Below are 144,179 nucleotides of genomic sequence, written 5' to 3' on the forward strand. Positions count from 1 at the left end.
TACAATTTTGATAACTATCGCCAAATTGCCCACCAAAGGGCAAACACCTATTCGTGTTTCCGCTGGCAAACATTTGAGAGTATCTGTTTCCTAGACCCTGACCAACAGAGCACATTATCAAGCTTTTTGAACTTTGTCAGCCTTACAGGGGAAAAGTGGTATCTCATACTTTTAATTTAGATTCTTCTCACTGAGCGATTTAAAATGTCAACTTTATCATAGACTAAATTTATCTATTTGACTCCTTTCTGGGCTTTCTAGTTTATTCCATTGGTCTCTCTTGTCTCTTCATACACTATAGTGTTTTCATCACAGTACCTTTACACTATGTTTTACTCGATAGTAGGTCTAATTACCCTTATTACTCTTCTTTCCCCTAAGAAATTTCCTTGATATTCTTGTTTATTTTTCCAATATAAATTTGAGAAATAGTTTGTCTTCAAATAAAATCCTGCTGCATTTTTATTGAGATTGCATCATATCAATAGATTACTTAGGCATACCACTACTCACTTGTTATTTAAGGCTTACCATTTCTTGCCCATATCTTTTGAATAATGTCTTCCTTGTGCTTATAACACTGTCTTAAATAAAATGTTTTCTTATTCATTCTTCACAGCATCTTTGGAAACAGGCAGGGAAGATAGGAGATACGGGATTAGTCCCAGATTATATTTGATAGATCTTAACCCAGTTTTATATCTACTATTTGATAATGCCTCACCAGTAAGTAGATTTTAAGAAAATTCAAAAACAAAACAAACTTTTCCACCCACAACTAAATTTTCCTATTGCAAAAAGCGAGCAATATGGAAGCACAATTCTGCAGTGTATTTTTTGTGCAGTGATCTGTGGCCAAGCAGTGTGGAATGCATTCCAATCATGGAGTAACAATCTCAAGAGAATTTTGAAACCAGAGTTGGCTTGAATGCTGTACAATGACACCCAGGATCTTGGCTTACTTCCCAGATTTTCCCTTTTTGGTTTTCTAGCAAGTTTGGTCATGCCTGGGAATTTGCTGAATATGGTACTTGGATCAGTGACTTCTTGAATGTTACGTTGGGATCAATGGCATTTGTCTGCCCAAGGGGTTTTGGACTATAATTTTTAGATAAACCGCTGTTGTAAATAAGTTCTCAGGAAGCCCTGGCACAAGGGTGCAGACAGGAAGGGCAGTTTGTGAATTGTTAATGGAAGGCAAAGATCTTGTGAGAGAATGTTCTACTGTGAATAGTATTGAGTTGCATACCTGGGCACACTGGTGTTCCAGCTGAAAGATCGTCAAGTTTTTAAATAAATATCTAATGTATTTAAAAGCTATCTTTGATGCCACCCTTGACACTCACTAAAGGTCAGCCAAGACTTGATAAACAGTTGCTAATCTGCAGTAACCTGGGCACTGCCTATCATCACCCTAGTTCAATTAACATGGAGAGAGCTGAGAAAGCACCTACATTAGTTACTGAATTACTTAGGACACAAATATGTGTCGACATATATCTGAGTATATTTTTGGATTACATTTCCAAAACAAGTACTGTTTGCATCATTTATTTTTAGTCAACACTTTTCTCCTCAATGTCGTGTAATTAAGACCTTAGGTAAAATATTTAAAAAATGTACAGCAGTGTGACACACATACTCAGGTAACATCTGAGGCTTTTTGCCACCGCATAAATGAGAACTTTCTTTAGCTCGTCCCTCTGCAACAAAAAGACTACTGTGTTCTAAACTAGAATGTTATGCAAGAATCTGAATAGCGTACAGTTTACTGAATGCTCAGCCTGTTTAGTGACATACCAAAAAAGTAGGACAAAGGCTAAAGGCAAAAATGTGGGGCAAGTTTTAAGCAGTGAAGTTAAAGGCATATGGATGTTGAAATGTTCAATTATCAAGGCAGAGACCAGGTTGTAAAATCTAGCTAATAAAAGTATAAAGATGAGCAGTGAATGGGATAGTTGTTTGATTCAATGATCTCACTTGTTTGTTGAGCATTAAGAGTGTTGCCAAAATTCTGAAATTAGACCTCTCTGAACAGAGAATGGTGATGATGAGATGGTGTTTTATATCACTTGCCTTTTATTCCCACTATCACGGCAACTCCTTAGATTATACATATAAACCATTTATACATGAGAAATTAACGAAAGGTGAGGCAAAATGGGGAGCAAAAAGTAAAGTGTTACAGTAAATTAGGTAAAGGGTGTATAAAGTTAGGACAGCATTTTCAAGTCTAAGAAAATGACATAAACACAAATTTCATGATTCTCCTAAACACAAATTTCATGATTCTCCTCATATTAATAGAATTTGTGTCAAACAAGTCATATGAGAGTCTGACGAACCTCTTAGAGAAATGTAAAACGTGATTTAAACTAAAGAGGGGACTTCCCTGGCAGTCCAGAGGTTAAGACTCTGTGCTTCTAATGCAGGGGACGCAGGTTGGATCCCTGGTCGGGGAACAGAGATCCCACATGCTGCGTGGCGTGGCCAAAAAAGAAAAAAAAAAAAAAACAACAACAAAAAACTAAAGGGAATTCTAGTTCCTTTTGATGACAATTTTTCATTTAAGATTTATGGACTCCTTAGGGATCTCTATATAGCTCAGAACCTGAGTGCCTTTATATATATATATATATATATATATATATATATATATATATATATATATATATATATATATATATATATATATATGTCATTGTAGAGAACTGTCTGAAAGATTTCAGAGTCTGAATTCTGCAATAGACTTCACACCATTAAAAATGTGGTTCCAGGATGATTATGACAGATTACAATACAGGATATTTTTCAGCCTTTCAAAACCTAGGGAATGCGAGTTAACCATTCCCAGGATTGTTTTATTCCTGGGTGATAATATTTAGGTGCTGTATGAACTTAAAGGAGTACAGGTAAGATTATACTCATTGGGCAACTCACTTGTCAAGACATCGGCCATTTCTGCTCCTAGCCCTGAAGGGGGCAAAGCAGGATGTGATCACCTTGGTTTATTCCTCTCATGAAATATGCTCATTTCTATCCTGCTTGCAAGCACTGTGGTTATTTTTACCAGCATCTGAGACCACAAGCAGGGGAGTAAGCTAGAATTTTGACTGAGTTACAATTCTCAGGCTTTTACCTACAGATAGTGAGGTAGAGTCTGGTCCTGAGGCCCATCTGGACTGTCTTCCCATGCATTGCACTGGGAGAGGCAACACAGTACAGGCTTGAGCATCATACACCGCAGCTCCATCTTCTTGTAGCTCTGTGACCAGGGTCTGGTTACCTCAATCTTTCTATGTCTTGGTTTCCTTGTTGAAAAATAAGGCCTGACAACCGTGTTTACCTCAGGAGGGCACTGTAAACATTAAACGAAGGAATTCACCTAAAGCATCTAGAACAGTGCCAGGTAGAGAGCAAACAGGTAAATGTTAATAATTTTAACAAAAGCCACATGATTGAGGGTTTAATAAATTTGGCAAGCTAGTAAGCTCTCCCCCTCCTCCGATGCATATAGACATATCCTTAAATCTTCTTACAGTTGAGAGAGGGAAAAATGAGCAGGGAATCCTTGAGACAGGGGATGTCAGCAAATGTTTACAACCATAGATCTAGTTGAGAAAAATTCCCAGGCTTCAATGTGTCAAACTGGAGTGTTCTCCAACTTGGGGTTACTATGAGGAGCCAGTCAGACAGCCCCAAATAAGATGCCCCAGTTGTTCCCACTTGCTAGGTCACTTTCCACTGTCACCGCCTGCGGGAGCAGTCCTTCCCCTCTGCCGTGCTGCGGTATCCTTTCCCCGCACAGGTCCTCTTTAGTACAGCACGTGATCAGTCAACCATCAGAGGCAAAAGTTTTGTGTAAGTACTGACACAAAACTTTGTACATTTATGTACAGGTACAAACTGGTGGTCCTCACCCTCCACAAAAGTTGTGGTCCCAAAGTTGACAGCTATTCATATGAAACCTGGAAAACATTCCCTTCTTCATAAACAAAACACAACAGAACATTATAAAGTATCTCACAGAAGCAAATTAATTGACCAACTACCATTTCCCATGAACTCCCTCTTCTCCTCCTTTGCTTGTTTTCCCTTCCTTTATGTTTCAGTTGCAGAGAGGGTAAATCATAAATTACTGTCTGGTATAGAGAGAAAATAGTCTGCAGCTGGAAGGAATTGGGAAAGCACTGAGAATTTTCCTTTCCTAATCATGAATGCAGTGATTACTGACTTCAAAATAAGTAAAAGCTCCATAAATGGGAAATAAGCAGAACACATTCTAGGGTGAGGGGACAGCAAGCGCAAAGGCAGAGAGATGTGAACATGCACTGCTACGTTTTGGGAACAGCATATGGCAAGAAGGAAATTCTACTTGGTCACCGTAGGAAACACCACTGAGTTACTATGGGGCACAAGTTGGGGAGTAATTATGAATGCCTAATTAGGCATTTTTGTTCTGCACAGGTAAATACAACAGTATTTTAAATAGTACACCCAAGGTCTATTTTCAAGTTCACCCTGGCATATAATACTTCCTACTTCTTTTCTGCCACATCCTAGGAGCTATTAATTTTGCTTTCTTTGGTTGTGGAAAAAGCAAGATCCCTTCTGCCTGAGCCTCTTGGTTCCATGTAGGGTTTGCCTATTCTCAAGGCTTCTCCCAATTCAGCAATTCCCATGAATTTCGGTGATGTAATTTTCATGGTTATGCCTAGCACTTACACAGTACCACTCTAGATATAATTCAATAAATTTGAGCCCCTACGATGTAGTGACCTACGGAGAGTCCGATGATGCTCCCTACCTTTAAAGAGCCTGTCAGTAAGTGAAAAAGCGACAGGTAATCAAACCCCAAATCAAGGCAAAATGAAACCAGTGCAACACACACATTGTTAATGGGGGGTGCTAAGGACTGAATATGTCCCCCCTAAAGTCATATGTTGAGACCTAGTCCCCAGTGTGATAGTGTTTAGAGGTGGGGCCTTTGGGAGGTGATTAGGTCATGAGGGTAGAGCCCTCGTGAATGGGATCAGTGTTCTTATAAAGAGGTTGCAGTGGAAGATGAAGTCAATGAGGAAGTGGTCTCTCACCGGACACTGAATCTGCCATTGCCATGAATCTTGGACTTCCCAGTCTCCAGAGCTGAGAGAAATGTTTGCTGTTTGTAAGCCATGCAGTTGATGGTATTTTTGCTACAGCAGCCCAAATGGACTCTGATGAGAGCTCACAAGCTGTTATTAATTTCAACCAGAGGATTGAGGAAAAGTCTTCAAAAGACACTGTCCTTAAACACAGACTTTCCATTAGGGATGTGGAGGTTATTTTTGGTCAAATGATTATTAACTTGAATTCTTCTGGACCCAAGGGACAGAAACCCATCTCAAAATAACTTAAGCAAATAACAGGAGAGTGGAATTGGGAACGCTAGGGGTGGCATTTGCTTCAGTTCTCCAGGAACTCTTGGCCCTGCTCACGTGTGTGTGCTCCCTTCTCTCCCATAGCAGAGGGACATAACCCATGTTGCAGGAGGGAGGGGTGGAGTTTGACTACAGGTGGCTGCATGCTACCATGTGCCACCAGACTGCACTGAATAGCCACAGAAGGCTACCTGTACACACGGGCCAGCAACTCAGTCCTACGGAAGGCCTCTTCTTGGTCTAGTTTGGGGCATGTGCCCATCTCTGGGATAATCACTGTGGCTTATGAGATGGGAAATATGGTCTGATCTGAGACATGTACCCATCACCTGGCCACGGTACAGACAGTGCTTTGATCAAGCTGTTTTAATAATAGGGACGCATGCGAAACAAAATAATTTTAACCAAGGGTGGGAAAGGTTGCAAGAAGGCTTTTATGGGATTAGCAACTTAGAACCACACAGAGTGGGCAGGGCAAGGGCAGTACTTCATAAGGAGATGGGAGGAGAGGACCCTAAAGGAGGAGAAACAGGATGTTGGGTAGACAAAAACAACAGGTAACCACTACAATAACTAAAATGCATGCATTCTTAGGCGAATGGTGTGCAGCCTGTGACAGAAATGCTGCTGAAGAAGAGAACTCAGGCAGGAGATGCAGGTTGGGCTAGGGTGTAGGGCCTCCAATGATAAATGGAACCATCCAAGGGCTTCAGTTCAAGAAATGTTGTGATCAGACCCATGCCACCCTATCACCCCCCCTTCTCTGAAAACGAAATGTCTAAGCTGTCAGACTATCATGACCAGGTATCAAGTTTCTTTCCTTCCCCATGTTTGCCTTTTCTTTCTCCAGTTCATACACTGTCCCGTCTCAATTCTATATGTAGTCCCTACATCCTGGCCATTTATTTCCCAATCTAAAGTCAATACCACTTGAGGGAATTGCTTTTGTCTAGCACTGAAATTCCTGGATTCTTACAAACCCTACTTTTCAGTCAGTCTGGCACCAACCAAAGGGTGAGGCAAATGGGAAGTTAAGTGGAACTGTCGTAGTGATTGGTCCCAATCTGTATGGGTTCTTGGACTTAATTTTCTATCAGTTATCACACATTCAGATTAGCCTGAAAGCCTGAGGACTATGGTCATCTTCTGACCCATTCACAATTGAGAAGCTGTGAATGGGTTTTATTCTACGGGATCAGAATGTGCCAACCTTTTCCTCTCACGTTTGAGGGAGCCAGTGTGCCACAGTGGCCGCCGACCCTCCTAGTAGGAGGTAGTGTGGTGGCCACTGCTCGTGAAGAGGTAGATTTTAATATTGTCACTCTTCATGAACTTTTTGGGTTATCTAATCAAATATTAGGAGGGCTATGTTCCCAAGAATGCTTAGAACAGCCTACAGTCTTTGAGGTTGTTTACTACAGGGCACAAGTACTCGCACTTGGTGAATGAGATAATGAATGGATCATTCAGCCAGAGAAACAGTGTAATCCAGGAGAGAACTACATTTCTCTCTCACTTCCTTGAAATTATTAAAGGTGCATGCACTAGTTCCAAATGAGAAAAATCAAAATTGGACAATTCTAAAATGAAAGTTATATATTTTTTGCCCTCTGATCACTACACAGATCAAACGGGAATAATGCTTCAGTAAAACTGAACATTCTGAGAAAACTAACCTGCTTTGCTAACTGAAAATGAGAGGCAACAAAGGAAAGGAAAGGAAAAAGGCCACCTTCTGTGAACTGTTACTGCAGTCACTGACAGCACTTAGGGAGGGTAAACGCAAGAAGAGGTCATAGAAGCTGAAAGAAAGGCAACAACATAAGGGTCGCAAGAGAGTCATAGTGTTAGCTGCCTCTGAGAATTGTACCTAAGAGCAAAAAACAAAAACCTTCCCAGGATCTTACTGGCGGAGTTTGGATTTATTATGACAGCCTTAGACCCACAAGATGGTTGTACTTTTCCATCACAAAGCTCATGGGGAATCAAATATTTTCAGAGATCAGGCGGAGATGGTAGTGAGTGTGGGTGTCGTCAAGGGAAGGTATGCAGGAGCTCATAGATATTCGATGTCTTCCAGGAGAAAGTACTAAAGGTCAAGTATTAACATACTTGTTTTTCATCTTACTCTCCAACAGAGGACCAGATGTAACCTCCCTAAAGAATAGCTTCCCAACACAGCCTGGCAACTGTACAGTGGGAAGGAAGCAAGATGCACTCTGTGACACATAAATGAAAAACCAGAAGGTAACAGACAATACTAAGTGCACTCCCACCCCTATTCAAACACAAAGGCCGAGGAAAAGTTCATGCTAACTACCTGCCAAGAGACTATTTTTGGGGAAAACACGCACACACACCAGAAACTCGTCTCATATTCTCCACACAGTACTTGAATTTTAAAATTTCTATTAGTTAACCTATGTTGGAACAGTTTTAGAAGGGCTCTACTTGTCATGAATTGATAAAAGGTCAACATATAAACAGTATAGAAAGGAAACAAAAGGAATATTAAACATTATTTAACACTGTGCAACTTGTTTCCCTACCAAGTCTGTATTTGTCACTAGAATGGAAAACTAATACAATGTATCCTGGGCATTTTGGCTTTTTCTTATTTAATTTTTTCATTCTTTTGCTTATTATTATTTTCTTTGATTGTGCCACCCAGCCCTCGGCAGTGAAAGCACGGAGTCCTAACCACTGGACTGCCAGGAAATTTCCTCTTTTGCTTTTCTTTTTTTTTGGGTATTTTGAATCTAAGACACGAAAGGAAGTCTATCCAGACCCGGTAGGGCACTCTTTCAGGAGAGCCTGGGAACAAAGGAGACCAACTGGGGAACTCAAGCCTAGAGCCATTCGTTGAGAGCTCACAGCTAGAGGGCTGGGGGAGGGGATGGGGAAGACACACACACACACACACACACACACACACACACACACGCCCCCCTCCCGCCCCACCCCGAGGTAGTTTCTGCCATTTAGGAGCTCGCTATGTATTATGGGAAGGAAACAGGCACCGTGGTGTAAGACAAAGCTGGGAATCAGGGGACTAGGTTCTAATTCTGACTCTGTCATTGGCTGGCCATGTGACCTTATAGGGTGGGAGTGGTCACTTGTCAAACAAAACGATACATCTCTGTAAAATACAGGAATTAAATGTGATGGCATTTCTCTAAGTATATTCATATAAATAAAGTTATGGTTAAATAAGTTTGGAAAAACTCCCCCTCCTCCATCCCACAGCACCAGATAGATTCACACTGCATTTAATGCATCAGAGGCTCCTGAAAGTCCTGCTGTAAAGGAATCTTCTAAATTTGGCATTTCCCAAACTTATTTTCTGAACCGACATCTATTAAAGTCCGCAGAACATGCTTTGGAAATGAGGATATCTACAGCCCTTCCAGCTTCAGAATTCTGTGGTCAACGACATCTTTCCTTAGAGACACCATCAAATTCCCTCCTCTACTGCTGAGTATTTAGTCTCTCAATGTCTTTGGGCTGAACCTAACATGCCACCCCTCACTTCACTTTTCATGACCTTTATGCTATTTAAATGCTCACATGAAACTAAAACAGGGTTGGACTAGATGACCTCTAAAATCTGAACCAACCCTGAAATTTTAGGATCCTTTGAATCATTGCAAACATCCAATGAAGACTAAAATAGGATGCATATGGCCCAGGCTGTTATCATGCCAGCAGTAACGTTTACTAAATGAGACCTTTGAGATGAAATTTTATATCCTGCCATTCTGTACACTGCTCCAAGCTCAATACTGCACATACTTCCTTGGCAACTTTCTTTCCCTCTGACTACTGCAAAAGGAGACAGCGTGGTCTGCAGGCTTCCTAGACCCATCCTAGAAGTAACAGAGTTCAGAGTTCAGTTGGGGTGCTTCCTGCCAAATCTGCTGTAGATACAGCAAAAGTTTTTCTATGTAGGTAAGTTATTATAAAATGTCAGGAAACTATATGCATTGTCCATACCTAACCTAAAAGGATTTAATGCATGTGTTTCAAATTCAGCCAGAGGACCATCTGACTCCTGGCAGGGGCTTGAGGTGCAGGGATGACAGCAGAATCTGGGTAAGAGACACTTGAAAGTAACCACAGAAGTTAACCTACCCAACACTCAAGACTGTCAGGTCAAATTCTAGTTCTTTCTCCAGTCAATGACTGCTACGTCCTCTTTTTAGCTCTGCCTTGACTCTTCTTTAATATCGCGTATCTTTTTTAGCCCCATTTCCACGCTAACAAAAGATTATTCAAACAATTGTTAAGACATAACACTCAAATTAGTTTTCTCAATTGTCCAAATGCCTTACTCATTACAGCTGAGAAGACAGAAGTATTAACTAACCTAATCAGAAAGCAATTCAGTTTTTTTCCCTCTACTGTAGGCCTTACAGTGAACTTTCTAGGCTTGGTCCGATTCCACCTTAAGGGGCTCAAGTGTCATCACTGGAAGGAGTTGTGGAATTGGCCGTGACACTCCACTGATGGTTTCCTTTCCTCTGTTTACCCTTTGGGGGAAGGATATGACCCGAATGCTTCAGCCCCCAACGAGGAAACAACAGAGAGAAAATGAGAATGAGATGAGGGCTTCTACAGAATGTTCAATGTGAGAACTTCCAAAGGCTGACAGATGCTATTTAATAGAAGTCAAACATAAGATTCCCAAGGCTTGCTATGAGAAACTGAGTACATTTTGTAATATGTTCTAATATACTGTAACACTGGATTATAACACAAGCATAATTACTGTTGAAAATAAAGTTATGAACTAACAAAACATTCTCCTTATTCTAAGTTTAAATAATTCTTGGGGACCTAACTGGATTAAAATTGTTTGAACAATCTGACCAGTGCTCAGAAGAATCATCATAGCAGGTACACAAAATAGAGAATAAAATTTTAATGGTATCAAAAATTTAGTACTTGCTGGAATAAAGTTGCAAAATATTACTCAGTAACTGACTTAGCTTCTAAATCAAGCTAGAATTACACATACTCTGTATATTACTTGAGTACATACAAGTACATTCCATGATAACATGCAGAGACATGGAAACAAGAAGAGTACTGTGAAATCAAAATCGCCATCTCTATTGATGAAATAATGAATTGAAAACAAAACCCCTATCCAATAATCCAGAATATCTCATTTTGAAAAGGGGGTTTTGAATGTTGCTGTTTTCAAGAACTCAAATAACTTCCATGTGGTTAAATAGCATTTTTTTCCTCAATATGAAAAAAGGGAAGCAGATATATTCCTATAGCTATGGGAATATACTTTTCTTTTTACTCTATATCAAATGAAAAGGTTTGCTAGGTTTTCACTCTTCTCAGGTAAAAGGGGCTCTTCACATTCTAATGGTTAAGAATGAATCCCTTGGGACTTCCCTGGTGGTCCAGTGGTTGAGACTCCACGCTTCCAATGCAGGATGTCCAGGTCCAATCCCTGGTCGGGGAACTAAGATCCCACATACCGCAACTAAGTCTGCAACTAGAGAAGCTGCAAGCCGCACGAAGACCCAGAGCAGGCAAGAAAAAAAAAAAAGAGAGAATGAATCCCTTCAAGCTCTTAGGCATTTGAGTGTCATACCACCCAAATGCTCACATACCTTTAATGATAAAGTCATATGGGATATGAGTTTAATTCTCCTGAGAACTAAATAGACCTACGAAATAAACAGGGTATGAGAATGACCTGAGTTCACAGGAATCTCTAAATTCGAAAGACATTGCTTCAGCTTTGCTAAGATTGCATCAAAAGCCTTTTATAGCAAGAGTTTCTTAGTGAGTCACGTATTTGGGCATGGAGCCTTGGGATCTTTTTAAGCACTAAAAAGAAGTGCTTTATGTTGTGCAAATTCAATGAAAGGCCAACAAAACAGATAGAGGACTGACAGTGCTGAGTAAAACCTACAAGTAATCCAAAGATTCTATCACCTTAAAAAGAAAGGAGAAGGTGAGATGTACGACCGACCAACTTTGCTCCCAGTTTGACGATTCCTGGGGAGCTAAGATAAGCAAAGACAGCACCTTAAGTGGAACCCAGCGGAAGCCTCTCAGAAGCATGGGTTGGTTGTGGCAGAGATGGCTACTGATCCCCTCTAAGTAACTCCTCCTTTGAGTGTGAGAACCCAAGAATGTATATGACGAGTAGGGTAAAGTACTGGCTTCACAGTCATTTCTCCAAATTATGAATTGCAACTTCTGTTATTATTACTGTTTGCAAAACAAGAGGTCACATGTGAATTATCAGTCAATGAACAGCACATAAAAGAATATGGTCTGTCTTCAGTCTGAGCTCTGATTTGCTCTGTAATCTAATTCAAGGCACTTTAAATGTTTTGGTGCCTTAGTGTACTAACATGTAACATGAGAATAACACTCATTTACTTACCTCAAGAAGCTACTACATAGATTATTAAATCGCAAAGCACTTTGAGCTCCTCAGATGAAAAGCACTGTGGAAAAAATTACAGCTGAGGAAACTCTTTCAACGCCTCAGAATCCTGAACCATTGTGTCTATGTCTCAATTATGATTCCTTAAACACTTTAAAAATAAAATTTGTTAGTGGCACTCCATCCCCTTTTTATATGTTAATTGTTTGGCACACAGATGCTTATATACTTAAAATTTAGTTGTCATACTCCCTACTCCAAAGAAGTTTACTAATTTTCCAGTAAAGTTTATTAAATGTACCCATTATGGAGTATTCCATGTCAAGTTTAGAAAACTTTAGCTTTCTCTGAGGTACATGTGACATAATAAAAAGTTCATTTTTTTTCAAAATAATTGAACTAGTGTTATTCGTGTAAAACTACAACTTTTTAATGAAAACAATGCTGGAAGTATGCCACAGTGTCTATATATTCATCTGAAGAGTACAAAGATGGAGTTCTGAGAAAAAAGGGCCTTAATGCTATAGAAAATAAATGTGGTTCTTAAATTGTTCAAAGGAAACATTTAAAAAAATGTAATGTTTCATACATTGACATAAAACAATTAGTCAGAGGTAATAAACTATAAATACAATAGTTCAAATGTTGTCTCTATTTTAGCATTAGTTTTTCTAAAGTTAAATTCAAAACATTTAAAATCTGTTACTCATGTTTCAAAGAAATTGTGGAAATGGAAGTTTTCATGGAGATCGAAAACAATGATACCACCTTGTGATCTTTACGTAGAATACCCTGGACCTTGATCATTTTAGATTTATAACATATTTTGGTTAATACATTAGATTCAACCCATTAATATGCCTTTATATTTGGGAGAAATTAGATTGTGATCTATAACCTTGCAGTCCACCCAAGTCCTCCTTACTTCCAGGTCTTGCTTGATTCTCTGCAGGGGGTTCTGTCAGACTCATACTTAAAATGATGAAAACTATAAATAACTTCTTTCGGACTGGACATTTGTTTTGTTTTTTAAAGTAAAATAAAGTGCTTCTAAATTCAATTATTTCTTACCCTAAACAAAAGTGAAACATACTTAAACCTGAAACTTCCACATGTTGACACATATATTTTAACAGAAAAGAATCAGTTTTGGGCCATTAATGTCCTTCAACAGTTCAGACTGGATCAAAGTTGGGTTTTGCACTATTATCGTGCTCATGTTTGTACATGAAGGTTAAAAGAAAGAGGGCAACATCCAAGGACGACCAATAGGCAGTATGCGATGTGACAGCTGACCAATAGCGGCTCTCCACAAGGCCTTCTCTGAGTTCAAAATCAATTCTGTGATCCAATTCCACTAAAAAGAAAAGAAGTCAAACAAATGAATAAGTATTACAAGATTGGTTCTATATAGACTTATTAGAGTTGAGAATAAAAATTTACCAAATAGAAGTGACTCTCCTAATTATTATTACTATTTAAAAAAAAAGTGACTTTCCACTCTAATCTTACAGGAAAAAACACTCAAGAGCCTCAGCAGCTCAGGATTCTATTTGGTGAACCTTTTCCTTTGTATGCTCAGGTCAATATGGAATAATAAAGCAAGAAAACAAAAATCTCGCTTGGTATCACATAGTATATTTGCAATAAAGAAACTGGGCTCAAATCCTGGCTTTCCTATTTAATCTTTGCGCCTAATCTGTAAAATAAGGCAAGCAGCCTTCTTGCAGAATGATGGGCCAGGCTTACACGTAACAATGCCTGCAGGAGTGCAACAGGGCACTCAAAGGCTCCTTCACTGGGGAGGCCCTTTACATCAACTGGCTCAGGGAGATGTGTTGGAAGATAACATCTATTACAGTCCTACGACCTTTTTCTCTCCACTTGGCTGAATTCCTCAAAGGCAGCCACGACACACCCTAGTCTCTATCCTGTCAGCAGGGCCTAACATGCACCTGGGACATACACGCTCATTAAATGTTTGTTCAATAAAAGAATCCACTAGGTGGCCAGGAAAGTTAAACTGGGAGGAACAATGGTAATCCTTGAGAGGAAGGATTTCATTTTATAACAGTGTTGTCTTCAAACAATTCAGTGAATTCACTCAAGTCTTTTCTAAACACACAGAAAGTCCCTGCAATACGTGTTAGAGAAAAACCACCTTACCAAATCAAAGCTCTAAGATTGCGATCGGTTCATCTAACAAATCCTTAGAGATAAAACACTTAGAAAACGATAATTTGATCTTCAGGAACTCCTTTAAAACTGTCAATGAGCCATATTTTGAAGGGTCTGTCTTAAAAATAAAAAGCACCGAAATCACTACTATTCAGACACTCAAAGTCTGCTCTTTGTTCAGAGTACCAGCAGATGTGAAAAGTAAAAACTGGCAAAAACTAAGGAGGTGGGAGAAAAAGTTGGGTTTTGCTTTACCCTGGAAATTTGGTAATTGCATATAGGAAATCACATCATTTTAGAGAATGATTTCACATAAATGTTTAGCTAATGCTTATTTTAAACAGGTATTTTGTGACAATACCATTTGGTGATTTAAAAATGCATTTACAGTTGTTATTTTTCTATTCAATTGTGCTTTTCTGACAAAGAATGTCAGAAAATATCTGTACATTTTTAGATAAGGTTTACACTTAAACAGCATAAATACCCAGTTGGTTATAAAACCCCATGAAATATATCAGCATAGGCTTTTTGCAAAGTTTTTTTAAAAACAAAATACAGAGTATTTTTCTCATTTAAATTATGATAAGCTAATCCATAATAAGAAATAGTTGAAATCCACATGTGGAACTGTGGGATAGTAATGTCTTAATTTTTTATCTTTTGTATTCCATGGGACATTTGTGTTAAATTGGTAGGTACATTCTGGCACAACAGACAGGAAGATGAAAAGAGGAAATGAATTCTCAAGCACGATGAAGAGGAGTCAAGGTGAAGTTAGTTATAAAGAAAAAAAAGGGGGAAATAAGAGGAAAAACAGAAGAGATGGGAAACATACACAGTAAAATTGGTGAAGCCCACACCAAGTTATTTCTAAGAAATCACTTTTAAATGCCACTGTAGAATGTCTTCCTAGTCCAAGTCTTAGGTTGAACTGTTGTATTAAAGTCAAAGAAAGGGAGATTTTCAACTAGTGTTATTTGGCTCCACTTTGATTTTATGTCCCTGAAATTTATTCTTAATATGCTATTACTGTGCAACACTGCCTTTCATATACTATAAACTCAAATGATAAATTTATTGTTCCATTATATTATATGCCCTTGTACTTCTCATCACCCAGAGGATCTTCAATAAGTGTCACTAACTAGATTGCCCCTCCCTATCCCTTTCTATTTATCTGTAGGCTGTCCCCATCAAAATGGGAATTAGGTAGCCAGCTTGTACCTGATGAACCTATTTTAGTCTCTCATCTTCCTTAAAAGGTTTACCCCAGGCAGTCTGGCTGCCATTGCAGCTGAGCTCACATTTGTGTTGGTTTTGCAGGTGGATGGATGGATGTAAGAGGGCCTATGTCTCGTCTTCCCCCTTTCTGTAGATCACAGAATTCCCAAGGGGGTGGGGTTACTACATGGCAGCACTATTCCATCAATACATGTGCTATGAGATGTGCTCTTGACCAAAGCTGGCCCAAATCTACATGGAGTTGCCTTGGACCCACTTTCTCATTGTTACCATATCAAGAAGGGGTGGCACCATACAGGTTAGTAGTTTTTTCTGCGTTTCTCTCACTGAGTTAGGTCAAAAAGAAAGGAGAACATAAAATCATCACTTTGTCCTTCTTTCTCTCTCTTGAGTGCCTAAGTGCTAAAATTCCTCTATCTCCAAAAAAAAAAAAAAAAAAAAGAATGAGATTCCTGAACAATTGAAGAAAGGTAAAAATGAAAAAAAGGTTGTTGGCTTTTAACAATCATCAACGATTTGCACTGTGCTTTCAGCAGAGAATTCTTTGGTGCACAGGGCCTGTCAACATGGATATGGTGTTGAAAAGTAAAATATATGAATAGAAAGTCACCATCTTAGTATTATAATGTGTACTAACTAGACAGGTTTCTTCTATTTAATGGGAGTGTCTTAACTTCCCTGGAGAGAAATTTTCAAAAACTTAATGAATCTTAAAAGTTATCTTATTTGTAAATAACAATTATGGTCATAATTGCATGATTTTTTGCTTCAGGTCGATACCAAGAAAACCACTTAAAGTACTAGGTAAAGGAAACTGGGTTTCCAAATGACTGGTGAAAGATTCATTTGCAATAAGAAAGATTGTGCTCAGGGTTCTTGTTGATAAATTATGTCTTCTTATTTTTGTGCTGCCTCAGAGCGACTATATATTTCATGTGGTTAGGTGTTTGACATCCAAGGAATATTTACATTTTGTGACTTATCATAGCTTCAAATATATTTAAGAATATTCTCTAACCATCCTTTATTTGAAAAAAATAACAAAAACTCCATAATGAATTTTATAATCAGCTGTCATTTCTAACCCCCAAATTTCCCAACACTAATATACCCTGAAAGACATTCATATACCTAACATTTGACAACAGATGGGCTATTTGGGTAAATACAGGCTCATGGGTTGAATATAAAGAAACTCCTGGAGATGCCCAGATTTACTGGATCCTCTACCATCTGGTTGGAGAAATGTTCCTGATCGTATTCAGAACTACTCCCTTCCACTCATCCTTGGTTCTCCTCAAAACTAACTTCTGGTTCTCTACATACCCTGTGCTTCCCACCTCTGTGTTTCTGCTTATGCTGTTTATTCTCTCTGCACTGTCTCTTTATCTCTGCTTGTCCAAATCCTACTTCCACAAAGCTTTTTTTGATTTCTCCAGGTTAAATCATTTTCTCATTCCTTAGACCTGACAGAGGCCTTTACCTGTTTCTCTGTTATGTGGCTCATCACATTCTATCATATATTATAATTATTTCTGTAGTTATCTACCTTCCCTACGAGAATATATGCCCTCTAAAAAATACTTAACTTCCACACCAGCATTTAAAATCTTTATGGGCAGCACTGAAATCTGTTTCATCTTGGTATCTTTTCTAGTGACTACCTACTTGGTTCATGGTAAAATTGTTGAATGAATAAAAACAGGAAAAGAGAAAATAGAAGCTATATACATAATACCATCTGAATCAGATCAGTGTGGTGCAATTATGATTAGTGGTCTAATTGCTTGGGTAGCTGGGATGGTTTTAAGGTAGTGAATAAAAAGAACTACTTGAATGTAGGACAAATGTATGAGTGGATTAATTTTCCTTTCTCCAACTAAATATGCAAAAAGCACACATCAATTATTTCTCTATGGAAGTGACTATTACATGAACAGGGACCAGAGAGAGCACTTATATAAGATCATTTCTTGAGGGGATTTCACTGAGTTAGATCAACACAAACTGCTGTTATAGAGCCAAAAACCCAAATCAGCTTGTTATGCTGAAATACTGTTTTGGAATCTATATCAAGTAAGATTTTTTTTTTTTTGAAAAAAGAAAAAATGCATGAAAATTAGCAATTATAAATACAGAAATTATAAAATTAGATATGGTTAAAAAATCCAAGGAAACATCTGTAACTTATTTTTTTGTTAAAGGTAAAATTCGATATTTAAAAAAAGGAAAGAGAAAGGAGCTACAAAAAAAGGAATGAGAAGTTAATGACGAAAATAATTTTAAACTGCTAAGATTAACCTTTACTGATACATTTTGAATCTGCTGAAAATTAAGAGACTGAAAATATCTCTTGCAGCCAATAATAATAATTTTTTCAAAGCAAACCTACACCTCTAAAGAACATTAAATATTTGTGTTGAAATCAGTATCAGTTATGGCATACCAACAGCCCTAGGGGAAGTGTTACTAATATCTGAAATAATTAGAAATGATTAAATCCTTTATACTATGAAATCCTTTTAAGTATATTACATGAAAAGAATACTGAACCTCTCTGAAGGCTGTAGGGCAACAGAGGAGAAAGAGAATGGCCTAATGCTTTTCTCCCCTCTCTAAAAGGTTCCTTCTTTGTAGAAGCATATAGGAGTATCATATATTTTAGCACATTAAGTGTCTAATCAATACTCGGAGGTTTCTGGACCACTATATTTAAGATTAGAAAATACAGGAAGAGAATACATATAAAATAGTCTATTAATGGTAACATTCAAGCTGATCTCATAGAACTGATCCAATTTTTCAATGAGCAGGAGAAATCTAAGTAGATCATTTTCATAGTGCTCTGAATGCTATTCCTGACATATACCATACCGAGGGTATTATCTTTATTCTGCATTACATTTTCCGGAAAAAGAAGTTGTGGGAGATTAAAGAACGATTCTTGAAGTCTGAAATCTGTGAAAAAAAAACACAAGATGCTGTAAAGTGTTGGCTGATGGTTACAAATGGCCTTCAGTGATGCAGTGGCCAAAAGTTAGAACAATACTCCCAAATAAGCTGATTAAACCTAGGATACATAAAGAAGTACACACTTTGGTTTTTGTGAAGAGCTCTTTCATGGAAAATGTAAGAACAATTAACTCTGAAATATAATGTCATAATCTGTTAACGCCCAAATATCTCCCAAATGTATAGTTCATTTAAGTTCTAACCTAGAGGCAAAACAATGCTGAAAGAAACAGATTCTTTTCATAATATGTTACAAACACAGGGGAGTACAAGAAATGAAACAGTAAAACCACTGGAAATAAGCCTATACTTTCCAAAAGAAACGAAGAGTAGCTATATAAGATGCTTCAAATTGATGTCAATAAGATGGTTTCAATTGACAACACTAAATCTTCAAAGAGAGAAACCCTGATGGATCATGAATTCACAGTCTGTGTCCATCTTACCCTCAAAGAGCAAGAGAATCAAAGTCGGTAGCTTCAGAATGAAGGTTATCGAGAAGAACTGAGGCAATCGAATGTGAGCAGAAAGGAAGGAAGGAAGGAAGCCAGAATCACCTAATCACAGTGACCAAATTCCAGAAAGAAGATTTAAGGAAGAAAGGTTTTATGATTTGCAACATATAGCCAAAATAGCAATTATGACTTAAGAAATTTGTCTAAATCAGGATTACATAGAAGAGTGTACTACTGAAGCAAGTCCAAGAATTAGTAAGGTGAATCTTGGGGATTTGATTTAAAAGGCATAATTCTCCCATAGTAGTGGTCCGATTTTAAAAGTTGGACTTTTAAAATCTGTATCTAAAGATGAATACATGTAACTAAGAAATCATGATTAGCTCACAGTTAGCTGAGTCTATAGTTGGCAAGTAATTTACCATTAGGACCAACAAAGAATTTATATGCAAGAATGACAGAAAACATATTTTGTTAAGATATTAAAATATAATAATGTGATACAGCTAAGTATCTCTACTCACTTGTACTGGAAGAATAGGTTTCTTCTTTATTATCACTTTGAAATTTCTACGTTAAATAGTAGAAAAACTAAAAGATAGGTTTCTTCTCTCAGACCCTATAGACTTCTCTCTGTATGTCTTCATTACCCCGTCTCTTGGGCTCAAAATACCCTGCTCTCCTTGTTCCCTCATTCACCCTAATGTTTACTAGCATCACTGCTGTGCATTAACATTACAAGGAATTGTGGCTTTTTACCTGCCATTTTACAAAATTCTTTGAAGTTATTTTTCCTCAGAAGTTTAGTTTTCTTTTGACATCTGCATGTTATAATAGAATTTTGTATTTTCACAATCTCATTTCTGAGAGTAAGCAGAAGTGAGAGTTTAAGTCAGCAATAGTATAGGAACTCTTATAAGAAAACTATGAATTTTGTACAAATATCAAAATCTGAAATGAATTTTCTAGGCAGTGTTCAAAAGGCTTGCAATTATAAAATTTTTAGTACTCAGAGTCTGACATAGATAGGATTAAGTTAAAAAAAATGGAATTGGCCCAAATAGGAATGTCCAACTCAGAAATGGCTAGGGTAATTCATCACAGAGTGGAGGTGACTGTGGAGAAAGATCCAGCCCCTAGGACTGTTGCACGGCAATGAATGCTGGTTGTTTTAAAATTCAGAGTAGCAGACACAGTAAGAAAACAAGGCTCTAAATATCTGAAATGAAATGTTTAAAGATTTTTAGAGGAAGAAAATAAAATTTTCTTGCTATAGTTACAGAAAGGAAGTAGCTAGTTTCAGAGTCAACATTTCCTCGTGTAAGTCAATGGAAAACTAGGACTTGACTTATTATCTTATTTTACTGGACATTTAAAAATAAGGCTCAAGTTTACATCCTTGGAAGTAAATATATACTAAGTGTATTAGTGTTTCACAACTATTCAAGAGTTTAGACCTTATAAATCCACTGGAAAAATTAAATAAAGCTCCATTCTAATATAAGTCCAGTATAATTATCCTTTCATTCACTCATTTCTTGAGTATCTATTTTACACAAGGTAGCTGGGATAGGATTGGAAGCGATACAGTGGATCCAATACAATTAAAGCTCTGAAGGTTTTATAATTCGGTTGGATGAAGGGAACTGAGGGATTAGCACCAGGATGGCTTTGGCATAGCAGTTTTAAAAAGTATCAAGAGTAAATACAGCATAGGTTTGAAGCAATTACATGAATTTTTAAGGCTGAGAAGACCATATTTTAAAAAAAAACAAAACACTTTATAAAAATCAGGAAGTGCTTACCACAAAGAGATTTGTTTTATGCTTGATGTGTAACACCTCTGTGCCACAAGGCCCTGATTATTAATGCTCTTTACTTAATTCACCAACGCAGAGAGTAAAACTGCATTTACCTAGGGATTATTCCTAAAAATGTAAGTAGAAGAAAAAGCATTGTTTCTTAAAAGCTAAGGCAGGCTTTAGATTAACAGTTGACTGCTAGTGTTAATATCTTAACCCTTTGTGCTCAGCACGTTTTAAAAAGGCACAGTATAAACTTGGAAAGAACAGTATGAACTAACATGCAGAGTCAAGAAAGCCAGAACTGCTATGTGCAAGGGTCTGCGTTGCCACAGTGGACGTGGGAGGTGAGGCAACCGGCTTCTTCTCGTCTTCCACAGAGTCCCTTGATGCCTCAGATGGCTGTGATGCAGATGAACGTCCGAACCTTGAGAACAACATTCCTCCAAGTCCCTTTCCAATGCTCGCAGCCCCTACATTTCACAAAACAGGGCAGTCATTCTGCTGAATTACACCACACACCAGGCTAAAGAGCACCACCCATATTTACAGCCACTTGGCAGAGGGACTAAGCCCTAGTCATGTTTTTCCAGGGTGGGAACATATGAAAATTACAATTTATATTGTAGGTTTCTAAATAAAAATGGTGTTGAATAGAATCAGAGTTGTACAAACTCCAGGAATATAGCTTACAAAGGAATAAAGATTCTATTTTATTTGTGATCATTGTTTTTTAAAGTATCTCTTAAGATTAAAAATGTTAATAGAAGAACCATGCCATTCACATGGGCATATATTCACTATTGATATTCTTACTCCTGAGGTTAAGTGGATATGTTATAAAAAGCTATGAATAAACAATCTTTATGATGAAGTCAAATATCAATGAGTCCAGCAGATAAAGCCTTTTTATAGTGCCATCTTGTGGCATTTTATACTAAGGCAACTTGTAACCAAAAGCAATGGACAAACTAAAGTGGCACAGAATTGAGCTCTGGTGCTACACCATTGTGGCTGGTACTGGAGATCATTCAAAGAGAAATTAAATACCCTTGTTGCCCTCAGGAAGGACACATATTTTGAGAGACTTTTAGGACATGGATCAGAGAACTGGTCGGCAGGGGCACCCTTAGTACTCAAGCACTCCCTCATTTCATGGATGAGGAAGCAGAGCATTAAAAACTATGTGACTTCCCAAGATCTCACAGTAAGTGATGGGGCCAAGGTTAAAATGAGAGACTTGATTCCCCGATCTTCTTTTGTGCATCCAGCTATCTCATATTCTTTAACTACAGGATCTGATCTAATTAAGAGAACTTTAGTGCTTTTGCACTCAAATATGAACAGTGAGAAGGTGGTTAGCTCTAAACATGAGGATTAACTGTTGGATGTTTTGTAATACATAGAGTATTTCCAAGTACTTAAAATTTCATGTCTATATAAAAGTGCTTAAATTCATTGATAAGGAATACTGAAAAGAAATTACCTAATATGCTTGCTTTGCCTATATTTGTTATAGATTCCCCATAGTGTCGGCGGGACAAGACTGGTGAAGTCACAGGGCTTGGTATTGTTGAAATGCCTTCACTGTCTGAAATTGAGGTAGGTTCTTTTGCTGGGTGAAGAAAGCTTGGCTTCATATACTCATAAGGTAGAGGATTGGAAGTATTATACCAGTGGATCTGGACAGGTGAAATGTTGCTGTAGTGTTTCAGTATTAACGGTTCTAATCTATAAGCCTTGATTTAAAAAAAAAATTCAAAGAAACAAAACATTAAGGTACAATGCTTGGATTTTAGTAAACTGTTCATTCTTATTTTATTGCATGCTCAGTAGACCTCAGCAAATGTTTAAAAACCTGATATTCTTAACATGTGTTCTTATTTCTTCACTGTTAACAATATGTAGTTTGTCCAATTATAGATCCTTGATGAGACTATAAAAAACAATTAGTCTAGGCTAATAGTGCCCATTAATTAGTTTTTCAGAGAAATATTCATTTTTATTATGTTCTGATATCATCTAGCAATTAGATTTATATTAGTCTCACAAACAAAACTGAAGCAGTAAACAGTAACCTGGAACAGAGCAAATAAGGTCAATTTTTAATATCTAAGCTCTCAGTAAACCCTACTTTCAAGTAGATTAATATAGTAACAAACACTACATGATGGTATAAGACCATTTGTCTAATGTGAAGTAGGGATGATATAGCAGAAAAGGCAATGGACTTGGCATCAGAATTCCCTGAGTTCATATTCTGGCCTCTGTCACTTATTAACTATATGACACTCACCAAGTCACAAGGTCTCAGAGCCTCAGTTTCCTGAGCTATAGAAAGGAGATAACACTTCCTACTACCTCACAAGGATGTTGGGAAGAATAGGTAACTTTGGAAAAACTGCCTAGCACAATTCTCACATAAGCTATTTAAAAAAAAATTTCACAGAAGAACTATAAAACGAGTAATAAAAATAATTCGTAATAATGAGTTTGGAACCCTCCTTTATAATACAGCTGACCCTTGAACAACACAGGTTTGAATTGCGTGGGCCCACTTATTCGTGGATTATTTCCCCCCATAATTACATGTTACAGCACTACATGATCTGCAGTTGGTTCAATCTGTGGATGCGGAACCGTGGATACAGAGGGCTTCCTGTAAAATTACACCCCAATTCTTGACTGAGCACAGGGGTTACCCCAACCCCTGAGTTGTTCAAGGGCCAATTGAATAACAAAATTTAAGACTGTACAAAGTATAGGGTATATACTGAAAGTTTAGAGTTCACCTATGATCTCAAGTTCACTTTCAAGTTATAGGAGAGTGAGTTAAATGAATGCATATTAACAAAATACTCAAGGTCTAACTGGGTGCTTTGCACACGTTTTACTTAATCCTAACAACCCTATGAGGTAAAATATTATCATCTGCATCATATAGATAAGAAATAGTCTCAGAAGTGAGTTGGCCAAGATCGTGCAGTCAGTATTTGAATCTAATACTAGATTCCATTTCAGTGAAATTTCTTAAATATAACCGTTTTGATTCTTTAACATATGAGAAATTTTCTAAAATTCTGATGTTTAGTCATTGTTATATTTATTTGGTACTAGCTGAAGATCTTTTAAAAGACTTTATAGAATTATATAAAGCTATTTTTCAGAGAATAAATGCTATTTAAAATAGTTTGTCTTAAATCTAGTTATATCTAGCCTTGTCCCCAAGAGGATTTAAGGAAGAATTTTTCTCATCCAAAAATCTTACTTGGCGTTAAATTGTTTATCTGGATGCAGACAGATCCTAGGAGTATTTACATTAAAAAATTTATTTACAGTACAAACATAACAGAGAATGTAAAAATCCAAAATGTCATAATTCCACCAAGCTAAAATAAATTCTTCCACTTTTCTACGTTTAATACATAATATTTAAATATTTTCATTTCTAAGAGTATCTACCAATCACATTTCAATGTTGCAGCATACTTTAGAGAAAAAAGTATTTAAAGTGGGATTTTTAAAATTTATGGTTGCTACGTTATTGGTATTACAACTGGTTAAGGTTTGAAAGTCCAGATGACTCCTGTCTTTTGGATTAATTGTCTAAAGATAATATTTTTACATTATGCTTTCATCCTACAAATATAACATAAACAGAACATCTTTAAGGTATTTTATTTCCTGATCCCTAAACTAATCAGAGAACAAATATTTTAAAAATATGAACTCATGCAAATGTAATAGATAAAGGCATATCTTGGAGATACCGCAGGTTTGGTTCCAGCTCACTGCAATAAAGTAAATCACACAAATTTTTTAGTTTCCCAGTGCATATGAAAGTTAGGTTTACACTATACTTAAGTCTACCTGTTAAATGTGCCGCAGCATTATGTCTAAAATAACAACATACATACCTTAATTAAAAACTAATGCTGTTGGAAAAATGGCACCAATAGACTTACTCAATGCAGGGTAGCCACAAACCTTGTTTGTAAAAAAACGCAGTATCTGCGAGAGATGTCTGTAAATGAAAGCTTTCTCATAAATTCAGCAGTACCTTGTAAGATTTCTTACAGAGTCTCTTAGGAAAAATTTAATATTGAGAGATAAATGTCCATATTTGCAACTTACCACTGGATCTGTTGGATGAAAAATGTTTAGTAATCGGTTACAAATCTCTCTGGGCAAAATATGGTCTTGACTTCCAGTGTTTCCTGGGCGGATGCCACGCAATGCCAAAAAAACTGCCAGCGGGGATCCCATACAGAAGAAATTTTCAACCTACAATGATAAAGTCATCCTAAATTTTAAAAGTGGTGAAGTGTTTTTCAAAGAATTTGGGCACAACATAATATATGGTAAAATACAAATAATAAATTTGTCTCCAAATATATATCTTTTTAAATGAGCTTTGTCTAGATGGTATCTGCATTACTTATTAACTATATAACAACCATTAATTATTCTAAACAGTCTATCCAGGAGCAACTTCATTATCTTTAAATCTAACAGAAAATTAAGAATGAGAGTAAGGAGAAGGAAGATTTATTAAGCTACTATTTTGTGTAAAGTAATAGTATATTAGGTATTCTAAAACATATAAAGACCAATAAGGCAGAGCTTCTGCACTCAGAGTTTACAATCCTGCGGGGAGGCAGAATAAAATAGTGCATAATAGAGGGAAAGCGTGCTACAGGAGAGTAGACAAAGGAATAATCAATCCCAACTTTGAGGGCTTTACAAAAGAGGAAGCATTTGCACTGGCCATAAAAGATGAAAAGGATTTCCGAAGTTGGGGTTGGGATATACTGGGGCTGGAAGGATATTCCATATTGATAGAACCACATGAACTAAAGCAGAGGGAGGAAAGAAACTGGCTTAATTTAGAGAATAAAAATAACCTGATATGGTTGAAAATTGAGTGTGGGGAAAATGTAACTTGGAATGAGAATGTACAGAACCTTGACTGTTTGACCAGAAGAGTTGGGCTTAATTTATTTTACAGGTAGTGAAAGAGAATAGGATTTGACCCATGTTTTAGGAGGTTAGTAAATCTGGTAGTAGCTTGTGAATGAACTGGAAAATTAAGAGGCTAGTGACTTGGAGACAAGTTAGAAAACTATTGAAAGAGTTTAGGCAAAAGATAATCTGCACCCAGGAGGACAAGCTGTTCCATTCAGAAATGGAAATTTGAGAGATTAGGATGGAATCAACATGAATGAATGGAGATGGGGATAAGGAAGGAGCCAGAGGCAATTCACAAGATTTGGGTCTGGCTGACTGGGAAGATATTAATTAATCCATTAATTGTTAACAGGATACTCTAAGTAAATCATGTTTTTGTTCATAATTAGTTTGAGGTATCTGTAACATACCTAACAGGTATTGAATTGAGAATTTAAGACAAGAAATATAGAATTGGATATGCCAACTTTTCTTTCTTTGTTTATGATTGGTTTGCAGTTTGGTGGACAAACACACAAAGGAATTATTCTCTATCAGATAAAAGTAACGATTGCTTTAGGGTTATCTATATCCATCAAATAATTTTAAAGGTGAAGAAGAGCTTTAGACATTTAGTCTAACTGCCTCATCTAGGGATGAATAAACAGATGAATTCAGAGATGTTAACTGATTTTGACTTGGCTACTGTTACATAACTAGTTAGTGGCAAAGCCTCATGATCACAACCAAAGCTTCCCACTCTCTAGACCAATGTTTGTTGACATTTTTTTCCTCTTTTGAAAGTTCAATGGTAATGTGTGACAAATCTAACACTTTTATTTATGGAAGTAAATCCATCTGCCAGTTAACAGGCATAGAAAGACCTCTGTTTCTTTTAGAACTCTGGAGTACTAAATATTAATTTGCTAATTCATCATATATTCCTTTTTAAATTTCAGATTTCTATATTTTTTCTCTATAAGTAATTAAATAATTAAAAATTCATATTATTAGACTACATGACTATGTATTAGAAGGATACACAATTATAGGGCATAAATTCTGGTTATGTGATAACTGAATTTTGAGATAATAATATACTTAGTGGATCGTACTCAACTCTCTAGTACAAAACCCAGGACATGAAATAGAAGAGTTTACTTTTACTATCAGATCAATTCTACATATTTAACATTGATTATATATAATAATGGTGGTAGAGATGGAACTCAAATTCCAGGTGGGGGGTGACTCCAAAGACCATGCTCTTATGGCTTTTATTTTATTTTTATTATTATTTTTTAACATCTTTATTGGAGTATAATTGCTTTACAATGGTGTGTTAGTTTCTGTTTTATAACAAAGTGAATCAGCTATACATATACATATATCCCCGTATCTCTTCCCTCTTGCGTCTCCCTCCCACCCTTATGGCTTTTAAATGTATCTTATAACTTTACCATATGGCTTTTAAATGTATAAGTTAAAAAAAAAAACCTTTATAAGTCATAGAGATAGATTCAATAAGAATTTTTGCATCATTCCATCACTTAACCTGTATGTTAAGTTTCCATGATAAAAGATATCAAGAAGAAACAATATAGTACACTAGACACGGGCATATATTCAACTGGAAATGAGTATTAGGAAACTTACATCATGTTCCATTTAACATTGCAAACAAATTGTTATTCAGGTATAGGCTGTGTCTTCTCCAATGGTCAGGTCAATGTCAATGTCTCTCTGCAACTTTTTATTCTTCTAAACCATTGCTTTCGACAGCTCTATTCCGATGCTCAAAAACCCTGAAAAGCTTTCCACCGCCCCTATCAAACATAAGGTCCCTTTTTCTAGCTCTTCCTGCTTTCCTACACCCTCCATGCCCTTTATCCTGTATATTTTAGCCAAACTGGCTTGCTCTCCTTGCTCCAAACTAACTGCGTGCACCTCATCTTGTGCTTTTATCATACACTTCTTATTGATTGAAATGTCAGCTTTCCATCCCTGGAATCATCACTGATATAATTCCAGTTATTTTTCTTACCACATACCACTAGCTGGTCACAAAGATTTGTTAAATTCTAAATATTAGATATTTACCAGATCTGTCTCTGTTTTTCTTTTCTCACTATTTAAGATTATTTGGTGTTTCTTGGACGTACTATGAAGGTATATCCCTCCATGCCTTTGTTTATGCTGTTTCTTTCAAGAACACAGCAGCATTTCTCCTTTCTTCTACTTGGCAATATCCAATTTACTGAGATTAAGTACAAATGTCATTCATTTGTAAACATTTACAGGCAAAATTAAAACTCCTTCTCATGCATACATCATTCTTTATACTGCTAATAGACCCAGTAACACTGTGTTACATATTTTGAGGGCTAGGAAACCATCTTGTCCATTCTTAGTGGAACCCAGAAACCAGCAGTGTCCAACACACCACAAGTGTTAAAAAAAAAAAATTCATTTGAAAGAATAATTAGGATTTCATTTGAACCCTAACATCATGCTTCAAATGATGTTTGAAAAAAAACTGAGATCAACAATGAAAATATCACCTGTCTTTCCTTACCTTAAATTTTAAGGCAGGTGTTTGTATCATAGATGATGCCTTCAATCCGTGTAGCCGTTCTTCTATGTCTCTCAGCCTAGAAAGAAGTATGAGATTATGTACACATTCATATTTATAATTTCATAAGTATTAGATGTTTACCAGTTCACTAAGCATAAAGAAGAAAATAATGACCCATCATCCAATCCCTCAAATTAAACCTTATTGACAGAATTTAATAAATGTACGTGCTGTAGTACAGAAAGTCTAAAAGTTTATGAAAGGACTTCCCTGGCAGTCCCAGTGGTTAAGACTCCACGCTGCCAATGCAAGGGGCGCAGGTTTGATCTCTGGTTGGGAAATTAAGATCCCATAAGCCGCACGGTGCGGCCAAAAAAAAAAAGGCTAAAACAAAAAGTTTATGAAATAATTAGTAAAAGTACCCCTATTCTTCCAATACATGCTGTTAATAGCTTTTTGGGGGAAACCTTTAGTAAAATGTGAGGCACATACAAGCATATATACACCTTTAAAAAAAAACACAGCATATGTTCATACCACATACACTATTCTATATCTTTCCTTTTTCTACAGTTAATAATGAATCTTAGCAATCTTTTCACTCGTCCCCTGACCTACTTCAGTCTTTATAACACCTGTGTAATTGTCCATCATACAGACAAACCACAGTTTAAACTTCCTCTGCTGGTGAACATTTGGGTTATATCAACTTTTTCCTATTACAACGTTCTCTATCTAAGTCTGTTAAATTTTTTTTTTTTACAAATTTTTTTTTACTGGATTTTGTGTCTAAAATATAGCTCTGAGGCTTGCCAACATGACATTTTCTTTCAAAACTATCAATTATTTCTGACACTAAAAACTTTATGTATTTTTCCTATGGTACTTAATAAAATTCTAAATGAAATCCTTAGACAAATTCTATAAGACAAAAATAAATTCAACGTTTCCTGAGTAAGAATTTAAGTCAGCTAAATTGGTTGTTTTTATATAATGCTAACTATCAAAATGAGTGACTTTTCACTGTTCTATTAGAATCAATCAGATGATCATTAAGAGAACAAACGACAGAGCATGTAACTAGAGATGAAGATAGGAATGTAGCAAAGAATTAAAAGATAGTATCAGGAAGGCTGCAAATGATTAGATAATTATAAAATCTGTCAAAAATATATTTGTCAACAAAAAAAGGGCTTTAAAATTATTTTCAGAATAATAAGAAACGTAAAGGCCCATCTCTAAGATTAGTAAAACTACGAAAGATTACAAGCTAGTAAACATTTTCAGTAAGGATTCTACAAAGTGACTCAGCTTGGAATAAGTTTTAGATTTCACTCCTAACAAACTGTGAAGAAAAGACAGAAGGAAAAAGAGGAAGATGGAAGAATAATTTATTTTATGCTATAGGAAAACACCTAATTAGTATGAAAATTAAGTCTCTAGCTTGATTAGGCATGTTATTCAATAATCTTTGTACCCGAAACAATGTATTTTTTTCTTTATTATGAAAATCTTAAGCTTTCACCTAAGAAGTCCAGTGATTCCATGAAGACATTTTAAATTCTTTCAAGAGATTAGGGTATTTTACCGTTGTTTAGTTATATAGAGCTCATCAAGAAGATGACGTTCTTCATAGCTCATCCATTGTTCATCAGGCAACTCTTCTTCCTTCTGCAGCAACTGTTCATAGAGTCGAACTGGATTCCAGCCAGTCATTATGTCATAAGTGATTACACATCCCAAGGAATGTGACACTATTGAGACTTTACCCCCTTTTTCTTCAAAGTCTGGATTCCGAGAACAGAAAAGGGAATATAATCGATTCAGCTCTTGCTGAAGGCCTTTAACTAGCTGTTTGAAATAAGAAAACATCAAATTAGAGTAATCACTGACTACTATAAACTTTATTTCTAAACTCAAATACATTAAGGAAGAAAAAAACACATTACTGGCCAAATATATCTAGGTTATTAAAATTAACTCAGAACCCTACAGGAAATGAAGTAAAGGTATATGTAATATTATAATCCATATCAACACTAAAGAATAAAGGCAGATGTTACCCACACAGATCCTTTCATAGTCCTTAAACCAATTATTTAAGCCAGCAGTTCCAGAGATTTAAAAAAAAGTTCCATGCAGATTCTAGTAGATTTCCAGAGTCCTGGATATTTCTTCTTCGTTGCAACGGACTCATATGCAATTCTAAAGTCTTGTACCTTGTAGTTTTTAAGCCACAGTAAGTTTTAGGGAAAGAATATCTGAGTTTATGGTAACAGGGTGACTAACATATTGTATATGCAACATATATATACTATTACTTTATGCATTCTTTTAAAGATATTTTTTTGATGTAGACCATTTTTAAAGTCTTTATTGAATTTGTTACAATATTGCTTTTTTTTTTTTTTAATGTTTTGGTTTTCTGGCCATGAGGCATGTGGGATCTTAGCTCCCCGACCAGGGATGGAAACCGCACCCCACGCATTGGAAGGCGAAGTCTTAACCACTGCACTGCCAGGAAGTCCCACTTTATGCATTTAGATAAGAGTAATGTAATGAAAGTCCATTGTGTGACAAAGGAAAAAGCTTATGTTGATCTACTTGATATTCCAAAATTCCCAGTAAGTTGGTAATATAGATAAGAGCAAAAAGTTGTTTTTAAAAAGCAGGACTTTTTTTTCTTTATAACTTTATTTATTTATTTAATTTTTGGGGCTATGTTGGGTCTTTGTTTCTGTGCGAGGGCTTTCTCTAGTTGCGGCAAGCGGGGGCCGCTCTTCATCGCGGTGCGCGGGCCTCTCACTATCGTGGCCTCTCTTGTTGCGGAGCACAGGCTCCAGACGCGCAGGCTCAGTAGCCGTGGCTCACGGGCCCAGCTGCTCCACGGCACGTGGGATCCTCCCAGACCAGGGCTCGAACCCGTGTCCCCTGCATTAGCAGGTAGACTCTCAACCACTGCGCCACCAGGGAAGCCCAGCAGGACTTTTTTAAGGTTTAGAGGTTAATAATGTGGGGAGTACCATAGCCATTTTTCTTTGTAAAACTGCTTTCTTGAAATTTAGCTTTAACAAATATTACTGACATATTCTATGAAGTGAGAAGAACAAGGTTCTTTTGTTACTCAAATTCATTCATACGGGGGCCCTGACCTGATTTTTAAGGCAGTCCTCTCCTCCTCCTATCATTGCTTACTACTATTTAGTTATAAAATTCCTGCCTGATATTAAATTTCGCACTTCAGTCCTTCTTAATATGTCAGCTGTTATTCAGACAAACAAACATTAATTATATACTGCTTCCATTTTCAATCTTTAGGTTTCACTGAACAATCTTTAGCAGATACAAACTGGAAATTATTTGAGCATTCATGCTTGGCTGGGTTAGCAGTGACGTGAATGAAGGTGCAATGTTCTTTCTGATTGCTGACATCACAGAGCTCTACACTGCAATACTGAGGTCTGGTTAAAGCTATTGAAACCATGTATTGGGTCTGGAGGGCTTGTTAAATACAGATTGCTGGGCTCCATCCCAGAGTTTCAGACTCAGCAGTTCTGGGGACCACACTAGTGGCAAATGCATATAAAAATCTCCCAAGACATGGGTTGTAGGTAATTCTAGTCAACAGAATTTAAGAAATAGGCAGCGTGATGTCAAATTACATGCTCTTTTCAAAGGGAGCTATAATGTAATGCTTTGGACTTGGCTTTGATAAGAATATGAACCAACCCTTAAAATTTTGTTATTTTCCTAATTTATAATCTACATGAAGGGAGGTGTAGAATAAACTAATGTTTCAATAAAATAAATTCCTTTAAAAGCAATATTTGTTAACAGTTTTAACTTTTGAAGGCCTTGATTTTAAGACTCCTACCATGTAAGTACAGAAACACTAGATCCCTTTGTGACCAACTATATTCATTTGGGATATCTGAACCGAGAATAATGATATACCCTGTGATCTGAATTTTATTAATTCTACAATATTACCTAATCAGTTCAGCTAACCTCTTACACACGCAGGCATTGGATGGCTCTTCAAAAGTTTAAAAGTTTCTAATTCTCATAACCACTGCCCCCAAATTAAAATTTATGAAGTCAACCGAAGAGGAAAAAAACCCAGCAGCTTCAAGAGAGAATCCAAACACCCAAAATAGGGCTGAAGAATATAATTAGTCATTTGTCCTTCTCCCTGTTACAGGAAATTTTAATGAGAAAAAGTAATTTAGAGAGTTTTAGTCATATACATCAATTAAACAATTTTCAAATAACAATGGCAAGATAGGGCCATGACAATTCTCTTTATAGTTCTTCATTTTTAAAAGCCATTGAAAAGAGAGTTCAGATGTACAAAAGATATACAGTTCTCTCTGGATTTTTCATGTTACTTTATTTAGGGTTGAAGAAAGAGCCAAAGGCTCTCTGATGATGTCTTGATAGACTGGAGTTAGTTTCTTTTTTAAAAACTGGTCCTCAGAAAGTATGACCTGAGAAGTACTGATCGATACACAAAACTTTTTCCCTAAAAAGCACAGCTTTTTAGTGCACAATCACTAATTAGGGTCCTCCCATGTGCATCTCAGAAACTTGAGTGAAAAGGGGCCTCAGAGATGATCTAACTTAAACTGCTATGAAGATAAAAGTCCCTTCAGTAACACCCCTCTTAAGGGATAAGGAGCTCAGCATCTACCCCAGTGAGTATCTTCATCCAGAAGTGGTCACTTCTATTTAAAAAAAATTTTCCCCCCAGTTTTACTGAGATATAATTGAGATAGACTGTTTAAGTTTAAAGTGTACAATGTAATGATGTGATATAGGTATATATTGTGAAATGACTATCACAGTAAGTTTAGTTAAAATCCATCACCTTATATTATTTACAAATTTTTTCATTGTAACACTTCTGTATTTTTAAGGCAGTTTTGCTTATTACACAGTTCTTCATTAATAACCAAACATGTCCCTTTCCGTATTTTCAATTCACGGATCCTTATTTTACTTTCTAGAATTAACAGAGTAAGTCTATTCCTTTTTTTTTAAATTGTAGCCCTTGAAATATATAAAGACAGATATATACTTAATTACAACTTGAAAATCTAAGCACAAGGAATTTATATATCATAATATCTTTGATCCTCATGACAATCTTTATCAACTAGGTATTTTATGTCCATTATATAAGTGAGGAAGCTGAGAAAGTGAGAAATTTGATCTAAGCTAGTTAAGTGGCAGGTTTTGAATCTGCATCTGTTTGACTCCAAAGGCTGAGAGGAAGAGAAAAAAGGCTCTTATTTATGCCTATCAAATAAACCTAACAAGGTTAATTCACCAGGCATGACAATCCTACAGAACCCCTGCTGGCTGTTACTTATCACTACTTCCCTTAGGAAACATATATTGTTGAAAAATAATTTAGTCTAAATATTGCCTAACACCAACCTTGTGTTAAACGGACTTTGATTCGCAGAATCAGCTTTCCTTTTTAAAGAATAAGAACAATTTTTGCCCACTTCTCACTAAGTTTTTCTTTTATTTTCTTTTGTTCTTCACAATGCTTTAAGCAATGTTTCCCAAACTTCCCTGATGGTATCACCTGGGAAACTGTTAAAAACACAAATTCACAGGTTCTATCTCAGACCCACTGAATCAGGATCTCCAGAGGAGGGACCTGGGAAAGTATTTTTTAGTTTCTTTTTCTTAACTTTTTATTTGGGAGTAATTTCAAATTTATAAAATGTTGCAAAATAAAAATAGTACAAAGATCCTCACATAGGCTTTATCCAAAATTCACCTAATGTTAGCATTTCCTCCTATTTGCCTTATCATTTGTTCTGTTTCTACAGCACACACACAACTTTTTTGTGAACCATTTAAGGATATATTACATATGTCATGGTCCTTTATCCCCAAATACTCCAGTGTATATTTCCTAAGACTAGGAATATTCTCTTCCACAATCATAGTGCTGTTATCAACTTCATAATTCACTTTGATATATTTCATCTAATCTAGTCTACCATTCACATTTTAATTTTGTCAGTTGATCTAATATTATCCTTTGTAGCATTTCCCCCAATCCAGTACAGGATACAGTCTAGGATGAGATATTATAATTAGCTATCACGTCTCTTTAATCTTCTCTATCTGGAACATTTTCCACAGCCATTCTTTCTCTTTTATTATGCCAACATTTTAAAAGAATACAGTCTCATTCCTACTTTTTTATTACAACTTCCTCATTTTATGTTTGTCTGATGTTTCCTCATAATTGGAATACTGCATAAATAATGCTGTGTCCTTCTCTGGGTGTCCCTCAGGAACACCCCATAAAGTTGTTGCTTGATTTCTCCACTGTATACCTTTATTTTTTAAACTAAAAGCAGTCTGAGAGGATACACTTTAAGACCATGCAAGTATTCTGTTCCTCATCAAAAAATCTGCCCTCATTTTAGCATCCACTGATGATTCTTGCCCAGTCCTCTCCCCTACCTGATCCTACCATGATGGCTGCAAAATGAGACTTTCCAACTCCAGCATTCCTTCCACATTTATTAGTAGGCCCTTGGCATCCTACTGAAGCAAAGGACCTCCCTTCTTCCCAATTTGTTTATCTATTTATCATTGATAAGGACTTACAAATTTTTCAGTGATTTAGAATTCTTTAGTACATTATCCTTATTATAATACAAAAGTACTATTAATAATTCCTTACAATAAGTAATCATTACTTAATTATTTGGTCAGTGGGATATGCTTCTTTAATTTGACTATTATGTCCTTGTATCTTGCTCCATCATTCTTTTGAGCATTTTTCTACCTTTCGTCAAAACAAATTCTTCCAGCTTTGACTTGGACCTATCCTGCCCCAGCCCTGGAATCAGCCATTTTTCCAAGGAACTCTACTTTTTCTTAGTGGAGAATAACAATACTAGAGGCAAAGATCTGGGTGCTAGGTATACTCGTTGGATTGGGGTCTCTGCTTCTTGGTCCTTTCAGCGGACAGAGGTAGGAAATATATGCATATATATACTTCTATGCTTAAACATATATGCTTAAATATATAGATGTTATCTACATACACTGGCTTATTTTCAAAATCATAAATTCACATTAATACCCTCAATTCCAATGTCCCCCATGGGTTTTTTTTTTTTTTTGCCTGCATTTTTAATGAGCACCACAAGCGATTGTTCTAATTAGGGATGTTTGGGATACACTGCTGAAGATTGCTGGTGAATCTCAGACACAAGTTCTCAGTGCTTTTCCATGAAATTCAACTGGATCAAAAAACCAACTAATTTAAAACACTGGGTGTTCTCCTTCCATTTCATTTATCTTAACGATCAGTTCCTTTTTCCTACTGAATATGTTTTATTCAATTCCATTCTGAGGAAGATTATCTTTGACTATAAGAGCAAAATAAAAAGTGATCACTTTCTCAGTCATCATTCACCAACGGCCAGAGGTTTGAGTCTGGAACTTTTCTCTTTTCAGTTTTTCTGGATATTAACGCCAACTTAAAGTTTTTAAAAAACACTTATTACTTTTGGGGGACATGACTCAGCACATTTTAGCCTTGAAGACTCAGGATACCGTTTTAGGAGTACTACCAACCACGTGTGCGTGCGTGTGTGTGTGTGTGTACGTGTGTATAGTAATATGCTCTCAGCCCTTGTCTTTCCTTTTTTTCCCCCCCTCACTGGTTTACTTGCAATACTATATAGTTCAGTGTTCTAACCTTTAGGGCATATCTAACGATGCCCATTGTACACTATAAAGGACTATGAACTAATAAAGTGTTCTACTTCACCGACTAGGCCTTCCTTTTTGGTTAGAATTAAGCTCAGAATAGCAGTTCTCCTTGTAGCTTCTTTTACTGTTTGTTCTCAATCAGATCAAGGCAGATCTTGCCCAATACTGGTATATGGCAATGAGGGGATATAGAAAGAGGAATGAAGAAAAATCCTAAGGGGATGGTAGTTGGAAGAGAAGGAATTTTCTGTGGCAACTAACCAAACATATTTCTGTCGATATGTAAAAGATATCCTGGATTAAGTTAGGGAATGACTCTGAATGAACAAAATCAGCAACGGATTGGCTTGGAGTAGCACAGAGCAGCAGAGCTGCTCTACTGGTAATTACTCCTTGTACTAGTTTCTTTACCCTTCAAATGAAGATACTAATCATATCTACTTCATAGGGTAAGGATTAAACAAGTTAATACATGTTAGGTAATTAACGCGGTTATTCCCATGAAACAAAATTCTTTTTCTCTTACCAATAAAGTGACAAATTGCATTGGTAGAGATTCCCTCATCCCTCTGAATAAACTATCTCCCTTCACCTACCCTTCCGATCTGCCCCCCTTTAGGGTTATCTTTGTGATGCATGAGCAAAATTACCATTTGAGAACTACACAAATCCACTATAGAAATGACACAATAAAAGCAAGTCTTTTATATACAAAAACACTTGAAGGACATTTCTAAGTGTTTAAAATTCTTTTGTGGGACTTCCTTGGTGGTCCAGTGGTCAAGAATCTGCCTTCCAATGCAGGGGACATGGGTTGGATCCCTGGTCGGGGCAACTAAGCCTGCATGCTCTAGAGCCTGCATGCCACAACTAGAGAGCCCGCACGCCACAACGAAGAGCCCGTGTGACACAATGAAAGATCCTGCATACCACAACTAGGACCTGACGCAGCCAAATAAATAATTTTTAAAAAGCTCTTTTGTGAGGATAATACTCATAGATATTACTAATCAGACTTATGAAAACTTATTTTTCAAAGAGCTATTTTCTAACCAACCTCTCACTTCCAAGGTTATCCATTTTATTAAGCATCCCAATGTGCAGTTTAAGACTGCAAATGCACTATGAAATACAGGCTATTTATAGATTAATGGATTCCTATAATTTCTCACTTGCTTGTAAAAAAAGAACATAAAATGTTAAAATTCAGGACACATGTTACCACTGAAAAAAATACCCAATAGCAATAAGATAATCATGATACTTACTTCATCTCTATAAAGTGGGCTAGTATAATACATTATGTCCATTGCACTGCTATTTAACATATCCCTTAAACCTCGCACTTTGTCTGGAGTAATGGAATCAACAGTGTCTACGAGGTAAAAAAAAAATTAAACTTAAGAGAAGATTCATTTTAGGGAAAGAATAAACTGTGAAAAAAGTTACATTCCTTGAAATAACTGCTTTAAATTAACATTTATATATTCAAGACTAGCTTTGAATCTAATGAACCTTACCTTCTTGAAATTTTACTGTTTGTAAATTTAAAAATAATGATGGAGGGTATTTACCTACCACAAACATCACTGCGCTCATTAGTGCTGAAAGGTTAAAAAACATTTCCTCTAAATCAGGAATAAGCTAAGGATATCTACTCTTTTTTTATAATTAAAAAAATTTTTATTGAGGTTCAGTTGATATACAATATTATATAAGTTCCAGGTGTACAAACAGTAATTCACAATTTTTAAAGGTTATATTCCATTTACAGTTATTATAAAATATTGGCTATAGTCCTAGTGTTGAACAATATATCCTTGTAGCTTATTTATTTTATACGTAGTAGTTTGTACTTCTCAATCCCCCCCTTCCCCTATCTTCTCCTCCCACCCCCGCTAACCACTAGTTTGTTCTCTGTGAGTCTGTTTCTTTTCTGTTATATTCACTAGTTTGCTTTGTTTTTTAGATTCCACATATAAGTGATATCATACAGTATTTGTCTTTGTATGACTTATTTCACTTAGCATAATACCCTCCAAGTCCATCCATGTCATTACAAATGGCAAAATTTCATTCTTTTTCTTATGGCTGAGTAGTATTCCATTGTGTATGTATATATACATGACATCTTCTTTATCCATTCATCTGTTGATGGGCACTTAGGTTACTTCCACACCTTCACTATTAAAAATACATAATGCTGCTATCAACATTGGCGTGCATGTAACTTTTCGAATTAGTGTTTTCGTTTTTTTCGGATATATACTCAGGAGTGGAATTGCTGGGTCATATGGTAGCTCTATTTTTAGTTTTTTGAGGAACCTCTGTACTGTTTTCTACAGTGGCTGCACCAATTTACATTCCCACCATCAGTGTATGAAGGTTCTCTTTTCTCCACATCTTCTCCAACATTTGTTATTTGTGTCCTTTTTGATGCTAGCCATTCTGACAGGTGCGAGGTAATAGCTCACTGTGGTTTTAATTTGCATTTCTCTAGTGATTAATAATGTTGAGCATCTTATTTGCCTGTTGGCCATTTGTGCATCTTCTTTGGAAAAATGTCTATTCAGGTCTTCTGCCCATTTTAATTGGGTTGTTTATTTTTCTTGATGTCGAGCTATATGAGCTATTGGATATTAACCCCTTATTGGTCATATCATTTGCAAATATTTTCTCCCATTCCACAGGCTGTCTTTTCATTTTGCTGACGGTTTCCTTTGTTGTGCAAAAGCTTTTAAGTTTACTCAGGTCCTATGTGTTTATTTTTGCTTTTATTTACTTTGCTTTAGGAGTCAGATCCAAAAAGATATTGCTATGATTTATGTCAAAGAGTGTTCCACCTATGTTTTCTTCTAGTTTTGTGGTTTTACATTTAGGTCTTTAATCCATTTTGAGTTTATTTTTGTATATGGTGTTAGAGAATATTCTAATTTCGTTCTTTTACATGTAACTCTCCGGTTTTCCTGGCACCACTCATTGAAGAGACTGTCTTTTCCCCATTGTATATTCTTGCCTCCTTTGTTGTAGATTAATTGACCATAGTGCAAGGGTTTATTTCTGTTCCATTGATCTATGTGTTGGTTTTTGGGCCAGTACCCTACTGTTTTGATGACTGTAGCTTCGTAGTATAGTCTGAAGTCAAGGAGTGTGATTCCTCTAGCTCTGTTCTTCTTTCTCAAGATTGTTTTGGCTATTCAGGGTCTTCTGTGTTCCCATACACATTTTAAAATTATTTGTTCTAGTTCTGTGAAAAATGCCCTTGGTATTTTGATAGGGATTGCACCGAATCTGTAGATTGCCTTGGGTAGTATGGTCATTTTAACAATATTAATTCTTCCAATCCATGAACATAGTATATCTTTACATCTGTTGGTGTCATCTTCAATTTCTTTCATTGGTGTCTTATAGTTTTCTGAGAACAGGTCTTTTACCTCCTTAGGTAGGTTTATTCCTAGGTATTTTACTCTTTTTGATGTAATGGTAAATGGGATTGTTTCCTTAATTTCTCTTTTTTGACAGTTTGTTGTTAGTGTATAGAAGTACAACAGATTTCTGAATATTATTTTGTACCTTGCAACTTTACTGAATTCATTGATGAGCTCTAGCAGTTTTATGGTGGTGTCCTTAGGATTGTCTAGGTATAGTATCACAACATCTGCAAACAGTGACAGTTTTACTTCTTCCTTTCCAATGTGGATTCCTTTTATTTCTCTTTCTTATCTGATTGCTGTGGCTAGGACTTCCAATACTCTGCTGAATAAAAGTGGTGAAAGTGAGCATTCTTGTCTTGTTCCTGATCTTAGAGGAAATGCTTTAAGTTTTTCACCACTGAGCACGATGTTAGCTGTGGGCTTGTCATATATGGCTATATATGTTGAGGTATGTTCCCTCTATGCCTATTTCCTGGTGAGTTTTTATCATAGGATGTTTACTATTTTAACAAATGTTCTACTTAAAGTCCTAGCCAGTGCAATACGATAAGAAAAAGAAATAATATTTTTAAGAAACGGAAAAGATCTGTTTTCATTTGCAGGTCATGTGATTGTCTACACAGAATATACAAAAGAATCTACAGAAAAATTAATAGAATTGACTCTCAGTTTTAATGCATGTATAGTTTTGCATAACTACCACCATAATCAGGGCACAAAACTGTTCCATCACCCTAAAAAACCTCCCACATGCTGCCCTTTATAACTCAACTCCCCACCTCCAAACCCCGGCAGCCACTGATCTGTTCTCTATCCCTATAGTTTTGTCTTTTGCAGTACGTCATATAAATGGAAGCATAAATTATATAACCTTTGGGTTTCACTTCTGTGATGTTGTGATATAAGAAATACATATTTCGTCTTTGTCCCCGGTTCTGACACAGGGTTCCAAAAACCTTTTAAGTTCCTGAGTGATAGGGTGAAAGGAATGTCTTTTATAATTCATAATGAGCCTCTGCCAATCATAACTGAGTATATGCTAATGAGCTGACTCTTAGAGAATGGGGGCTGGTTGCCAGAGGAACCAATTTTGAACTTTCTGTCCCATTCCCCAACCTCTGGGAAGGGGAGAGGGGCTGGAGGTTAAGTTCAATTGCCAATAGCCAATGATTTAATCAATTATGCCTACATGATGGAACCTCCATAAACACCCTAAACAACAGGGTTTGAAGAGCTTCTAGGTTGTTGAACAAATGGAAGTACTAGAAGCATTGTGCACTTGAAGGGGACATGAAATCTCGGCACCCCTTCCCCATACATTGCCCTATGTAGCTCTTCATCTGGTTGTTCATCTGTATCCTCTGTAATAGTCTTTAAATGAATAAATCTAATTTAAACCAGTAAATGTAAGTACAGTTGATCCTTGAACATGGGTTTGAATTCTGTGGATCCTCTTATATGCAGATTTTTTTCAATAAATACATACTACAGTACTAGGCCATCTGTGGTTGGCTGCATCTGCAGATGGGGAACTGTGAATACAGGGTTGGACTATAAGTTTATACTTGGATTTTTGACTGGGGGTGAGGGGGATGTCAGTGCCCCTAATGTCCACATTGTTCAAAGGTCAACTGTAAATGTTTCCCTGAATTTTGTGAGTTGTTCTAGTAAATTACTGAAGCTCAGGAGGGGATCGTGGGACCCCGTACACCCCCCAATTTATAGTCAGTCACAACTACAGGGGACAATCTGGAATTTGTGATTGGCATCTGAAGTGGGCAGAAGTCTTGTGAGACTGAGACCTTAATCTGTCTATACCATCTCTGAGCAGTTAGTGTCAGAAATGAATTAAATTGTAGGACACCCCACTGATGTCCACCAAGAACTAAAGAATTGGCTGGTGTGGGAAAATCCCCAACATATTTGGTGTCAGAAGTGTTGAGAAGAGAGAGAAACAGTGGTGTTCTTCCTTTAGCTTCTCTCACTCAGCATAATGCCTTCAAGATTCCATTGCGGTAGTTTAAACCTAACAGAAAATTACAGACGTAGGGGTTTTATTAAATGTTAATTCATCCATGTTATCTATTGATACATTCCTGAGCAGCCTAAAATATTTATCTGGATGAATGGAAAAAGCTCAAAAGATGTTACTACACCAGAACTTTACATATGAGCTGTTGCTGCTGAGAAGTCTTCTTTGGTCACAATCTTTTTTTTTGTTGTTGTTAAACGCATTACAACTTTGATGTCACTTTGGTTTATAAGCTATAACTGACATTCCTAACTGACTATGAGGCAGAATCACAGACTAGGAAGAAACTTTGGAAATCATCCAGGGAGGCAGTTCAGATGAACAAGGGCTCTGGTATTGTGCAGACCTAGATTTTTGCCTGCCATTCTTCATTAAATTCACATTTTACTGAGTTTCAGTTTCCCTATTTGTAAAAGAGAAAACAAAAGTAGGTATTTCATAGATTTGTGAGAAAATTAAATGAGATACTCCAAGTAAAATGAACCACAGAGTGCCAGGCACATAGTAAAAGCTCAACAAACAGCAGCTGCTACAATGTCCAGTACAACTCTCTCACCTTTCAGATTATATAAATAATCAACCTAAACATTCTATTTTAATGGTCTTAATATTCAAAGGACAAAACTTTGTGTAAAGAAAGATGCATATATTATATAATTTCTCTATGTTAGATTATAATTCACCAGCCCAAGGAATGCAGGAACAACAATAAAACAAAAGGCCTGAGATTTTTGTCTTCCAAATATAAGGGAAGAAAATTATTAGGAAGAAAATGTAAGCTTATATAAAACTGTGGACAACAAATATTTTAAAAGCATTGACAAGTCACTTCTCTGTCAAAAACTTTAGAAAACATTTTGTTCCCTTCACTTGTCCCTCTCCTTTCCCCCATCCACAGAGGGCATGCATGAAAACTGTGTTATCTGTGAAATCTATATGGTGGTCCAAAATGACATAAGTTGATGTAATTATTTTTTTTTAAATCAATGGATTTTATTTTCTTAAATAATCTAGAACAAAGAGTGAGTATAACTCAAGACAAATAAATTAAAGACACTTCATTCCCAATGAGCAACACTTTGTTGCCACTGACTAAATCATTTAATTTTTAAACAAAATGTACCTCCATCCAGAGTAAGTTTTGACCGCCACTCAACAGGCAGAAATTCAACATGTGTTGCATGGTTGGAAAAATGCCTTTCTTCTATTTTTCTTGCAGCCTCTCTCATCCTAAAAAAACCAAACCAAAACAAAACTTTATCAGAGTAACTTCCCATATGTATTTACATGGTATAAAATGTCTTTAATCATAACACTTTCACTTGCTTATAACTTTGTCCAATTATGTTTCAATTACTGCTACACTGTGCAACAGTTTGTAATACTAGGACACCTTCATTTCAAAACTACTTTCCTAAATTTGCCATCTACGATTTCAAATATTACAAGCTTCGATATTATATTCTAAATAATCATATGTATACATCTTTAGAAGAGAGAATAGTATAATAAAATACCCCAGCTCCAAATATTAGCACATCGTGACCTGTCATTTCATCTATTCCTCCACTTGCTCTCCCCACAATATAGATTTTTAAATTTTATTTTGAAAATTAAGGTACAGCAAAATTGACTTTTTTCCTTTTTAGTGTCAACTGTATAGATTCGTGGTTAGCACCACTACAATCAAGATACAGAATAGTTCTATTATCAAAAAAAACTCCCTCATGCTATCCCTTTATGTTAGCACTCTTCCCCCATAATATTTAAAGCAAATCCCAGATATCACAACAGTGCATCTATAAATAGTTCAGTATATATTTCTAAAATGTAAGGAAAACATAACCTATTCAGAACTATTATCATACCAATCTTTCATTTCAACAATTATGTTTAGTGGTCCCACTTTCCCAGTTAGACTATAAATATTATTTTATAATAACATAAAAAATATTTTTTTATACTTTTGAATTGAGCTCCGAATACAGCCTATGCATTGCAATTGGAAGATATGTTTCTCAAGTGTCTTTTAATCTATAGATTGCTCTTTCTCTTCTTTGGCTTTGTAATTCTGTTTATGTTCTGTAGAGTTTCTGAGAGTCTGATTTTTAATGACTGCATCCCCAAGTGTTATTTAACATGTTCATTGCTCCCTATTTGGTAGTGAGATATAGGGGCCTGATAAGGTTCAAGTTCTATTGTTTTGGCAAGACTACTACTCCATAGGTATATATACCTGGTTTTCTCTCTTTTTGGTGATACTAGCAGTTGTTACGATCATTGCTTATATCCGTTAATTTACTATGATTGCAAAAAAGTGTTTTTAAAATCCCATCACTCCTTATACTTCTGGAAAGAGAAATTTCCTCACATCAAGTATTGGCTGCCTTGTGATACAATCAAATAGTTTCTGTGTGAACTGAGAAAAGGCAGGCTATATGGTTAATTCTTCTCTTTTATTAACAATTAAATACTGAGTTGCTAGAGGTTTTATATTTTTTGACATCATTCATTACTAACTCATAGATTTAAACATATTTGAAGTATTCCAACCCACTGTAGTTATTATCCTTACGGATGCTCAAATTGTTTCCTTTTTTGGTCAGTGAGTCTCTTCAAGTTGACTTGTGTCTTTTTTGACACGACCTCACTAGTTTGTTTTTTTTTTTTTCAGCAATTCAGTGGCTTTTAGTATATCACTGAGTTGTACAACCATCACCATTATCTAAGTTCAGAACACTTTCATCACTCCCAGAAGAAACACCATACCCAGAGTAGTCACTTCTGATAATTCCTACCTCCAGGCCCTGGCACCATAAATCTACTTTGTCTCTATGAATTTGCCTATACTGGATTTTTTCAGATAAATGGAACTATAATACATGGCCTTTTGGTGTCTGGCTTCTTTCACTTAGCACAATGTTTCAAGGTTTGTCCATGTTGTATCATGAGTCACTACCTTCTTTGCTTTTTATGGTTGAATAATATTCTACTGTATGAATACACCGTTTCTTCTTATCCATTCACCAGCTGATGGACATTTAGACTGTTTCCTTTTTTTTTTGGCTATTATAAATAATGCTGCTATAAATATTAACAAGTTTTTGCATAGATGTATGTTTTCAATTCTCTTGGGTATATAACTAGAAGTGGAATTGTTGGCTCATATGCTAACTTCACATTTAACTTTTCTGACGAAGTGCCAAACTGTTTTCCAAAGCAGCTATGCTATTTTACAATCCCATCAGCAACATATGAGGGTCCTAATTTTTCCACATCCTTGATAATACTTGTTATTTCCCATCTTTTTGATGAGTCATCCTAGTCAGCATGAAGTGGTGTATGTCTCTGTGGTTTTGAATTGCATTTCCTTAATGACTAATAATACTGAGCATCTTTTTATGTGCTTATGGGCCATCTGTATATTTTATTTGGACAATTGTTTATTCAAATCCTTCACTCATTTAAAACATTGGGTTATTTATTATTGAATTTGTAGGTGTTCTTTATATATGCTAGATGCTAGACCCATATCAGATATACGATTTACAAATGTTTTCTACCATTTTGTGGGTTGTCTTTACTTACTTGATAGTGTTCTTTGAAGAACTAAAGTTTTAAATTTTGACAAAGCCCAATTTATCTTTTTTTTTTCCTTAGTGGCTTTTACTTTTAGTGTTATATATCAGAAACCATTGCCTAACCCAAGGCAATGGTTGTAAATCACAAAGATTTACTCCTATATTTTCTAAGAGTTTTATAGTATTAGCTTTTATATTTAGGTCTTTGATTCACTCTGAATTAATTTTTCTGTGTGGTGTAAGGTAGGGGTTTAACTTCATTCTTTTGCATGGGGATATCCTGGTGTCCTAGCACCATTTGTTAAAAGGCTATTCTTTCCTGATTGCGTTATTTTGGCACTCGTGTTGAAAATCAACTGAACTCTCAATTCTATTCCATTGATCTAGGTCTATCTACATGCCAGCCAGTACCACAATGTCTTGATTAGTATAGCTTTGTAGCAAATTATGAAATTGGGAAGGGTAAGTCCTTCATCTTTATTCTTTTTCAAGACTGTTTTGGCTATTCTGGGTCCCCTGCATTTACATGTGAATTTTAGGATCAGCCTGTCAATTTCTGCAAAAATGATAGGTGAAATTTTAATAGGGATTGTGGTGAAACTTGTAGATCCATTTAGGAAGTAGTGGCATCTTAACAACATTAAATCTTCTAATCCTCAAATGTGGGTTGTCTTTTCCATTTATTTAAGTCTTCTTTAATTTCTTTCAATGGTGTATTATAGTTTTCAGTGTACAAATCTTACACTTCTTTTGTTAAACTTATTCCTAAGTATTTTATTCTTTTTGATGCTATAGTAAGTGGAAATGCTTTAACTTAGTTTTCATTGCTAGTGTAGAAATACAATTGATTTTTTTTTTTTTTAATTTTTTGGCCACACTGCACAGCTTGTGGGAACTTTTTTTTTTTTTAATTTTATTTATTTTTGGCTGCATTGGGTCTTTGTTGCTGTACATGGGCTTTCTCTAGTTGCAGCAAGCGGGGGCTACTCTTCATTGTGGTGCATGGGCTTCTCATTGCGGTGGCTTCTCTTGTTGCGGAGCACAGGCTCTAGGTGCACAGGCTTCAGTAGTTGTGGTTCATGGGTTCTAGAGCACAGGCTCAGTAGTTGTGGCACAAGGGCTTAGTTCCTCTGTGGCATGTGGGATCTTCCCGGACCAGGGCTCGAACCTGTGTCCCCTGCATTGGCAGGTGGATTCTTAACCACTGTGCCAGCAGAGAAGCCCTCCCTCTATTTTTAGAAGTTCTTTATATTTAGGGATATTAACTGTTCATCTGTGATACAATATGCAAATGGATTTTCTCAGTTTGTCCTTTTTTTTTTTTTTTCTCCATATGGCTTTTTTGGGATGATATATTTATCAATATTTTCTCTTAAGGTCTCTGGATCAAGTTATAGTTAGGACAGTTTTCTCTATTACTAAGGTACATAAGAATTCAAACTCCCCTCAATCCTACCTTTTAAATCCATAGTATTTGTATGGTTTCATTTCTTAGGTTCAAATGTGATCCCACTGAAATTTATCTTAGTGTGAAAAATGGGCCCAATTTAATTTTTTTCCATATGGCTGCCTAGCTATCCCAACACACTATTTGTTAAAAGTCTATCTTTCTCCATTTCTAGTATATTTTTATTTTAAAAATTATTTATTTGTTTATTTATTTATTTATGGCTGTGTTGGGTCTTCATTGCTGCACACAGGCTTTCCCTAGTTGCAGCGAGCGGGGGTTACTCTTTGTTGTGGTGTGTGGAGCGCACAGGCTTAGTTGCTCTATGGCATGTGGGATCTTCCCAGACCAGGGATTGAACTCGTGTTCCCTGCATTGGCAGGTGGATTCCTAACCACTGCGCCTCCAGGGAAGTCCTTCTAGTATGTTTTTAAAACATTATTTACAATATGATTATATTTTATTGATTATCTACCACCACCAAAGTTGCCATTTAAAAAGTCTATATAGATTCTAGGTTGTGAAAAAGAAAATCTGCTTCCATTAACATCACTGAAAATAAAGATGACAGCCAAAACTTCAGACTCCTTTATTACCACATTCTAAAAAGTATTTTTTTTTTTTACAGCAGATACTCAAGTAATGGTTACAGATACATTTTTAAAGTTTTTTTTTGCCATCTTTCAAGTGTTCAGCTTTAACAAATTTGAACATATACAAGAAAGAATATATTTTAAGATTTCTAATATTATTCTATGCACTTATTCATTTCTGATGGCTGTATAGTTCATATATATTTCATTATGATATAATAATCAGGAAGTGGTATGTGTGTTGCTGTCTGAATTTACAAAAAAATAAAGAAGTTCATCTAGGCTAGTGGGTCTCAAACATGCATATACTTTTTTTTCCCCCCTCCAGGGGACAATGACAATGTCTAGAGACTTTTTTTTTTTTGGAGACATTTTTGGTTGTCACAGCTAGGGGTTCTATTTGCATCTAGTGGGTAGAGGTCAGGGATGCTGCTAAATATCTTACAATGTATAGGTTATCCACCATAGCAAAGAATTACCTGGTCGAAAATGTTAATAGTGATGAGGTTGAAGAACCCTGATTTTGACTTATAAACTCAAACACTACATTTGTTTAAAATACTGTCCTCTTCTACAGTAAACTGAGACATTCCTCTACTCCATAGGATCACTATCATAGTTCTCAAATGGCCACATATGTAGATACTTTAGGCAAGCAGGTATGTCTACTAAATCACTTGGTTGTAATTAACTGGAGTCACACACACACACACACACACACACACACACAAAAGAGGGGCAGGGGAAGGAAAGGAAAGAAAGATGAAAGAAGATAATCAGGGATGGAGGAAAAAAGGGAGGGACAGAGATAGAGATAGACAGATAGGTAGCGAGAGAGAGAGAGAGAGAGAGAGAGAGAGCACACGCTATGTCCCTACTCTTGCCTTACTAAAAATAATAAAATCTGTTTCCTAAATATATAGGTCTTGACTACATGAGAAACACTGAGACCAAGGAGGGATGGAGGAAACGAGAAAAAGGAATGATTAAAAAATATTATCCTACAGCTTAGACTTAACCCATTACTGTGCAGCTGTAATGCCATGCACTAAACTCATGATTTCAGTTCTAAGCTTATTAAACTTCCATGTTCTCCCGCTAGGCAGTGAATGTTTAGGTCATATTTTGAAAAAGGAAGGAAGAGATTAATAGCACCTGAGAATTACCATATAATTAAGGATCATTAAATAGCTCTGAAAAAAAAAGTCTTTATAATTCTTCTCAATTAGGAAAACAATCAATTGATAAACTAACTGGTTTTAAGAATATATATAGGGCTTCCCTGGTGGCGCAGTGGTTGAGAATCTGCCTGCCAATGCAGGGCACATGGGTTCGAGCCCTGGTCTGGGAAGATCCCACATGCTGCGGAGCAACTACGCCCGTGCGCCACAACTACTGAGCCTGCGCGTCTGGAGCCTGTGCTCCGCAACAAGAGAGGCCGCGATAGTGAGAGGCCCGCGCACCGTGATGAAGAGTGGCCCCCGCTTGCCACAACTAGAGAAAGCCCTCGCACAGAAACGAAGACCCAACACAGCCAAAAGTAAAAATAAATAAATTAATTAATTAAAAAAAAAAAAGAATATATATATATATATGAAAGGAGAGCAATAGAAAATCATGCAAATTAATATCCAAGATACATTTTTTTACACAAGAAAGCAATGTCTAGAGTGTATATAGTATGCTGCTTTGTGAGTGAAAATAATCTGTATTTGTCTAAAGAAACTCCAGAAGAATAAAAGATAAATAACATTGCTCTGAGACACAAGGATGAGTGACACTGGGGGAAGATGGAGACAGGAAGAGAGTCAGACTTTTTTTTTTTTTTTAATAATTTTGAGGTTCGTTTAAACTCACTTCCTACATGTGTTTCATCAGGTTATTTTTAGATTTTTCAGCATGAATCTTTTTCTAAATTAATTAATTAATTATTTATTTTATTTTTGGCTGTGTTGGGCCTTCGTTTCTGTGCGAAGGCTTTCTCTAGTTGCGGCAAGCGGGGGCCACTCTTCATCGCGGTGCGCAGGCCTCTCACTATCGTGGCCTCTCTTGTTGTGGAGCACAGGCTCCAGACACGCAGGCTCAGTAGTTGTGGCTCACGGGTCTAGTTGCTCCGCGGCATGTGGGATCTTCACAGACCAGGGCTCGAACCCATGTCCCCTGCATTAGCAGGCAGATTCTCAACCACTGCACCACCAGGGAAGCCCAGGCGTTTTTCACTCTATACATTTTCCTATTTTGATTTGTGAACCATGTGAATGTATTTCTTATTCAAAAAATAAATCTTGTTGACATTCTTGTTTGCTGTGTCCTCCCATTTTTTTCTGTACATAGGGGTCTACACCAATTTATTTAAAAAATTATTTTGCTATCATTTTCAGTGAGGTTTCAGGAGGTAATAAGATAAGCTATGTGTTAAATCTGCCAGGCTTAACTAAAAGTCTCTTTTTACTCTTCTAAAATTGTAGCTTTAAAATTACTAATTTGTAAAGCAATTATAATCCAATAAAGATATTAAAAAAATAAAATTACTAATTTATTCTATTAGATATATAAGTTCAGTAAAGATTTCCCTTGTAATAAAATGCCACAAAAAGTAAATCCAATTGTATTTAAAATACATTCATCCCTTTTAGTAAACCAATTCTGATATTCCTAGAAGTTGTCTATAAACTTTCTTCTCAACTCATTTAAATAATAAACATATTTTGCTGGAACAAAATTGATTAAATCCAGTTTGAATTCATTTGCACATTCACTAAAATAAGGTAAGAGGCGAAAATCTCTATTTCCAGGCCTCTGGGACATGATTTCAAGAGATCCACAGAGAACAGCAGGTTGCCAAAGAAGTGGAGTGTGGTAACCCCTTATTCTATGTTGCTCATTTCCACAGTAGTCTCACAAATCAGATCACAAGTACAAACAAGCTTCAGAGTAGCAATGACAAGGATGAAGTTAATTTTACTTTCTTTAAAGTCCTGGACAACTAACTTAGGAATGGTAGAAAGCCTGGGAAGGGTAAGAAATCCTCTGAGCTTTCCCATCTATTATTGAGCAGAATTCCTTTCTGTTTGAATATTTTCCATCAATTACTAATTTATGTGAGGAGTTTCCCATCAAATTAACCTGTCTCTGAAGAAATGATGGCCACCTTCTCTGTAGTGAACACTTTTTTTTGAGCCACCTTATATTCACTCATCCTACTTCCAATGGTAGCTCTTGATTTTTATCTGTGGCTCTACCTCTCCCTATGGTTATGATGAAGCCAACTTCCATCTGATTCTAGGGTAGAAAGATGACAAGTTTTGCAGATCAGATCATGGCCATGCATAGATTCAGGCAGTTGGAGGTGACACCATCAGTCACTGAAATGCATAGACTAGCAGGGACTTCTGGAAAAAAAGACTTTTCTTCTTGAACTCGAACACAAGATGATATAAACCACATCTGGAACCACAGGAGATGTCTGAAAATAGCTCAAAAATGAAGGCAAGTAGAACAGATAGAAACTGGATTCTGATGACTTGTTTGGCAAATCTTAGACTTGTCAGTTTTATGCGCTACTAATCCTCCTTTTGAGTTAAGTTTTCCCTCACTTGCACCCAAAGAAATCAAGCTGGTACCTTTTCCAATTATCAATAGCTGCTGGTACCTTTCCAATTATCAATAGCTCCAGAGAGAACATGTTATTAAAACTACTTCTCACGTTCCTTAGATAACCAAGCAAAAAATTAGCATCTTGACACAGAATATAATAAAAATATTGTGGGATGTAATGTGCAAATCATCAGAAAATAGAATCAGAGGGAAGAGATCTCTGTAATACAAGCTATGGAGATTGACAAGGATCAGGATGGCCTGGCAGTATCTGACAAAGATTTTTTTTTCCAAATTGAACTGTATTTTTATTTTAATCCATGAGCTGGCATTAAGAGGTATTACAATAAAAAGTGAAACAGAACACTGCATTATTATAGAGATATTGCTGAGGACATAGTTCCTGGTATCACACAGTATTTGCTTTATAAGGACTCAAGAAATACATTTACTTGAAGCTTCAGAACCTGATAAACTGTTCTCAACAACTGATTTGTTCTCATCATATTATAAATCTGATAAGATTTTTCTTTATACTGGCTGCTAGTTCAGAGCCAAGTTTGTGGTGGAACCCTTAACTCTAAAATTTCCTTTTAACACAGTCCTAAACATTTTTGAAGCACAAATACAAACACCCCTCCCCCCAACAACATCTTAAAAAGTTTTTAGAATAAAGCTGAATATAAATAAACAAGGTAAATAACCGGCCTGGTGTGTTGGCAAAGCACCCACTGTTCGTTCTCCGTGTAAAATTTAGAGTTCAATTTCCTCTGGTTGTAATTACTTGGACAAGTTAAGCTGCTGACTGGCAACTTAAACAATTCTTAGCTTTTTCAGAATTATACAGTATTATCAGTTTCTGCAATGCAGAGAGTAACATATAAACTTAAAACCAGACTTTTTTCTTGCTTTCGACCTCAGTTTAATGTAAACTAACAATATATTAAGTTAAAAAGGCTTTCTTAACCCTCTTCTCCATGTTATGGAGGAAAAAGAATCAAATAAATATCATCATCATCATCTAGATATAATCACTCTCAAAATCTGGTCCAGAAACTTACTCTACAACTTAAACAGATAGAATAGTTGGCACTGGAGAAGCATGTGGCATAATGATTAAACTCTATTATACCCTGGACAAAAGTTTGGACTCTGACTAGATGGAGAATGTATTCATCAAAGAACTCACATGGCTGTATTTTTGATAATTCTTCCTTGGTCCATTTTCTGCCCAATGCCATGCACAACAAATACAATATGGGCAGTCTGTGATGGCTTGTCTTCTAATGTGGCTTCTTCTACATAACCTCTATGAAGTCTGGTCCCACTACTTGACGCTGTAGGAAAATTATGATTCTAAGTTTGTTGTTTATTACAGAAATAGCATTTTCACAATATATTGAAAAAATAAAGAAATAAAAGGAATACTATGAAAAAATTTCACTGGGTTGGGGGGGATAAAATTTGTAAGATAAGTATTGATCAGTTCTAATATAAACTGCTGAACTGGACATGACAGTGAAGCCAGAAACCATAAGGCAAAAGGAAAGAAAAAAGGATGAACTGAACACATAAAAATTAAAAACTTCTCTATAATGAATGTATCATGAAACAAAGATAAAAGATGAATGACAAACTGGGAAAGTTTTTGCAAAATATGACACACAGTAATAAGTTAATTACATAAGTATACAAAAAGAACTTATTCATCAAAAAGTGAAATGAATCATCCAAATAGCAAAACGGGCTAAAGATGTTGATAAAGTAACTCACAAAACAAATACAACTGACTAATGAACATGTAAATATTCAAGCACATCTATTATCAAAGAATTAAAAATGAGACAGTAAAAAAATTATCAGACTTAGAAAAAATTTTTGAAAGAAGTTATTTTTTGATAATGCATTCACCTCTTCCCCAAGTACCAGTCCCTCTTTTCTTTCTTTTAGTCAAACTTGTTTAAAGAGCTATCTATTCTCACTGCCTCCATTTCTTCAACTTCTACTTAAACTTCAACCCATGCCAAGCTGGTTCTGTCCCAGCAATGCCTCTAAGTCACCGATGAGCTACATCTCACTAAATCCAGTGAAAAATTTCCAGTCTTCATCTTTACTGACACTATATTTCAACTGCCATGTTTTATTTCACATCACTGCCTCAGGTTTGACTGCTTTTGTGCTTTTAGAAGTAAAAAGTGTATTTATTAATCTTGCCAGACCATTCTAAATATATAATTATTCATTAATGAATACATGTTAACTCAGTCACCTTAAAAAAAGTTTAACAGGGTAGTAACTGTCACTAAATTTAATACATACTTAAAAAATACTAAACATAAAACCTGAATCATCTATTTTGCACATAAGAGAAAAAGTTAGATTCCCAACATTTTGACAAACTCTAGTACTATTTAACAAATACCTTTAGAAAATCCCAGCTTTTGAGTAACTGTTCTCGCAATTTTAGACGTTGTTGCATCACTGTAAAGATACACTTCATCCACACTGTGCCAGTCCACGTGGTTTCGACTCAACTTGAAACTATGAATAGCTGTTGCAAAAAGGAAAAACTAATTTGAAGGTCTCCAAGACAAACCTCATTTGTGTGAAAATTATAATACACAGATCTTTTGAATCAATATTTTAACTCAGTTCAATAAAAAACTATTTCATTGAAACATATATTGATGTGAACCAAGTAATGGATAGGTACTTTATAAGTTATTAAGCATGCTACAGGAAAAGGTAACTTGCTGGAACAACATGGAATAAACTGGCTTAACTACCATAATTTTAACCTCTATAGGAAATATGCTCTGATTATTTTTCTTTAACATCTTTATTGGAGTATAACTGCTTTACAATGGTGTGTTAGTTTCTGCTTTATAACAGTGAATCAGTTATACATATACATATGTTCCCATATCTCTTCCCTCTTGCGTCTCCCTCCCTCCCACCTGCTCTGATTATTAAAGAACTGCTTTCCCAGGTGATGTGGCCATTCCTTAGGACTAAGGGATATACACCTTCATGAAAGTTCTCAGTACCTTTGACATAGAAACTTAAGTTTCATTTCTTCTGTTGATTTTATTTTTTGATCTGTGAAAATTTCACTCAGCACAAGATAAAACAAGACTCAGATGAAAAAAAATTATCTTTAAACTGGGAAGAGAATCATCTAATTTATTAGAATATAAGGTATTTTTGGAATGGATACTAAAGCCAGTTATCACTGAGTACTGCCCACCATAACAGAACTCCAAGGTTGAAAGATCTTTTAACAAGAAATAAATTTTTTCCTACTATTATGTTCAAATTAGTATGGTTATTTCATTTCTGTAACCGAGGTATGCTTGGTGAAAATTAGCTCTTAAAAAAAAAAAATGCAAACCTATATTCTTCAGGAATACGCAAACTCTGTGAGGCAGGGACTATACCTTGGTCATTTTGCATCACTAGCATCAAACACAGTCATAGCACAGTGCTTGCCACATATCACCAATTTTGTAATGTTTGTAGAAGCAACAGATTAAGAAAATTGTCAAAACATGTCCACCAATTCACAGTTTGATGTCTTATAGTCTGAAGGACTTAAACTTTTCCTCTTTATCTCTTGTATAGAGGTAAGAAAAATTCACAGACCTTCAGAAAACCAGCCACCTTCAAATCACTACGCCTAATTTATTTTCTTAAAATCCTCTTTAGGCAAAAATATTATCTCCCATTATATATAAAGACATAGAGGTACAAAGGGATTAAGTGACTTGCCACAAAGCTAGTTAGTGACAGAGTCCAACTCTTCTGATTTGAAGACGCTAACTATGAAAGGATGGAGTCCTGGTCAAGATCTAGGATCATAAGACATTTTTGTGAAAAGCTATTCCTTACTAGAATACATAGAGAAGCAAATCATTGCCAGGAAAATGTACTTCTGAGTTATGGTACAAACGCCACTTCAAAAATTTACGAAAAACCTATTTATATCTTACTTACCTGCCAGGACACATTACTAACATTGAACACAAGACCAAGATGAAATTAACAAAACAAACATGAATAACATCTTCAGTTGCAAATAAAACACAAAACCAGTGTACAAACTCAGCGTTTTAAATAAAAGAACTTTTCATAAATTAAAAAAATCTTTTCCAGGAGTTTAATAATTATTTACTTTTCTACTTCTATGTCTGATCCAAGTCAGTACTTTAAGCCTCTTAATCCAATGTTTCGAAACTGCATTTTGTTAAAATAGTTTTGAGCAACATATGCTTAAATCATTAAAACTATAAGACCAAATTAAGCCAACAAAATTTTGTTTCTCTCTAAACCATTCATGTTGTCTTAAAGCATCTTAATATTGGCGAATATCCCATTATTGAACTATACACATTGTTTGCAAATGTTTACACCACTTATAATTAACACTAAGCAAAATAACACAATGGATACATTTCTAAAATACTAGTAATTTCTATGCTCTAAATACAACCGAATGCTATAAACACAACTGAAAGCTACAAGCCAGGTATATAACTACATGGAGAAGTAAAACTACAATTACTGTACCTTGGGAACGCTTTCGTTTAAGACCTGCCGCATCTGTACTCTCCTTATATCCTCTCCATTTGAACAGAGAAGGGAGGGAGAAGGGAGGGAGGTGGTAGACAACTAAGAAAGCAAAAACACTGAGCTTCAAAGTAAATTTTAAATGAGGTTTGCCTTTTTGTTGTATTAACTTTAAAAAATGAGTTGTATTTGACAAACATTATTCTAAATGCTTTATTTATATAATTTCTAATTAAAAATCAGTGCAGCAAAATATTAGTTTAATAATGTTTATCAAATATATGTTCTACTTTTACTGAAAGTAAAAAAGGCAAATGATATCTAAATTTATCAATTAAAGACAACTATGTGATCACCATTTTTAATGTCTTTGTATAGATGGAATAAAAAAATAGAACACGGCATTTTTGTATGCATAAGAGATTTATAAACCACATCTTTACAATACTAAGGTTATTTACTCTCACCAAATTTATGACTATGACACAGCCAACATCTGATGTGCAAATTGAAAATGCAGTAAATAACATAAACATCTAATGCAGCTTTCCTAAGAAGATACCACAGTATACGTTCCACTAGATGCTTTCCCTTATTGAAGTGTAATAGAGCCTTCCCACAGAAACAAAATATTCTTTTCACAACTCTGTTCAAGTTGTTAAAATACTTTTAAAAATGAAACTTTTCTCAAAAAAAATTAAGTTGAAAGCTCTACTTTGAACTGACTTATTAGTAACAAAATAATGAAAGATTTGTTAGCAATAGAATGACAAAAAAAAGTCATTAGTAAAAATGTATGCTGTGACATCTTGTAAGTGTAAAACAGACAACAGAGTAAAGCAGACAACAGAGTAAAGCCAGACATAGACTTGATATTTGGTAAATCAGTAGATAACCTTAAAGTCAACAACTTTCCCTGTCAAATATTGCTAGTTATATATCAATAAATTTCTTTACATTTTAAATGAGCAATTATTTTAAAATCCACTTAGAATTGAATCTTACAATCATTTTCCTTACCGTTCAGTTAATCACAGAATCTTTATGATTTAGTTCAAATTTATGTTCTAATACATTTGATTTTCATCCTCACTCCCTTCTACATTAATGTGACATTCAAAGGTTAAATACTGCTCAAATACAAAAATATTTAATTCCCGTTGAATAGTACTAGAAGTTAAAAAAGAAACCTGCTGTTATATACAGATAAGGTATATTTAAAGATATATGTGATAAAGGTAATTGAGAAGTGCTTACGAGGCACTTAATAACTTTAACTGTATGTAATTAGATGACTATAAAAAAGTATAGACAAGAATTAAAAACTGGGTTGTAAAATTAGGATTATGAAAACATTTCATTGTCATAGAGGGGTGGAAAATGACAACCAAAGTAATTTTCTTCACTGAACATGTTTCTTCTTTCATGTGCCTTCTGGTCAGTTACTGAGGAGTAGATGTGCCACTTGCAAGAAACATTTTCACACAAAAAAAATCCTTAGGAAAAAGCTAACATAACCAAGTAGATCAAATTTGGCATAAACTTGAGACTACTGCTCAAACAAAACCTAGATTTTATAGGTCTACTAGTAAAACTAACATGAAACAATTCCACATTTACTAAAAAAGAACTAGTGGGAAACACATGGACCACCTGATCACACTTAAAATTACATAAACACTTTCTAAAAGCTAGTCAAGATACAAAAATGAAAGGCTTTTTTCCCCTAAAGGAATACTAATTTAAGGATTAACATAAAGCCAAACACCCCAATATACTAAAATCACAGAAGCATATTTTTTTACAAAATTAGATAGACATGCTTCTTTACTTTCTTCTCATATTTAATTCTTATTTTCACCTGAAAATCATTTGCTTTGTGACAACATCCTCTAGCACAGACAGCTTAACTTTTTTTTCAACCCAAAGCAAAGGATAAGTACCACCATAAGTACAGCAGAGACAAAAAGGGTTTACTATCATTCCAACAAGGATCACTGAAATAAAGTTTTAGTTAAGAATTCTTATATAGTGTTAGCAGAAGTATGCATAAACACAAAATGCAACTAAAATGCTAATTAAATGCTAACATTTAATAAAACTTTTCATTTATGTATTAAAGTCTTACAAAGCAATGAAAAAGATTTTAAGTACTAAAATAGAGTGTTTTCAATAAATTTCCTTACTATAATTCATCTCTTAAAGAAATGTTCTTCATTATATAATTCTGAAAGCAGAGTATCAAAAAAGGGGGTTGCTGATGATATACTACTCCCTAGAATAGAATAACTCTATAACTTTTCCCTCTATAAAAGCTGGCAACCTAGATAATCTCAACTGCAAGGGAAGTAGTTTTGCACATCTCAAACCTACCAACTATAATGAGAAAACTTCTGTCAATCTTCTTAGATCTCAGAGAAATTAAATTAAATATATTTATAAAAATTGATAACTAAAAGCTAGAAGGTGGGAATCCTCTTAGTCACCAAAGAGAAAGGAAAAGAAAAGCTGGTTAGAAAGGGTTAATACTCCTTCCCTCTCCCCAACCCGGCCCTCCCCCTTTTAGACTTCTGAAATGATATATTCACAGTTTGGGATATCCTTATCCAGCAATAGGATAGGCATATACACTACATGCCAAATTGTTAAATGCTGTAAATCGTTAGAGATCCACCAACACTTGTGCTGTCATAGCACCCCAAATTAGCTTGAACAGTAAAAAGTCCTTTTTTTTTTTACTTTCAGCCTACCTGTGATTTTATATTGAATGTGACTCTACTAGACAACATACAGTTGGATCTTGCATTCCTAGCAAATCTGTCGATCTCTGTTTTTTAATTGGAGTGTTAGTTCACTTATATTTACTATAGTTTTGATATGGGTGAATTTAGTTCTACCATTTCCCATATATTTTCTTTGTTCCATCTGTGTTTCTTGTTTCTCCTTTTGTTGTTTCTTTTGATTAAATATTTTTTACTATTTTAATTTCTCTACTGGCCTTAAGAAAAAACAAAACACCTTTTTATTGTGGAATAATTTTCAACCTACAGAAATGTTGCAAAAATAGTACAGAGAGTTATCATATATATCTTTCACCAGCTTCTCCTAATGTTCGCATAACTATAGTACAATTATCAAAACGAAGAAATTAACATTGGTATAATACTATCAACTAAAATATTGACTTTATTCTGATTTCTCCAGTTTTTCTATTAATGTCCTTTTCTGCCCTAGGATCCAATCCAGGGTACCATGTTGTATTTTGTTGTTATGTTTCCTTAGTTTCCCCTAAACTACGACAAATTCCTCAGTCTTTCCTTGTCTTTCATGATCTTGACACTTAAAAAATTTTTTCAGCTTTACTGAGGTACAATTGACAATATTATAAGACATTGAAAGTGTATACTGTGTTGATTTGACATACATTGTGAAAGGATTCCCCCCATCTAGTTAATTATGACCTTGACACTTGCGAAGAATACTGATAAGTTACTTTGTAGAATGTCCCTCAATTTGAGTTTGTCTGTTTTCTCATAACTGGATTGAGGTTATGCATTTTTTGACCAGAGCAGGTGCAGAACTACCCATTTAGTTCAACCATTTTTTTTTACTGATTACTGCTTGCATAGATAAATTATAAAATGAGGGAAATACTACTCTAGTACTTTTAAGTATTTACAAAATTACTTATTTGAAGGCCTGATTTTATTTGTATGATTCATCCCCAGTGAACTTCTAGCTTTCATTTGTTAGGCTGCTAGATAAACATTTCCTAGCCTAGGAGGTGGGGTGGGAAGAGAATCATTTTTAATTTTAACTCTCAGAGAAAATGAAATCTAAATCACAAAATATGATTATACTTTGGGGGTTTATCTTTCTTTGAATGATAAAAAAGTTATGCTAAACTTCAATCGATCATTCATTCCTTCATTCATTTATGGCTATGTTGGGTCTTCATTGCTGCACGCGGCTTTCTCTAGTTCCAGTGAGCGGAGGCTACTCTTCGTTGCGGTGCGCGGGCTTCTCATTGCGGTGGCTTCTCTTGCTGTGGAGCATGGGCTCTAGGCACGCAGGCTTCAGTAGTTGTGGCTCACGGGCTCTAGAGCGCAGGCTCAGTAGTTGTGGCACATGGGCTCAGTAGTTGTGGCTCACAGGCTCTAGAGCGCAGGCTCAGTAGTTGTGGCACACGGGCTTAGTTGCTCCGCGGCATGTGGGATCTTCCCGGACCAGGGCTCAAACCCATGTCCCCTGCATTGGCAGGCGGATTCCCAACCACTGTGCCACCAAGGAAGCCCCAATCAATCTTTTTAATTCAATGCTTACTTTGAGATTAGTAGAATAATTAATAAGGAGAGAATAATAAATATATTCAGTGTATTTGTGGCAATAACTACCCTAACCAAGACATAGATAAGGTCAGAAGGAAAAGGAATTAGTATTTCATTTTATTTCATTAGTATTTTATGTCCTTCAAGGCAAGAACTCTGTTAAGTTTCTTAGGAATTCCCCAGAGCACTTAAAAAGAGTTCTTGAATATAGTACTTAAAATTTTTTTTAAATTATTAAATACGGGACTGTACTCCTTTGTACACTCTACAATACAATAATTGTATTGTACAATTTGTACAATTTTGTACAATTGTACAAAAAATATTGTACAATTTATTGTACAAAAAATATTGTACAATTTATTGTACAATAAATACTCTATTGTACATCCCTTTTCAGAATGTTTAACATGCACTGTCTACTTTGTTATCTTGTACTTACTCTTTGTAACTTCTCATCTGCAGGCTTTGTCACCCCCAAAGGTTTAAAACTCCCTGAGGGCCAAAACCCTGTCTGTTTCTTTCACAAAAGTAACTGGCACAGTACTATCTGCACAAGGAATATTCAAAATCTTCTAACAATATGAAGAGTCAAGGCTTTATCCTATGTACATGAGAAAATTTAGGTGGAAAAGTTATTTTTCTCCCCTCAGATTAATAAAATATGAAATTTCAGAAGCTTGGAGGTAAGAAGCAAAATAATCAAAAAATTATAATACTTTTTATCTTTGTTGAGTTATTTTTTGAGTTATTTTTCCAACGGTAGCTTTTTGGGCAGCAAATGTTCTTTCATTAAGACCAGTGATAATTTTCAAATGTACTACAGAATTTCCCATAGTCTTCAAAGTCAAAAGTCACATTTTAACACATGAATGTATGCTTTACATAATACTAAATAACAAATAAAATGGCTGGAAATTCATGACAACAGTATATATACTGAATTGAAGTTATAATCTTTGTTGATAACAAAACATGCTGATGTTTTATGTCACAGTATATTTAAAAAATCAATTTTTCTTCCAATGAACCTCAAAAGATCATCATTTTGAAAGATTACAATACAAAAGTGTTCTAACAGTTTAACAATTTTCTGTTATTACTAATTAGAATTTTACCACTCAATGTGTATCTTTAAGGCTAGCAAAAAATAATACTATAATCTCCCAGATTGATACTCAAGAACTGACACAGACTCAAAGATATACTGAAAAAATCTACTCATACAAATAAACTATGTTCTTTTATCAGACTTATTTAAGTGACTGGATCATAAAATTAGGGCACTTTGAAGAAAACTGAAGTATGCTGCTCCATTTAACATTTCAGATTCCAAGTAGATGGGATCTAGAGAGGAAACAGAGCTGATGACTAACTTCCACAGGGAGAATTAGCAAGTGGAAAAGAAATGCTTTGAACACAGTATGAGAAAGGGGACAATATACTTATATTTTTATTTTTCATACTCATCCTTTTCCTCCTCCAAGCTCTTGGGTTTTTTCCTTGCATTAATAGTAAAGAATTTGGGTGGATAAACTGGGTTTGTTAAGGTGAACTGCCATTTTTGAGGCAAGACTTCAGGAGAATTAATAGAAAGGAAAAAATCCAGAACTCAGCCTTTCCCAATAGGAATGAAATTTTGAAAAGAGTTCAGTCTTTCAAATACTATGAAGTAGGCTTTTGTGATTATTTTGATAGTGGTGATGAGAGGTTCCAAAATATTTCAGTCACTAATAAAAGATCAGAGATATACAAAATTTGCTATCTGTGCTTTAACCAGAGTATTGTCTTTATGGCAATCTGCAGGAGTATACATACAGCTCTGCTTTATAGATACTGAACTGTTCTTTATATATTGATATGTAAGAACCTTGAGCTTGAATTTCACATTGAAATAAGAACATAGTTGACTCTAGGGATTAGCAAAATGAAATATTTAAAATTCCTAGACTATGGTATCTGGCACATAATAGACATTTCTTAGATTTAATTACCAATTTATTTAGAAGCCACCATTTTCCTCAATTATGCAGACTTTTAAAGGTACAAAAGATATTTTTACTTGGTATAAGCTAAAGTACACAGTTTCCCTGCGTGTGTGTGTGTGTGTGTGTGTGTGTGTGTGTTCAGAGAGAGATAAAAGAGTAAGGAATAGGAGAGAGAAAAGGCTTGGAATGTTATTAACAATAAGGGGGAAAAAAAGCCAATTTAAAGCTTATTGTTTTGTAATTGATTATGTTATATAATCAATTGCTTCCAACTACATAATTCATTTTTTCCAAGCTGCATTCTGTGAATTACTTCATCAATATTGAGTTTTTCTGCTTATAGATAGATGTTTTTACAAGGAGAAGGAAAAAAAATCACTTAATTCATAGTTTAATTCACTAGATTAAGTAGGTCTTGCCAAGAAACTTCCCAAATAAAGGCAAGCATGGATGGAGAAACACTTTTAGGAAAAAAAAAATTAGAGAAATCCACAAATTCTAATCTACCTGTACTGTTATACTCACCGGAATAGTTGATCCCACTGCCTGCAGTAAATGGAACAACAGAAGTATTTTTAACTTTACCACACATTTTGAATTTTACTCAAGATTAGACACATAATGAAACATGGCAATCTTAGCTAGTATATAAGTATATTAAACTATTGAAAGAAAAAGCATCCAAATGCCAAATCAGGAAATATAAGGAGTAGATTGTTTCAAATTAAAAGTTGATATGGTTATCAATATGGAGACACCTAAAAGGGACTTATACAAAAGAAATTAAAGTTTTTTTAAACTTCAGGAAAAGAACCAACATTAAAATATTAGCAAAACTGCTCTTTTGATATAATGACAAGGGATTTTTCATAAGTTCAATTTTCTTTGATGACTAAAAAGCTACTCAAAAGGACTAATTCAGAGAGCACATTATAACAATTTGTACATTTATAGTAAATCATGTTAGTGTCATGTCAGTGAAAACACATATTAAGTAAAATAAAAATGGAAATAGTTCAGAAATTTACAGCAGTTTTAAATTCTAAAATAATAATCAAATATTTGAAATAATCAAATTGTATAAATTCTAACACTTCTGAATTACTATTGCAAACTTAGGAACCACTCTAAACTTTATCAACAATTTACTTGGTTTACAAAACATATTAAATATATTAACTGGTCTTACCATCTTTTCCATCTATGGGTTTTGACACTTCAATATCAAAACTTTCCTGCATCTGCTGACCTCTAAAACGGCTAAGATGTTCTTGCTCAATTAAATTACTTTCTTCTTCTTCTAGCGGCTGCCAAGTACCATCAATAAACCACTGTCCACGCATTACTGGTATTTTATCGGACTCTGAAAAGGGAAATCACAGAATTACACATTTTAGGATCCCACCTCTCAGGAAGTGAAATAGTAACTACAATTTTATATTTTGCTACTGCTATGGCAAAAACAGACTTTCGTGATCCAACAGAATCATTTAAAGTTTTAAATTTCAGACATCAAGCCACAGTATATAATATTGTTTACAACATATAATTTTACTTGTATTAAATATTACACGTAAAAGGTACTTTGGCATTAGAAAGGGAGAGGGGCGTTACTTATGTAACTGAGGCCCCAAGTAACCACAATTAGTAGGCTAAGGGGTTGACAAACTTCATGCTAGACTCCAGTGATAGTTCCAATGTGTTAGAAAATACTGAGATAAATTTCCACAAGTAGTTTAGAAATAATGTGTATTGTCGTAGTGTGGTACATTTTTTAGGGCTGCCTTGGAGGTCAAGGGCTCCCAGCAAGTATACGGGAATAAGTGAAACTTTTAATTACAGTAAATTCCTCATCCATTTCAGAAAAAAAATTGAGAAAAAATTTCTTTGAAAAACTGACCATTTCTTTGATTAAACAGTGTCCCATAAACCTAAGACTTTTACTTGCTATTTATAAACCACAATTGTTAGCTAAGTTATCTTGAATCCTTTAAAATAATTTTTAAAAAAACCCATAAAGCAAAAATAAAATTGAAACAACAAAACCCTAAAAATAAAAAGCAAAATGAAAAAAAAAAATGAACCTTACTATACAGAGTTGGTGGTTTATCCACATATAGAGAAGTTATTTCAAGAGGATTCAAAACACAGTAATTGGGGCTTCCCTGGTGGCGCAGTGGCTGAGAATCTGCCTGCCAATGCAGGGGACACGGGTTCGAGCCCTGGTCTGGGAAGATCCCACATGCCGCGGAGCAACTAGGCCTGTGAGCCACAATTACTGAGCCTGCGCGTCTGGAGCCTGTGCTCCACAACAAGAGAGGCCGCGATAATGAGAGGCCCGCGCACCGCAATGAAGAGTGGCCCCCACTTGCCACAACTAGAGAAAGCCCTCGCACAAGAAACGAAGACCCAACACAGCCATAAATAAATAAATAAATAAAAAACAAAAAAAAACAACACAGTAATTTGTATATACATATTAGGATATACTCTATGTACAAAAAGAACTGCAAACATATCTTAAACCTTTTGCAGTAGCTACACTGTTATAATTGTAATAATATTGGTACTGCTAATTTGAAACTGTAGATTAAGATGAATATATTAATTTCATTCATCATTAGAATAAATTAATATCATTAGAAACCAAGATTTTTAGCACAGGTAAAAAGAGATACAAATATAAAAATCAAAGAAATAAATCTATATTTTAAATTTCAATTAGAAATGTCAGCATGAAATAATGATGTATATTTTCTATTAAAAAAAAATTACCCTAAGCTCTGTGTGCCAAAAAGGCCTAGAAATAAAGACCAACCCCGTATAAGTGAGCACTCCTGATATAAAGATCGTGATCTCTAAATATCATTTCCTTAAAGAAATGGCCAATTCCTGGTTTGAAACAGAAAATTTACTAGATGATCCTGAAACATCTTGTACCAGACTTGTACTGTGATGTATTCAAAATCTCCTATTATGTGTTTCTAATTCTTCTTGCATTATCCTTTATTCTGCTATAGCAATTCTGCTATAGTCAGGTGTTTGCTGTGTTATTTGGTGGATAGATATCAAAAGTATAAATTCGTTGAGAATTTTGGATTTTAACATTATAAAGTACACTCTGTTGTGTTTGGTGATTTTTTGCGTGTGTGCTAGATTCTACTTTGTCTATCAAGATTACAACCCCTGCTTTCTTATTGCTTCCATTTGCCTGTGATGTTTTTGTACATCCTTTTATTTTTAACCTTTCTCTCTGTTTTAGATGTGTCTCTTGTATACAGCACAGAATTGGGTTTTGCTTTATGAAGCCATTTAAAATCTTTTTCTTTTAATACGTGAGTTAAGCCCATTTATGCTTATTGATATAACTGATATGTTTGAATTCTCTTTTTCTATAATTACTGTTTTTTATTATTCTTACTCTCCTAGTTGATGATTTTACTTACTCTCTCTAGTTGATGATTTTGCTTTTCAAAAAAATCTTTTGGTATTTATGAATATTTGCATTTTTGGTTCTAGGGGTTACCTTCACACATGCGTGTGTGAGTATGAATGTATTTTACAGTGTCCTAAGTCTCTTTTTTGTTTATTTAAACTTTTATTACCTGGTCTGTCCATTTTAAGTGGTATCCAAAATTCCCACTTATTACTTATATAATAGAGAATGATCTTATTCTATTTTTCCCTTTCTCTCTCTACCCACTTACATATAACAATTACACCCATGTCCCCACCACTGTTTTAGTCTTGGATCTACAAGATATTAAATTCTCACTAAGGATTTCCTAAATTCTTTCATGTTCAAAACTGCTTATCTATAGCCTTGATACTTGAAGGACAGGTTGGCTAGCTTGAACTTTGTTTCCTTGAGTTTTAAAAAATGCTCTACTGTAGCCTTCCTTTGTATATCATTCTAGAGAAGTCTGATGTAAGCCTAATTTTTTTAACTAGTAATGTGATTTTTTTTCCCCCACCAGGAGGCCCAGAAAAAAATTTGCCTTTAAAATCTAACAGTTTTACTAGTCTTTAAATTCTAACAGTTTATGACTCAGAGTTCATTGTTCTGAATCAATTTGCCAAGGTGGGTCCTTTTAATTTGTAGATTTCAGTTTTCCTCTTATTTCTCAAAAGTTTCCTTGGATTAGTTCTGTTCCACTGATTTCTTCTTCAGAGACTCCAATTATAAGTATGTTGGGTCTTCCTTTGCTTGTATTGCATTTCAACCACTTTCTCTATGAAGCTTTTTACTTCTTTCTGCATCTCATTTTCATTCTTTTGGTTGTTTTCCTTCCTTTCATCAGTGCCCCTTACATCAACATTCCTTTCATCAATGCCCTTATTAATATGTCCCTAAGTTTGTTTGAGAATATTTGGTTGGAGTGCTACAATATAGATTCTCTTTGTTTTGTGTTTGCTTTTGGCGGAAGAACTATAATCAGTGGAAATGTACTGATCTCACATTTTCTGTATTCCTCTTAGAGTAGCTTTGTATGGCATTTGATTTATTTCTGCTCATGAGCATTTTATGGATGGACTTCTTAGTTCCAGAGTGTCTGCTGCTGCAGATTATTAAGAGCAGCTCCTTTAACGGATGGATGTTATGGTGGTGGCAGTGGTGGTAGTGGTGAGTGAAGACTGGATTGGTGTGCCTTGTTCTTCTTTCATTTCTCCAGGACCCTTCATTTTCTCCTTACTTCTTTCCTCTTATTGCCATGGCTCCAAGGGGCAGTATCCTTTCTCTTTCTCCTCTCCCACCAGCAATGTTTCTCTGATGCTACTACTTCTGGTCCCTCTCACTTTCACACACCATCCTTACAGTTAGTGCTATGAATTACCAAGTCCCAAGCCTGTGTTCGTATTTTGCCAGCTGTGTGGAGAACATTTTCTTTCTGAGGGTGCTTTTGTGCTTCATTTTAACCTCTAATCTCCTCCCTTTTTTCACTGTCTCTTAAGCCTCTCCCTGCCCCAGTCTCCAGATTCAGAGATTTATAGCAGTAACAAGAGCTGTTGTAATTTGCTGTTCCTTTACTTACAAGTAATTTAAAATTTGTGGTACTGTCTCTCTCGTAGTAATGCTATAGGTGTCAGCTATGTATGGTTTATGTGTATGTGGCTTTTGGGGAGAATGTGTGGAGAGATTTAGATTTGGACAGCTGCCATTATCCTCCACATCCAAAAGCTCATCTCATTTAAACTTAACAGTAATCTTAAAGATAGCTATGACTTCCCCAGTTTTACAAATGAGTAAAATGACTTTTAGTGAACCTAAATAATTTGCCTAGAGGCAAACAAGTATTATGAGAACCAAGATTCCAACCAAAGTTGACTCCAAAGTTCAAACTCTTTCTACCACACAATGCAACCTACATTCTCAAACAGGAAAAGGTCCCTTTTTATCTCTCTCCCCAAGAAATACAGGCTAGTTAGTTGTGTTTGTAATTTTTAAATAAACAATTTGGGAAATTTTACATTGCCAGGCTATTACGGGACTTACAAACCAGAGCCAAGCATGCCTCCCCATAAAAACCATGGAAGTAAAAAGCAGAGTTAAAAAGAGTACAACAAGTTTTAGCACACATCTACACTCTCAAATCTTTTCCTCTCTTGAGCCTAATATTGGGTTGGCCAAAAAGTTCATTCGGTTTTTTTCATACGATGACTCTAGTAGCACTTAGTTGTCTTTAACTTCATTCAAAACAATTTTGTTAGATTGTATGTGACAGCTGCCATATCAGCGTGCATTTAAAAAAACTTACCAAAACTGGTGAATTTTTGTGTAGCTATTTTAATATTGAAGACCAAAGAAAGCAACATTTTCAGCATATTATGCTTTATTATTTCAAGAAAGGTAAAAACGCAACTGAAATGCAAAAAAAGATGTGTGCAACCTATGGGGAAGGTGCTGTGACTGATCGAACGTGTCAAAAGTGGTTTGAGAAGTTTTGTGCTGGAGATTTCTCGATGGACAATGCTTCACGGTCGGGTAGCTCAGTTTAAGTTGATAGCGATCAAATTGAGGCATTAATTGAGAACAATCAACGTTATACCACGCGGGAGACAGCTGACATACTCAAAATATCCAAATCAAGCGCTGAAAATCATTTGCACCAGCTTGGTTATGTTAATCACTTTGATGTTTGGGTTCCACGTAAGTTAAGCAAAAAAAAAAACCTTCTTGACTGTATTTCTGCATGCAATTCTCTACGTAAACGTAATGAAAACGTTCCATTTTACAAACAAATTGTGACAGGCGATGAAAAGTGGATACTATACAATAATGTGGAATGGAATAGATCATGGGGCAAGCGAAATGAACCACCATCCACCACACCAAAGGCCAGTCTGCATCCAAAGAAGGTGATGTTGTGTATATGGTGGGATTGCAAGGGAGTCCTCTATTATGAGCTCCTTCCGGAAAACCAAACTATTAATTCCAACAAGTACTGTCCCAATTAGACCAACTGAAAGCAGCACTTGACGAAAAGCATCCAGAATTAGTCAACAGAAAACGCATAATCTTCCATCAAGATAATGCAAGACCGCATGTTTCTTTGGTGACCAGGCAAAAACTGTTACAGCTTGGTTGGGAAGTTCCAATTCATCCGCTGTATTCACCAGATATTGCACCTCCGGATTTCCATTTATTTAGGTCTTTACAAAATTCTCTTGGGCTTCCTTGGTGGTGCGGTGGTTAGGAATCCGCCTGCCAATGCGGGGGAAACGGGTTCGAGCCCTGGTCTGGGAGGATCCCACATACTGTGGAGCGGCTCAGCCCGTGCGCCACAACTACTGAGCCCGCGTGCCACAACTGCTGAAGCCTGTGCACCTGGAGCCCGTGCTCCGCAACGGGAGAGGCCACCGCAGTGAGAGGCCCGTGCACCGCAACGAAGAGTGGCCCCCTGCTTGCTGCAACTAGAGGGAGCCCAGGCACAGCAACGAAGACCCAATGCAGCCAGAAATAAATAAAATTTTAAAAAATAAAAAAAAAAATTCTCTTAATGGAAAAAATTTCAATTCCCTGGAAGACTATAAAAGGCACCTTGGAATCGTTTTTTTCTCAAAAAGATAAAAATTTGGGGAAGATGGACTTATGTAGTTGCCTGAAAAATGGCAGAAGGCAGTGGAAGAAAAGGGTGAATATGTTCTTCAATAAATTTCTTGGTGAAAATTAAAAATGTGTCTTTAACTTAAAAACTGAAGGCACTTTTTGGCCAGCCCAATAAATCTAAGCCTGTATCCTCTGGATAGATGTCTTGGGAGCTTTACACCTAAGCTTTAAATTCCAGCAGTATGCGGTCAAGTACTACATCATTTTGGTTCAGGCCTCTGTCTTGAACTCTACATCCAAACATTCAACTGCCAACTAAACATCTCCTAGTAGAAAGATCAATAGTTACCAGAATCACAAATAGCCATGGAACACATTAGGTTCCTGGAAGAAACAAAACAGAACACAAACCTGTTACTCCATCTGTATTCCCTATCATGGCAAGTGGTGTGCTGACAGTATTTAGCTGGTCACCCAAGACAGAAATCTGGGAGTCATCCAAGATGTCTCCTCCTTACATGTGTCTTACAACTATAGCTGGACACACACTGAGGACTATTCATTTTATCTCCTAAGTCACCCTCAGATTCATCCCTCACTCATCAGGGTTTGGGGTGGTGGTGCTGCCGGCATCTAGGCCAGGGATGTTGCTAAACATCCTACAGTGCACAAGACAGCTCCCCCCACCCCACATCACCCCTCCCAGCCAACAATGAATTGTCTGGCCCAAAATGTCAACTGTGCTGAGGCTGAGAAACTCTGGCCTAGCAGTACCTTTTAAAACCTAAAAACACTTCTATCTTTTACAGATCAATTCTAGAAATACACTTTATAGGAACTCTTGCAAAAATGCCTAAAGATACAGTACAAAGATGTTTATCTCATTTTACAATAGAAAACAAATAAAAACAAACAAACAAAATGACCTATATTTCTACCAACAGATGATTGACTATGTAAATGATGCTTGGCACACAGTAGATGTTAAAAATATTCATTAAATAAATCAAAATATGAATGAATGGATAATAATCCATAGTGAAATAATGCTCAGAAGACATGGAATAATGTCTAAAATAAAAATGAAAAAATTAAATCATAATACTACATGTATATATATTTGTGCATGTGCATATATATGTATAAATAGTATAATCCTGTTTTCTAAAAGTATACATATGTACTGAAAATAAGTGGAGAAAAATACACTAAGCTATTATTAACAGATATCTCGGGGACATGGGACTATAAGGATCTTTCTGTTTCCATATTATAAATATCTATAATGTTTGGCATGTCGATAATATACATGTTTTAACTTTATAGGCAGAGTGGTTAATCTTATGTATCAACTTGACTGAGCCACAGGGTACCAAGATATTTGGTCAAACATTCTGGCTGTTTCTGTGAGGGCGTTTTTGTTTTTATTTATTTATTTGTTTATTTTTATTTTATATTGGAGTACATTTGGTTAGCAGTGTTGTGTTAGTTTCAGGTGTAGAGCAAAGTGATTCAGTTATACATATACATGTATCTATTCTTTTTTCAAATTCTTTTCCCATTTAGGTTATTACAGAATATTCAGCACAGTTCCCTGTGCTATACAGTAGGTCCTTGTTATTTATTTTAAATATAGCAGTGTGTACATGTCAATGTGTAGGCGTTTTTGGATGAGATTAACATTTAAATCCATAGACTGAGAAAAGGAGACTGCCCTCCATAATGTGGGTGGGCCTCATCCAATCAGTTGAAGGCCTGAATAGAACAAAAGGCTGACCCTCCCTCAAATAAGAAGGAATTCTGTCAACAGCCTTCAAAACTGGAATATTAAGCTCTTCTTGCTTGGTGATTTGAACAGGGACACTGGCTCTTCCTGGCTCTAACAGTAGCCGGCTGGCCTTTGGATTTGAACTGCGACATCTCTGCAAATTTTGGACTTGCCAACCTCTACATCTGCATGAGCCAATTCTTTATAATCTCTGTTATTCTCAGGAGAATTCTAATACATTCAGCAAAAATAAAGATCACATATTTTGGAAGAAACTGCTAGATGCCCGTCCTATATCTATCCTCCCCCTATTCCTTATAGCAGAATTCCAATTTATTCAGAGCAGTAATATGTTCAGTAAAAAGACTATTTCTGGTCTCCTTGGGCAGCTAGGTTTGGTTGGTCATGTGATTGAATCTGGGTAATAGGATACAGCAGAAATTACTGGTGGTACAGCTCTTTGACCTTCCTCTCTTTCTTTTCTGCTACCTATGTCTTGAGCTCCTGAAACTCTCTTAGATCAAGTCACTTACAAAGAATGGAAAGCTGAATAACAGAAGGAGCCTCTGTCCCTGATTACAGTGGAGCTGTCACATAGCCCTGAACTCTAGACATCCATATTTCCTTTAGGTACAGAGAAATACACCCTTTTGTGTTTAAAGCCACTGTTATTCTGGCTTTTAAAAATCATATGCAACAGAATCTCATGCTGATAGGGACTTGCACAGATATATATTTAAAATGTCACCTCACTTTGTAGTTATGGAATGGAAAGATCTGGATACATCTGTTATACAACAGAGTATGTAGACAGGGACCAGAGACAAATTTTTCAAAGGGCTAATGGATTAAATTAATATGCTGGAACTAGATTAATAAAGAATTATGTTTCATTTATAAAACACTCATTGAAAGTCTATTTAAACTTAATATAAAGACTAGTACTTATCATTACCACCTGCCTGGAAGAAAATAACCAAGTTATTATCCTAATTATAACTCTTAGGCAAATCATGATAAAAGGTGGGCCTTTACTGGAATCAAAAGAAAAATGTGGGTTCTCCTTGACTAGAAAACAATTACAAGGTCCATTTTCCACTATGAACACTTCCTTCATTTAAGCAAAAGCCTGAGTGGATCTCTTATGTGTGGGTAGGGGAATTCTGGCAGTAAGGATTTTATGTATTGGGACTTTCCTGGTGGTCCGGTGGCTAACACTCCACGCTCCCAATGCTGGGGGCCCAGGTTCGATCCCTAGTTGGGGAACCAGATCCCACATGCTGCAACTAAGAGTTCGCATGCCGCACTAAAGATCTCGCGTGCCACAACTAAAAAAGATCCCGCATGCTGCAACTGAGACCTGGCACAGCCAAAAATAAATACATACATACATAGTAAAAAAAAAAAAAAAAAAGGTGGGGGGGATTTTATGTATTAAAAAGCTAGACTTATACCAGAAGGCAGAGGGAACAATTATAAGATTTCTAAAGGACTATTTTCAAGAATTATTTCAACCCATATTGTACTTTGCAATGTATGATATGTATAGAGAGAAAGTCTTGACACTTTCCCTCCAGCTTCACTATGCCCTTACAGCTTTACACACTTGGGTACAAAGCATGCCTATAATTCACTGCTCTAGAAACTTAGAGAGCACATCTGACCACAGAGGACTTAAAGATGAAGGAAGTCACAGAGTAACAGAAAATAGGAATGGTGGAGTATTGCTATTCAGAGGAAGAAGAAATAAGAAAGGATGAGATATAAGAAAATTAGAAGACATAAGAAAAGGGGAAGGAGATGTGAGAGACAAGGAGGATAGAAAAGAGGTGGAAGATTAAGAAAAATACTTAATACCTAGTACTTACTATCTAGTACTCTGAATATACTTCTCATAGAATTAACGCTATAAATCGTGGCTAGGGTTCTAGATCAGCCCCACAGAGGCCCACTTAAACCATTATGTGGCTAACATTTTGCTGAATTACTTCTACCAAACTGTCCTTTACAATGGAAGAGGAAGGGGTTTCTCTCTCTGGTTCCAGTGTGCTCAACTTATTGAATTCTTGCAGGGTGTGAGTTTTATTTTTTAGTGCCCAGGTGCTAGCTAACAGCAGTGGCACCCTCCCATGGGCAGCTTTGCCCAGGACCACAACCCTGCGGGCAGTTTCACTGTGGAACGTCACCTGCCAGGCACCTCCCCTTGAAATACTTCTTCCACACCACCTCAGGCAGCCTGTGCTGAGTTCCTGTGGAAGTCTTCCCCCCAGCACTCCAGAGGGCAGATTTCCAGCAGCCTCAGAGGGGTAGCACCTCAGTGACTACTGTCACACTCTCTGGGTCAGAATCTCAGCACTGACAAGAGGAAACAGCCTCTTCCTTGACTGCTCTATCTCAGTCCTAGGGATGGTGGCTGCTACTTGCATCTGCTATTTCTGCATGTTGCATAGAGTTCCCCTTGTCCTGTGACTTCATTCCTCTGTTAATAATTCTTCATGTTACACTTTGTTGAAATTACTGTGTGGTTTCTGTCTCCTGACTGGACTCTGATATAACAAGATTTTCACAGAACAGGAAATCCAAATAGCCAATAAAACTATAACATGAAATATGCTCAGATTCACTGGTAATCAGAGAAACAGGGCCATTCCTAGGTATATACTCTACAGAAATTCTGGCACATTTGTACAAGGAGATGTATAGAAAATTTTTTATTACAGCACTGTTTATAATAGCAAAAAACTGCAAACATCCCAAGTGCCCAAAGAGGAAAACAAACTGTGGTAAATTCATGCAGTGGAATATTATTATATACAGAGAAAACAAGTAGCTGGAGTTACATGTGTCAGCATGGATAAATCTCAAAATCCTAATCTGAACCAGAAAGCAAATTGCAGAAGGCATAGAATGGCAACAGAATGGCACTATAAAGTTACTAAAACAGACCAAAAAATGTCGATGTGAATACTAACCTAATAATCTAAAAAATATATGGGAATAAACAGCAAATCTAAGAGAGTGATTACTTTTGGATTGAAGAAAAGGGAACAGGAGAAATTGCAGAGGAGATTTTTATTATATCTGTAATGCTTAAAAAGCTAAGCAAGGGGGAGTACTGATTGGTGGTTATATAATCTAGACTTTTGTATATACTTGAGATAATTCATAATAAAAATCAAAATTAAAAGTAACAAACTGACTTTCTCAAAATGTGGGTGATAAAAGAAAACATTATGCATGAAAATAATAATGTTTAATTGGTAAATGGAATGAAAGGTAGTAAATTAGGAACTGGATAACAAAATGCTACCTTCCATTCTAATACCTGAAGACTTGCTCATTCACTAGACAAGAACTATAATCTGGAGGAATACTGTAGGACAAAGGTAACTAAACAGTCATTATCCTAATCATCATTTAACTTAGCTACAAATGTTATAATTGCAAAATTACATTAGCTGCTAGCAATCATAAAAAATTCTATCTTATAAAAGAAATACCTATACCTCAAAACATACCGGGGATCCCATCTGAAAGTAACAATTACACTAAAAATACTAAATTATGTTTAGGCAAGAGCTACTATTAATATTTATGACTCACCAAGTTTAAATCAATTTCATAGGGGTAAGAAACTCTGGGTAATATAATTATACCTTACTTTTTGCTTCTTTTGATTCAAGAAACAAGACCATAAGAGTTTTAAAACCTGCATATATTTCTTATTTCTTCATTAGTGTAACTGTAAAGTTGAATAAGTGGTTTACTGTCCTTCTATTAGTCTGCTAGAGCTACCATAACAAAATACCACATTATTATTATTATTTTTTAAAGATAGTATTTATTACTGCCTTTGGGAAATACACTGACTTTTTTTTAATGTTATTTTATTTATTTGTTTGTTTATTTATTTATTTTTGGCTGCACTGGGTCTTCATTGCTGCACGCAGGCTTTCCCTAGTTGCAGTGAGTGGAAGCTACTCTTCGTTGTGGTGCACAGGCTTCTCATTGCGGTGTCTTCTCTTGTTGCGGAGCAGGGCTCTAGGCATGCAGGCTTCAGTAGTTGTGGCACGTGGGCTCAGCATCTGTGGCTCACGGGCTCTAGAGCGCAGGCTCAGTAGTTGTGGCGCATGGGCTTAGTTGCTCCACAGCATGTGGGATCTTCCCGGACCAGGGATCGAACCCGTGTCCCCTGCATTGGCAGGCGGATTCTCAACCACTTCGCCACCAGGGAAGTCCCACAAAATACCACATTCTTGGTAGTTAAAATAAAAGAAACTTATTTTCTCGCAGTTCTGGAGGGCAGAAGTCCAAGATCAAAATGTCAGCAGGTTTTGTTTCTTCTGAGGCCTCTCTCCTTGGCTTGCAGATGGCCGGCCACCTTCTTACTATGGACTCATATGGTCTTTACTCTGTGCATGTGTATCCCTGGTGTCTCTTTGTGTGTCCAAATTTCCTCCTCTTATGTGGACACCAGTCAGATTAGATTGGGGCCAACCCTAATGGCCTCATTTAACTTAATCATCTCTTAAAAGGTCCTACCTTGAAATACGATCACCTTCTGCGGTGGTGGCAGTGAGAACTTTAACATATGAGTTTGTGGGGGGACACAATTCAGCCCATAACAGTCCTCAAAAGTTTTTACTACATGATCCTTCCAGGAATTCACATTACACTTTCATCCTTTTCTCATACTTTCATTCACAGAAGGCAGTTTTTAGATGTTGTTAGCAATCTCTCCATTTCAAAATGGAGAATAGGCTTTAATTCATATACCCTTTTGCCCTTAGCCTTCCAAGGTTGATATTCTGAAGGACCTAAGATCTAAGTAATGCAGAATTTTACACACTTAAGGAACATATTCTCTCTAGGTACTTGAATGTTTGATATAATTTGCATAGATACGGGAGAGAAACCTGTGCCAAAAATGGAAAATATAACATTAAAACAGACTTCTGAATTTTTAATGTTAATTTTAGCTTATTGGAGATGAGATAATTCAATACTGACTCTGGCCATTCTATCAGATTATTAAAATCAAAAGAATAAGAATTAACATAGTTGGAGCTTTTAGAATCAGCAAAGTGTCATTCAAACCTGTCTATCTTTTCCTTATCTTCTCTTTCTATACTCTACATATTTTCCAGTTTTAATGTGTGATTCTCAAACTTGGCCAGTTATCAGAATTACCTGTGGAATTAAATTAAAAGATGAACTTTTCATATTTCCTGCTACACACTTAATAAATCAGAGTCTCTGGAGATAAGGTCTAGAAATATGTATATTTTTAAAAGTCCTCCAGGTTATTATTGTAAAGCAAAATGTTCAGACTGATCACTAGTTCCAACCAGTTTAAATTAGTATCTCCAAAAATATTTTAAGCATATTCTCATACATATGTACTTATTTATAAATCATGCATATGCATTACTGTTCTAAAATGTTTTATACATTATAAAACATACAAAAATAGAAAATTTGAAAAGATGAAACAGAAAGTAAAATGTATTCAAACATTTTTGTTGTAACACACCTAATATAGAGTTTGCATACCCCATTTTAGAGACCACCGGTTTAAATTATGAGGATTTTTGCATCTTTAATTGCAGCACTGTTTTCTTCTGAGCTCCAGACCTATTTAACCAAATGCCTAGTGAATGTTTCTACCTGGGTGTACAATAGGCACCTTAAATGCAATGTCAAAATAAACTGTTATTTAACTTCCCTCTGCCATCCCAAGATGGACCTGGGTGGGAAACCTGTTCTTCTTCCACAACCCACCCAAGTTAAAAACATCAGCAATAACCTGGCCCACTCTTCCTTTTACCCATATTGCATTGATAGTGTACATTCTACTTTAATATCTTCCTCCACCCCTTCAATAACCATTCAAAGAGTGATGCCCTAAGACCAGGGGTCCCCAACCCCCGGGCCGCGGACCAGTCTGTTAGGAACCGGGCCGCACAGCGGGAGGTGAGCGGCAGGAGAGTGAGCGCAGCTTCATCTGCCGCTCCCCATCGCTCACATTACCGCCTGAACCATCCTCCCTGCATCGCTCACATTTCCACCTGAACCACTGCTCTCATTACCGCCTGAACCATTCCCTCCCCACCCTTCCACGAAACCGGTCCCTGGTGCCAAAAAGGTTGGGGATGGTTGCCCTAGACCCTCACGGTTTCTCACTTGCAGTACTGCAGTAACTAACTCCTTAACTAGTCTCCCTGATTATGATATATCACTTTTCTGGCTTTCCACTTATTTTTTTTTTTTACATTTTTAAATTAATTATCTTTTATTGAAGTATAGTTGACTTAAAATGTTGTGTTAGTTTCAGGTGTACAGCAAAGTGATTTACACATACATATATTCATTTTCAGATTCTTTTACCATATACCTGTGCTATACACAGTAGGTCCTTGTTTATCTCTTTTATATGTAGTAGTATGTCTATGTTACTCCCAAATTCCTAATTTATCCCGTCCCCCAACCTGGCTCTCCACTTATCTTCCACATGGCTGTCAGAATGATAATTTTAAAATGCAAAACTGATCAAGTAATTTCTCCATTTTACACCTTCCAATGTTTCATTTTCATAGGATAAAATTTTCAGTATGAAAGGGCCTGTCCTGATCTAGTCTCTGTCTATCTACCCAGTTTCCCTCTTTCACTCTTTTCTACCTTATTTCCAATGCTCCTGCCAAAGAGAGCCTGTGTCCTCTGCATGCATTATCTTCCTTCATAACTCCAGGCCTTTAAACATGCTATTTCCTCTGCCAATAACACCCTTCTTTAAGATCCAAATCAAGCATACATTTCTCTGGAAAGCTTTTTATAAACTTGAGGTAGAGGAGATCACTCCCTTTTATCTAGTAGACATTATATGAGTATTGTGGAATGAAATAAAATGTAACCTGCTGATTTAAAAAAAAAAGTACTGAAAGAAAACAATTCATATTATAAAAGAGTAGCACAAAATTTAGGAAGCTGGCAAACAAATGTCAGACTGTCAAAACAGTTTCTCTTCAGGCAGGTTGACTAGCTATAAGTGAAACGTGATCATCAGAATTTAAGCTCTATATTGGGTCAAAATCAAAAGAAAAACTAAAGCTGAGGAAAACATTTGAGAAATTCCTAAGACTAAAGTCACAAGGAACTTATATGAGGAACATATTCAGAAAATCATCAAATAGAAGGAATAAGTAGCAGTAAAAATGGGCAAGTTACTCTCACATAGGTTACAAAATACTCCAGGATATTAGGTATTGTTGGCATATAATTTTCATATCTGACTTCCCATGGCATAAGCTGTGACATCATGGATGCTGTGACACAGCAGAAAGGAACTGGTTAAGGACTCAGAAGGCCTGGGCTCTAATTCCAGTTCCATCCTTAACTTCTCTGAGCCTCAGTTTATTATCTGTAACATGAGGATATTCTATCTCACTGCAGAGTTATAATAGTGATTAATAAAATAACTTATATGAAAGCATTCTGTAAACTATAAAATCCCATTCCAAATTATGGCATTATTGTATACACACAATATCTAAAACCACACACAGCAGTTAAATCTGACTATGTCAAGACTAGCTTTCTAGAATCCTCAGCCATTAGATTTACCTAATCTCCTTTTCCCCCTATCATCTCTACCAAAATGAAAACCTCACACTATGACAACCAGAAAAGCAGGCTCAGAAAACCAAAAACTAGGGACTTCCCTGGTGGTACAGTGGTTAAGAATCCGCCTGCCAATGCAGGGGACAGAGGTTCGAGCCCTGGTCTGGGAAGATCTCACATGCCGCAGAGCAACTAAGCCTGTGGGCCACAACTACTGAGCCCACGTGCCACAACTACTGAAGCCTGTGCACCTAGAGCCCGTGCTCCGCAACAAGAGAAGCCACCACAGTGAGAAGCCCGCACACTGCAACGAAGAGTAGCCCCTGCTCGCCGCAACTAGAGAAAGCCCGCGCGCAGCAACGAAGACCCAACACAGCTAAAAAAAAAAAAAAAATATATATATATATATATACGTAAAAAAGAAAACCAAAAACAAAGTATAAGCTAAGACCTGCAGATGAGATCACAGACACACGTGACTGGCAGCTTAATCCGGTGTTCCAATTTACTTCCTGGTGATATCAATAAAATGTGTGTCCTTTGAATGTGAAAACAGATCCTCAAGAGTCTGTTTTTACATTGCGTTAGAAGAAATAAGATGGTAAAAGAAAGGTGGAGACTAGGAAGCATGAGAAATTAAATGCAGCAACCGGTTTGTTAGGCTGCAGGTGGTATACCAGCAAAAAGAGGCAACAGCAAAGAGTTTGGATGTACAAATCACTTCTATTCTACAGCCCATAAAAACAGCTGCAGAAGACATCTTAATTCTAGTCTGTGTGGCAAACAGCCACTTGATCCATATTAGCTTACTAAAGGTATTATCTTTGTCCATTCCAACATTCCTGGGAAGGAAGGCACGCAGGATATGAGAGTAGTAGGTTGTGCCTAATGAAAAGAGAAATAAAGATCAAGAAGTGAGAGACTAAATCAGTTTGCTAAATTGGAAGGACAGACTTCTACTTCTAGCCATGAAGTAGACTACTACTTCCAGCAACACATACTGGATTTACTATCCTACCTTAACTAGAAAATCAGACAGAACACACGGAACAATGAGTTTTCAGATATTGCACAATAGGCAGGGGAGGACAGTGATCATGAGAGAACTCCTACAACTGCCCAAGCTTTGTGCCTGGAGTTTCCAGGCTACAGCACAGGAAGAGGTAACCCACAGAGTCTAGCGGTCTTGCTCAGTAGTGAAATGGCTCACAGTTCAGGGAGGTCAAGATAGCTAGAATGTGTGAGGCAAAATATTGGAAAGTGAAGGGCTATCCAGAAAGAAAGTGCTGGAATTCTCTAGAGGAGTTCCCTTGAGTCTTTGGTTGAATACTCACCTATGCATGCATGGGAGGAAACTACCTGAGGTCAGGGAAAAGGACCACTGGAAAGGGGTAGGTGGAACAATCTCCAGAGCTCAGACAGAGCTAGGAACAGTTCAAGTTCTAATCAACCAGAGCAAAAAAGACCTATTCCATGGGGAAATGAGTAATGTTCTCAGAAAGGTACTGCTTCAGTAGCAGGGATAAATTATCCCCAAACTAAAGGCTGCTCTCACCACTCTAATAAAGCTCAAAAGAAAGCCTTGATAGGATCAAACTAATCTGAAGTGACAAATGTGTACTAAAACAAAGTCCAGTGGAGGGGAGGGGAGGGGAGGGGAGGAGAGGGGAGGAGAGGAGAGAGAGACGAGAGAGGAGAGGAGAGAGGAGAGAGAGGAGAGAGAGGAGAGAGGGGAGAGAGGGGAGAGAGGAGAGGAGAAGAGAAGAGGAGAGGAGAGAAGAGAAGAAAAGAAAGAACAGGTATTCAAAGCAGCAGGAAAATTCAACCCTTAGGCAGGGAGAAAAGTCAATCAACAGCAACAGATTCAGAAACAGCACAGATGGTAAAGTTATCAGACAAAGATGTTAAAACAGTCACACACTCCCTAGATTCCAGAAGGCAGAGGAAAACAAACCTAATGAGGAAGAAAATGGAGGACAAAAAAATACCTAAAACTGAACTTCTAGACATGGAAAATACATCAGAAATGAAAAATATACCAGACTTCCCATGCAGTGGCTAAGAATCTACCTGCCAATGCAGGGGACACAGGTTTGAGCCCTGATCCAGGAAGATCCCACATGCCGCAGAGCAACTAAGCCTGTGCACCACAACTACTGAGCCTGCGCTCTAGAGCCTGCGAGCCACAACTACTGAGGCTGCACGCCACAACTACTGAAGCCCATGAGCCTAAAGCCTGTGCTCCGCAACAAGAGAAGCCCGTGCACCACAATGAAGAGTAGCCCCTGCTCGCCGCACCTAGAGAAAGCCTGTGCGCAGCAACAAAGACCCAATGCAGGGAAAAAAAAAAAACACACCAAGACACATCATAATCAAACTGCAGAAAATCGTCAATAAAGTGGGAAAGGGTGGAGTGGGGGAAGCTGTCAGAAAAAGAAAGAAAGACAGTGGAGTGACACGTTTAAAGTTCTGAAGGAAAAATGTCAACCTAGGATTCTATATCCAGCAAAATTATCTTTCAAAAATGAGAGAGAAATAAAGACTTTTTAAATAAAAGCTAAAAGAATTTATCACCAGCAGATTCACGGTATGAGAAACAAAAAAAAAAGTTCTTTAAGCAGAAGAACTAGATGAAAATTTGAAGCTACAAAAAGGAATGAAAAATAATAGAAATGATAAGTTTTAGTAAATATAAGACTTTTCCTGGGCTTCCCTGGTGGCGCAGTCGTTGAGAATCTGCCTGCCAATGCAGGGAACACGGGTTTGAGCCCTGGTCTGGGAAGATCCCACATGCCGCGGAGCAACTGGGCCCGTGAGCCACAACTACTGAGCCTGCGCGTCTGGAGCCTGTGCTCCGCAACAAGAGAGGCCACGACAGTGAGAGGCCCGCGCACTGCGATGAAGAGTGGCCCCCGCTTGCCGCAACTAGAGAAAGCCCTTGCACAGAAACGAAGACACAACACAGCCAAAAATAAATAAATTAAAAAAAAAAAGACTTTTCCTTTCATTTAAAGAAATCTCTTTTAAAAATTGCTTAAAGCAAAAATATTTTGTTGTTTATAACATATGTAGTAGTAAAATGTATAAAACAATAGCAAAAAGGCTATGAGGGAATAAATGGAAGTACAATAATACGGTTTTTCTTGTACTCTACATGAAATGAAATATAACTTTTGAAGTTAGACTGTGACAAATTAAAGATGTTTAGTGAAAATCCTAAAGCAACCACATATACAAAGAAGTACAACTGAATTTCAGCCTTTGCTTAGGATGTAGAAAGCTGAAAGACAGTTACTCCTACCCTGAAAACAAAAAAAACACACATTTAATTTATAACATTATGTCTTCTTACACCCTTCAGAGACCTAAGGACACAGGGCAACTAACTAATACAATATCTAAGGAAAAATAGGGAGAAACAAAATGTGAGCACTTACTTACTGAGGGTAGACACCAGATGCCATACGAGCCAGTAAAAAAATTTCAGCTAAAATTTTTAACAAATTGCAAAAGTTCAAGTGTGGGTTACATCAAGAAAACAGAACCCCTGGAAGACACAAAAGGAAATTGTATCTAAAGGGACACAAAGGGAAACTGCACCCTTTGCACCCCCTTCTCCAAAAATTTCACCAGGAGCTCATTAAGAAAGACTGGGGGAAGGGTGAGAAACCTGAAAAAGTATCCTTTCACGGTGCAAGCCTAGGGGAGAGGGATACCAGTAGCTGTGGGAAAGATATGAAGCCTTGCCTGGAGCCTTCCTATCTCACCTATAGAGCAAAAATGTTAAGCTGCTGCTAGAAGGGCAGCAAATTCTGTTGTGTTTAGGGTACAGATGAAGACTCATATCAGTTGGGAAAAGGCAACAGAAACAAACAAACAAAACAAAAACAAAAACAAAAAAAAACTACCCCTGGTGTAGGGGCAGGATGCTGTCCTGGGTCTAGATCCTACAGCTGGGGCAGGGGTAAAACCACTGAGAAGACCTCACTCTTAAGACTCAAACATACTGCCCCTAAGAATGAAAATGCATCAGAACAACAGAGAATGTCCCTTTCTCCACTCCCACCATTATCATCAATACAGCAAACATTCAATCTACTGCTGGGGAAGGGTAAGCGCATGGAAAAAAACCCTTTGGTAAACCAGCCACCAATCTAAACACAAGGTAAAGAAGGCAATTTTATGCCTGTAGTGCATTGCTTGTAACTATTGTAGTAATAAGATCCAAACCCAGTTCAATCCCCAATTAGATTGATCAACCTCCCCAACTAAAGGCCTAACAAAAGACCAGGTGTGCCTAATTCTAGGCATAAATACTCTACTGTCCAACATGAAATGTCCAGCTTTCAGCAAATAATTGAGACATACAAAGAAGAGGAAGAAAAGAAAAAAGCAGACCATCAACAGACAAATCAATCAACAGAACTAGACCAGAGACGTCCCAGATGTTGGAAATATTAGAGAATTTAAAATAACTATGATTAATATGGTAAAGGCTCTAGTGGAAAAGGTGGGCAACATGCATGATCAAATGGATAATTCCAGCAGAGATGGAAACTACAAAAATCAAAAATGCTAGAAATTAAAAAACACAGTGAAATAAAGAATACTTTTGATGGAGTCATCAGTAGACTCAACACAGCACAGGAAAGAATCGGGTAACTTGAAGTAAATCAAAAGAAGTTACCCAAACTGAAACACACACACACACACACACACACACACACACACACACACACACACACACACACAGCAGTGGAAAAATTAAAAAACAGAACAGAGCATGCAGGAGCTGGGGAGCAGTATCATAAGATCTAATATATGTGAAATTAGGACACAAATAGCTCAGAAAACACAAACCAGAATAAATATGAAAAAGGTATCCCCAGAAGTTAATAATGAAGATAAAAAAGAATCATAACTCAATCCAAAAGAAGGCAGCAAAAGAGGAGAAAAAGGAACAAAGAGAAATGGGACAAATAGAATACAACTAAGACGATGGTAAATTTACACTCAAACGTGGCATTAATCACATTCAATACAAAAGGCCTAAAACACCAAATAAAAGGCAGGGATTGTCAGATGGATTTTAAAAAGCAACATCCAATAGGTACATTAAGACACTTGCAAGTTTAAAAGTAAAAGGACAGGAATAGATATAACACGCAAATACTAATCAAAAGAAAGTTAGGAGAGACAAAGTTAGTATAAAAGTAGACTTCACTACAAAAAATAAACCAGAGATAAAAGGACATGCTTCAAAATGATAAAGGCATTATTCCATCAAAAGGATATAACAATCCTAAATGTGTATGCACCTAATAACAGAGCTTCAAAATACATGAAACAAGGTAGTTCCCAAGACTGCGGAGTAGGAATACCCCGAGTTCAACTCCTCTCATGGCAAACAAAAATCACAACTATTAATAGAGAAACTATTGATAGGAAGGACCAGAATCTACTAGAAAAGGCCTTCTACAACAAAAGATATAAAGAAGGAACAACCACGAGATGGGTAGGAGGATAGAGTTGCAGTACAGTCAAGGCTCATACAACTACAACTGCAGAGGTTCTCCCCGAGGAGCAAGGTGTCTGAGCCCCACATTGGGCTTCCTAGCATGGGGATCTAGTGCCAGGAAGAAAAGCCCCCAGAACATTTAGCTCTGAAGGACAGCGAGGCTTACTTTCAGGAGATCCAGAAAGTTGTGGAAAATAGAAACTTCACTCTTAAAGGGTTCACACAAAGTCTCACACACACTGGGACCCAGGGCCCCCCGGGTTTGTTCCACAGCCAGTCGTGTTGTGACCTGGCCCCACCAACCAGCGGCTGGCAGCCTCTGCACAAGGCAGGGGCCAGCCATGCATATCAAACTGCCCACAATAGCCCATCACACACAAAAAGGACCCACACAGCCCACACAGGGGGCACCCTTAGAACATACAGCTCTGGTAACCAGAAGGGAGTAAGCTGCTGAGATACATAGGACGTCTCCTACAAAAGGCCTCTTCTCCAAGGTCAGGAAACATAACCAACCTACCAGATACATAAAAACACAAAAAGGAAATCAAGCAAAGTGAGGTGACATAGGATCATGTTCCAAAAAAAAGGAACAAGATAAAACCTGAGAAGAAAAACTGAGTAAAGCAGAGATAGGCAATCTACCCAAGAAAGAGTTCAAGGTAATGACTGTAAAAATGATCAAAGAACTCAGAAGAAGAATGGATGAACAGAGGAAGAAGTTAGAAATTTTTAACAAAGATTTAGAAAATACAAAGAAGAACCAAACAGAGATGAAAAATACAGTAACTGAAAAGAAAAATACACTAGACGGAATCAGCAGTAGATTAAATGATACAGAGGAAAGGATTAGCGAGCTGGAAGACAGAGTAGTGGAAATCACTGATGCTAAACAGAAAAAATAAAAAATAAGAAGAAATAAAAACAGTTTAAGAGACCTGTGGGACAACATCAAGTGTACTGACATTTGCATCATAGAAGTCCCAGAAGGAGAAGAGACAGAGAAGGGGGCAGAGAACATATTTGAAGACATAATAGTTGAAAACCTTCCTAACCTGGAAAGCAAACAGATCCAAGACTAGGAGACACAGAAAGTCCCAAACAGGATCAAACCAAAGATGACTACACCAAAATATGCTGTAACTAAAATGCCAAAAATTAAAGATAAAGAGAGAATATTAAAAGCAGCAAGAGAAAAGCAATAAGTTATGTACAAGGGAACTCTCATAAGGCCACCAACTGATTTCCCAAAAGAAATTTTGCAGGCCAGAAGGGAGTACATACATAAAGTTATGAAAAGCAAAAGCCTACAACCAACAATCCTCTACCCAGCAAGGCTTTCATTCAAATTTGGAGAGATCAAAAATATAACAGACAAGCAAAAGCTAAAAGAGTTCAGCACAACCAAACCAGCTTTACAAGAAATGTTAAAGGGACTTCTCTAACTGAAAAAGAAAAGGCCACAAATAGAAACATGAAAATTATGAATGGAAAAAGCTCATCTATAAAGGCAAATATAAAGTTAGTAAACCAATCAAAATTCAAAGTTAGCAGGAAGATTAAAAGACAAAGGTAGTAAAACACCTATACTCACAATTAGCAGTTAAGGGGAACACAAAACAAATAGATGAAAATATGTCAAAAACAGTAATTGTGAGGGGAGGGGAGCAAAAATGGGGGGTTGTTAAAATGCATTTGAAATCGAGAGATCAGCAACTTAAAATAATCACACACACACACACTCTGTATATATGGCTATATATAAACCTCATGGTAATCACAAACCAAAAATCTATAATACATACACATACAAAAAAAGGGAAAGAAATACAAACATAACGTTAAAGATAGTCATTGAATCACAAGAGAACAAAAGAAGGAACAACAACAAAAAAAGAACTACAAAAACAGCCCCAAAACAATTAACAAAATGGCAGTAAGTCCATACCTTTAATAATTATTTTAAATCTAAATGAACTAAATGTTCCAATCAAAAGACATAAAGTGGCTGAATGGATTTTAAAAAACAAGACCCATATATATGTTACCTATAAGTGACTTGCTTCAGATCTAAAGACACACACAGACTGAAAGTGAGAGGATGAAAAAAGGTATTCCATGCAAATAGAAATCAAAAGAAAGCTGGGATAGCAATACTTATACCAGAAAAAATAGACTTTAAAACAAAGACTTTTACAAGAGACAAAGAAGGACATTACATAATGATCAAAGGATCAAGCCAACAAGAAGATTTAGCAATGGTAAATACATATGCACCCAATCAAAACAGTATGGTACTGGCATAAAAACAGAAATACAGATCAACGGAACAGGATAGAAAGCCCAGAGAAAAACCCATGCACCCATGGTCTCCTAATCTATGACAAAGGCGGCAAGAATATACAAGGCAGAAAAGATAGTCTCTTCAATAAGTGATGCTGGGAAAACTGGACAGCTACATGTAAAAGAATAAAATTAGAACATTCTCTAACAGCATACACAAAAATAAACTCAAAATGGATTAAAGACCTAAATGTAAGACTGGATACTCTAAAGCTCTTAGAGGAAAACATAGGCAGAACACCCTCTGACATAAACGGCTGCAATATCTTCTTTGATCCACCTGCTAGAGTAATGAAAATAAAAACAAAAATAAACAAATGGAACCTAATTAAACTTAAAGCTTGTGCACAGCAAAGGAAACAATAAACAAAACAAAAAGACAACCCACAGAATGGGAGAAAATGTTTGCAAATGAAGCGACTGACAATCACCAAAATATACAAACAGCTCATGCAGCTCTGTATCAAAAAAAACAAAAAACAACCCAATCAAAAAATGGGCAGATCCAAATAGACATTTCTCAAAAGAAGACATACAGATGACCAAGAGGCACATGAACAGATGCTCAACATCACTAATGATTAGAGAAATGCAAACAAAACTACAATGAGGTATCACCTCACACTGGTTAGAATGGCCATCATCAAAACAATCTTCAAACAATAAATGCTGGAGAGGGTGTGGAGAAGAGGGAACCCTCCTACACTGTTGGTGAGAATGTAAATCGGTACAGCCACTATGGAGAACATTATGGAGATTACCTAAAAAAAAAAAAAAAATGAGCTACCATATGATCCAGCAATCCCACTCCTGGGCATATATCTGGAGAAAACCATATATTTTTTTTTAACATCTTTATTACAGTATAATTGCTTTACAATGTTGTGTCAGTTTCTGATGTATAACAAAGTGAATCAGCTATATGTATACATATATCCTCATATCCCCTCCCTCTTCCCTTGCATCTCCCTATCCCACCCCTCTAGGTGGTCACAAAGCACAGAGCTCATCTCCCTGTGCTATGCAGCTGTTTCCCACTAGCTATCTATTTTACATTTGGCAGTGTATATATGTCAGTGCTACTCTCTCAGTTTGTCCCAGCTTACCCTTCCCCCTCCCCGTGTCCTCAAGTCCATTCTCTACACCTGTGTCTTTATTCTTGTCCTGCCCCTAGGTTCATCAGAACCATTTTTCTTTTTTTTTTTTTTTTTAGATTCCACATATATGTGTTAGCATACGGTATTTGTTTTTCTTTTTCTGACTTACTTCACTCAGTGTGACAGACTCTAGGACCATCCACCTCACTACAAATAACTCAGTTTCGTTTCTTTTTATGGCTGAATAACATTCCATTGTATATATGTGCCACATCTTCTTTATCCATTCATCTGTCGATGGACACTTAGGTTGCTTCCATGTCCTGGCTATTGTAAGTGGTGCTGTAATGAACATTGTGATACATGACTCTTTTTGAATTATGGTTTTCTTAGCGTATGTGCCCAGTAGTGGGACTGCTGGGTCATTTGTTAGTTCTAGTTTTAGTTTTTTAAGGAACCTCCATACTGTTCTCCATAGTGGTTGTATCAATTTACATTCCCACCAACAGTGCAAGATGGTTCCCTTTTCTCCACACCCTCCCCAGCATTTATTGTTTGTAGATTTTTTGATGATGGCCATTCTGACCGGTGTAAGGTGATACCTCATTGTAGTTTTGATTTGCATTTCTCTAATGATTAGTGATGTTGAACATCTTTTCACGTGTTTGTTAGCAATCTGTATATCTTCTTTGGAGAAATGTCTATTTAGGTCTTCTGCCCATTTTTGGATTGGGTTGTTTGTTTTTTTGATATTGAGCTGCATGAGTTGCGTGTATATTTTGGAGATTAATCCTTTGTCCGTTGCTTTGTTTGCAAATATTTTCTCCCATTCTGAGGGCTGTCTTTTCATCTTGTTTTTGGTTTCCTTTGCTCTGCAAAAGCTTTTAAATTTCATTAGGTCCCATTTGTTTATTTTTGTTTTTATTTCCGTTACTCTAGGAGGTGGGTCAAAAAGGATCTTGCTGTGATTTATGTCATAGAGTGTTCTGCCTATGGAAAACCATAATTTGAAAGGATACACGCACCCCAATGTTTATTGCAGCACTATTTACACTAGCCAGGACATGGAAGTAACCTAAATGTCCATCAGTGGAGGAATGGATAAAGAAGATGTAGTACATATATACAACAGAATATTACTCAGCCATAAAAAAAGAACGAAATAATGCCATTTGCCGTGAAATGGATGGACCTAGAGAGTGTCATACTGAGTGAAGTCACAGAGAAAGACAAATATCATATGGTATCACTTTATATGTGGAATCTAAAAAATGGTACAAATGAACGTATTTACAAAACAGAAACAGACTTAGAAAACAAACTTATGGTTACCAGTGGGGAAAGGTTGAGGGGGAGAGATAAATTAGGAAGTTGGAATTAACATATACACACTACTATATATAAAACAGATAATTAGCAAGGACCTGCTGTATAGCATAGGCAACTCTACTCAATGCTCTGTAATAACCTATATGGGAAAAGAATTTGAAAAATATATGTATATGTATAACTAAATCACTTTGCTGTACACCTGAAACTAACACAACATTGTAAATCAGCTATACTCCAATACAGGGACTTCCCTGGTGGTCCGTGGTTAAGACTCCACACTTCCACTGCAGGGGGTGCAGGTTCAACCCCTGGTCGGGGAACTAAGATCACACATGCCACACAGTGCAGCCAAACAAACAAACAGACCAAAAAAAACCAAAAAAACAAAAAACCCAGAAAACCAAAAAACTATACTCCAATATAAAATAAAAAATTAAAAAATAATCACCAAAAAAAAAGCCTTGAAAATTAGATCAGGTGAATTGAGACTTATAAAGGTCTCCATAAAACAGAAACAAACAAAAAACTGCAGAGCAAGGGACACTTCCAAACGCATTCTATGAGGTCACCATCACTCTGATACCAAAACCAGACAAAGATATCACACACAAAAAGAAAATAACAGGCCAGCATCACTGATGAACATAGATAGAAAAATTCTTAACAAAATATTAACAAACTGAATCAAACAATACATGACCAAGTGGAATTTCCCCAGGAATGCAAGGATGGTTCAACATTGGCAAATCAATCAATATGATACACCACATTAACAAACTGAAGAATAAAAACCATATGATCATCTCAATAGATGTAGAAAACATTTCTGACAAAATTCAACACTTATTTACGATAAAAATGCTCCAGAAAGTGGGTACAGCGGTAACATACCTCAACACAGTAAAGGCCATATATGACAAGCCCATAGCTAATGTCATACTCAATGGTGAAAAACTGAAAGCATTTCCTCTAAGTTCAGGAAGAAGACAAGATGTCCACTCTCATCACTTTTATTCAACATAGTATTGGAAGTCCTAGCCACAGCAATTAGACAAGAAAAAGAAATAAAAGGAATCCACATTGGAAAGGAAGAAGTAAAACTGTCACTGTTTGCATATGACATACTACACATAGAAAATCCTAAAGATGCCATCAGAAAACTGCTAGAGCTCATCAATGAATTTGGTAAAGTTGCAGGATACAAAATTAATACACAGAAATCTGCTGCATTTCTATATACTAACAACAAAAGATCAGAAGAGAAGTTAAAGAGACAATTCCATTTACCATTGTATCAAAAAGAAAAAAAACCTAAGAATAAACCTACCTAAGGAGGTAAAAGACCTGTACTCCAAAAACCATAAGACGTTGATGAAAGAAAAAGAAGATGACACAAACAGATGGAAAGATATACCATGTTCTTAGATTGGAAGAATCAATATTGTCAAAATGACTATACTATCCAAGGCAATCTACAGATTCAATGCAATCACCTATCCAAATACCAAAGGCATTTTTCACAGAACTAGAACAAATAATTTTAAAATGTGTATGGAACACAATAGACCCCAAATAGCTGAAAGAAGAACAGAGCTGGAGGAATCATGCTCCCTAACTTTAGACTATACTACAAAGCTATGGTCATCAAAACAGTATGTTACTGGCACAAAAACCAACACGTAGATCAATGGAACAGCGAAGAGTGCCCAGATGTAAGCCCATGCACACATGGTCAATTAATCTACAACAAAGGAGGCAAGACTATACAATGGGGAAAAGAGAGTCTCTCTAATAAGTGGTGCTGGGAAAAATGGAAAGCTACATGTAAAAGAATGAAATTAGAATGTTTTCTCACATCATGTACAAAAATAAACTCAAAATGGATTAAAGACCTAAGTGTAAGACCTGAAACCATAAAACTCCTAGAAGAGAACATACGGAGAACACTCTGACATAAACTGTAGCAATATTTTTTTAGATCTGTCTCCTAAGACAAAAATAAACAAATGGGAGCTAATCAAATTTAAAAGCTTTTGCACAGGAAAGAAAATCATCAACAAATGAAAAATCGCCTACTGAATAGGAGAAAATATTTGCAAATTATATGCTCAATAAAGGGTTAATATCCAAAATATATAAACAGCTCATACAACTCAATATCAAAAAAAAAAGACCCAATTAAAAAATGGGCATAAGGGGCTTCCCTGGTGGCGCAGTGGTTGAGAATCTGCCTGCCAATGCAGGCGACACGGGTTCAAGCCCTGGTCTGGGAAGATCCCACATGCCGCAGAGCAACTAGGCCCGTGAGCCACAATTACTGAGCCTGCGCGTCTGGAGCCTGTGCTCCGCAACAAGAGAGGCCGGGATAGTGAGAGGCCGGCGCACCGTGATGAAGAGTGGCCCCCGCTTGCCGCAACTAGAGAAAAGCCCTCGTACAGAAACGAAGACCCAACACAGCCATAAATAAATAAATAAATAAATAAATAAATAAATAAATAAATAATTTTAAAAAATTTTAAAAAAATAGGTGAGATCACGAGATATTTAAAAAAAAAAAAAAAGGGGCATAAGACCTCAACAGACATTTTTCCACAGAAGACACAGAGATGGCCAACAGGCACATGAAAAGATGCTCGACACTGCTAATCATCAGGGAAATGCAAATCAAAACCAATGAGATAGCACCTCATGCCTGTCAGAGTGGCAATCATCAAAAAGATCACAAATAACAAACTTTATTGCAAATGTGAGAAAAGGAAGCCATTTTGTGGGAATGTAAATTGTTGCAGCCATTGTGGAAAACAGTATGGAGGTTCCTAAAAAACTAAAAATAGAACTACCATATGATCCAGCAACTCCCCTCCTGGGTATATAGCCAAAGGAAATAAAAACACTAATTTGAAAAGTACATGCACCCCAATGTTCACAGCAGCATTATTTACAATAGCCAAGACATGGAAGCAACCTAAATGTCCATCAACAAATGAATGGACAAAGAAGATGTAGTAATAACATGCACACACATATACACGATGGAATACTACTCAGCCATAAAAAACAATGAAGTGTTGCCATTTGCAACAACATCGATGGACCTTGAGAGTATTATGCTTATTGAAGTCAGACAGAGAAAGATAAATACTGTTATCACTTACATGTGGAATCTAAAAATCAAACAAATAAAACGAAAGAAAAACAGACTCCCAGATATAGAGAGCAAACTAGTGGTTACCAGTGGGGAGAGGGAAGCGGGAAGGGGCAAGATAGGGGTAGGGGATTAAGATGTACAAACTACTACTTATAAAATAAATAAGGTACAGGGATATATTGTACAGCGCAAGGAATATAGCCATTATTTTATAGTACCTTTAAATGGAGTATAATCTAGAGAAATGTTGAATCACTATGTTGTACACCTGAAACTAACATAATATTGTAAATCAACTATACCTCACTAAAAAAAAATTTTTTTTAAACCCACAGAAGACATGAAACAAAAACCAATATAACTAAAGTGAATAAATAATCGACAATTACAGTGGGGGACTTCATCTTCTGTCTCAATAATTTATAGAATGAGTAGATAGAAAAATCAGTAAGGACACAGAAGTTTTAAATTGGAAGGACAGCAAAAATAAGTAGGTAAAAGAAAAACAGAGATGAAATAAAATACAAAATGTGGGTTGAAGGCTACTTCCTCTAGAACCCTTTCAAATGCAACTTTGGATTGGCTGAACTGGTAATTTTCTGAGTGTATGTGAAGACAACTCAAGGTGAGGCAGCTTTGAGCCATTTAGACTGGAGGAATTAATGAACTAACAGTGTCATCAATGTGAGGTCTATAACCCTCTTCAATCAGAATTACTAGGGATGCCTATTAAAGAGGTAGACTCTTAGGCCCCAGGCTCAGATCTCTTGAATCTAATTTCCAAGGATGAGATCTGAGAATCTACATTTTTAACAATCCTCCCAGTGACCGTTAGGCTCAATGAAATCTGCAAACTACTAGTCTAAGACAGGATGCCATTCCACTGGCAAGGGAATCCAGCAGAGGTGATTCAGAGGCTGAAGAGTATTCAGCTGTCCTTAGTTCACCTGGAAAGGTATTCATATTGTTCAACCTCAGAGTCTACAGAAGGAATTAAGGTTTCTGCAGTGTGATACTTCACTGTGATTCCCTGAACTCTCAGGGTTGATAAAGCTGGTTTAAGATGAGCACATAGATGTATACATAGAGGGGGGTGGGGGCTGGGGGGAGGGGGAGGAATATGTGTGTATGTATGTGTCATGTGCATATATGGTCATCGAATTTAGGCTGAAGTAATTTTGGTAGAACCATAGCCTCCTACTCTTGTTTTTCAAAAATACAACAGGTCAACCACACACTTTTTAATTTCCAGAAGCTAGGCTTGGCTTCTAGTTCAAGAGCCAGTATACCAGCCTGACTTAAATACAACAGCTAACACGTATTAAAGCCAGGCTCTGTGCTAGGCGCTCTACATGTGTATTTCAACAGAATCTTCAAATATCCCTGTGAAGCAGGAATTATTATCCCCATTTACAAAGAAGCTGGGCCACACAGCAATTATAATTTGCCCAAAGTCATACAGTTACGGTAAATCAAAGATTCAAACTAAGGGAATCTGACAACAAAGATCTTTTCTCTGAGCCCACTTGGCTTTTACTGTTAATGCTGGGTAAGGAATGGCCACTTCAGACCCCTGGAGTAAGGGTAGATTCATATTTGAAGCTAGAACTTGTACTAGGTGCCAAAATCTAGCTGCCATCCCTACCACTGCTGGTTCAACTGCAGGTCAATTAAGAGAAATTTCTCAAAGTTTTCAAGCTGAGGTCTGCACTGTAAGAGGAATTATGGGCCACTTCTTTTTTGTCAATGTGGCAGAAAATCCAGAACACTACTAGCTCTGCCTTGACTGAAAACTGAGCCATCTTTAAGAAAGCTGTAAAGTTCTCTAGTGTATCAAAAATCCTGATAGCTGGTAGATGTTTTAAATGAGCTTCTGGAGTGGACTCAGCACTCCCTACATCTGGTGACAAGATCTGCACACTAAAAAATAGTAGATGCTTAAGAATTTAGAATGCTTTTATGGGAAAGAATTCTTCCTTTTCCACAGGCAGTAGCTTTCTAAGAGAATGACTGGTGCACTTCTCTGGGGTCCAAGCCAGGAAGACTAAAGATAGTACAGCTCTTTCACGGGTCTGAAAGACTAGGCAAAAATCAGTCACAGTTTCTCACAAGAGAAGGCAACAGCTATAGAAGTTCTAGGGCTGTACCTCAGAGTTGATTATCAAGATAGCAGACCAAGAAATTGCTATGTCAGGAAAGAGACTACAAACTGTAACAGGAGAGCTGAAAGTCAAGAATGACAAGTGAGTTGTAAATTTGAAAGGATAGAAGAGGCAGAAAAATGAAGACATAAAAACAGCTGTTGTATATAACTTACTATTTGTCATGGATGTTTCAAGATCTTCAAATATTTTAACTTATTACAACAATTCTAAAAGGTAGGTACTCTCATCCACATTTTACAGAAGAAGAAACATGGAGCATTTAAGTTGCCCAAAGTGACACAGACAGTACATAGAAAAGCTGCGATTTGGACCTAGTTTGCCTCCAGTGGTTATTTACATTCATAATCACTATACAACACTGCCTCTCTAGAAAAACTGGTATGAACTGAAACAGAGGTGGCAGAGATGAAATTGATGAGCTGAGGTAGGGTAAGAGCTGATCCGAAAACAAATGTTGTGAATCAGGTCCACCCTTTATGTTGTGATCTACCATATACTTTGATGGGTTCTAGGTCTGTCCATAAAAGACAGAATCCTGGCAGACTAGCATAATTCTAAAAAATTCAATACAGTATTCTAGGATTAGGGACATTCACTATATATGAGGTACAGTTACACCCTTCTCCCCCACCAAAAAAGTGTAACAGATAATGTAGTTTTCACAAAATAGTATGAGGCTAAATAGTAAGCAGGTTAAAGAATAAACTGCAACTATATTCAAAGATATTCTAAAATATAAGGTCCTAATTTTTTTCTAGTGAAAGGCAAAGAGCAGAACCATGGGTAGTGGTGCTAGTTTTAAACAAGAAGAGTAAGCACAGTGGCTATACAATGAAAATGTCGAGCAAAGGCAAGAATCTATTCATAAACATTACAGACACGTACACCTGTCTCATTTAGTGCCAGACATATATACGGGTTCATTTCAGTAGTGGAGAGCCAGCATGGAAGACGGAGTGCCATTGAAAGTGCTTGAGCAGTGTACTGTGCTTTTCTCAGGCTGAGTGGTCCTCGACAATCTCTTTGAAGTAGACTCTCCCTGCAATATTTTTGGATTCACAGCATAGATTTCATTTTCCAAACCATAAACAAACGTGGGGGGCACTCAACATTAAAATATATATCAGCTGTTAAAATTCAAGTTTTCCTGAAGATCTACATGGGTGTAGAAATGGGATACCCTGGGCCTACCTATAAGCAATTCTATAGAATGAGAAGAAAATAATGTATTCAGTCGATAAAATATTAACTGAAAGTTGATTATCTGTAGCAAGTAGTAAAATACAAGGTGGGATTGCATTTAACTATGTATATCAAGGCTCAGAAGTAATTCCAACTCTGCTCCTTGTGCTTCACCTAAAGTTATTTTTGCAGCTCCTTCCACGGCATGTGATTTAGAGTCTTATGTTTTAGCATAGTTCATCCAGTTCTTTGTCCTATATCATGTGTCCCAAGGACTATCTGCATCGATGTTCAGAATGATGGTTCACTGAGAAGTAGCCAAAAGGGGAATAGTAATATTAGAGAGTTTTCTGTTCATATAGTTAAAATTATACGATAGCAAATAAAAGCTTAACTCTCAACTATTTGGAAAAGCCATCCATTCAGATGGAATTTATATTTCTCAAAGATTCCAGATATCTGAGGTCCTTGGGTACAGAAATACTAATAACATTGTAATTTCCAAAGACTGGCCTTGCCCCCAACAGTCAGTGAAGAGAGTTTATTTGAAAACACAAGTGTAATGATTATAAAGATTATGTAGATATAGTTAAATGTAACAAGATATTAGAACAAATATTAATGATTGTATAGTTTATTCTTATCATATGGTAATCTGGCAAAATTAGAAAGCAGTACACAACATAGAATTACTTTTATATGATCATATCAATATTTCTACCATTTTCCCTTAGTTCTCTAGCACAGGCAATTTCTACTTTTCACCACTTTGAATTCCACGTGTCCCCTAATCCAGGGATATCAAAAAAGTATCTGTATTATGCTTTTCAGCCCATTAATCCGCTCTTGTGTCAGTGGTTCAACATCTTTTGTAGGCACCATTTCCCTTTACCAAGGCAAACTCAAAAGACTAGAACTGTAGGTTAAATATAGTGGCTATAAAAACGTTTTTCCTTGTTTTACTTTTTAACTGAGCTTTTAGGAATGTACTGTGGCAAAAAAAAGAAGAGACTGTATCTATACCCTTCATCAGTGTTGAAGTTCTTCTTGATAACGTGCAGTTTAAATTTCATCAGACTCATGAAACGATAAAGGTCTTGGATCAGACTGCCCAACAATCAGGGATTCTAGAACTGGCTACCTCCCCATCTCTTCTGCCAGGAATCTTCATCTTAGGCTTCCTGTGAACACATTCCATACTTCCCTCTCTCCTTTTTATCCCCCTACTCTCCTCACCCAGTGACCATAATTCTCAGAGGATTCCATGACCAGCACAGCAATATCCAGCCTTTCCTTGCTCTCTACAGAAAAGAATCAGCCGTAGGGTTTCAGACATCAAAGATCTTAGCAAAGCAGAAATTACAGGGTGTAATAAAAATTACAGGGTGAAGATAAAAGACCCAGGAAATAAAATTTGGAAGAGGGAAGAGTAGAAAAAGTCTTTTTTTATGGCAAAATAGTAAAGGAGGAAACAAGAGGGTGATGACAGATGGAGGAAAGAAAAGCATACTAATCACTCTGAACATTTATATAAAGTAAACTTGTACAACATGCATTATCACATTTGAGCCATACACAAACAAGGTGGATCAATAACTGATATTAGATCAGTTTTTAAACTAATGGTACAATGCAAAGGGAAAGAAAAGTCCTGAATGCTTTGGTCAGGTAGTGCCAAGTCCTGCCCTCCATACAAGTCACCCACTAGTCATTCATATCTTTGTGCTATTTCAGTAGGTCTCTGAAACAAAGTCTAAAGCAGGCTTGATCTGGAATGGAGCTCTCAGAAGATTCCTGCCAGGGTTCTAAAACCTGAACAGTCAGAATTCCAGTGCAGCCGGAGGCTGCTTTCCAGGCTGAGCTAGTGGGGGATAATGCAGTTAAAAAGAGTAAAAGATAAAAGTCTCCCAAGTGTTTCAGAGTCAGGCATCTCTAGTCCCTATAGTTCTGCTTTACTGAAGGTAGAAGCTGATCAAGAAAGAGTACTTTCTACCAGCTTGGACTCTATTACTTTCCCCTGATGCCTTATGTTTCATAAAGGATTATTACTTATGAAGGTTATTAACCCTTGAATGAAAAAGACCTAAGAGATGGTTACACCTATGCCAAGTTAATAAAAATCATATAATTTGGGTACTTGCAGAAAAAGCCCTAATTTTTCTACCTTTCTATTAGGATAACACTTCCCAATATTTTATTGGGATAATAATATTTTCTCTTCAACATATCATGAAGACTGATTAATTTCTGAAGTGTTTGAAACTGCAAATGGTTTAGAATTATAATAACGTACATAGGCCTGATAGTACACAAAATGGGGGAAGGGCAGGGGTGAGGGAAGCTGTGGCTTATAATTAATGACTGCTTCTGGAAACTACACATTCATATAAATATTTGGTCAATTAAATAACTTAACTAATTTAGGACTTCCCTGGTGGCGCAGTGGTTAAGAATCTGCCTGCCAATGCATGGGACACGGCTTCTTCGATCCCTGGTCTGGGAAGATCCCACACGCCGCAAAGCAACTAAGCCCGTGTGCTACAACTACTGATGCCACACGCCACAGCTACTGAAGCCCGTGCGACAAGAGCCCGTGCTCTGCAACAAGAGGAGCCACCGCAATGAGAAGCCCGCCGAAGAGCAGCCCCCGCTCACCGCAACTAGGGAAAGCCTGCATGCAGCAGTGAAGACCCAACACAGCCAAAATAAAAATTAAATGAAGTTAAAAAAATAACTAATTTAGTCAATAAATGGATATTACATATTCCCTAGTGCACACTGCACACATCACTGCTATCAAAATTGCTTTAAAACTATTCTTAACTCATCAAATATCTCTATAATGTTCCAAATGCCTTCCCATAGCGTACTACTAAATGCTTCGGCCATTTCTTGTTATTATTCTTGACAAAACATTTCACCTGTGATGAGGTAAAGGTCAGTGACCCTGGGTACTCAACAGTTTGAATACCCAGTCTTATTAACCTTCATGTGAGTTTCTACAAGTAAGGTATAAAGTTTTCTGAGATCCACACAGATATAGTTAACACCTAGTACTTTGTGTCACTATTGTTCTAAGCATGTTATAATAATAATTCTCAAAACAAGCCTATAAGGTGGCTACAAGCAGCTTAGTTAAAACACAGGGAGCAAGGGAGTTCACTTAGCCATTATCAGCAATGATCAGTTTTTATCTAAAATGTCCACATGCATTGAGAAAAATATCTGAACAGTCAATAAACAAAAATAAGTTTCCTATAATTAAAGTTTTCACATGTAATAATATTGGCTTCCTAGCTATGGTAGACAAAAATTCTATTCCCCTTCCAATTCATGTACCCCAAGTTGGTTCAAATTTTATCTGTTAGTAAGAATTCAAAAGGAAAAGTAAATATAAATTAAATTAACGTCTTTCTTTTAGACTAAGCATAGATAGCTAACGTATTGGCTTCAATACCCAGATAAAGTGTACTTAGGTCACAAAAGTCACTGGAATCCTACCACCATTATATGTAGGAACATATTGGACTCTTTTTTAACCTTTCATTACCACTATTTGGAAAATTTCCAGAAAGGTTTAAAAAGAAAAGTAAAAAGGAGGAAGGAGAAAAGCTTCAAAGTTCATAGGAGTCCTTCCATTTGAAGAAAGGCTGAAGAGACCACACTGGGACTGAACCCTCCTGAAAGGGTGTGAAAACTTACATAATACAAAAAGACCTGAAGAGCCAATTAGAGCAAAGTTACGTGGGATTTTGTAAGAAGTAGTACATTATGGACAAAAAGCACTATTTTCCTTTCAACTCATACGGAGGCTTGGGACACCCACAGGATTGTATCTTGCAGAAAACTATCTAGAAAATGCTAAAATGGAGTCAAAATAGGTGTTGCTGTTATGCCAGTAAACAAAAATTAAATTGTAAGCTCTAATTGGTCTATTGGTGATCTGATTTAGGAAAGAAGATTTGAGAAGACTAAGTCCACTTTTCCTTTCCGGTTAATTTTTGTAGGCCCTAACTGTTTCTCGATTTATGACACTAGCATTCTAATGATATTCTCCAACTGTCCAATTCAACCTTGTGTTGTCACTAATCATCTAAGTAATAGAGAACCTTCAAGTGTTTGGTTCCCTGATACAGGGTAAAGTCCAAACTCCTTAGCACTGTACGCCTACCCTCTTCCTTTTCTAGCTACTCTCCCAAATGCACCATTCACAGGCAGATGCTTCCTTCACAATCACCTCATGTCCCTAATCAAACACCTCTGTCTCTGTGGTGGTCAAATCCCAAACCTAAGCTGTGTGGTTTGACCCCTGCAGGTATAGCCCTAATTTCCTCAAAGTGCCATAAGGTTTAATGCTTCTGTACCCTTGCATATGTTATTCCATCTGGCTGGTATGCCTTTCTCTCCATCTCCCTGGTTCTTCTGTCTGATTAAATTCATCCCTGAAGACTCAGTCTCACATAATCTGAGAAGCTTTTCTGACATCCTCATCCCTAGGTGGGTCTGATGCTCTTTGGACACTGGGCTGTATTCCCCCACTAGACTATGAACTGCTTTACCACTTTCTAGCTGAGTGACCTTGGACAAATTCATTAATTTCACTGAGCCCGCTTCTTCATATAAAGAACATTAGCATTCATTTGCTGCTATCACTATGAAATAATGAATGTGAAAAATCACTCTGTAGACAGTCAAGCACTGTGTAAGCATTAACAATCTTATTATAAACCAAAAGAGCACACAGTATTCTAGGTGAATATACTTCAGTTGATCTAAAGTTAAGATTCATCTCTTGGTTTCCAGGCCTCTCCAAGGATGCCCTGCATTTTATCCAACTTTATGACTCCAATTAAGTCCTTGTGCTTCTATCTTCAAAGGAAAAAAAAAATCTATCATGATGTCTAGGTCATCTGAAGAAAAGACTTAGTGGGAAGCTCCTCAAGGGTAAGGATTGTCCTTTTTTTTCACCTTTCCTATTGCCTTCACAAGAGTACTGCGTGATGCACAAATACTGGTAAAAAGGAAAAAGATGAATGAGTGAGTGAATACAAGCATATCCTGTCCTTAGTGAGCTTATAATCAAAAGGAGTGAGTGATATGACAGGTCCCATATGAATCTGGCCTTGTGAAAGTGGTAACAAATGCCTTCAATGTCATCTTAAAGTGTAGTAAGAAACTGAATTTCCTGCTACGCTTATTTTGTTTGGTGATTTGATACATGTTGTAACTGCTATCTTAGTGACTCATGCTTAACGTGAATGTTTTAACATTATAGAATCGCTTATGCAATTCAATACCTATTTTAAAAAATATTTTCTGCACTAGGCCCTATGAGAATATGAAGACAAAGGTGATGGACTTTGCCCATAAGATTCTAAACATACAGAAAGGAAGCTAAGTCATCAATACATATAATTAATACAAGGCAGAATGTTGTAAGATGTACGGAAGACATCTGAGCTAGGGCACTGGCACCATAAAAATTATAGCTATATATTACAAATTACTGGGGGCCAATAGCTTCTGCTATTATAGAATATTATATACATGTATATATATAAAACATTTGCTACATGCAATGGTGGATATTTCTGACGGTCTTCCTCCTTAACCTAATTACAAGCCTAACTGTGTTGTTGTCTAATGAATAAGGACTTACTGTTAACACCTACATCACACGTGTGTACCAAGCACAGTTCCAAGGCCCTTAGGTATACTGCCTCATTTAATCTCCACAACAACCCTACGAAGTAGATACAGTAATCCCTATTTTACAGAGGAGAAAACCAAAGCATAAACCTTGTACCTTTTCAAGGTTAAGAGGCAAAAATGAAAAGATGTAAACAAGGACCTGAGAGAGAAAAACGAGTATTCCACATAGAGAGAGTGAGCGGACTCCACTTGCCACAAACGCTTCGACCAGTGCTTTCCACCTCTCCCGAACGCACCCACTGGGAACAACCTATCTCCTTTTCCTTCCCGGCAGGGATTAATTTTCTTTTCCCAAGTCCATAACTGAACGGCTGATTCAGATTCTCTCAAACGTTCCCAATCCAGAAGGCAGACTGGTATTTAAATCATAGGCAGTTCAGGGTAAATGAGACCGAATCAGATCCCGGGGTGGACGAAGCTCAGGTAGGATCACGAAATTAAAGCTTTAGCGCTGGCCATCCGTTCCTGGATCACCTCCAGGGGATGGCAGCAGCACCCGGCTGGTCCAGGGGGCGCTACCCCGGCAGTATCCCCCAGGCGGCTGGGGTTTTGCCATCTGCTCGCTTAACCCTTCACCTGCCGGCGCTGCCTGCACGATCTCCACCCTACTCGGACCAAACGCCAGGCCTCACGCGCCTCGCTCTCCCCGCGGTCAAGTTCCAAACCCACCCGGGTGCGTGTCGGCCCCCGCAGAGGCAGCCCGTCCCGCTCCCTCCCCCGGCCGGCTACTCACGGTTCCAATACACCGGGTAGCATTCTCCTTGGGTCACATCCACCTCGTAGAGGCCGCCCCGCACACACACCCGCTCGATGTTCACCAGCTCCTCCATCTCGCGCCCGTGCCCCGCAATGCGCGGGCAGAAGCCGCAGACGCGGTCCTCGGCGTCGTCCTCCACGGAGCTGGAGGCCGGCCCCGCGGGGGAGGCCGGGCCGCCCACATGGTCGTCGTCCGGGTCCTGCGCCCGGGCCCGGGCTCCGGTGGCCTGCAGCAGGGTTCGGAAGGCGAGCTCGATGCGGAGCGAGTCGTAGCCGATGAAGGGCTTCCAGGTCTTCTTGTCCTCCTTGTAGAACCAGCGCACCTCCTCCGGGCCCAGCTCCGTCACCACCTCGTAGCGGTGCCGGGCGGCCGCGCCGCCAAGCCGGGTGCGCTTCCTCTCCCCGGGCCCCCCTCCGGCCACCCCGCCGCCCCCCGAGTTCGTCGGGACCAGCGGCTGCTGCTGTGGCGGGTGCAACGACGAGGAGCTGCCGCCGCCACCACTCTCGCCCTCGCTGTAGTAGCGTAGCGAGGAGCCCGACTCGGCCGAGCTGAAGTCATAGTTCTCGTCACTGAGGCAGGGGTCCAGCGCCAGGTGGTGGTTGTGGTCCTCCGCTCCCGACGCCAAATGCAGACCGGCCTCCCCGCGCAGCAGGGCCAGGGGCACCTCGTCGTCGCCCGGGTCCCCGGCGGGCAGGTGGTCGAAGCAGCAGACGCTGCCGCCGAACGCCGGCCCCGCATCCGAGCCCAGCTCCCAAGCGGCGGCGGCGCCGCCGCCGCCCCGGCCGTTATGCTCGGGGTTTCGCGGAGGCCCGTGGGCCGGGTAATTCATGCTGTGGAGATGCCGCCGGCTGCCCGGCCCGGCGCCGAGCCGTGGCCCCCAGCGCTTCCGCCACACATTCAACGCCGCCGCCCTCTCCACCAGGAGTTTTTAATCTTTCAAATCCCGACCGGGGTTGCGGCGGCAGCGGCAGCGGCTCCGCCCCCCCGCCGAGGCCCCCGGCCGCCGCAGTCGTGTTCCGCCGCCCGCCCCATTGTCACGCAGCTCGACGTAGGTGGAGCTTGGCCTGGAGCCCCGCCCCCCCGGCCGCGTGTGCAGTCCCGGAAGTTCCTTCTCAGCCCAAGCAGTGCGGGAGCCGCTCCTCTTGCCCTTCCCGCCGCGGGAGAGGGGTCAGCTCATGATTCCTCAGTTCCCTTCTCCTCCTCTCCCTTCTCCCTGCCGTGCTGCTGCCTCGGACCCCGCCCTTATGAGGGTCAGAGCCCAGGTGTGGAGAAGCTTTAGCCGACTCATCCTTGCAATGCGGGTCTCGAGCCCAAAGGCTTAAGCTACCCGTCGAGAGGGCCCTGGGAAATTGGATTCTCCTGACACTGCTTTTGTGACCTTAGGCCTGCCTGCAGCCCCAGCTGGACCTTATCAATCACCTGGACTGGTCCTTCCAGAATTGTCGGCCCACGCGAGGGCACTCCACCCCTTGCCCACTGATTGCTTATGTGGCGCCACCACTCCCACTCAAACCCAAGTCTAAATCTCCCTTCATATGCCATCTCATAATACTGCTTGTCTTGCAATACTTATTTCCTGTTTTCTCAACCTCATTGTAAGGCCTCTGTTGGAGACAAAGTCTATATGTCTCAATCTCTCCCACACAGTGGATGCACCGTCAATGTTGATTATAATGGTGTCAAGCACAGCCAGTTGTGATAGATTACTGGATTGAAAACCAGAAAACCAGGTTCTAGACTTAGTTTTGATAACTAACCGTAGGCTGGTCACTTAATCTCCATCTGTTTGGTTTCCTCATCTGTAAAATTAAATGATTATTGGACTAGATGCTCTTTTAAAGTCTCTTATAGCAATGGAATTCTATAACCTTTTTGTAAAAAATTAATATTTATTTATTTGGCTGCGCCGGGTCTTAGTTGCAGCACATGGGATCTTTTTAGTTGTGGCATGCAGGATCTAGTACCCTAACCAAGGATAGAACCCGGGCCCCCTGCAGAACCCGAACCTGTTCTCCATGCATCTCTGATTCTGTAGCTTATTTCCTGGGATCAGGTTGAATGCTGAGGCTCCCCTATGCGGTTCTTTTATATTACAAAAAAAGTTTTATAAGCCAATCACCCTATGTTAAAAATCCAGAGAAAAACAATCTCCAACGTCAGTATTCTCAGTTCAAGATCAGACAATATTCAGTTTCTTTTTCCTCCATTTGTGGTGGAATCAGATTGATAGAGCATTTTTTTCTTGCTGCTGGGATCTAGCCTGTCAGAGATTGCCATTATTTAAAACAGGACAGTCTGGGACTTCCCTGGTGTTACAGTGGTTAAGAATCCGCCTGCCAATGCAGGGGACACGGGTTCGATCCCTGGTCTGGGAAGATCCCACATGCCGCAGAGCAACTAAGCCCACATGCCACAACTACGGAAGCCCTCGCACTCTAGGACCCCCGAGCCACAACTACTGAGCCTGTGTGCTGCAACTACTGAAGCCCACGCGCCTAGAGCTGGTGCTCTGCAACAAAGAGAAGCTACAGCAGTGAGAAGCCTGCGCACAGCAACGAAGAGTAGTCCCCGCTTGCCGCAACTAGAGTAAGCCCACGCGCAGCAACAAAGACCCAACGCTGCCAAAAATAAAAAAACAAAACAACAAAAAAAGGACAATCTCTAGGTTGTATGCATTTGAAAAAAGGCATTGCTTCTCATGGGCAGATACAAAACGCTGTTGGGGTTCATGGCTTGGTAAGTAGAGCATAGGCTGGATTTCTGCTCCAATTTGTGCCCTTGGCTGGATAATCTTGCACAGTGAACAACCCGCCCAACTGGACACTGCAGCCCTGACTCAAAGCACGTAAGATCAGAGCCCTTGTTTCTGTTTATATTACTTTCTGAGTACCTGCATGTCAATTTCTTCTCCAGTCTTTCTATGGACAACTTTCAGAATCTGAAATTAGGTCTGAGCTTTGATCTATTTGCTACCCATAACAGCATTCATTCTACAGTGTTTTGATGGTCACCTATGTGCCAGGCATCTCTGTGCTAGGTTCCAATACAAAAGAGAATGGGAGAGACTCAGTTCCTTTTTCAAGGACATTACTGACTAGTGGGGGATACATACAAGTAAACAGATACATTATAGTACAGCGTGCAAAGTACTATAAAGGTTGTTTAATATAAGGGATATCACAACATTTAAAATATCTCTATCCCTTAGGTTTCTTGATGGACTACCTGTACAGCTACCTGGTCAGAGTATTTTAGCCAAATTCTAACTCTTAAGAACAGTACAATTCCCACTAATGAGTATTATCCTCTGTAAAAAAAAAAAAAAAAAAAGAAAAAAGAAAAAAAGTATTCCCTTCCCTGTATTGAATGAATGTTCCTATTGTTTAAATGTTGTGCTTATTAGGTTATGCTGAGAAGATTATCCTCTTGGGGACCATTGCATAAGGCCACAATTTTTTAGGTAGCATGATCTTTCTTGAAGAAAATGTTGATCCTTGGAGATGATGAACAAAATCACTATCCATTTGGCAGGAGTAGGGAACCTCAGGTTCTCTCCTGACCTCACTATCTTGATTTAGACCTTGGTGAGGGCAGATATCAATCAGTATTTGTGGGAGTTAGTTAAGATTGCCTCTGTCCCTTGGAAATGAGCTGGGACCAGAAGGACAGAGCCATGTAGTCAACCTCAGGCTGACAGTGAATAAAAGATATTTGAAAGTATAATACCTAATTTCACATAACTATATGTGTTTATTTCATTGTTATTCCTTAGCCATATCAAGGCAAAAGCCACAAAGCTGCTCTATTCAACGTCTTCTGCTTTAAGAAGTCATCTTTTATCTGATTCTTCCTGCTACCACTATCCTACCTTTGCTTTCTAGAGCATCTTTTCAGATCACATGATCCTGGCAGGAGGGGGAAGGGTTCCTCTATTCCAGTCCCAACCTGTTGGAACAGGTGTCAGGTGGGTCCTCGCCACTCTACATTATTAGTGTATGCGATTCACACAGCAGTATCTGAACTTCCATGGTTGTATGCAAAGCATTCTATTTTTTAAAAATAATTACCCAAGACCAAGCCTTCTTCACATGAGCCAAATAAGTATGATCGATTCAGACTTTTGGCATTTGTGGACCCATGCTGCTGCAATAACCAGGTGGATGTGGAGCCAAGCCTGGAAAGTTCTCATTGGTGTGGGAGAGAAAAACAGGCAAAGCCAGCTGGTTTGTAGCATAAGAGACTGAAGCATCTCAGCTGCACATCCTGCCATCCTCCATTTACTATTGGGCACATGGCAGGGGCTATCTAGCAATAACAGCCATCTTCCCCTCGCCACCTCTCAAAAGTTACATGGTGCGATTTTGTGCTACCCTTCCCTCTTCTTCTCTCATAAAGGTTGTCCCTGTTGTCCATTTTAATCCATTTTCACCTGTGTAAAAATATTAGGGTTAGCCTTATGCCATGTAATTTATTATGAGCCAATAACCCACACCTGCACTTGAAATGGCTATGTCCAAAGTATATGGCAGAATGTTTAGAGTGAAGAAAGTCATATAACAATACCCTCCGTCTGCTGTATTTCCTATTTGATAAGCCATCTGCTACATTTAAATTTTTTATTTTTAGGATTACTATTTATTTAGTTTCTTAAAATGTGAGTGTCTTAGTCTCAGGCTGCTATCACAAAATATAATAAACTGGGTGGCTTATAAACAACATTTATTTCTTATAGTTCAGGAGGCTAGTAAGTTCAAGATCATGGTGCTGGCAGATACTGTGTCTGGTGAGAGCTTCCTGGTTCATAGGTGGTTATCTTTTCACTGGGTCTTCACTTATTGGAAGGGGCTAAGAAGCTCTGTGAGGCTTCTTTATAAGGGCCTTCATGACATAATCACCCTCCAAAGATCTTCACAGATGAAGATCTACCCTCCTAATGCCATCACCTTGGGGATTAGGATTTCAACATACGAATTTTGGAGAGACACAAACATTCAGACCATAGCAGACAGTGTCTTTGGTCATAGACTAAATGGAATGATAACCTAGCCTGAAGCAGGAAACATTCATTGAACCTGTATAAGATGTCTACAGAGTTTCAGGCATTATCCTAGGCCCTGCAGTGAAGCATTCAACAATCTAGAGGTATCTTTAAATAAACCCAGAATGCCAACTTTTTAGTTCCTGTGAGGAAAATATTGATAACTGTAATGCCAGAATGACCACAGGAGTCATTCCTTCCCTAAAGACAAATCAAAAGAGGAAGCCAAGTTGCAATCAAAAGGTAGCTAGGCAAGCAGAAATAACGTAGGAATACATAATGAATAAAGTCATTCATCCTTTTGTTTATTCTTTCAACAAATATTTATTGTCTAGTGCTATTTTGCTGATGGTTTGTTGTTTTTATGTTTAATTGAAGTCACACTTAAGATGTAGAATTACTAAATGCATTGACTTAAAGATTTGCAAGAAGTCTGCCCACTAAACTGTATTTATCAAAACCTCATAAAATTTTTTTTTATTCCTTCTGGAAGTAAAGATCAATGGTATTGAAGGTTTATATTCAAATGAAAGAAAATGTAAATCAATACAATATTGATGCTCAATGGAGGCAGTCACAAAATCCTCAGCTTGTTTATATATCAGAAAGAGCAGATTTAGCTATCTCCCTGACCTTTCATTATAGAAAAGTGAGTTGGACCATAATCACAGGCTGCTGTGAGGTCTACATTATGCATGCATTATAGATGCATTTGATGACTTTTGTGCTTCAGGATTCTTTTCTATCTCACCCCGGGGCTAAACTGAAAATTTAGTATATAAACTGGAAATACAGCAGTTATATAGTATATAACTCATATGGGCCTTCAACACAAAGTAATTGATAAGCATAATATTAGGCTGAGAAAGACTTAAAAGCAGCATCATGTATGTGTGTAGTTTATTCTGGTTTTCATATAACAAGAGAAAAAGGAGAGAAGGAAGAAGTTATGTTTCAGTAGGGATTTCCATTAGAGCAACTCTGGGTAATTCGCAGAGTTTTTAAAGGACTGAATGGCAGAATCGATTCGCTGTTTTTGCAACTGCTACTTAAGGGTGTTTATCCTTACACCATAAAGTCAGCATTTCAAATATAAGGTTTCAGTTTGAATAATATATAATTCTAGACTCACAAGCCCACCGATAAAAGCTCTTTCACAGCTTTCCCACCGGCTTTTTGAACCACACTAAACAGCTGTTAGGGTAAGGTCATTGATGAATTAAAATGGGATGGTAGGAAAGCAAAGTTCTTCAGGAATACAATCTTCTTCAAGATTTAACAGCTTGTATTTTGAATACAAGAAACGAGTAACAACGGCCTTGCCTTTACACTCATTATTTCCTCACTTCTTTTGTTCGATTAGTTTGAATCAAACTAATACTTAATCATCGATGAGAGCATACAAATAGTCCTTCATTTGATTATTCATATTACCATGCTTCTCAAGTTAGAAATGATAAACCTTGATCACTCATATAACTGTACTTCCAGGTTAGAAACTATAATCCACAGGTGCTCTTGAGATAATTTTAATAAAGGCATAGAGGGACAGCGTATCATTTTCCTAGGGCTGCCATAACAAATTTCCACAAACCGAGTGGCTTAACAAAATAGAAACTTATTCTCTCATAATTTTGAATGCTAGAAGTCCAAAGTCAGTGTAGGTTCCTTCTGGAGGCTCTGAGGGAGAAACTGTTCCATGCCTCTCTCCTAGCTTCTGATGGTTGCTGGCAATCCTTGGTTTATAGCTGCATCACTCCAATCTCTCCCTCTGTCATCACAGAGACACACTTCTTCCTTGTGTGTCTGTGTCGCTGTGTGTCCTCTCCTTATAAGGACACTAGTCTTTGGAGTTAGGTCCCACTCTAATCCAGTATGACCTCATCTTAAGTAATTACATCTGCAAAGACTCTATTTCCAAAAAGGGTCACATTTTAATGTTCCAGGTGGACAAGAATTTTAGAATATGCAAACACAAGTGTTTAAACAACTTTGTTGAACATATATACAAACAATGATTAGATTAATTTTTACTCAGAGAACTCTTGTATATGTAAATTAAAATGGTAAGTGTAAAATCATAAATACAGACGCGGGAGTTTCAACATTCCAAATACTGAAAAGCATATGGTACAAAGGAGATTTTGCAAAATGTTTACTACAGTAAGGGCAGTTATTCATTACAAAACAAAAATGATATTTGCAGAGGTTGCTCCAGAAAAAGTGGCTTTTGACTCATTCAGCCATTTCCATTCTCTGCCCATCCAATTATCTGTTCCTCTTCTCACCTACTCAGAAAGAATTTAAGGTGATTTCTAGAAGTGCATTCAAAACAATGAATATAAGTGAAAAAATTGATAAAGGGGAAAAGTGAGTTTAGAAAAATAAGAAGTCAGCAAATAAAACATACTGGATGAATTCTCATGTATTTGTGAAATAGAGATGGACCACAGTTTGGCTCTGAGCTTTCCAGTATATTAGTTATATGATCCATGGTCTTGATAAAATGAAACAGTTATTGATATCTTTCTTTATATATGAACAAGGAAATAAAACATTATTTAGCAAAGGGAATTACTTATTTTCATCTTTAGAATTTTAGATGATAAATATATTATTGTAATACTTCACTATGGATATTCCTTTCCGAAATTTCTCAGAGAAGTCATGGGTTTTCTACAGAACATTTTGGGGGGTGGGCAATGGGAAAGAGTATCTTTCCTAAACCCTTACAGAGACATAGTACTAGAAAATATAGTTCAAACTGTATTATCTCTGTTTTGAAAACAACACAATAAGAACAAACAAAACAAAAAACTAACCCAGAGTAGGAAATACCTTGGCATTGGAATAAAAATAGCAGAATGGTTAAATAATCTATTGTACATCTATGAAACTATGGAACATTAGGCAAAGAGCAATTAAAAAGAATGTATTGGCACAGAAAGATCTCCAAGTCGTATTACTAAGTGAAAATAACAAGTTACAGAAGAATTATCTGTGGTTTGATTGCGTTTTTACATTAAAAACACAAACCCACACTCTATATGTGTATATAGACACATGTTTGTATATATTCACCTACATCTGTGTAAATAATTGGTAAAAGTTTGAAAGGATAAGCTGCAAATTACCCACATAGTTACTTCTGTATGGTGGAAAGAAAATGAAGTTGGACCTTAAGTTCCATATTAATTGAACTTTATATAAACATACATTTGTATGTTACTTGTATAATTAAAAAATTACTGTACTGATATTATCATCTTTCTCATATGGTCCCACCAGGGGCTTATCCTGTGTAAGTCTTTGTTCAGTTTTGATGGGAAGGGCATTGCAAAGCTCAACCTGCTTCAAAATATTGATATTTCTTCAACAGCCTGCGATGGTAAGTCATTCCTTCCTACCTGGTCTGATATACACCCGTAATTTGAGGCACTTTCTTGAGTTATATAATAAAGGTAGGAGTATTGTTCTTGTATATGTACCCTTAAAATGTGTGTAACTGGTATGGCCAGGCTTTTCACTAAGTATAAATGAGGTCGTATTAAGTTTTTAATGCACAAATTATTACTTGAGCTCCCACTGACTGGATTGCTAGTCAAACATTTCCCAAATATTTTCTGTTGTCCCCAAAAGGATGACTTACATCTGCTCACAATCTGTTCTGTCCACTACAATAATCATCCTCGCCCACCACATTCCATTTCTACTGCTCTGGTAGCACTGTGTCTACCCACGTGCTCCTACTGGCCTCCAAGTATCTTGAAGGAACCTCACTGTCACCTTGCTAGTGGCGCCATCCTCTCCTGATATTGGCAGTAGCTTTGCCAAGTTGCTGTATTCAGACTCTCCCCGAACCTCCACCATCCAGGTGCCAGAGTAGTGCCAGGCTGAGTTGGGAGGAGGAGAGATCAGCCTTCTTCTGGGCTCTGAGCAACACCTTTCACCTGAAACTTAGAGACTCTGCCTAGAGTCACAAAGCTTCCCCTTCAAACTCTCCCTTCAATTTCCAGTCTCCAGGACCAACTCTCAGCTCCCCTCTTCTTCCTGTCTTTCCCCTTCCCAACATAAAAGATGAAGATAAAGCTTGGGGTCAACTAGCACAGAACAGTATGTGCTCAGATCGGAACATCTAGCATCTGTGGTCAAGTTAATACACTGAAAAGGTCAAGCACCTTAATAGCTTCTCCCAAGAACAAAGGAATAATCTCCGCCAAAGGCAAAGAAAGAAGTCTCCGCTTCTGGGTACAAAAGAAACTACAACTCTTAAATGACAACTTTCTCACTTATACTCACTGTATAGGAAAACCCTCAACTTTTCCCCTTTCTCCTGTTAGGGAAAAACCCAGTTCTTCCCTACTGCCTTTCTTCCCTGTGTGTCTCCTTTACCTTCATACAGAACGCTTCACTTCTGACACTTCTGGTCAACAAAGTGTGGAGGTTTTTCCCCACACCAAGAAATTCTCCATGACACCAGCTGGGTGTCCTACAATTTAACTCAATTCTGACACTATCTACCTGGAGATAGTGTCAGATCCTGCAGGTTAAGGGCTCAGTCCCACAAGCTGCCCCTCCCATCACACTTCAGATGCCAACTGAAAGTAGTAGTTTCCCAGGTCACCCACCACTTCTGTCTAACTTGGCTGCAAATGGAGATTCCCACAATCTCTCCTAGTTTTAATTTGCTAGAGTGGCTCACAGAACTCAGGGAAACACTTACTTACTTTTACCAGTTTATTAAAGGATATGATAAATGCTACAGATGAGCAGTCACATGAAGAGATACATAGGGCAAGGGATGTGGGAAAGGGCCTAGAGCTTCCGTGCCCTCTCTGGGCCCACAGTCTCCCGGCACCTTCATGTGTTCACCAACCGGGAAGCTCTCCGAACCGCATACTTTTGGGATTTTATGGAGATGTCATCACGCAGACATGATCAATCACTAATTCCATTTTCATTCCTTCTCCCTTCTCAAGAGAATGGGGGGGAGGGGGCAGGGCTGAAAATTCTAAGCTTCCAATCAAGGCTTGGTCTTTAGGGTAACCAGCCCTCACCCAGAAGCCATCCAGGAGCTGAATCAGAGTCACTTCATTAGAACAAAAGACACTCCTATCACCTAGGAAATTACAAGGGTTTCAGGAGCTCTGTGCCAGGAGCTGGCAGCAGGGACCAATATTTTGGTATTTTCTAATATTTTGTATTTTCTATAGTCTCCCACTCACCCAGGTTTGAAAACTCTTAAGGCCCAGGCCCAGCTAGGGCATCCTGGGTACAATGGAAGCTCTGCCATCCAGAAGGAAGAAGATAACTTTTTTCCATTAACCCAATAAAGTCACAATAGTTTATCAGATTGGTAAAGGCACAAAGGGTTAAAACTCTTAAGACCAATCAATGTCAGTGTATGAAAGAGTTGGAGCCAGAAAACACTGGGTAGTTCCATATGAATCTGGTAGAAAACAGGAAGGACAGAGGGTAAGAGGAAAAACTTCCAGAAAGAGATTCTAGACATGAGTTGTGTGGAAGAAAAACTCTGGCCCTATCAATTAAGTGATAAATGTTTTGAATTTCTAATTTCACCCTTAAGTTAGTATCATCAACAAACTGAAAAAGTTGTCATAAAGATGACTGACATAAGATTATAAATCTTAATAGATAAAGAGTTCCTATTCATAGATTGGAAAAACTAATAAACCCCTGTCAAAAAACTGGGCAGAAGTTATGAACAGAAAATTAGCTGAAGAGGGAAAGAAAACTTAAAAATGGTTGAAAGAATTGGATAAAAGTTTTATTTGGCACATTAACAAAACCAAATATAAAGTGAAACAATACTTGCATTCTATTTTGTGCCAAGCAAAGTTTGTTTGTGCTAGATCACAGAGGCCCCTGAGCCAGTACCATGCTCGTGAGGCTAGAATTTATTCTGTAATACTAGGAACACACAGACTGTTTTTTTAGCAGAAGAGTAACATCATCTCAGCCCCTTCCCTCTTTTTAAAAGGAAGATTAATTAGTCAGTGGGGTGTAGGATGGATTAGAGAAAATGAGATTGCCTACCATAATTGTAAAGATGAAGGAACAGTTCTAGAAATGATCTGCACAGGCATGTTGTTGGAAATCTAGCTTTGGCAAAACCCATGAGAAAGGACTGAATTATGCACTGACTTCTTCCATCCATTGTACTGTCTCTCAGTAGAACTTGCTGCTTGATAAGTGATGCTAATGTATCATGAGTCTCTGTATAAGTGGATATCACACAAGAACAGCCCAGAACTCATTTTTTTCAAATTGAACAGAGGTGTCCTTTTAAAGAAATTTTGTCCTTCCACAAAGATTAGGAGACATCAGCATCAAGAATTAGGGGATTTCCATTTTCAGAAAGTGCTTTTTTTTTTTCCTTCTCAATGTCCATGACCCATGAGGAACAATTTTCTAGACCTCCTTAAAATGGCTATGCCATCCATTTTTAATCGTCCTGCTTCATTGCAAAGATAGCCTACCTTAATGAGGCTTCCTTGAGTTTGGCTTCACTCCAAGAACAAAGAGTTTTCAGATACATATTTTAACAAATACTGCAACCTTCTTAGAAGATGCCCTTCCCCAAATGAACATAAATATTGCTTCCTTCTTTCAAAGAAATAACAGAACATCAATTCTGTTTGATTGGCAATAACATTAAGCAAAGCCCCATTTTCCTGTCTAGATTTCTTCTGTTTACTTCCTATGTTTTAACTATGTTCCCTACAGCTCACCAAGGACATGATGATACAATGATGGCTTACCCTTTGCCCAATGGAGGCCTGCTGTCATCTGGTCCATCAGCTGTACTCAAGTGACTAGAGAGCCAGTTAACTGTTTTTGTTTTGTTTTAATAACTATTGCATGGAAGTATTCTTCAGAACTTTTCCAGGAAGAGCTCTGGGTTTGGAAAAATAATATTTGAGCTATAGTAACTTTCTCTTTCTTTTTGTAGGTGGGTACAGTTGGCCTTGTGGATCCCGGAAGTCCTTAGCAGGGTCCTTCATAGAAATGGAAGGAAAAAATTTGGTACTATTAACAGAGATCAGGGAAAGCATCTTTGTTTCAAGATGTAGAGTGAATAGCAGCATACGGGAATGAAGGAGTGGAACAAGCATGGGACAGGAAATTAGGAAACCAGGATTCTAGACTCAGGTCTGCCACCAGCTAGACATGTGACCTCTGGCAACCCTTTTAGTCTCACAGGGTGTGACTTTTCTGATATGCAATAGGAGGAAATAGAGCTAAGGTTGTTTCTAGCTATGATCCTCTATGATTATTTTTCCTACTCCCAAATTTGGTGTCTATGACTACATAAGATTTTTGGCTCTTTTGCCAAATGGGGGCATCAGGGTGTGACTTTTAGTCTCACAGGGTGTGACTTTTCTGATATGCAATAGGAGGAAATAGAGCTAAGGTTGTTTCTAGCTATGATCCTCTATGATTATTTTTCCTACTCCCAAATTTGGTGTCTATGACTACATAAGATTTTTGGCTCTTTTGCCAAATGGGGGCATCAGGCATGCCATTATTAGCACCTACCAAGATGTAAGCAATTACACTGATATGTTATGTTCACCCAGAGGGAACTAAAGCTATTGAAATAGTGGGAATGTCTCACAGGTTGGGGGGACATTGGATGTGGCTTAGTAACTGCTTACATGGTCTTATGTATTCTCTCTCTTCTCTATGCTTCTCTCATTTTTTCATTCTTTTCTTACCTTATTCTTGTGTTTTACAGTGTTTTATATTCCTCTCCCAACTCTGTCCCTTTTCTTTCCTTTACAGTATTCAGGTTTCAGTGTTCTGGCAAAAGAATTTTCAGAATTCAGGGTCTGAAAGAAATGTCATATTGTAACTCTTGCTAAATGAAATATAATCCTGGCCAACTTCATGCATCAGTTCACACTGGGCAAAGCCTCTGGAGTGTGAGTGTGGGTGGCGCTGCCCCTAGAGGAGTTCCTGGCACTGGGGTTCTGGAGAGGACCCTTATACCTGTCATCCAAGTACAAGTGCCATGTGACTCCCACGGCATGAGGTAGAGGCTCTCGATTGGCTTCTGTCCATGTTAACCTTGTGCCCTATCTCCTTGTTTTTTAAAAACACTTCTCTCTCTGTTTAAATTGCAACTTCTATTAACCAACGTAGAGTGTACACATTTCGGGCTACATATGCAGTTATGCAAGGGATGTACCCTCTTTTTTCTCTATTCTGCCAGGTGGTCAAAATTCATCTCAGGGTCTGAGTTCTGGGGTGCTCACCTCTGCCAGGCGCCAGACTGGAGGTGGGGAGCCGGGACATGTGTTTTATGTTGTCATCATTTATCCATCCTGGCATCTGCCAAGATTGTCAGCTTTCCGTTCTGATCTTTGATGGTTGGTCAGTGGGTCACTCTTGTGTCTCCTTTGTCCCAGTCTCAAGACATCTTCAGGCCTGCTGGTCCTCTCTCAGTTGTATGTTGGGCATTGTTCAGCTTGAAGGCCACAGTGGTACATGGAAAACTCTGCGAAGCTGTCTCAGGCCCTCTGGGCAAGGGGAGACCTTGTGCAGCCATTTCTACTCTCCCACACTAGGCCAAGTGGGCAGAGGTGAAGAACCTAGCAGGCTCCCTAGGTCCCCCTGGAGACAGTGAATGTAGAAGGACCTACTGCAGGGCCCAGGGAAGGGCCTCGGGATACCAGGCACTACTGAGTGGAGGGGTGGGGGAGGAGTAGAGGGGTGAGAGTAAGGGGGAGAACTCTAGGTTAATATCGCAAAATATTATCCCACTACATCAATATTAATGAGTGTATATTTAATCCTTGATTTGGGGCACAACAATAATAAACCTATAAACTATTTTGACTTTTTCATTCTAAAGATGTAGCTAAGGTAGGATATTGTATTCAAAAGTCCAATGCTGTCCACAGTAACAGTGATTTTACAAAGGGTTGATGCTGCCTGGTGCTTCTGTTTTCCTTTTCTTCTCTCTTTTTCTGTCTTTCAGTGCTTCCTCTTCTGAGTTGCTTCTGCTATCCGATTTCTTCTGTTTCAGGGGAAAAATGAGATCATTCATGCTGAAAGTCTCTGTCCGTAGGAGTATTTAAAATTTTAAAAAGGGTAGTAGAGATAGGTCAATGTTTAACACAAAGGAATGGATCACCATAAGTGGAATTTAAGATAATCGTAGGGGAGAGATTTTTACCTCTTTTTCACTACGGGAGTGACCATTCCATGGTTCAGGGGAAAGGAATGGGTACTCTCTCCTCTCTCTCTGAAAGGCGGGGACAAATCAGGTAAGGGAGGAAAACTCAGATAAAGGAGCAGCCCTGGAGGCAGAATGAGCTGATGTGAGGGAGTATCTGCAAGGCTGTAGAGGGCAGAATTGCAAGGCTGCTGTCAGAAGGAGCCAATCAGAGACAGGCAGGCATGGAACCTGGCTGGTACACTGGAACATCAGGATGGGTTGAGAAGTACCGGTGGGGGCTGAGGGTTTCCCAGGTGAGTTAGTCTAAAACTCAGAATGAGAAAAGATGTTTGCTTTATGTGGTGCTTGACGTTTGCTGTGGGCTTAAAGATACAGAGCCAGACTGGTTAGTGATCATGACGGAAAGATGAGGGAAGTAGACTCTCTTTAGTGTTCTTGGAAAGTCCCTACCATGCAAGTGTCCTGTTTCCTGTGTTTTGTAATACAGTCAGAATTTATTTTCAAGAGCTGGTACTTGGCATATTCCTTATGTACCAAACAAAGTTCTTAATATAATGGCTTTCAGATGTATCTTTTTTTTTTTTTCAAATAAAACAGATTTTTTTTAACACTATTTTTATTTATTTATTTTATTCATTTATGGCTGTATTGGGTCTTCGTTTCTGTGCGAGGGCTTTCTCTAGTTGTGGCAAGTGGGGGCCACTCTTCATTGCAGTGCACGGGGCGTCTCATTATCGCGGCCTCTCTTGTTGTGGAGCACAGGCTCCAGACGTGCAGGCTCAGTTATTGTGGCTCACGGGCCCAGTTGCTCCGCGGCATGTGGGATCTTCCCAGACCAGGGCTCGAACCCATGTCCCCTGCATTGGCAGGCAGATTCTCAACCACTGCGCCACCAGGGAAGCCCTCAGATGTATCTTATTACCTATATTCTCTGCAAGAGTTGTAAAAAAATGTCTGTCAGTCTTTTGGGCTGCCATTACAAAATAACCATAGACTGGGTAGCTTTTAAATGATGGAAATTTATTTCTAACAGTTCTGGAGTCCAAGAAGTCCAAGATCAAGGCCCTGGAAGATTCAGTGTCTGGTGAGGGTCTGCTTCCTGGTTCATAAACATCCGTCTGCTTGCTGTGTTCTCACATGGTAGAAGGGGTGAGAGAGCTCTCTTGGGCCTCTTTTATAAAGGCACTAATCCCGTTCATGAGGACTCCACCTTCATGATCTAATCACGTACAAAAGGCCTCATCTCCTAATATGTCACACTGTGGGTTGGGATCTCAACATGTGAATTTTAGGGGGACACAAACAATCAGTCCATAACAGAGTCTTACTTCTAAGATCTTCCAGTGTAGCTGGATCCTTTCATTTCAACGTTGGCCCAGCAAAGTGGGCCAGGGTCAGTACACAAGGAATCACCTAGAATATTGTCAGGCTCCCACAGTCTGGCCTGACCTGCCCACACCTGGTTCAGTGTCTCCTTACAAGACTTAGCTTGTCCCAATGCACCTGTATCTGTTTAGTCAACCTTCAGCTGATTGGTTGCTTATGATTCTGGACTCTGGCACCAATCTCCTGCTTTCCTGACTGCAGGTCTTCACTCTTGGCCAGATCTGGATGCATGTGCCAAGACCTAGGGCCACCCTTTGGTATATTGTTGTCCAGACATGAGGACCTTGATTAAATTTATTAGTATGATGGAGGGCAGGATTGGGAGTAGAACCCAAATAAATACATTTAAGCTATAATTGAATTTCCCCTACTTGTCTTCAGTTATTGAAAAAGATACTATACTTGGGATACTAACTGTAATCCTACAAAACTTCAATAATTTATTTGTAGTCCTATCATCACTGATAGTTAGTTAACTAAAATAAAACAAATAATTTTTTTTGCTTCCATTTTTCTGGGTGACAAGCCAGCAGAATACACCTTTAGAATCAGATGCTTCTTTTTTAAAAAGATAAATTTATTTATTTATTTTTAGCTGTGTTGGGTCTTTGTTGCTGTGCACGGGCTTTCTCTAGTCGCGGTGAGCGGGGACTCCTCTTTGATGCGGTGCAAGGGCTTTTCATTGCGGTGGCTTCTTTTTGTTGTGGAGCAGGGCTCTAGGCACACAGGCTTCAGTATTTGTGCCATGTGGGCTCAGTAGTTGTGGCCCATGGACTTAGTTGCTCCGTGGCATGTGGGATCTTCCCTGACCAGGGCTCAAACCCATGTCCCCTGCATTGGCAGGCGGATGCTTAACAACTGCACCACTAGGGAAGTCCCTAGAGTCAAGTGCTTCTTAAGAATTATTAGCAAAAGGGATTATTGACTGAAGGCTGACAAACCTTGCTTGGGAGACTCTCTTGAGGTGAGGTGAGAATTAAGATGAATCAACTTCAGACCAAGGAGGAAATGGATACACTGAATTAAATACACACACTATTCCTAGCTGTAGATTTTGCAAAATGACAGGAGCTAACAAGCAAGCCAAATACTTAAGAATCCCTGATGGGGCTTCCCTGGTGGCACAGTGGTTAAGAATCCCCCTGCCAATGCAAGGGACACAGGTTCGAACCCTGGTCCGGGAAGATCCCACATGCCGCAGAGCAACTAAGCCCCTGCGCCACAACTACTGAGCTTGTGCTCTAGAGCCCGCGAGCCACAACTACTGAGCCCACGTGCCACAACTACTGAAGCCTGCGTGCCTAGAGCCCGTGCTCCGCAGCAAGAGAAGCCACTGCAATGAGAAGTCCACGCACCGCAACGAAGAGTAGCCCCCCGCTCACCCAATTAGAGAAAGCCCACATGCAGCCACGAAGACCCAACATAGCCCAAAATAAATTAATTAAATAAATAAAATTTTTTAAAAAAAGAATCCCTGATGGCGGGACTTCCCTGGCAGTCCAGTGGTTAGGACTCCATGCTTCCACTTCAGGGGACGTGGGTTCTATCCCTGGTCAGGGAACTAAGATCCCACATGCCATGCGACATGGCCAAAAAAACAAAACAGACAAACAAACAAGAATCCCTGATGGTGTGGTCCTTTCTGAGAAACATTTCAGGACAGAGGTTAATTAGAAAGTTTCACAAACACAGTCCTGTCTTGCTGAGAGCAGTCTTACCTTACCCAGGCTTACTCAGACAGCAAGAGGTCCATTAGCACAGCGGACAGAGTCTGAGCTTGGGAGCCAGACAGGCCTGAGTTGAAGTTTTGAGCCCTCCAGTTTACCAGCTGTGTGCTCTTGTGTGAGATGAGCAAATCTTCTTCAGCTCTGGTTTTCTTCAGCCAGAAAACAGGGATAGTAATACTCATTTGAGAGGTTATTGTAGTGATTAATGATAATGCATATAAATCTGTTGGTTGAAAAATGACAGCTTTTATCTCAGTGAAGGAAGGTCAAATTGCAGTAGCTCATAAAGATTGTTACCTGGTTATGACAGATGAAATGCATACATTCCTGGATTCGAAGGCACAGCTCAGAGTGGTTTGTGATTGCCAGCATGTTCCACAGAAGCCTGTTTTTAGACTTCCCTTATTTTTGCCAAGTACTGATAAATGCTGATAGAAACTGTCACTTGTCACATTCCCAGAAGCCAGGCATCTCCCTTATCTCTCTGTTCCTCTCCAAGAAGGCTGTCAGGGAAGGCAGATCAAGAGTTCAAACAAGGGGGACACTGAATAAACGTGCCTGCTGCTTTGGCATCACTCCTTTGCTCACTTGTGGAGACGGGCCAGGCGTTCAGAGCTAGCTGGAGGAGCCCAGATAGTTTCACAGTAGTGGATACTTCCACACATTAGTTTTAAGGAAAGGCTGATATGTTTGTATGATAAATATTACCCCTTAAGTGTGGTTATGGCCAGAGTTAATCACAGTTTTGTTTTGTTTTTAAAATGTATTTATTTATTTATTTTTGTCTGCGTTGGGTCTTCGTTGCTGTGCGTGGGCTTTCTCTAGTTGCGATGAGCGGGGCCTACTCTTCGTTGCGGTGCGCGGGCTTCGCATTGAGGTGGCTTCTCTTGTTGCAGAGCACAGGCTCTAGGCACGTGCGCTTCAGTAGTTGCGGCACGCGGGCTCAGTAGTTACGGCTCGCAGGCTCTAGAGCGCAGGCTCAGTAGTTGCGGCACAGGGGCTTAGTTGCTCTGCGGCATGTGGGATCTTCCCGGACTAGGGCTGGAACCAGGGTTCCCTGCATTGGCAGGCGGATTCTTAACTACTGCGCCACTAGGGAAGTCCGTTAATCACAATTTTAATCTGCAATGCTGCAGTGTAAGCAAATAGGGGGTCCTGGGAAAGTGTCCTGGACTTTTCAAATTTATCTCAAGAGAATGTGTAGAACTTCTGGGTGTTATTGCTGACATGGATTCTCACTTCCGTACTATATGGGTTCTCATTTCCTTATTTAATTACCAACTTATTTTAATATAAGAGTTTACCTCCTACTAGTGACCATCAAGGTGATAGTGATTTCATAAGGTCAGGCCTGGAGACAGAAATGAGGTTTGTGTTCACTCGATGTCGTCCACTGTCTTTCAGTCAGTTGTGTATGAATAGTTTGTTCATTCAGTGCCTCCACTGCCTCAAGTCGAGTGATAGAAAATATCAGAATCACTGTCACTCCAGACACCATCACCACTGAGTAGTATTTATCATAAATTCACCACTGCACGATGCCAAGGCAAGACAGATAGGCAAAATAATTGCCCATGGGTCAAGCCTGCTTAACACACAGATAATTTCCCAGAGCCCTCCAGACCCTAGTGTAAATAGCCAAATGGGTCTTTGTTAATTTGCAACAAAGATAAATTATGTAGATAAAGGAGCAGGAGAGTTGGTAATATTCTAAGTTATTTAATTAAAAAATATAGTTCTCTATCCTTTTACCTTAAAGGTCTTCAAAAAAGGAAAGTGGGAGATAGGGTACTATAGTTTAGTGATTTCTAGATTTTTTTTTCATGAATCAGTTAAATTTAAAAACAAGAATTGGAAGTACTAATATAAGGATACTAACTTTTTTGCAGATTTGTCAAGTGAGGAAATTAAAAATGAGATTGACTATAAACTATTCTTATCATTTCATGAAGAAAGACATCTGAATACCAAAATAAAAGGGTGGATATCATTTCAGAATAAGGAATGGTCTTTCAAAGTGAATAACAGTGAATAACAATTATTAAACACTTATTACGTGCAAGGTACTGTTCTAAGCCATTTGAATGTACTATTTTATTCATACAACCTTGTGAAATGGATACTATTATTATTCCTATTTTACAGATGAGGACATTGAGGTACAAAGAGGTAATGTGTCTAAAGTAACATAGTAAGGATAGACTTTGGATTCATTTCTCCAGAGTCCATGGTTTCAAAAACTATGTGATAAGTCTTGGTAAGTCCTCACAACGATTTAATTTTACTAAAAAAAAAAAACAAAGGTTACATAACTTATTTTTCTGATTTTGATATTAACAGATGAAAACCTGGTCACAGACCTGCTCTCGCCTAAAAATCAGGTTATCTCTCAAGGAAGGGGCAAGAGGTGGGTGGTGAGAGTAGGGGGCCAGTGTAGGCTTTGGCCTGAGCTCCATGAGGGGCCTCAACTTTAGACTTTTGATGCTATCTTCAAATATTGCTATACCTATAGACACAAAGAGACACCAACTGGTTTAAAAGACAAAAAAAGCAGTCATTCACCAAACTTCTTTTTTTTAAATTATTATTTATTTATTTATTTATTTATTTGGCTGTGTTGGGTCTTCGTTTCTGTGCGAGGGCTTTCTCTAGCTGCGGCAAGCGGGGGCCACTCTTCATCGCGGTGCGCGGGCCTCTCACTATCGTGGCCTCTCTTGTTGTGGAGCACAGGCTCCAGACGCGCAGGCTCAGTAGTTGTGGCTCACGGGCCTAGTTGCTCCGCGGCATGTGGGATCTTCCCAGACCAGGGCTCGAACCCGTGTCCCCTGCATTAGCAGGCAGATTCTCAACCACTGCGCCACCAGGGAAGCCCACCAAACTTCTTTTTACATACCACCCATAGTGCACTTGGAATTGACTTTTTTCCAAGTAAAGTGTGCAATTATTTTGTGAAAAACACCATTCTGGCATTGAAACTCTATTGTGAGAGAGACAGTACTTATTTCCCACTCCTCATATTTCCACACAGGGATGGATGATCCATTTCCTTGCCAGGAGGAATAGTCATGTCAGGACTCCTTTTATCTTTTCCTCCCCACCACCAACTCCTCCCCCAGGGAGATGGGATAACTTGCCCCACTGGGGGCTTGGCTTGGCTCTGTGCCTTTTGGTTTATCTTTCAGAGCCAGTCTGTCTCTGGGATGCCCACCTCTTCTGCTCTTCTCTGTGGTTCACTCACTGAGGCGTCTCTGCACCTGAGATGAGGTCTGCTGTTTCAGAGTTGGAGTAAATTCACTTTGGGGAGGGTCTTATAAACCCCTTTGGCTTCATATCTAAACTCACTTTATCCAATCAGCTTTATCTGTTATAAAGTTAACAGATATTTATGTTTCTGTCTCGGGTTTTATTTCTTATTTGGTTGCAGATTTTGGAAAGGAAGAAAGGAGCTCTTATTTATTTAGTCCCTAAACTCCAACACTGCATGATATCATACAGTTGTAAGAGGGAATTTGGAAGGAACCTTAAGAGGTCATCTGGAACCACATCTAAGCTAAAGACTTGCACAAAATAATCATCCTTAGCATTTTTCTTAGCACTTACTACGTGACTGGCACCAGATCACAAGCCTCTGCACTAATGACCTCATTTAATTCCTATGCAATTCTATGAGATGGGTACTATTGACACTGTCACTTTACTAATTAGAAACTTGAAGCTTGGAGAGGTTAAATAATATGCCAAAAATGACAGAATGATTTGGCCACAGAGCCCTATTGAAGGGTGAGCCAGATAGATTCCATCCCAGCTCTGCAGAGAGAAGACAGATATTGAACAATTAACCAAACAAATAATTGATGACAGCTGTGAGGAGTGTCCTGCCAGGTGCTGAGAACACATGACCTCTAGTCTGAGGGTCAAGGAAAACATTCTTCCCTGACAAAGTGAGTTCAACTGTGAGCCTTGACACTGCGTAGGAGTTAGCGAGGCAGAGGGATGAGTGGATGGGTGGGCTGGGAGTCAGGACGAGGAGAGGGCACTATTCCAGGAAGAGGGTACAAGAGCTGGGAGGGTCTGAAGTGAGAAGAGGTGTGGTGGTCAAGAGCTGAAAGAAGGCTGCTACAGAGAAGGTGAGGGAGGAGGGAGCACCAGATGAGGTGGGAAAGGCAGGTTGGGGTCCTGGTAGATTTGCAAGCCATGCTAAGGATTTGGGATCTTATCTCAGGATCAACATGATGCCCTTGAGAGGTGTACTTAAAGGGTGTGACAATGGTGACCAGTTCTCTCTGTACCAACCCCTAATTCTAAGCTTTGAATTCTGACTCCATCAAAAAGAAAATTCCTGGGCTTCCCTGGTGGCGCAGTGGTTGAGAATCTGCCTGCCAATGCAGGGGACACGGGTTCGAGCCCTGGTCTGGGAGGATCCCACATGCCACGGAGCAACTAGGCCCGTGAGCCACAATTGCTGAGCCTGCGCGTCTGGAGCCTGTGCTCTGTAACAAGAGAGGCCACGATAGTGAGAGGCCCGCGCACCGCGATGAAGAGTGGCCCCCACTTGCCGCAACTGGAGAAAGCCCTCGCACAGAAACGAAGACCCGACACAGCCATAAATAAATAAATAAATAAATAAATAAATAAATAAATAAATAAATAAATAAAAAGAAAATTCCTATTAGGTGCTAATCTCTCTTTAACACCTTGTGGCTTTTTTTTTTTGCCACGCCACACAGCATGCAGGACCTTAGTTCCCTACCAGGGATTGAACCCGTGTCCCCCGCAGTGGAAGCTCGGGGTCTTAACCACTGGACCGCCAGGGAAGTCCCTGCCCTGTGGCTTTTGATGAACAACTCATCTCCTCTTAATAAGGGGCAGCGTGTGGGAAGTCTGTTGAATAGTTCTTAGCCTTGGTCTTCTGATCACCTGAAAACCTTTTAAACATTCTGATGCAAGGCGGCACTCAAGCCCAATTAAATCAGAACCTGATTTAATTGGGAACCAAGCATCTGTATTTTTCAGACACAGCAGCCTCTGCAACTGAATTTAACAAACACCTATTAAACCCTACTGATCCTAAATACAGGCGCTCTGTGAGATACCAGGTGTACAAAGCTGAGTAGGCATGAACAGCAGTTAGCAGCTGTGAATTATTCCAAAGCTGTCACTGCTGCAGTTGCTACAAAAGCAAGCAAGGTTGAGCAGCCCCAGAGATCAGGAGGCAATTAAAAGAATCCTTGAAGTCAAAGTCAATGAAAATAATCAATCATGTGGTTGCCTATCCATAGTATCTCACCTGTTTTATTCAAAGCATCACCACTTGGAAGGAAACCCCAGAAATTAGGAACTCAGACCGAGGAAAAGTGGCTGCTCACCCTCCCGGTGCCCTGTGTGAAGATTCAGAGCAGTCAAGGCAACCTGCTGCTTCGATTGCTTCCCCTACCTTTGCCTTGGAGAACTGGCCGGAGGAAGGAGGCAACACATCACGTATTCAAACATTTATCGAGCACCTACTTTGTGCCTGGCAGTGCGCTAGGCATTGAGGCTACAATGATCATCCACATTTCCTGAACTCAAGTTGCTCACAGAAGACAAGGGATCCAGGGACTTCCCTGGTGGCACAGCGGATAAGACTCTGTGCTCCCAATGCAGGGGCCGGGGTTCAATCCCTGTCAGGGAACTAGATCCCACATGCATGCTGCAACTAAGAGTTCACAGGCCACAACTAAAGAGCCTGCAAGACAAAACGAGGACCTGTTTTTTAGTTTATTTATCAAATAAACTAATAAATTTTAGTTTATTTATTGATCTGTGGGGAAAAAAAGATGATAAACATTCAAGTGTTTTGGAAAATAAGGAATCCATGATGGGTCAAGACAAAATTCTATACCTGAGTCATGAAATCATAAACCTTCAAGGTTTGCTATTTATGCTACTGATTTTGGAATGTGTTTTCAGAGAGCAGCAATGATTTCTTTCTCACTTGCTTTACGTATCCTCTAGCACTGTATCAGACACAAAAGGGTATTTAACAAATGTTATTTTGATTATGGTTAAATCCAAGCTAGAAAGGATACTCTTTTTCTTTTTCTTAACAAAGTTAAGAAAAAAAAGAGAGGACATTCCAGTATGAAAATAAGCCAAGTGTTAAGGCCAATAAAGTTTGGACAGTTTTAAAACAATATAGAATTATGTCTCGTTTCTAAAGCTCTGGGGGTAGCCTACATTTATAATGGCCTCTGGGAGCTTGAAAATCTAAGGTTTCAATCCAAATAAGATAGGAAGGCATCTTTTAAAAATAAATATCCAAGTTTTTATTGAAGTGCTTTAAGTGTTTCTCTTACTTGGCTCCACTTTGAGATAAAATTAGAAAAAATAAAGATATATTTCATAGCCTTGGAGAATCCTAGAAAAGGGAGGAGGGAGGATCCAGAAGACCATCCAGAATGACCTTGAGAGCTTTTTCAGAACATACCTGCTGGACTTGGATGGGGTGATCTAGAGTATAGGAGCTAGGCATGGGAGACTGGGCATGGATGCTTTTAAGAAGCTCTCCAGATGATTCTAGCTCAGAACCACATATGAAGTCCAGTCACTCTATTTTATAGATGAAGAGACTAAGACCCGGAGATTTGAAGTGAGCTGCTCAAAGTCTCATAGCTCGTTAGTGACAGAACTTAGTATTGTGCCTTCTATTATATCACATAGATTTCCATATTTCAGCTAAGGTTACCGTAGCCTCAATTCCATTGACACAGCTCTATAAATAATTTTAAAATATTTCTTCTTAAAAAGAAAAAAAAAAAATTTCTTCTTGGATGTTGTATAAGAGGGAAGCTTAGCTCTGAATGGACCAGTATGCCTAATCAGAAGCAGCAGTTAGGAGGTAAGATCATAAATGCCTCAAAAAATCACTTAAATAAAAGACTGGGGTACACTGGTGCAGTCTCTCAGGATGTGGAATTAAAAGGAAACTGAAAGATCATTCACTTGGTTTAAAAAACAGAACTAACGATTTATCACACTACAGTCTCTTTTGCTCTACTCTGACTTTTGAAATGAAATATACATAGAGTAGTTAAATAAAATTTAAAAAAAACATAGCATTGTGTATTAAGAGCGCATTTAAAATTTTCCTTATCTTATAATAATTTGGTATAAGTACCTTTTTCCCCCCACCTGCTGCTAAAATAATCTAAGATACTTTTAGTGGAATAAGTCAGAAAAAGAAAGACAAATTCCATATGATCTTACTTATACGTAGAATCTGAAAAAACAACAACAAACAAACTCATAGGTACAGAGGACAGATTGGCGGTTTCTGGAGGGGGGTGGGGGAGGGGCAAAATGGGTAAAGGGGTCAAAGGTACAAACTTCCAGTTATAAAATCAATAAGTCCTGGGGATGCAATGTACAGCATGGTGACTACAGTTAATAATCCTGTATTGTATATTTGAAAGTTGCTAAGACAGTAAGTTCTAACAGTTCTCAACACACAAAAAAAGGTTATAACTCTGTGTGGTAATGTGTATTAACTAGACTTACAGCGGTGATCATTTTGCAATATATACCTATTTTGAATCATTATGTTGAACTCCTGAAACTAATACAATTTTAATTATATCTTAAAGATATAATTATATCTTAATTAAAGATATTTAATCTTTAAATATATCAATTATATCTTAATTAAAAAGTTTAAGATACTTTTCCCTCCTTCTCAGATTTAAGTATGATCAGAAACTTGTATCTAACTGAACTAAATACATATTAAGTGGAAAGTTTTGTCACAGTTTGGATTTCACACACATTCTTACTTATATCTGTCTTGAAATACTCGAGACTGGTATGCATAATGCTATTTATTCTAACACTAAATATAAACGCAGGTCACAGTGGAATTGCAAGTATGTTTGTTCCAACAGCTCCAAATTATAAGGTGAGCAACGTGTTTTTATGCTCTTTTTCTCTGGCCTTTCTAAAACTGCAAATTGCCCAGCTAGCTTAGCCCATGGATAAGCTGATAACTGTCAATGTGGGTGGAGGTGTGTGTGAGAGAGATGGAAGAGGAAGAGACAAAGTTAGAAAAGGGAGTTCCACTGAACTACTAAGGGTAACCAGTTACCTTACTATCACTTCCCAGTTCTTATTTGGTAAGTAGCCCTTTGCTTTCTTTGGTCCTACGCAGCTATCTCTGTTTTTATTTCTTAGAGAGACAATGTTATACTACTAATGTTAGATTAATCATTCATAATATCATAAAAAGCACTAAACACCAGGTGACAGAGGGCCAAATTTCCAGAAGTTCAAAACCTTAAGGAAAAAAAAAAGCCACGCAATGAAGTTATCCACAATTCCCTCCTCAAAATGTGACCACTTCCAGACCCTGATAGAATTTTGCCCATGCCCTCCTAATGCCACAGGCCATCTTCTACTTTGTACTCTCAATTCCACTGTGTAATATAAATGCATTGTGGCCAGTACATTTAGGCATCTGCAGCTCCCATAGCCCTTAATCTGGTACCTTGTGCATAGTAGGTACTCATAAAGGAGTATCAGAAAATTCCATCTCTAAGATCAACCTAAGGGGAGGGGAGTCACTACTTGATAAAGGATGTGGCATAAAATATTCATGTGAGGCTTGAACGTACCAGTTTCATTAAGGAACTATTCTCACATTACATAGCAATCAGGCAGATGCTTCAGGAGGGAACAGGTTTCTTTCAATTGGTATGTCATGTCATGGGACTTTGAAAGGAGATATACCTAGTGCTTTAGAAAGCTCTTAAGAGAAGCTCCCTAACTCTCTCTAGGAAAATTAAAAATAGGAAGGATGGATTTGCCTATTCTGGACATTTCGTATAAATAGAATCATACAATATGTGGCTTTTTGTGTCTTGGTTCTTTCATTTAGTACAATGTTTTCAAGGTTTATCCATGTTTTCCTAGGTGGCTGCACCATTTTTCAATCCCACCAGCAACGTATGAGGGTTCCTATTTCTCCACATTCTTGCCAACACTTGTTACTGTTGTCTTTTTGATTATAGCCATCCTAGTGGGTGTGAAATGGTATTTCTTTGTGGTTTTGACTTGCATTTCCCTGATGACTAATGATGTTTGATATCTTTTCATGTGCTTATTGGCCATTTGTATATCTTCTTTGGAGAAATATCTATAGAAATCTGTTTCCCATGGGATATTTGTTGAGTGAAAGAACTCTTTATTTTGGATACAAGCCCCTTAACAGATATACGATTTGCAAATATTTTCTCCCATTCTGGGGGTTGTCTTTTTATTTCTTGACACCTGAATAAACTTTTTTTTTTTTTTTGGCTGCGTTGGGTCTTCATTGCTGCGTGCAACATTTTCTCTAGGTGTTTCTCTGGGTGCAACGTTTTCTCTAGGGTTTTCTCTAAGTGTAGTGAGCGGGGGCTACTCTTCGTTGTGGTTCACGGGCTTCTCGTTGTGGTGGCTTCTCTTGTGGTGGAGCCCGGACTCTAGGCGTGCGGGCTTCAGTAGTTATGGCTCGCGGGTTTAGTTGCTCCGCGGCATGTGGGATCTTCCTGGACTAGGGCCCGAACCTGTGTCCCCTGCATTGGCAGGCGGATTCTTAACCACTGCGCCACCAGGGAAGTCCCCTGAATAGACTTTTGATCCAGATGCCAGATCACTGGTTCAGTTTGCACAGCTGTCTACTTCTCAGATGATAAAGCAACATTGGCAATTGCTCCCTGTGTAACCATGTGAAGTGGGGAAAAGGGCAATTCCAAGAAAGGGGACTGGACAGGGCAGACGATCAAATAGGGATTCACTACAGTTGTACAGTTATTATGTCATTTCCTTTCATTATAGGGAAGTATATATAATTACTCTAGAGATTACAGATCACTAATGGTTAGAGGGCTAAAGATGTGTTACTCACTAATAATGACTTTAAAAAAGACAACCACACTTCTTGAATCAAAAGATAATTTTAAAATGCCTGATTTCTTATGAAAGTGTGTAAACTCAGGGAACAGTGATATTTCAAAATCATCCATTTTCTTTATTTTTTAATAGAGAAAAAACTGTATGGCATTTACAAAAAGGATTCTCTTCCTCAAATAACAGTCCCTTCTTCAAAATTTCAGAAGCTGCTCAAATAATGCTCCTAAAAAGTAGCATTGTCTAGGTACAATGTACAGTAAAAGGCAAAAAATGTGGAAGAAATTTTATATTTGTTCCAAATATGTACCTTGAAGTTGACTACTTTGAACAGATTTCAAAAGAGCCCTGTGTTGTACCTAATATTCTTTGTCCTCTTAGGCTTAGCTAAGCATAGATCTTGCTTAATTTTATCCCTTGTCAATACAAATATCTGTCTTTTTAAATTTTACTAGTGTTATGAGCTATGTTTCCCCAAAATTTATATGTTGAATCCCTAACCCTCAGTACCTCAGGATATGACTGTACTTGGAGATAGTCTTTAAGGAGGTAATTAAGTTAAAATTAGGGCAGGCCCTAATCCAATATGACTGGTATCCTTATAAGAAGAGGAAATTTGAACCCAGACACATACGAAGGAAGATCATGTGAAGACACAGGGAGAAGACAGACATCTACAAGCTAAGAAGAAAGGTTTCAAAAGAAAATAACCTTGATGACACCTTGATTTCAGACTTTTGGCTTCTAGAATTGTGAGAAAATAAATTTCTGTTGTTCAAGCCTCCCAGTCTACGGTGCTTTGTTATGTCAGCCCTAGCAAACTAACACAGTTAGAGTAGCTGTAGAGATGATGTTTTTAAGATATCAACTTTTCCTCTGTATCTGAAGAGGAATGTTATGAAGGGCTTTGACTCTGTTCCTGTTTACATGCCAATATCTGCTAATTAAAATGTGTCATTAAGGCAGATCCAGAGGAACTGCTGCCTGGACATTCTGTTAAAAGAATTGTTATTTAGGGTTGTAAGAAACAAAACTCTTTTAAATTACATGCAAATGTAACTTTACCAACTGGCTTCTCCTAAATTAAAGTGAATTAAGGAAGGGTTAGGTTTGCTAATTTAACAACTGAGAATTTTATTTTTATGTTCAAAAATTCTTTCTTCTTCTTTCTTTTCCTCTAGATATTCCTCCTTGAGAACTAACACTTATATAGCACTGACTATGGGCCATGCTATAGTCTGAATGTTTGTGTCCCCCTGCCCCACAATTCATATGTCGAAATGTCAACCCCCAAAGTGATGGTATTAGGAGTTGGGGCATTTGGGAGGTGATGAGGTCATGAAGACAGAGCCTCATGAATGAGATTAATATCCATATAAAAAAAAGTCTGACAGAGCTCCCTTGTCCCTTTGGCCACGTGAGGTCACAGTGAGAAGTCTGCCACCAGAAAAGGCCCTCAGCCAAACATGCTGGCACTCTGATCTCGGACTTCCAGCCTCCAGAACTGTGAGGAATGAATTTCTGTTGTTTATAACCTACTCAGTCTGTGGTATTTTGTTATAGCAGCCTGGATGGACTTGGACAAGCCAGGTACTTTTTAAAGTTCTTTACTTGTTCAATAGATATTTTTAAAGCACCTGTGATGTGCCAGGTCCTCTTCTAGGTGTTTTGGATATATCAGTGAAAAAAAACCCAGAAAAGTTTCCTGCTCTTGGGGAGTGAGCAGATTGACAATTAACCATAATCACCATAAAGAAGTAGATGACATAGTATGTTAGAAGGTTAAAAGTACCACGGAAAAACTAGAGCGGGCTGAAGCACATGAGGAGTTCAGGGGATGGGAGGACCTTGGCTTTAAACAGGGTGATCAGAGTGGGCCCATAAGGGTGATAGTTAAGCAAAGTCTGAGGGAGGTCAGCAAGTTAGTCCTGTGTACATACCTGGGGAAAGAGCAGAGACAGCAATCTGGGCAAAGCTCTGGGGCAGGAATGTGCCTGGTGTGTTCAAGAAACAGCCAAGACTTTGTCTTTTACTCTCTGATCCCTTTTCCTCTGATGGTTCTGTGTCATTTAAATGTACTTAGTCATTCCTGGTTTAAACTTAGTCTTAGGACCCAGGCATGTTCAGGTCTCCCTCTCTCTCCCTTCTTGTTGTCTCTTAAGGGGTTACTCCAGGTGCCTGTGCGTGTGTGTGTGTGTGTGTGTGTGTGTGTGTGTCTGGTTTGTGGCTGCTCCTTTTGCTGACATCCACTGCTCTTGTACTTGTCTATGACTTCAGCCTTGACAATGCAGCAGGACTGCTCAAGGGGAGGCTGTCAGCCTTCCCCAGCTAACTGGGCAGCCCTGGCCCTGCTCATACTCCAGCCTGGTCCTGGTTTGGGGCCAGCCCTTTGCAGCCTCAGCTGTAGGGCCTCCTCACATGGCCCATGACAGGCTCAGTCTCTCTCACTTCCAGCTCCCTACTTGGAAATGGAAACATTCAGGATTTCTTTCACAGCCCTCATGGCTGTAGGATGGAGTGTGCCAGGAAGTGTTATCTTAGGTTGTGCTTTCTGCCTGGATCTTCTCTTCTACTACCAGCTTCTACTGTGATGACTGCATTGGTGGTGCGAGCTCTCTGAGGTGAACCTCCAGCAGATTTCCAGAGAGAAGAGGAGAGCAAGCATTCTCTGTTCACTTTGCCCAGGCCAGGGCCACAATGCCAAGCTGGTCTTTGTTGACGAATTGGTCAGAATGGCCACATTTGTTGCTTGATATCCCTGTAACTTCTAGATATCACGGCTAGATCCTATCAAAGGTCTTTCAAGTCGCTGGTTTCCCCAACTCCATCATCTAAGACCAGGATCTCTAATTTTTAGTCATGTTTTGGAGATCAGTTTCAAGGCTTCCCAAATACATATCCACTCTTTTACCATAATTCCCCCAGTTCAGTTGCTGGAGAAAAATGGATTTAACCACATACTAGAGGAGTGCCTGTGTACTAGACCTTAATTCCCGGCCAGATGAATCACCCACTACCCATCTGTGATTCTCTCTATAATTTTACCTAGAACAAATCCTTCTACTAAAACTATGGATTGCATTATTATTCTTTTAGTCTCTTCCCTCAAGTATGCAGCCAGTGACCAGTACCTTGATGAGCTACATGCCTACAATACCTATAGACAGACTTGGGAGAGCTGTTCAGCCTTAGCATATGAACACAGTCTGTAGGAGGACAGCCAGGTCAAGGGCAAGGTTTCAACATATTCATTGTACTTGGCTTTGCTACAGGGTGGAAGATTCCTTGACTCATTACTAGTTGGCCAACTTCATGAACTTATACCTCCAGCTCTCTCTTTCTATGCACACCTGGACTTCCTAAATATTACCTGTTGTGATTTTTATCCCAGATCTGCCATAATAAGGTCAGACCTCCTAGCACACAACCTTTGGAACCCTCATGTCAGCAAGGTCAGCAGCGCCACCCTGCATGGAAAGAGCACAGGCCATAGGGGTCTACAGCCTCAACCCCGGCCTGTCACTGATTATGTCAGCTAAAGTCTGGGACAAATTTTACATAACCTTTTCTAATTCAATGATACCCCTTGTAGGGATAACGCCTAAAAGGATGCACGTAAGAAACGAGTCAGTCATCCCTCTGGGAGACTCCTCCCAGTAAGCAAGGGCAGCCTCTTTTTTGGACAGATCTTCACAGTCATCTGAAGGCTACATGATCTACTGGTGATGTTTCCTTAAAAACCCAAAGGTCGCTTGAGACAACCCCTCAGGGGCAAAGTCACCCTGATTTTGAGAGAGAGGCAAGTTAATGCCTGGCTTCTGCACAAGAAATATAGTTCTGGAGGCTCACATGGTGTGTCTGGAGGGAAAATGTTGTTTATGGTTGTTAGGTTCCTCCAAGCGTGACTTACATCAGTCCAGTGCACAGGTTGACAGCACCTCCATGTACAGTCCTTGTCACCTGGCAGGCCTTAAGGCTCCTGGTTTAGTTCCAGTAATTGAGTCTAATCCTTGTTTTTGGAGGAACTGTCTGAAGGCAGTCAGTCCAACATGTCCTGTTTGTCCATCCATTAACCAGGTGACATCTGTCTACCCCACAAAATGACTGAGAATGGAAGTGGGGAGGATATCAGAGGTAGTAATTAGTGATTTGCATGAGAGATGCAGGATCTGGGGGTCATCCTCTGCTTTTTCTGATAGACTTTTTGATAAGGTTAAGGGAAATGGCAATTAAATATGGTTAGAGCCATCTGTTGGGAGAATGAGAAAGCCATCAGTAAGTCAAATTTAAGGGGCTTATAACCATTTCTAACGTGGGACTTTTTCCTGCTTATAATCGGGGCATTTTTCTTTGTGAGGAAGGCCCCTAGAGTGACTCTGAAAGACAGAGATCATCAATGCCCCTCCTCCTCCATATCTTTGGAGTCTGAGGTGGTCTCTCCTAAGAGCCAAGTGCTATTCTCCCTCCACCAGCACAAAACCAGTGTGACCCATTCCGGTATCTATAACTTCAATTCCCCTCTCCCCCAGTTATCCCCCATTGCACCCAGACATTTTGTCTGAAAGGCTCAGTTACAAGATGGACAAAGGATTTTTATAAAAATCATAGATACTTGTTATATCCCCTACTTTGGCCCATGTGGGCTGCTATAGAAGGACTTGGTGAGCAGTGTATTCAACAAAGTGGTTATTATCCTAATGATGTACGACGATATTGATCCAACAAGAGAATCCAGGTGGCTGAACCAGAATTAGTTTGAATGCCCCAGGCCCTCTTTTGGCTGGGCATTTTTACCTGGAAGATGTACAAATCAGGCCAACGAAGGGTTGCCATTAGGGAAAGAAAGAAGTATGCCCAGCGGTCAGGATTGAATCCTGGATTTTCAAAATGGGTTTATATAAACCCATACCCTGGGGCTTCCCTGGTGGCACAGTGGTTGAGAGTCTGCCTGCCAATGCAGGAGACACGGGTTCGAGCCCTGGTCTGGGAAGATCCCACATGCTACCCGCTTGCCACAGCTAGAGAAAACCCTCGCACAGAAACGAAGACCCAACACAGCCATAAATAAATAAATAAATAAATAAATAAATAAATAAATAAATAAATAAAAAGAAGGTGAATTTCTTTAAAATAAATAAATAAATAAAAAATAAACCCATACCCCTTTCATCCTGGCCATTACTCTGGAAGCAGCTGAGAGATGATGATCCCTTTCTGGAGACAGCTGAATTCAGTGACCAGGAGTAGGTGAGGAAGATAGAGTCTCCCTGAGATGATTTTTACAGAGGTTCTTCCAAGCTCAACAAAACCAGATTCTTGTGCACAGTACAAAGCGTGGAAGGTCTATCAAACACTTATGCTGAGTGGCTTCGGTGATAAAAGGTACACCATGGTCCAAAAAGCCAAAGACATTACATAGTTAGTTAGTTCCAAGTGTCACAATGGTGTGGTTAGAGTCAGCTGATCTAATTGCAACAACAGCTGACCATTTCCAGGCTCTTGTGGGTTTAAATTAGTCTAACTGAGGACCTGCTAACTTTTTCTGTAAAAGGTCAAGTAGCAAATATTACAGACTTGTAGGCCGTGCAGTCTCGTTCTAATTACTCAACCATGCCACTGTCCTGTTAAAACAGCCATAGACAATGTGTAAATAAATGGACAAGGTTGTGTTTCAATAAAACTTTATTTATATAAATAGCCAATGAGCTGCCCACTCTGGTCTAAACTTGAGTTAATACATTCTTTGAGCCAGATTCCTATTTCTTATGTATGTTTAAGCTATAACACAGTCTTGTATACTTATCTTTCTAAATGCACAATTTCATCAATGATAATTTAGAATTACAGTGGCTATTTTGGGGACCCTTTGATATGGACAAAATTGTTCATTTTAGAGGTGCCTTAGAATAAAAAGAGAACAAAATCTAAAACATCCAATGTTCTACATTTTTTGGTTGTTATGAAGAAGGACCAGAAGAAATTCAGATTCCAAAATTGCTTCCTGAAGGGATTGCTTGACCATGGCATAAAACAAAACTCTGAAAAACTTAAAGTAATCTAAACAAATCAGGATATAATCTAATGGGCTTTATTCTACTATTTCTACTCCTCCATTTCCCTCTGCCCCTGTATCTCCTGATAGGCTCCCCTTCTCTCTTGGTCAGCCAGAAACCCCCCCAACACCAGTTAACCCTTAACTGAGAGCAGGAAAAATCACTTGTGGTTGATTTTATTCCCTAGTCTCACTCTGACCTGAGAGACATTTTAAAGACTTTTGAAAGCCTAGGTAAAATAAAGAGAAATTTGCAAAGAAATTTGCATTATTGTAAGATTGTATAATAGGTCATATATTAGAGGAAACCTCAGATGCAAAATAAGTGGATGGAAAAGACAGAATAAGATGACACTGGGATGACTTAAAAGATGCTGAGTGTGAAGGAAATTAGAGGAATTTACAGACGCTATAGATGGTGTTCCTATTAGAAACTGCAACTCAGGTTGAGACTTGAACCCACGGTCTTTTGAGATTACACACCTGGTCTCAGGACTTAAGGAAGCTCAGGTTCTTGATGTCTCCTCGCAGAAAGAATTCAGTGAGAGACAAAGTGATAGGTAAGAAGTGGATTTATTTAGAGAGAAACACACTCACAGAAAGAATGTGGGCCACCTCAGAAGGCGAGAGGCCCTGAAATATGCCATGGTTAGTTTTTATGGGCTGGGTAATTTCATAGGCTAATGAATGGGAGGATTATTATACTTTGTTCTTGTCCTTGTTCCAGTCCTATCTTCTCAGTCAGAAAACCCAGTGGGCAGGGATGTAAATTCATTCAGGTCCTGGGGGCCATAAACAAGATAGTCTTTCCACACTACACTCTTATTCTGATACCAAGTGGTGTGCTGCAAAACTATTCAATTCTGATGCTAACTACTCAGAATTAGTGTCAGACCCTCAGGTTAAAGGGAAGAGTCCATAACAACGGCTCCACTTCAGACTCCAGTTGCAAAGCGAGGGCCCCAGGCCACCGAACTTTTGATCAACTGGCTACAAATCCAGGGAGTTCCCATCACCTCCTTCAGGTTTGATAGTTCACTGGGATGACTCACAGAACTCAGGAAAGTGTTATACTTACAATTACAATTTTATTATAAAAGATACACATCAGGACCAGCCAAGTAAAGAGACTTATAGGGTGAGGTCTGGGAGGGTCCCAAATACAGAGTTTCCCACCCTCTCCCTATGGGGTCAGGGTGCCTTACCCTCGCAGCACATTGATGTGTTCACCAACCAGGAAGCTAGAGTTTTTATTGGGGTTTCATTACAGAGGCATGATTGATTGAATTATTGGCCACATGACTGAACTCAATTCCCAGTCCTCCTCTCCTTCCCTGAGGTCAGGCTGGTTCAAATTCCCAACTATCTAATCACATGGCTGGTCTTTCTGGTGACCAGGCCCCATCCTGAATCATCTTATCTCTTAGCATAAACTCAGGTGTGATCCAAGGGGCTTATAAATAACAAAGAAACTCCTATCACTCAGGAAATTGCAAGGATTCAGAGTCTCTCTCCCAGGAGCCAGTGGTAAAGGCCAGTGAAATTCTTTATTACACAGCAGGCCACCCCTTGGCCTTTGGCCATCATTCTTTTTATACGCCTAACATTTGGAGCAGCCAGTGATGGGTAGAGACAGCAGGATTTTAACTCTTATCTCCTAATACATTTGACTATCAATATCAGTATTATATTCAGTGTTATAATCTTACTAACAATGCCAGTGTACAATATGGTAGATGTAGCCTGAAAAATAAAGTCAAAAGATACTGGCACATTACTACAGTCCTATTTAGTCATTAATAATTAGTCCAGTCCATCATCTTATCACATGACAAAAATGGCTTCCAGGGTGAGGTCAGTCAGGTTTACAGGCTTCCATTCGATCCTGTCAGGTTCCAAAAGCAGAAATGATCTCAACAATACATAGCTTCACCTTTTCAGGCATCCGGTATGATTGAGCTAAGAGACAATATCATTTCTTGCTCTGAGCCTCTTCTGAAGTGTTAATGTAGCATTGTATTTCCCTCATTGCATAACCCATTTGTTTATTCCTTTACCTCAGCTAAGAAGATTCCTCCTTCTCTTTATTTATACACAAACTTTTCCAAATTTGGAAGGGATGTTAGGTTAGGCCACTATGCTGTTCTAGATCATAGTCAGCAGTATCAGCCTAGCAATTCCCCCCCTCCTTGCCTCACCCTTCAGCCACATCTACTCATATAGGGTACGGTTATGTAAAAGGATTTCAATCTAAAATGGAACCCTGATATGAAATGGAGAATCTCATGCATGCACCATCAGAAGAAAGGAACTTAACAACTGAGAGACTGATTTTCCTAAAAGCCTGATTTACAGAAGACTGAGACTTATCTCCTGACCCATGAACATCTACTAAGAATCTCTCCCCATCCTCAAGCCAACGTACTTACTACTTGGACTCTGGCTGGACTCCCCAATCTTTGTACCCCTGTGAATAAATACAGTCCTCCCCAAACCCTCAACAGACTTACCTGTAGCTTGCTGCAGCATGCATTCCCCAAACTGCAATTCCTCTGCTATTCCTGAATAAACTCAATTTCTGGTAACTCAAGCTTGCCCCATTTTACCTCTTTATTTAGGTTGACAGTTACATAGGTACAGAACTAGTGGGTTATTTCTACCACTGGGCAATACAGCTGCATTCAAAGGCCAGTCAGATTTCTTATTATACACATCATAGTAGCAAACCCAAAGACTATTTCATCTTTGGTGTCTTAGAGGCTGTATGTTTTATAGCTATAGATCCGTGTTCTGCTTTCTTTAGCGTCCCTTTAGATCAAAGTCGTCAGTGCTTATTTGCCTTCTCCTGGGAAAGTCAATAATATACCTGAACCATTAGGCCCCGGGAGTTTATTGAGGTATCCTTCTTCCTTTCACAAGTCCTCAACCACAACTTGTGGTTCTGTTCTCATGTAATTTGTGGATGACCTTTGGGTTGTGTTCCAAAGATGAGGTGTGCTCTAAGACTAATCCTGCTATGGATTTACTGTTTTAGCTTGGAAAGATGTAAGATTTCTCCCCCCCCCCACCAAAGTTACAATTTTGTTATTAGCTAAAACATGACTTATCCAGCAGTAAATCCCTTACCTTTGACAGACTACAACCTGTTAAAAAATTTCCTGGACTAGTACAAAGAGACATTTAAGAAGATTCCTGGATCTCACTGGCTACTGAAATTGCCTTACCATCATATGATTTTACTAAGTAATGGGTAACCAAACCACTTCTCTGTAAACCCTTGAACAAGACCGTGGAGTTCTCTTTCACCTTCTTGGCATTCATCAAACACCAATAGCTACTACAGTCTCTTGACTCAGTGGCAAAACCTGCTGGCCTTGCCTAAGGGCAACAGCTGCAGCAGCTAAACTAGTGGAGGTTTCTGTTGACTTGGATCTAGGGTGTCCTTTAACCTAATGGTCCCTCATGCTGTATAATCTTCATTGCACACTGATAACGTGCAACACTCTCAGCAAGTAGGGTTACTTCTTATGAAATCCTACTGTGTTCTTCCAGTCATCAGTGTGGTTTTTAAAATTCTGTTATTCTTCCATAATCTGAAGAAGGAGAAACTCATAAATGTTCAACCTCTGCTTGTGAACTGTGCCCCAAACTGATTTACTAAAATCACTTCAGGAAATTCAGACTGAATCTTATTTGTTGACAAGTCATACCTTAAAACTGAAACAGGTTGGATGCACTATAACAGGTGTGACTTCACACTTCAAAATATGACCTCTTGCCAGAGGCAAAATTTGTGTAGGTGCCAGGACTCATTGTACCCATCAGAGCTTGTCAGTTAGCTAGGGCTAGGAGATTTAACACATACAATGAGAGTAGATATGATTTTGGATAAGTTCATGGTTTTGAAATGCTTTGGATACTACAAAAGTTTTTTTTTTTTTTTATAAATTTATTTATTTGTTTTTATTTTTGGCTGTGTTGGGTCTTTGTTGCTGTGCGTGGGCTTTCTCTAGTTGCGGCGAGCACGGGCTACTCTTCATTGCGGTGCACAGGCTTCTCATTGTCGTAGCTTCTCTTGTTGTGGAGCACGGGCTCTAGGCAGGCACGCGGGCTCAGTAGTTGTGGCGCACGGGCTTAGTTGCTCCGCGGCATGTGGGATCTTCCCGGACGAGAGATCGAACCCGTGTCCCCTGCATTGGCAGACGGATTCTTAACCACTGCGTCACCAGGGAAGCCCCCACAAAAGTTTTTAACTTTGGTAGGAAACCCTTTAAAAATGGTCAGCAGCTTAAAGAACTTTCGAGTGATCTAATGCTCTCTAAGGAGATGGCTACTCTAAAGCTAGAAGCTCATGCAAAGGAGGAAAACATGGAAGCTAAAAGAAATGCTCAGGCTGATCATTATGCCTCATAGGCAGCCCTTGCTAATATCCTAGCCCATATGGAACCCTGAGACCAAGTTTTTGCAGAGGTTCAAAAAATCTATTCTAGAATGGCACTGGTTAGCTTCAGAGTCAGAAAAAGATACTAGGAGAAATCTGGATGCAAATCACACGAGAATAGTCTCTGGCACTCTGGCTTCTTGTTAGCAACAGAGGTGCTCAAATGGGACCTTGCAAAAAATTTTCATGAAATTGTCCACCAGAGTAAGGATAAATTGGGTACTATACTTAATCTATATTGGTGTCAAACTACTGAGGGTGTTTCTGGTTCATGACTCATTTGTCACCAGCATAATCTTGGTAAAATTGTGAAGGTAGTAGATAGACACCTCCAAACAGATTTCTCATAACTACTGGCAAAGGTATTTTTAAAAGTCAAATTTATTGAGCTATAATTTGCATTCAGAAAAAGTTTCTCTTTCAGTGTACAATTGTATGAGATTTGACAAACACATACAGTCATGTAATCACTCCCAGAATCAAGATATAGAACATTTCTATCACCTGAAATGATTCCCTCATTACCCTTTGTCAGCAACTCTCCTTCTAGCCTCTGCCCCTAGAAACCACTGATCTGTTTTCTATTCTTATAATTTTGCATTTTCCAGAATGTCATATGAACAGAAGATAAAGTATGTAGCCTTCAAGCCTGGCTTCTTTCACTCAGCATAATTATTCTGAGGTTCATTTGTGTCATGTATATATCTATAGTTTCTTTTTATTGAATGCTTGTACCATAATTTGCTTATCCATTCATGAGTTGAGGAAGAGTTATTTACAGTTTTTGGTGATTATAAATAATGCTGCTACAAACATTTACATACATGCTTTTATGTGAACATAGGGTTTTATTTCTCTTGAGTAAATACCTAGGAGTGGTATTGCTGGGCTGTAATGGTAAGTGCATGTTTAACTTTGTAAGAAACTTTCAAACTTCTTTCTAAAGTGACTTTACCTTCTCATACAGCAAGGTATGAGAGTTCCAGTTGCTCCACATCCTGGTCAACACTTGGTATTGTCAGTTAAAAATTTTTTTTCTAGTTATTCTAATAGGTTATGTAGTGGTATCTCTTTGTATTTTAATTTGCATTTTTCTCATGACAAATAATGTTGAGCGTTTTTTCATGGGCTTACTTGACAGTTAAAATTTTTGTTCAGTGAAGTGTCTACACAAATCTTTTACTCATTCAAAACTTGTCTTTGTCTTTTTATTATTGAACATTGAGAATTGTTAATATTATATTCTAGATATAAGTCCTTTATCAGATATGTGTTTTACAAATACTTTCCCCTAGGCAGTGGCTTGCGTCATATTTAGGAATCCAAGATAACAAGTTTTATGTTTTCCATTAGACACGTTATAGTTTCAGGTTTTGCATTTAGTTTTGTGATCCATTCTCCAGTGGATTTATTTCTGTAAATGGTGTGAAGTATGGTAAATTCTCTTTTTTCGTATGGATGTCCACTTGTTCCAGAATCATTTGTTGAAAAGAACATTTTTTTGCCTTTCCTCCAATGAATAGTCTTTCTTTCTCAGAGTCAGGACTTTCTTAGTGATCCTGTCTTTCTTTCCTGTGACAGTCAAACTTTGACTTATATCCTTGGCAGGTTTTATGCAGGAGAGAGTTTCCTTCTCTTATCTTTTGTGCTAATGCCATACTTTTTACTTGTGTTGTAAACCACATTACATTTCTATGTTTTTGCTTTAGACAGTTAATTATCTTTAGATGATTAAAAATAACACAAAAACTTACATTTACCTTCATTTTAACTATTGCTGGCACTTTTCATTTCTTTATGTAGATCTAAATCTCTGATATTATGTTCCTTCTACCTGAAGAATTTCCTTTAGCATATCTTGCAGCACAGATGTGCTGGTAATGAATTTGGCCTGCTTTTGCTGAACTAAAAAGTATTTCACCTTCATTTTTGAAAAAAATACTTTTTGTTGAGTATAGAATTCTGGCCAACAGTTTCTTTCAGTAAAGAAGTGCTTCCCTTGTTTTCTGGCTTGCACAGTTTCTGACTAAAAGCCTGCTAATGTTAGTCTTTGTCTCATTATATATAATAGATCTTTTTATTCTGGTTGCCTTTAAGATTTTCTCTTTATCTTTGGTTTCAGAAGTTTTTTGTTTTTGTTTTTGTTTTCCTCAGTGTTTGTCCTACTTGGGATTCTCTGATCATCTTGATCTGTAGTTTGATGTCTTTTTTTATTTTTAGAAATTTCTCATCCATGAACTCTTCCAGTATTTCTTCTGTCCTGTTCTCTCTCTCTTCACTTTCTAGGCTTCCAGTATTTGTAGATTAAACATTCATTATTGTCTCACAGATCTTGAATTCTCTGTTTTTTTAAATTCTTTTTTTATCATCATGTTCCATTTAGCTAATTTCTTTCTTTTTTTTTAAGTTGGTCCAATTTTATTGAAATCTTTTACAGAAGACAATTCAAATAGGAACCACTGCTGTGGTTTTAAGGCCTATAGAAATCTGAGTTATGTTTTACTGCAAAATATATAATATATTAATTCAAACTACAGTGTAAAAAGATTTTAATAATGAATTATATGTACTCATTAAATTAGATATTTACAAATATTTTCCTAAATACTTACAACTAATTTAGAGATATTTTTTAAAGTTCAAATAGCCAGTTTAAATTTGAGAAAACATACACTTACTGTAACTTGAAAGATGTTCACATTGAGATACTTCAGCCCCAACTTCACAAGCTACTGGAAATTAGGAGATACTTTGTTGCTAGATGAAAAAATTTCACTTATATCAGGGAAAATTATACTAGACTACCAGTTTAAAATGAGCAATAGTTCACATAATATTAGAGAAATTCTCCCTTGCCTTACAAATGCAAAATAAATCCTCTAGACTCCCTTCTCTGTAGAGCCCACCAGCTCACTATCCAGGCTCTGAAACTTAGCACAGTTAGGGAAAAAACAAGACAGACTTCAGTATGACAATTAGCCAAAACATTTCCCCAGGGAAGCATTTCTGATTTTGTTTTTGTTAAGCATTCTCTTGATCTTTAAGTTCTTTTTAAAAAACAAAACAAAAAACAAAAAACAAAAAAACCCACTCAATTCCCAAGATCAGTTTGAAAATGAAAAAAATAGATCTGATGGCTCTCACAGCAAACTTCATGTCAAGGCAATGCTTTAACTCACATCTCCTGATATTTCCTCCCCATTTCCTACTGACAGCGTCCCCCCGCCCTTAGAGTAGTTGAGGTTCCCTGTAATACAGACCCTTGGTTTTTTTAGTGTTAGCTGAAACACATATTTTGAAAAATGTGTTTAGTAAATACCCTTCAAGTCCTGACCTAATTTCCTGATAGATAAAGCATATAAGAGGTGGTGTCCCCTGCGACTGTCTAAGGCTTACTTTTGCACCAACTATTTAGGAAGTTCCCTTGACTCTTAAGTTTTCCTTTCGAGATTAAAATTCAACATAGAAAAAAATTCAGTTATCAAACGTCTATTCCTAATTTAGAGCAAAGCTACATTACATAGCAAAACTCCACTTATTAAACTTATCTCATGCAAGCTTAAAATTTTAAAAATAGTAATTCCAGGCTCCAAGGTAGACCTACTTAGATGTAAACATGCTAAACACTTAAATTTTTTTTTCCCAATCTTCCTAAAAGAAGTGTGTTTTTGGCTGATAGATCAATATTATACATCAAGTCTGTTGCTAAGGAACACAATTTTTGACCTGGTAAATTATTCTGGTAATCTGACACACGACCAAGATGCTAAGACTATAGAATTAAAGGCATTCTTTTGGATTCTGTCCTTTAATAATTTTTAAGAGGAAAACCATGAAGAGGCTTCCAGCTCAGTAGAGACATTGATTAAAGCTTGGTAAAAACGGGAAGGTTTGCAGACCTTGGGTAACGCACGTCAAATTCAACAGGCCAAAGGAGTGAGTTTTTCATGATGGGGCTCTCACCACTCACAGGTTTGGGCCAGTTTTCCATAGCCTCCTCTCCCAGCATTGTAGTCCTGAAGATACTCATCTCGTATCTGGTCCCCAGAATGACCACGGCCATACTGCCTGCCCTCCTTAAAGCCTGCGTCCCAGTCTGTGCGAATGATCCGGTCATCCAGACGCGTTCCATTTATGTACTGCATGGCATTTTCTGCATCTGCTCTTGAATAGTATTCCACAAAGCAGAACCCATATGCTGTTTTCTTCATTTTATCCAGGCCCATGATGATTTTCTTTATGTCACCACTTTTGCTGAAGAGTTCATAGATTTGTTCTTCAGTTGTATAGAAGGAAAGATTTCCAACATACAATGTACAGCTTTTCTTCAGTAAGTTTTCCTGTTCTTCATTGTCAAGCCAGAAGTGCTGGTCCCAGTACTGGCTCAGCTTGACGTAGGAGTTGCTGCGCAGTGCCTTCAGGAGGCCACCTGACATAGTGCAGAGAAGTGGCCGAGGGCGCCGTCACTCCAAGAATAATGAAACCATTTAGCTAATTTCTATTGGTCTATTTTCAAGTTCATTGATTCTTTCCTCAACTATGTTGAGTCTATTTATGAGCCTATCCTTCGTCTGTGTTTCTGCTATCTATATTCTAAATAGACTTTAAAATTTATTTCTAATAGTTTTTATTTCTTAGAGTTTCTATCACTTTGCTGAAACCTCACAAATGTTCCACTAGAGCCTTTAAGATATAAATCATAGTTATTTTAAATGCCCCCTCTGGTAATTCTAACATCTGTCTCATCTCTGTGTCTGTTCTGTTGATTCCTTTGTCTCTACACAGTGGGTTCCTTTCATTTGAGTCTTTGTGTTTCATATTTTTTTGTTGTTGAAAGATGTACTTCTTGTGTAATATAGTAGAGACTAAGGTAAATAGTACTTAGGCCAGGAAATAGGCACACTTCTCGTTCTAGGCTGTTTGCACAGGGGACTGAGTCAATATAGTCAGGATTTGAGTTGAGTTTGGGTTTTGTTATTGCTTTGTGGTTACCTTCAAAGCACACTACAAACTTCAACTTCCTTTAGCATTACCTTGTGCTTAGAGGAAGGGCTTAGTATTAATGGATTTCTCTTAATGTTTCAATTCTACCCTCAGCTTTTTTACCTCAGTTTTCCCTGTGTGCCACTGCCACAGAGGTGATCTCTCTCCGTGCTCTTACCTCTCCCCAAGGGATAGGCTGCTGTAGCTTATTACTTGGTGTGTAATAGCCTGATGGTAGAGGACAGAGGGGATTCTCTATTTTCTTGTCCAGTCTCAATCTTAGGCAGTGTATCTAGGTCTTTTGGGGTAGAGCTTTCTCAATGATCCTGCTCAATCTCCTTTGGCCGTCAAACTCTGCCTTGTATTTGGTGGATT

General features: G+C 38.1%; 2 protein-coding genes across 11 annotated transcripts; both read right to left on the minus strand.

The window, feature by feature from the left end:
- Positions 1-10,070: 10,070 nt before the first annotated feature.
- On the minus strand, positions 10,071-102,223 carry DDHD1 (DDHD domain containing 1). 10 transcript variants are annotated; one of them, XM_036843884.1, is made up of 15 exons: positions 101,034-102,192; positions 62,560-62,733; positions 61,896-61,916; positions 55,055-55,156; positions 52,911-53,039; positions 51,678-51,825; positions 42,394-42,500; positions 37,073-37,179; positions 29,641-29,903; positions 28,053-28,128; positions 24,665-24,814; positions 22,017-22,269; positions 20,812-21,003; positions 18,136-18,219; positions 10,073-13,195 (listed from the first exon to the last, which is right to left on the minus strand). In XM_036843884.1, the coding sequence occupies exons 1-15, from the start codon at positions 101,884-101,886 to the stop codon at positions 13,014-13,016; spliced, it is 2,841 nt and encodes a 946-aa protein (XP_036699779.1). In that variant the 5' UTR covers positions 101,887-102,192; the 3' UTR covers positions 10,073-13,013. The 10 variants fall into 10 exon arrangements, 9 of the variants coding, with proteins under 9 accessions (XP_036699787.1, XP_036699779.1, XP_036699780.1 ...); XR_005018813.1 differs by lacking the exon at positions 10,073-13,195 and adding an exon at positions 20,534-20,656 and having other exon boundaries at positions 18,138-18,219; positions 101,034-102,191; XM_036843885.1 differs by lacking the exon at positions 61,896-61,916.
- A 40,557-nt stretch (positions 102,224-142,780) lies between these two features.
- On the minus strand, positions 142,781-143,257 carry LOC118889912 (nuclear cap-binding protein subunit 2-like). Its single transcript, XM_036842045.1, has one exon. It carries the CDS (start codon positions 143,255-143,257, stop codon positions 142,781-142,783), a length of 477 nt encoding a protein of 158 aa, XP_036697940.1.
- Positions 143,258-144,179: the final 922 nt, after the last annotated feature.

Source organism: Balaenoptera musculus, chromosome 2 (genome assembly GCF_009873245.2).
Source record: "Balaenoptera musculus isolate JJ_BM4_2016_0621 chromosome 2, mBalMus1.pri.v3, whole genome shotgun sequence".
In the NCBI taxonomy this organism is placed as follows: Eukaryota; Metazoa; Chordata; class Mammalia; order Artiodactyla; family Balaenopteridae; genus Balaenoptera; species Balaenoptera musculus.

Bases quoted from the DNA above. Each gene is read 5' to 3' on its own strand.
- DDHD1 (XM_036843884.1), bottom strand. From the start codon at position 101,886: ATGAATTACCCGGCCCACGGGCCTCCGCGAAACCCCGAGCATAACGGC. The intron at 51,826-52,910 runs GTATTTGTTAAA...ATTTTCCTACAG, and splicing joins AAAGCTGGGATTTTCTAAAG to CGTCAAGTAGTGGGACCAGA. The intron at 37,180-42,393 runs GTACATTTTGTT...TTTACCTCGTAG, and splicing joins AAAACTTACTCTGGATGGAG to ACACTGTTGATTCCATTACT.
- LOC118889912 (XM_036842045.1), bottom strand. From the start codon at position 143,257: ATGTCAGGTGGCCTCCTGAAGGCACTGCGCAGCAACTCCTACGTCAAG.